At 37.3% G+C, this 144,179-nt stretch overlaps 1 long non-coding RNA gene across 1 annotated transcript; it reads left to right on the top strand.

Annotated features, from left to right (window-relative positions):
* Positions 1 to 42,286: 42,286 nt before the first annotated feature.
* On the top strand, positions 42,287 to 119,599 carry LOC150088420 (uncharacterized). Its single transcript, XR_016546792.1, has 3 exons — positions 42,287 to 42,366; positions 81,039 to 81,195; positions 119,543 to 119,599. It is a non-coding gene; the product is annotated as an uncharacterized LOC150088420 (long non-coding RNA).
* Positions 119,600 to 144,179: the final 24,580 nt, after the last annotated feature.

Here is a 144,179-nt window from a genome sequence, read left to right on the forward strand (position 1 = left end):
ACTGTATTGTAGTTTCGCAATTAGAAAGATGTCATATTAATTGAATACTTGATTTTCCTGCAGTATTGAGATTGATTTCTCAGCGTAACCTGTAGTAATAGCTGTTTACTACTAGAAAGCAATGCGTAACATTATATGATTCGCTTGGACAACTGCTAAGCTGCAGATTTACACCAAGCCTGATATCCGAAGATTCCAACACTCGACTTGATTGAGTATCATAACAAAAAAAAAAAAAAAATGTAGCAGGTCAGTGGATGCGAGTTTCGTTCGGCCTTAACTTACCTGTATCCCCCCCCCCCCCCCGAAGACGTTGGCAAATTTTCGACAATAGATCTGTTTGAATTCGAAAGTAAGAAGTAAGCGAATTTCTCGATTATGCAGTAGATCGATCGAAGATTGCTGCAATTTCCCTACAGGTTTTTGGGCTGAATCCTAAGAATCAACCGTAAATACGAGCGAGTCTTTTCATCCTCGCTTCAGTGCGCATTTTTATCATTCCCCATCCGAATTTATAAGAGTTTATAGAAGTTTTTAAGTTTTACCAAACGCCATTAAAACTGGAAGTTCAGCTAATGAGACACTCATCCAAAACTGCAACGGCACGAAATATTAAAAAAAAAGTGTCAAATATCATAGACAACAATTAATAACCAGACTGGACTTGGTAAAATTCGCATCTCATCTTTTAAAGGCATTAACCCGAGGATAAGTGAGGCTTCCCACAACCGATGGTTTCCCACAACCGTGCCATCGTTCACGTGTGATGTATACCGAGCTCTGTAAATGCCAGAAGTGGGTGTAATGTGTCGTTTTGTGTTATATTTTGGCTTCCGTTGTTATTTTGGCCGCAGGTCCCGTGATGGGACTCTGTCATCATGAATATAATCAACTCCAGAATATTGATAAGCCATTCTAAATGGTTACTCCTCAATTTACACATTATCGTTAAGGCAAATCTAATTTGCTTTTACGATAATCAAGCGAGATTAACAAGATTCCAAGAAGTAGAAGATATAGCCTGTTAATATTAAAGTTGGTTGTATTACAGTCCAGTTATCACTTTCCCTCCCACATCAAAACGGATGCAGCAATTACACTTTTCACGAATTAATTATCCGTGAACTAGTTCACCTAAGTCACAGTTTATCATTGTAATCGTTATATTCTCTTCTTAAACAAACTCCACTTAGTTTTCCAAGCTCGGAGTAATGACCTTCATTTCTTCGCCATCGTCAGCTTAAATTTATTATTCCGGTTCGTTAGCCGAGCAGTGTTTGCCGATATGACAGAATAACCATCGTACTTTGCACGTCAGCACCTTCTCGAAGCGTTTCCAGGCGGGGAAATATTATCGATGTATTAGCCGCCCAGCACATGGTTAAGTAGAGCAAGCCTGCCACTTCACAGTTGCTTGATCGTGTTCATTCTTAGTTTTGCCATCCTGATAATCATTCCCCATTTTTCTCGCTTACGAGCGAAAAACAAAGACAGTCCATCTTACACAGAAAATAAAGAGGAAGGCGCTTGTTCTTTCAAGGAGATGTGTAAAAAAAAAAAAAGATGGCAGAGTTACCACGATCAGAGAAGGCCTAAAAAAACCTTTCGTAATCAGTTGTAGTTAAAGCCGGTGTGTTCTTTTCTGTTAGTTTAAAAAGATCAATGAAGAACAAAATAACGAATCTAATTTAATTATAGCACTACTTTCACTTATACCTAGTGGCCACAATCTTAGGAAAAATGTGTTCGCATTAACTTATGTTTGGTGACAAATGAAATTAAGTTAAACTCTTGCCTAACTTATATATAACAAAAGGAGATTAGAAGTAAAATATAATTGGTATATATAAGCGAGTGAACGTTTTTTTTCAATAACTGTGGCAGCAAAATCCATCCGAGGCAATTTAGCGTGTTATTTTTAAATATTCAGAAAACAAACATAATTAGGCGCTACCATTGCAATCAGTGCTTATATTTGAAGTCTCTCGCGAATTATTATCATTGTTACAATAAAGATATTTTGTTTTAAGGATAAAATTGTTTAATTTATCGCACACGGTTTGCTGTATACTTACTCTACCCTTCATTAATGGAAAGTGATCTTATGAAATCGCTACAGAAATATCTCTTCACTGAGTTGAAGAGATAGACAGATACAGTCCGGTTCAAACGAAATTTACAGCACTAGTGAGGAGACCTGGAGTATTTTTCCTCATTTTCAACAAGATTGAAACAGGCTTCATTATTCACCATATTGAAAAATGGATTAAAATAGTTTGAGATCTGGCGCGCATAATTTTATAGGCCCTATATATAAGTTTGGGGTTCCTAGACCAAATGTAAGTTCTGGAGCCACTGCACCTTGGTAAATCCGGCTTGTCCATTGCAACTCTTACCTCTAATTTGAATCCGATTTTTTTCAACATCTATTAGCGAGCCCTTTTCCCTCCTAGAAAGGGCGGGGTCGATTATTTACACGTCCTCTTGATAACCAATTTATCACCTGTACCTAAGAAGAGCGTCGCCCTTGGAGTGAATCTGGAATCCTTCTAGAGTTGTATTTTCTGCATGTGTGTGGAACCGTCCATTAGTGTGATTTCTCTAAAAAAAAACGTTGGCCATGATGTTTTTTTTTTCTGCCATTCTTGTAAAGATACAATTTTATCCGAATAAACTTATGTTGTTTATTATTTATTCTGCCGAATTTTAATAATAATATTTATAAATACTAATAACTATCAACAAAAATTACACAAGGAAGTATTTAGTTATATGTCCGATGAATGAATGAGGCTCGTTGCAGAGAAGAAAAATGCGTGGAATGCATATAAATTATCAGGCGACACAGAAGCCTACTGCAGATATAAGCTGTAATGAAGTCACAAAGGAGATTAGGCAGGCGAAGGCAGATTACGAGAAATCTTTGGCAAAGGATGCAAAGCAAAACAGCAAAGAGTTCTTTACTTATGTAAACTCCAGAAGGAAGGGGGTGAATCAGATTAGTCCACGTAACATAGATGGTTCGACTATTGATGAACCTGCTGAAGTAGCTGATAAATTGATTGAGTGTTTTGCTTCTACATTCACACATCAGGAGTTGCTCAAGGAGGGGAATGCCAGAAATTTATCAAACTCTAACAGGAAGCTAAGTGATTTAGTAATAACTGAGAGCAAAGTGGAGGAGAAATTGAAGTTAAACGTAAAAAAGGCACCTGGGGCAGATGGAATCTATCCAGTTTTATTGAAGGAGGCAGCGAGGGAAGTAAACAAACCCTTAGCCATAATTATGGGAACATCCGTAGTCAGGCAAAGTGTTCCCCAATTCACAAAGGGGGTGCAAAGGGTGACACAAATAATTATAGACCTGTTACTTTAACTTCTGTTCCGGAGAAAATAATGGAGTCACTGGTTAAAAAAGTGATACAGGAACACCTAGACAAGACTGCAATAATAATTCAGACAGAGCATGGGTTTCTTAAGGGGAAGTCTTGTGTGACCAATTTGATTGGATACTAGGATGTGGTCATAAAGGAACTGGATGCAAAAAATAATTTTGATATCATATACTTCGATTTCAGGAAAGCTTTTGATACTGTTGCATATGGAAGACTACTGTACAAGTTGGAGCTGTATGGCATTAAGGGTAAATTGCTGCAGTGGAAAATGGATGGTTGAACGGAAAACCGCAGAGTGGCACTCCATTGCTCTACGTGGAGTGCCACATGGTGCACATTCGGTGCTAGGCCCATTCTTTTGTGTATTTATCGATGAAGGTATATCAGGCTTAATGTCCAAGTTTGCAGATGATACAAAGGTTGGCAGGGTTGCTAATGACAGTAAAGAGTATGCTACTGCAACAGGATCTAGAAAAGTTAGGAAGATGTGCTGAGAAGTGGCAACTGAAGTTTAACATTGACAAATGCAAAGTACTGCTGCATATGGGTATCAGTAACCCAAGAGAAACGTACCAACTGTGTGTACTACACTCAGAGAGGTGGAGAATGAGAAAGACCTGGGGGTTATTGTTCAGTCAGATATGAAGTTCTGTGAGCAGTGCAGACGGGCTGCCAGAGCAAAGTCATGGAGTTTTGTCAATGATATAGAGGAATTTTGCTAGTAGGAAAATGGAGGTGATTATCCCCTTGTATACGGCAATAGTCAGGCCACACTTTAAGTACTGCGTACAGGTCTGGAGGCTTCATTTTAGGAAGGATGTAGAGCTACTAGAACGAGTACAGAGAAGGGCAACAAGATTGGTGAGAAGAACAAAGGGGTACGCTTACGAAGAAAGGCTTAAGTTCTGCAAGTTGTAGCATCTGGGGACTAGGCACCTGCGAGTTGATCTGATTGAGGTGTATAAGGCGATGGCAGGCTCAGTGCTGACAGGATATTTCCGCTTGCTGAGATTAAGAACTTGAGGGGGGGTGGGGGCATAGATTCAAATTGAGGAAAGACAGTAGTAGAATAGATGTGTGGAAGTTTGCCTTTAATCAGCCTGTAGTTGATTGCTGGAACAGACTTTCATCTGTTGTTGTGGAAGTAGATAGCTGAAATAAATTTAAGGCTGAACTAGAGAAACATTTGGAGTTGAACGGTTGGATAAAATGGGAAGCTTTTTTTTTTTTTTTGGCTGATGCTGTATAATCTTGCTTTCTTGCATCATATGTCTCAACTAATGCTAATACCGGTTCGCTTCCCTCTCTCCAATCCATATACTCCAGGCTAAATCACATACGAATGGCTTATTAGATCACTACATTGCTACTTTTTCGTAGATGATAACTTCTACATCATTACCTGTACGCATAGTTTTTATGCAAAAGCCTGCCAAAATAGTGTTCCGCGGTCTATTTGATTACTAGTCTATGCCAGATATTAATAATCGAAAAAAAAAGTTAAAATTGTAATGATGCAAAAGTGATGTAAGCTACAAATATACAAAATTTATTTATTTTATTTTTTTTAATTATTAATTGGGATTTTTCACGGAACACAGTTTGGGAAACGCTGATCTAGAACTTGTAGAAGTCTTTGTTCAGTCATTCTGTGCAAGTGGTTAAGCCGATTTTTCTGATAATTTTCTATTTCATTTACTGTTCTGTTTATTATTTAAATTAGTTTTGTTATATTTTAGTTTTCTTATGTCTGTGTTTTTCTTTCGATTTAGTCTTGTTATATCCAAAAGGGTTCATAGGAAATTCATCTCTACTCCCTGAACTCTATCTCTTTGCCTCTTTATTTCCATATTTAAGAGCTGCTTTTGATGTCCTGTTATGTAGCCTCAGCTGAGGTTCTCTAGCCATTTGTTATCCGAAGTGATGTCTGATTATAATATTCATTCTATTATAGTAGGTTTGCATTTGGAATCTAAACCACTTTTAAGTATTTAAATTCCGAAACTTCCTCCTATTATTCTACCGAGTTTTTATCTTTACTCTTTGAATACTGTTTTCACAAATCCATATTTTGCCTTTGTTTTAGATATTTTCATTTTATATTTCTTAGTTATTTTGTTCGAGGTTCGTTGCAATTTGAGGTTCATCTGATGCAGCAATTAAAACTTGGTCATTTGCATACGGAATTGTATTTAATTTTAAATGCTTTATTAATTGGATTCCATTTTAAGATTTTGTTTATATAATAAAAAATGTTTTTGTTTATCCTCCGGCACGACCACCAGGTCAGTGGAGTTTACAATAAATCGTCAATACAAATGTTAATCGTATTTAGCAGTTACGGGCTTTGAACCCCGGTCCACTCATCAAAGAGCGCGTGCTACTGCACTCATACACTGACCACTTGGCTACGTCAGGCCTCCTGAGATCTAACTAAAGACCCCGATTAAGAGATCTTTAAGATTCCTTCAGTTTCTGACAGGATTATTGTTAAATAACATTAATAGTTTTTCTTTTAAGTAATGGCCGTCGTATTTAAATAGTTTGAAACTTATTATTATCTATAGCTGGACTTTGACGTTTTTTTTAAAAAAAACACAGGTTATTTTTTATATGATGTTTCTTCTATATGTTCTTACTCTGTAAATAAATTCTACGTTTTTTTCTGTCAATTAACAATTTCAGATAGTAAATATTCTGCATGGTGAGCAGGTTTATCAAGAACTGGTAAAATAATGAGCAATTAAACCTATGTGGAGTGTAATCTGCCTTTAATTTCTTAAAGAATTACAGATTATTCTGAGACGTTTTGGGATTACTTCCTGTACCTCTTCTTCAGTGACTATAAAGACAGCAGTTCACATAAAGTTGTTAACTTGATTACATATTATTATCTGTAAATTTGATTGCACATTTCTTAGATGTTAAGGGTTAGCCTTGAATTAGTTAACCAGGAGCTATTAGGAACTATCAGGTAAAGAATAAATAATTTTGCATTAATTATAAATTAACATTAACTGTTGATAATGAATCCTTATGTGCTGTGATGATCTGCTACGACTAGATCGTAGATATAGCTTAGCTTAATTATCAGCAATCACCTCATAATAATCCGCTTAGTTTGATTAAAGTTTCAACACGTACATAGTAGTAATGAAATTTTAAAATTCCGATTAGTAGCTATTTTTAACTTAAATTATGAATTTAAAAAATTAGAAATTACTAAATTATTAGCTTTAAAATTGTTAAAATTTGCCTAAGAAAGGAAAGTGCACATTCCATTCTATAGTTGTCTAATTAAAATTATGTATTAAAAATAAAATAAAAGCGATATAAAAGCTAATTTTTATTTTGAATTAGTTGGATAAATTAGCGATATTACATTAAATATCGCTTTATTCAAGCAACTTGTGGTTAGTAAATGTGTTACAGCTACCGATGTTTGCTCTACCATATTTTTCTTACTCTTCATATCCTTTTTAATGCATCAATTTAAACTTAATTTCTTGTGTGTGTATGTATTTTCAGCTTGTAACCACTATTGCAGAACATAACCAACTTTTCTACTAAAGTACAGCGATTTTTTTCACCATAGCAGTACATAATGGAAAGCAGAAGGGGTATAAAGGGAAGCGTATTGACCCAAGTGATAATCTGGTAAGGACCACTAGAGACAGCCAGAAAGTGCGGGATGAAAATCCCTGTCGTTGGTATATAAAACAGCTTGAATCAACATAATGGGGTTTGCTGCAATCTCCTAAAGTTGTTTTCTGGACCTTGCAGTTATTTGCTGTACTGATTGGTAAGAGTAGAGTTAATTGCCTCGGGTTCACTAACGAATTCATTTCCGCAAGTTTGTTCCTGAATACACGTGGGACTCAAGATCACTGAAGGCCATGGTTCAGGAAATGGCAGACTGCAATAAATGTCTGAATACACGAGGGAAAGAGTTCATCGTAGCTTCGCTGCAGTGCAGACGAATGCTGTGAAAGAGATAATAGTGTGTGTATGACCCGAATGAGCTGGCTGTTTGATAAGCTCATTCTAAGGCTGAATACTAGACTTCATCTCGAAAAGAACATTCTTGTTCCCAGGCGAGAGATTTTAGATAACGGAAAGAAAAATGATTGCTTTATCAGCATTAAAGGAAAATTACCATTTACTCGTAACTTAGCCATCCCATTAATAATTTTATGGGTTCGCAGGAGACAAAGAATCCCTTTCAATAATTAGTAATCGATACCACGTCTCGAGCAGTTTCAGCTGGAAAGTTTTAAGGTCGAATTCCTAGCTAAAAGCGTTTAGTGCGGTACTAAGGGTATTTAGTACTAAAGTCAAGAAAGCAATCATTACATGGTTTGTTTTTTTTTTTTTTTTTTTTTGACTTTAGTGCTTCTGTTAAGAAGATAAACTTTGCGAAAAAATTTCGGAGCATAAAAACACCAGGAATTTTCTTCCGTTGAATTCATTACTTAGTTTTTAGAGAGAATGAAAAAAAAAGTCTCATTGGAAGAGAGAATGGATAGAAACGGATAATTCAATGATGAACCATCAAACAGACTACTTAAATTTTTTTTTATTGCTCCTGCAGTGGTGATTTAAACTAATCATCTCTGTCAATTTCTGGAGGAAGAATTTGAAAGCCCACTTTCTCCAAATATTATCGTGCAACAGACTTAGTATGGTTATTCAACTAAGTGGTAATAAAACAAGATGCCGTGTTCTTTCCCCCATCACTTAAGGAAGAATATTGTCATTATGCGCGGCATCTCCCTCCCACAATGGTCTGTTTTCGAACGATGATGATGTTTGTCCACGATTTTCCCACTAGAGGGCAGGACTAGGTTGTCTCCGAAACTGAACTACTGTACTGTTCATTTGGAAGACGCCTTGGTTTCAGCGATTGTGAGCTCCACCGCAAAAGTGGCCAGTGATATTGGATCGAAATGTTGTTCCCAGCACGTGGCTGCGCACCTGTGATTAAAGCGTTGGATAAAACTCATTTGCAGAGGTAGAAATGTCCGCGATTGGAGAGATGAGTTAAATGTGAACAGGAGATTGCCCTTCCCCTATTTCCTTGGCAGGGACCTAGACTGACTGTAACTTAAACTCTAATGGTCTGTAGAATGATAGTAAAGAAAGAATCACGTTGAAATGTGCAGTTGTTTGCGTACGTGTTAGGTAAGTCGGTATTCAGTAAGCTATTTCTTGCTCTGCTAGTTGCGTTCCTCTCTGCGCTCTGTTAATCTTATTGATAATTTAGCATAATTTAACAAAAGACAAAAGAAAAATAACAGGAAATTGGTAATAAAGTAGTTGATTTATTTGTAGGAAGTTCGAACAAAGAGTTTATTAAAATTCCTTTGGCACACAAGCTCAAAAATTGGCGCATACTCAGTCTACGTAAAAAATGAAAAAGATCTAATAAGATCTTTAGATCTAATGAATATGCTGGAAGGAAAACATTTAGGCCAAATGAATTCTAAGAATGAAGTACTATGCATTTTGGAATTGTTTTTTCTCTGGATGAAATTTCCATTTTAGTTAGCTATTACCACCTGTTATGTTGATACACCCATTTCTTTGGATGTAGATAATTTAAGTTTAACTTTAAAAACTTATTTTTATACTTAATTACATTTTATGCTTACCTGAATTCTAAAATTTCTGTTCAACTTTTAAAAACACCAAAACTTCTTGTGCAGTTTTATTAATTTCCTTTAATCTTTCAAAAACTGAACACTAGGAGTTCCTTGCTGTCATGTTAATTTCCATTGTAAAAATGGTCGTTTAGTAAACTACCCTAGTGTGTAATTTCTTTATAGATAGCAAATGCTAAGGCAGACATCCTTTGAGAGGATCTAACCACAATAAATTTTGAAAAAGATGGCAAAAAATAAATTTCTGCGCATCCTAACAGATGCCTGAACCTTTATTTCCTGAGAGCGTTTCCACTGTTTCAGATCGTTCCTTAGTTTTAGCAAGAAAGGGCGAATCCGGGTCTTACCCATGGTTACCAGTCAAGGAAAAAGTCACCCTTGCATTTGGTCGAAATTTGCTCCGCATCTTCTGCAAAGACGTTAGGTCGAGAATAACTGCGCTGAAGCAATGTAAAAGTAGTTCTGAATTGGTGATCTTCGTAAAGTGAGTATAGGACCAACCTCAGAACCAATTCACGAATTGAGTCTTCTGTGACCATTTCTCCTTTTTTGGACGCGCTGGAATTTCTGCAAGGCGAACACTAACGGCTTTCCCACTTCAATTACTTATCAATATGCGACAACACCACAGGATAGAAAATTCCAACGTTGTTATATCACTCGTCTCCTAATGAATCTCGCTTTTTTTTTCTCTTTGCAAAAGCCGATGACTGGTCTGTCATTTACTTTGATGATAATCATGCATATGCGTCTCTAAGGTTCGTGAACTTTTGGCTTGTTGGTATGCGCATTGCAAACGATGAAAAAATACTAAAAATTTCGGTAACTACGCATATGCTCATTACAGTATTTAGAGGCAGTAGGTAGGATGATCTTTCACATAGCTTTATTTGGGTAACGTGAGATGTAGCCAGGCTCCATTTGTATAAAAGTGCTGCTCTAGTGAGAAGCGCTTTGAAATGAATGTCCAATACTGTAGTCTTATAGATATTTCCCGTTAACCATCAGATTCGTGGTGTGCTACTATTTCTGATTAATTTCCTGATAATGGATTTTTAAGGCAGGTAACTACTTGAATCAGCTACTTTCATCATCATCTTCAGCCATTTTCAATCCACTGCAGGATGAAGGCCTCTCCAGCAACTTTCCAGTTCCTTCTGTTTTGAGCACTGGCCATCCATTTACTACCCAAAAACTCATGAATTTCATCTATCCATTTCCGCCTTTGTCTTCCAGGTTTTCTTCTAGCTCCTCTTGGGTACCATTCTTTATTTTCTTAGTCCATCTGTCATCATGTCTTCGAGCTATGTATCCTGCCCAAGACCATTTTAGTTCTTTAGTTTTGATAAGAATATCCTTTACTTGAGTTTGCTGCCTAATCCATGTGTTTCTCTTCTTATCTAACAGCTACTTATAAGGAAGGGCCAAAATTATCAGAAGCTCTTACGTCAGTCAAAGGATCCCTCTGAGTCAATCATTTTTAACATTCATTGACTGCATCGAAATAATATCACTTAGTCTTTGTTTAAACATTGGTTTTTCTCGCAAAGTAGAAAGTTTTGTTTGAAAGAAAGCTATTTTCGTTTAAAAATTCAATTCTATTTATAGAAATTGAGGTTCATCTAGAAGCGTTGTATTATTTTGCTCTAATTTTAGTAAGATGCCATGGATCCAAAGATAAAGTCGGTATTTGCCATCCGCCAGTTTCAAACAAGCTGTCTTATTCAACTCAATTATTTATATATATATATATATATATATATATATATATTTTTTTTTTTTTTTTTTTTTGTTTTATTCGACTGATTTCCGCCGACGATTCTGGCTTTCCCTGTTTTGTTTGTGCAATGCACGAACACCATTACATTGATTGTCATTTATCAGGAACGGTGTCTCATCATTACAGGGTGCTTTTGTCCATTGGGCAGGAACCGTGTACACCCTAGATATAAATAATAATGTACTTTTGTTTGCTAAGCTTAGGGTGAAAAAGGATGTGTGTGTTGATATTATTAATGCATTCCGTATGCGGTCTTGTTTTAAAAATATCTGCGAACTTTTTAGATGCGTTTAAGATTCAATTTTAAGTAATTTCGTTATTGACCGTGGAAAGATTTCCTTCTGAAGTTTTTATATATCAGTCGTATAATTCGTGTAGCTGGAAAAAGAAAACTTCATTTTATACACTAGTATTCTAGAGTATAAATTGAACACTGGTTTGATCACAATAAATTTGTATAATCAGCTATGGCTGAGCTTTAGTTCTTCAACGGTACAGCATTGTAATAGATTATGAATACAGCCTGTATCAGGACGGATACTGCTACCGAGGTGAGGGACAGCCACAGTTCTGCTGGAAGAATCTAGCTAGGTTTTGCTCTTCCTTTCTCTTGGACTTAATGAAGATTTGATCCCTAAAAAAATCTTAACTGACCAATTTTATGAGAATAGAAGAACATAAAGATTTAATGAAAAATTCTAAATAGTAGCGATATGCTAAGTCCGATGAAGGGGAGATTAAAAGAATAAATGTAGCTCGGAACAGCAGGGCTACCAAAGAGTTAATTCATGCATTGTATTTGAGAAATTGTTTGCATACCTCCTAGTCGCGTGTTTCGTGACTTCGATCAGTATAAAATAAGCGATGTGACTCTGCATCTGTACATGAACTAGTGGTCAATGGTGTTCGGGTCGGTAACGTGTGTTTAGTGTCAAACGGCACCAGGTGTTTCCCCCATCTCCGCGTTGCTTTCATTGTAGGTGTACCAGTGTGCTGGGAAGGCCAGAGATTTAAAAGTGTATGCATTTTGTATAAGTGTAATGTTGTGTATCGTTGTTCATCCGGCAATTTAGCCGCTGGACCCCTGCTGAGGCCTGCCCACACTTAACCCCGTGGAGGCAGACTAGGTACCCAGTTGTTTGAAATTTTTTACTCTGGTATTGAACTCCCTAGGATCACCTACGGCGAATTGGAGTTGAACCCTGGCTAAGCTCACGGGTCAGCACGGTTCTAGCTCACGTGACCGATAAACGATTAATGATTGCCTTCTTTGAAAACGATTAGTTGTAAACTCCTGACCTATGTGGTCGCGCCGAAGTATAAACAGAATAAGGAAGTTTAATGGCGGGATGCCCTTCCTAAATCGAACACTGGAAATCTTTGAAAATAAAGTTCGGTCATCTGTGTATTATTAAATTAAGTGGAGTACTCAGGATAATTTGCGTTCGGTAGTTTATCTGTATGCGAGGTCAAAACTTTACCTTAGAAGAACTCAGTCGTAAAAAATCATGGCAGCAGGAAATAGCAGAACGCGACTATCCGCTAGCAAAAGTTCGCCACGGTCAGGCTGCCACTGAACTTCTCTTGCTGAGCGTTAGGCATCAGTTTAAGGCATTATCGACCGTGTCTCTTTTGTCGTCTGCTTTTGTTTATCTTGCGGTATCGTATTGTTTAGTTATGGAACATTAATACCTTCTGGGTCTTGATGGGCCGCCTCCCATCTTGTTCTATTCTCCAGAGTCCTGCGGTATTTCTGCTTGGCTTGTTATTGTTATTTGTTTAGTAAATTTAATTACATCAACATTCCCATGCACCCAAAGGGTAGAAAGGTCATTTTATTATGGAAATTACAAACTTAGCAGTGAATTTATAAATTGTACAGAAATTAAAAATTAAGCAATAAATCTAATCTTTACGCTACAATCTTATTTTACGAATTAATTATTCAAATAATTGAATTAAATTATTAAGAATAATTAATTAAAATAAATGAATTAAATTATTAAGAAAAAGTAATTCAAATAATTGAATTGATTATTCTTAATTCAAAGCATATGTATATCGAAGGAACAAAATTATGTTGAAGACATTGCTAGGGCAGCCTGTGTATTATTGCATCGATAAATCAAGTTTTTAGTTGGACCCTTGTCTTCTGAAGCAAATTGTTCAACCTTTCTTAGCGGACCAAATAAGCAGAACTGTACAATACAGTAAACTCCTCCTCACTTTTATTTTTCTTTGAGATTTAGGTAATTTCATTCCCACCATATATTTCTTAAACTAGTTTTCTATGCCCACTTTATGTAGTTATAATATTACATCGAAAACAAATATAATATAAAGAAGTAAAAACACCATCTAATATAATTCAACTAAGTTAGGAGAAGCATATTCTGTAGGGATTAGCAACTAAACATTTCCAGCGCTTCCACCTACCCATGGAGAACGAGAGATTGCGACATAATCACATCGGTATCCTTGTGCGGTTCCAGTAAATATTTGATCTCCGAGAATTAAGACTAAGTTCTTGACAGTTTGGTGGGTGGCAACATTCACGCTCTGTCGGAAAACCATGACATGATTAGAGAGCTCGGGAAAGCATGGTAAAAAAAGAACACAATTTGATCCTAAAACTTTTTATTTAATAGTAGAAGATTAGGTCAGCAACAGAATTCTCTGAAACGAAGAAAATGTACTCGAACTGATACTTGTTTTATTCTTTAAATAAACTTCACTGCAAACTCCTCTCCTCCCAAAGGAATATCCACGCTGTGAGCGAATTTGTAGCAGGTTTAGTGTAGATTTGAAGTCATCCTTGTGACCCGAGAAATTGGACAAAAAAAAATCATAAAAAACGACAAGAATACAAACTATTTTCAGCAAGCCAGTTCAGTTCAACACCTAATTTACAGAGAGAGAAAGAAAAACATTAACTGAAAATACAGCACAGACCTCGTGAAGCGTTTCCTGGTTTAAAAATACTAAAAGAATTTCATATCTTAGAAAACCTGAATTATTGATGATTTGCTGACGGAAAAACTAAACTTAATCCAGTAAGTATCAAATATAATATAAACCCAAAATGATTACTATTGCAAAATATTCATTTATATTATTAAATAAATGAGCACCGATCACTTAATGTGACTGAAAATTATGGGGTCTGGCGAGGATTTATAAGATTTTGTATTCGTTAAATAACTTTACGAATATTCGAGTGAAATCACGTTGTCTGTTTAAACTAGAAGAAAGTTTTATATAAATTACATTTACAGTAGTCAGTGCAACGCTTTCTGGTGTTGAAAAATTTGACTTCTTATATAAGGGGCTAATTATGTTTTTATATTCAAATTGACATTGACCGGTTCTTTTAATACTCACAAATGAGTAAGTAGTCTTTTTTTTTCTTTTCTTTTCTCTAAATGATTATGATATCTGAAGTGGCTGGAACGCAAGAACCCTATTCCAAGATCAACTCCACCTGTCGTAACATTGACAGCATTTAAAGTTAACACTTGGGCAGGATTCTTTGTGTATAGCTTCAATAAATCTTGGGAGCGCGTAATATTCAATTCAGTATAATGCTCACAGAGAATTAATGGATACATTGAACTTCAAGATTTACTACAAATTTCGATAACATCATTGACATACTTGTATGAAGTGAAATGGCCTTATGAAGTTATATTCAATTTCTTATTATTATTTTCCCGATGTAATATATTCCACATTGCAGCGTAAGATCTATTTAATGAATAAATTTTTGGCAGTGATGTAACGATCTAACAATCTGAGAAATAGTGATGAATCGTTTTGATAAAATCTGGCAGTGCTGAATTACATTAAAGTATAATTTAAAAAGTCATCAGCCATTTTCAGTCCAATGCAGGATGAAGGCCTCTCCAGCAACTTTCCAGTTCCTTCTATTTTGTGCAATGGCCATCCATTTATTGCCCACGAACTCCTGAATTTTATTTGTCCATCTCCGTTGTCTTCCAGGTTTTCTTTTAGCTTCTCTTGGGTTCTGTTATTTTATTAGTCCATCTGTCACCATGTCTTCGAGCTATGTGCGTCCTGCCCAAGTCGATTTCAGTTCTTTAGTTTTGATAAGAACGTCCTTTACTTGAGTTTGTTGCCTAATCCATGTGCTAATTAAAAAGTATCCTGTATTAATTTAATATTCAGCTAAATTAAGAACTAGATTCTCTTCGGGGAGGGGATGCTCCATTTTATAATATTTTGATAATCTATCTTAACATTATGTATGCTTATAAAAGAAGACTTTTTCTAACCTCCCTTCAAATACCGATAAGATAAATAGCTTTTAAAAATTATGGGGGGGGGGGGGTTGCAAAAAATGCTTTATGAAGATTCTCTTCTTCTTTCAAGCTAACAGCAGTGCGAAAATTATTGTATACTTTGTCTTTGAGATATTTCCATAGAAAACAATCACAGGGTTTAAAACTGGCGACACAAGTCAAGTGAACCGCCGCTACGAACATGGGAATCTGTTTCCTTTAACAATTGCTCTTGCTTTTAAAATAACACAACGTAACACTCTGTTCCAACAAGTTGGTATAAAACCAACTTGTTGGAACGAGCTCTCAGCTGGGATCAACTCTGCAACCCAGAAGAAAAGGAATAATTTTTCAAAATTCAGACCTAACTGTGACGTCAATAAACAAAAGTTCAAAAGGTGTCGATACTAGAAGGACACATCCGCTGAGAATGTCAGATTTTCATTCACTTTGAGGAAACAAAAATGCCCATTAAACATTGTTTGTTTACAATATTACCTACATGAAACCACATTGAGGTTGAAACACGGCTTATTATCAAGGATGTCAGAAATATCTTTACAAGGTATATTAAACGTCCTTCTTTCACTTATTCAATTGAAATGACTGCATCTGGTAAAGATATGCTGATAAGTCAATATTGGTGGTATATTTTTTCTCACTGTTAAATGAGTAACAATGAGTCTCTAGTGAGAAAGTTGTCTCCAGTAATGTTTGACTCCATCCGCTAGGTCAGACTTGTTTTTGGATGGGTATTGGCGCATTCTTATGCTGATGGTGAGAACACCAGTTTCTTTAAACTGCTTAACTAAACGCCAAACAGTACTTTTCATTGATGCATTACGTAAAGAAAACTCTGTACAGAATTCGGTGAATTTCTCTGTGGACAGAATTTCCATTTAGTAGTGTACTGCAGCATAATGTAGGGCATAATGTTTGGGGTTAAGATGGGAGTTGCTGAGTATATTCCCAGTATACCTAATTTTCCCTTTTAAGACTATAGGGGTAGAAAAATATGCAGATAAAATGGTTCGGTGGATAAAAAAATCGTTTAATTGAATCGTTAAGTTGAATTGGGGATTTTCTAAATATTTAAACCAGTACGACAGGAGAATTATTCCCTTTTTTGGAAAGTGGTAAGTTTAAACAGTAATGATTTCACGAGGAATATACATTGCTAGATTATAATATTATACTACTAGAAATATCGTACATATAATGCCTAAGACCTTTCTTTTTCTCCAAATATGTTAAGTGGATTTCATTCGACATAATTTATTTAATGTCAAATCGTGATAAGTATTAGAACTTTATCAAAATTTGGTGAATGCCTTTTTTGGAGGGATTAAAAATTGTGTGAATTTGATTTTCGAGGTTCCTAATGAAAACGGGAGGGTGGTATCCTGTTCCGTCCATATAAAGCCTGCATTGAGATTACTGTTTCCAGCATTCTATCATAAGTGCACTATGAAAATAAAAATTAGTTAATGAATACAAAACAAGCCGACCTGATTGCACCAATGTGAGAATGAATTCAAGGATTGTTTTAAAGATGGCGATAGTAAGGTAGCAATTAGAGGAAGCGATATTGCTCCTCCCAGGGTTAGGTGTAGTAAGGATAATAACGGATTATAACGCTGTTATCGGGAAAACTTCTGAAACAAAACTCGAAGGCATTAAAACTTCTTTTCTAACTTCCACATCGGCTGTTCCAAAATTTAGAAATAGAGAATCTTGCTATAAGAAAGGAGAAAAATCTGTTCAGAAACTATAAAAACAACGATCTGCGTTTTACTGGTTGAAGGATAGTCTGTCAGTGCCTTAATTTCTTACTGCTGTCATTCTGAAGATTAATAAGGGCTGTAGATGACACATTTTTATTTGGTGTGCGGTTTAATGCATGTGACTAATGTTGCGTGATGTATTTCGGTTTTCCGCACAAGTATGTGATACGTAATATATGGGATAAAGCCTTTATGCCCAAAGATAATTTCCTACCTTGAGAAGTAGAATTTTAACGAAGTCTAATTCCTTCGTCAGTTGACCTAACGGCAAGGTGTTAAATGGAACCAGCGGTCACAGATTAGTACAGCCTTTGGCTCATTTTGTGTTTAGCGGAAACATATCTGCGAGTACTCTTGAGGGATTAAGCAACCGCTCAGAGCACCACTTGGCAATCATCGAAATCATTAGGTGTCCTTTCGATGTCGCTCAACACGAAAAAAACGAAATTGCCAAAGCAGGCATCTTGTGTTGCGGTCAAGAGAGAAATATAATTAGGAACAGGAATAGTTTTTACAGGGTTCTCAATTATGCGATACGTATTATCCTTGCTGGTTGGTAGGTAATTTATGGAATCATGAAATTCTGTTTCAACTAACGCTATATATATATATATATATATATATATTTTTTTTTTTTTTTTTTTTTTTTTCAAATAATTATTTGTGGTTCCTTGTATTACCTTTCTGTTTTTATTTTATAAATCCCATAATCAGAAACATGACGATTCAGGGCGAAGGTCATAGCTTCAATAGCTGAATGGCAAATGACAACGGTCATTTTTAGGAGAAAAAAAAAGTTCATAAAAGCATGTATTCAAATCTGAATGGTTACAGAGCTATGACTGAATTTTTTAAAATGGCTGTAGTGTTTTCAGTGATAAATAATAATAAAAAAACAAGTAAACGTGTACTTAGTATGGACATCTTACTCTGTATGTATCTGCTTATTCACTATTTTTTAACATTTAAAACAACTCCACAGCCATTTTTGTAAAGGTGTAAGGTGTATTTAGTGTCAGACGGCACCAGGGGGTTTCCCCACTCCGCGTAGTTTTCATTGTGGGTGTACTAATTTGCTGGGAATGCCAGAGGTTTAAAAGTGTATGGATATTGTTCATGTGTAGTGTCATGTACCGTTGGTCATCTGGTTGTTAAGCCGCTGGGCCCCTGCTGAGGTCCAACTTTGCCCCACCTTCGCCCTGTGGAGGCAGACCAGGAACGCAGTAGTTTTAGTTTCACTCTGGCAGATCCTGCCACCTAATTTCCTGAGATTTCGGTGGCTAGGACCTAAAAAAAAAAAAAAAAAAAAAAAAAGCGCTTTTATATGCACGTACGTACAGACAGATCCATATATATGCGATACATATATCCATCATCGTCGGTTTTGATGATCGTTACGTGAGGGCAATAACGTTTCCATGATAAAGGCCGAAAAAATGGGCGAACGGTAATTTTGACATAATTCAGTTTTTGTGTGTGGGGCATTCGCTGGCATAAAGATAGTGGGTGGGAGACTGAAGGATGGGGGGGTTAAGGTAGAAATATGGGGATGATAATGTAGGCAACCCCAGAAGTCAGTGAGGCAGGCCCATGCCTCACCAGGAGAAAGTAAGGGCGCCGGGGGGACCGTCCCACCACCGGCGCAGGGGGAGGGGTGGAAAGGCACTAGGTAAGGGAGCCCAGTGCGATCGCCAACAGGCGTCTGCAGGAAAACTATACAATGACCCTGCTGGTGGTGTCCAATCTGGTGTCATGTCCGACTTGTCATCCGTGGGACCGGGGTCCCGTCCATGTTTGTCCTTTACCTTAGTGTGGTTTATTTCCTAAGCCTTCCAGTTCTCAGGAATGTGTCTTGTTCCCATAAACCCAACTGATGAGGTGTCTAAGTTTGGTAGTCATCTCCATTTGTCATTCATGGGACATGGGTCCTGTCCATGTTAGTCTACTTTGGTATAGTTTGTTTCCTGAGTTTTCTAATTCTTGAGGGTGGGTCATTTCTGGTGTCCCAGTCCAAGCGAGCTGAAGAACAGATGTTCTTTGGTTATAATGGTAGTGGGCTGTGGTGATTTGGTTTCTCCTCCTCGCGAACAGTCCCTGTGCGTAATCCGAGAAGGTTTGATACTCCTTCGTGTCTAGGAAGGTGATGTTCTTGTCCCTGTGGTAAGTAGTGGATCCTGGTGAATAAAACACCACGTAGGTCTTCATAGAGCCGGCAGTCATTCAGGGGGTGCTGCCAGCTCTCCAGCCCCACGCAAGTGCAATTTGGATCATCCGGGATCCCAAGTAGAGACAGTTTGTCATTAATCGCTCCGTGTCCAGTTAAGAGGTAAGTTACCTGTAGACCTGGGGAGAACCAGTTTGGTGAGGTTGGGTAGTTTTGTTCAGTATTGGGTAGAAACTTCTATGTGATCTCCTTCTTGATTAGACCGGGGTTCGAGCCCGTCACCACCAAATACGGAAAGGTCAGGGAATGACCATCGCATATCCCGGAGCAATATGGCCTTAGTTGCTAATGCTCCTAAAAACCAAATAACAATCTATGTGATCTCTCCCTTTTGAGAGTTGCTCCACCTTTCCTGCCATGCCTGCTGCAGGTGAGTTTGTATCCTCTTCTTTTCCACATTTCTGTTGCTGGTTAGGTCAATAGTGAACCCCAGAAAAGTCTGTGGGGTACCTTTGTCTAGGTAGTACATAGTGTTTAGGGTAAGGCGCCACCTGTGGTCTCCCACAACTGCACTGTCTAGGAGTATATGTGGACATGTGTTTTTGTAAAGGGCGGCTCCTAGAACGTGAGTTCATCTCCGCCTCGTATCTCTGTGAAGATCAGTATCAAACGGGCCAGATGTGTGTGACGTAGGTTTGTGTGTGTTCTGTTGTTCTGTTCTGGCCTCTTAGCTACCCAGAAGCATCAGTCACCTGGACAGATGATTCTGGGTACTCGTCCACACCACGGGAAGGTGGGCCAGTTCTAATGGAGCACGTACTGTCTCGATACGAGACTCTGAACCACCTGGTGTTGCCAAAAGGTGGGCCAGATTTCTCTGGGGGCCCACTCCAGAGAGGGAAAAAAATAATTAAAAATAAATAATAATAATAAAATAAATAAAAAATAAATTTCCCGTGGTGCAAAAAATAATTTTTTTACTGTCTAGGAGTACAGTAGGCCGCAACGTATGATTTCTAAGTCCAGCAGGAGAGTGCGGGTGAGCACCTGCAGAGCATGGATGCTCACCGTGAGGCAAGCGCGGGTGATGGTTAGGAGGATGGATCTGTGATACGTTTGTTTACTGCTGTTGTAGTTTTTTGAAACCATGCGCCGGTTGCGTAGGTGACGATCGGAGTGAAGATAGTTTTGTAGAACGGTTGGAGGACTCGCTTTTTCAAGCCCCTTTCCTTACGCGTGACCCCTGGCAACCATGGCTGCGGTAGCGTCTTATTTTTTCACGGAGATATTTCAGATGGTCCTGAAATGACAGGTTTTGGTCCAATATCACGCCTAGGTATTTCAGTTGGTTGGAGAATTTGATTGTTTCCTGCCCAATTTTTATTTTCGGAGGCCGCCTAAGATCACGGCGTCCCTTTAGTAGGATGGAGTTTGTTTTGTGGGGGATATTTTGAGTTGGTTTCGGCATTTTTTGTAAAAAATTTGGCCATTTGTGTAAAATTCAAATAGCCATTATAGCTCTGTAACCATTCAAGATTTTACACATGTTTATTTGAATTTTTTTATTATTATTCAAAATGAGCCCCGCCATCAGCTCCTGAAAGTCTGGTCTTTCCTCCTGAATCACCCTGTATGCTAAAACTTTATATTGAAGATACAGGAAAAAGTTTCAGACCTGATTACAGTGTTCATTCTTCGTTGTCTACCTGTAAAGCTTATTTTTTTCCAGTTTTTCATTATATCTTTATAAACCGTAATATTCGTGTTACTTCTGTATATACATGAGGTTGCGGGAATGATCTGGTCCAGGCTTGCGCCAATTGCAGCCCAGTTGAAAACTTTTCTCAAATGTGTATTAAGTATTTGTAGTTAACAGAATAACTTATCCTGTTCATATTAATGATGCTTTTAGGGAAGATTTCCAGTTTTTTGTTCTAAATAAAGGAAACTCCACAAATATTATTAGGTTTTTCTGAACAGGAGAATCTAGGGATTGGTAAATTTTGTAAGACAGCACTATCCACAGTAACAAGCGCCTTGGCCGTCCATTGGTAATGTAATATTAGCGTTTATTTACAATCCTATAGAAAATCACTAAAGATTCATATCATTCTCAATAATGTGAAGTCACAGAAAACTGCAAAAAAGACCACAAATAGTAAAAGTCCGACGGTTAAACTTCATTTCATTCACGTTATGCATGCACTTTAAAAGGGCCCTCTTAATGATTGTTCTCTGATTGATTTTGCTCTACCCCACTGGACAAATGAGCACTTATCACCAAATTCTCAGAATCTTGTGGAAGATAAGATTAATTTTAAGAATTTGTGACAAATTCTTAAAATTAATATACACGTGTCAAAAGAATAAGAATAAGCGTACCGTACAATGAACTTCATGACTTTTTGATAAACCTATAAAAAAAAGATGAGTTGTACAATGAAATGGTTGATTGATTCAACCAGCGGAAGATTTTATCCGCGTTGAACTAACCAAATAAAAAAAAGTACATTTACTGCTCATGCGTAAACTTTTATCACTCTTACCTTCATGTGCCATTCATAAGTTTACCATTTTATTATCCCATATAATCAAATGGAAGGGGTGGAATCCTGTTGGAAACCGGAAGAATTCTTAAACGCCTCTTTAATCAGGATTGTATTTAGTCCATCGCATTGCAGAAAGACATTAAGATTCTCTCTTTTACGAGCGAGAAGAGATGGAGAGTTTGTATCTAAGAAGTACCACATGCAAAAGGTTTTCCCCTAGAGTTTACATATTTCCTGTTAGAAGTTTTCCTGTCGTTCATTGAGTGCGGTGTTTTATGGGTCAGTTGACTTTTCACAGAATTTATCTCAATATTTGGGGAAAAATATCGGGGAATTAATAAAAATCAGATATTTCGACCAGCTCATTTTATTTAAGAAAAGCAATATTAGCGATTTCAAATTTCTGTCCTGAAAATAATTGGACTTGGCGCACTATGACCCCAATTGATCATGCGCAAAAAAAAAAGAAAAACCCTCAAATCACTCACCCACCCACCCGAAAATAATCAAACTAAATCAATCAATTGGTCTTGCTGCGGGTTTTTACTTTTCTATGGCTTTTATGCACGCCGAGAATAATAATTCTGTAGGGGAAACTTGGATTTCTTTGAGATTTAATTCGTTTTGAATACACGTTGAATTTAAATTTTTCTGTTGAAACCAAATATTTGATGATCATTACTGAAGTAGTGATAGGTTAACATTTTGTTTACGAGGTAATTCACGCAGTATCACACCAGAAACTGGACACGGAGTTGATTTAGAAAAACTGATTTATAACAGTATGATTAAGATGAATTTAGAAAATATGGTGGTCGAATTTTTTCCTTCTTTTTGTAATAAGTGATCTTTTGACAACATGAATAATAAGAATGAATATTAAGCCAGAAAATAAATTGGTAGTTGACTGATTTTTAGCTCTCTAAATTGTCCTTGAAGGATTTAAATTCCCTTTCATATTTTGCTGTGGAATTTCCTCTTGAGATTTTAAATAAAAAAAAAAAAAATTCCTCATCATTCATTCGGTGTCCGTATTCTTTTATTCACTCATTCGCGGAATCCTATGTAAGCCTTAAGTTTTATCGAAATGCGGACATCTTTAAAAATATCTTTAATTTACAGAACCCCATGTTTTCGCGGAGTACAGGCTAAAAACCATTGGTTACTCCATGATGTATGGCGCTGTATGCTGAGTAGTTAAAACTGTTCAGTCATTCAGTCCGTGTAAACCATTTTCTAAATGTGGATAGTTTTGAATTATAATTCGTCAAGAGAAGATTGTAGCAAAATGAAATAAAAGTATTCAAACTAAAGCTTATAACAATTGGAAGGAATTAATTCCTCACTGTGTACAATTTTATCTTTAACGATGTTGTTTTGGCATTGCCCTATGCAGATAATCAGCTCTCATCTTCCTCATATTGGGCAGAGTTTCTTTCCCCCTTAAAGTACTTGCTAGTTTTCTACATGGTCATCATCTTAATGTGTCTACAAGTCGCTGTCTGTTAAGAATATAAACATCTTATGAAGAATGACAACCTTCGTGTTTACAAATACGTACTAAACTATTGTTTTAGCTTAAATGTGCAGTGTTTCTTTTATTAGGCAAGCGACTACCTTTTCAGGATTTAATATTCATTGTTTTATCAGAAATCTAGAACCGAGAAAATCAGAAAAGGGCAGCTTTTTGTTGTACAGATTCCTATCACACTTAAAAGGCGTAAAGTGCAATTTACTGTAAGAGGTAACCGGTGGCTCCCTACTGTCGCTTTATATCAAACGGTTATACGATACTCCACAGAGATGGCTTAAATAGAGCTGGGGAATTTTATTCTTTTCGTTTCCTTTTTTTTTTCTTTTTAGGAATTGCGAAATAGTGATCTCCTGTGGTTCGAAGAAATTGAAAGACAGAAGGATTAAGTGTTTTGTTCCTGCTTGCAGCTGTTAATGGTATTAGAACTGATTGATGCAACACTGAGCTCCCCAAACCATGGATCACCTAGCCCTTGAAGGACATTCAAAATTTAAAAATGTAAAAAATGTTGATGGGTCTGGAGATGAATTATTATTATTACGTAAATTTGAAAGCGCAATCATTTCAGCGAGAGCGATGTATCCTTGTTGTTGCAGTCGAGAAGAGACAGGAATGGACCGGCCTAGCGGCAATCACCGCATTGGTCAAAACCAGCCATAACTCCGACCTTGAGTAGAAGTGCAAACTCATTAAAGTTAGCATTCGAGCACCTTTTTATTGTTTGTTAGTGAAATGGTGTATTTCGTTCAATCGAAAGGACAACCCGTTTCCGTTTTAAAATGATGGACGCCCAATTAATCATATAAAGATTTCTTTCTTACTATTGATGAAGTAGCCTCAGAATTCTTTTTGTAACAAAAAAAAAAAAAAAAACCAACACGTTGGAAACGAACTAAAAACATTCTGCACCAGGTACCCAATGGGTCCTGCCCCTAGCATATTTAACGTGTTTTACATTTAAGAGTCATCGGCAGGCGTTAAAAACGTCTTAATTTTCAGATATTAATAGAATTCATGGATAATAATATACAATTTTATTAATAATAATTACATATCGGTTACTGAAAGTATTGATCTGTGATGACTAAATTAGAATATATAATTTTTACATTTAAGAGTTCACGACTAAATACACCATCTACAGTTGTTCCATTACGTGCAATATTTATCGAAAGATCTGATGACGTGTCCAAGTTGAAGGATGTTTTCATAAATGTGCAGAACTTTTCCAGCCTCACAGTTTAATTGTAAAGAAAAAAATTACATTCAATCTGAAAACACCAGGTGACTTGGAATCAGATGCGTTTTCCAATTAACACATTCCGAGAAAGTTTCTTTTCTTTTTTTTTTTTTTTTTGTATCTTAAAACCTTAATATTTCTGTTTCTAAATTCCTTAGCTTTCCAGCGGTATGCTATACGTCCACATTATCCCGTTCAATTACGTAAGAAAATTTCCTTGATCACGTTTTCATATTTTCCACTATCCTGGAAAAACTACTGCAATTTTCAGAGGTTTGAAAGTTTTTCCCTTTAGTATAGAGCTAAGATGGAGCTCCTTGCAAAATTTCGTTAAATTTAGTCCTGTAGAAGATAAATTAAACTGGAATAAATTTTCGTAACGCTTTTCGCATGACGGTTTTTCGTTACAAAATTTTTGGAATAACACCAGTAAAAACGTTTTTAACGTCAATAATTTAATAGTTTTTTTTTTGTTGTTGTTGTTGAAAGAAGCACCGTATTTGTATTTGCATCTGTTTGTTTTTACAACCGCCTTTCACGACATTGATTACCTCTTTACTGTTTGGGATTTCTTCTTAAAGTCAACTGCAACATAATGCTATTCCGGGAATCTCGGCACTTGTGGTCTGGATCTTTCAAGGTCCTACATTGTTGAATATTCCGAAATTAATGTCATTAATGTGTCAGGTCGTCAGGATCCCTTATTCGATACTCATGAGCCAAAACATTCAGCACCCCTGTCTCCACGAGTGGGCGAATCCCACGGCACCTAGGAGTGACGTCACTGAGCGGCGCAGCATGTGTAGTGACGGCACTGTGGCACCTGTTACTTCTTCAGCAGGAAGCTTTTGCAATGGGGAAGGGAAGGAACTGACAGTTTGAACGGGTAATAATTTGCGGCGCTAGGAAGATGGGGCCGGCATTGCCGGCTGTTCGACGACCGCCTTAGTGAAGGTGTGGCGAGAATGGTCCGAAGAGGGCGATACACAACGAATCGGGACAGGGAGACCAGTACTGGTTGACAGTCGAGGTGAATGGCTTTAGGCACATGCTGTCCGGCACAATAGTCGGCTGACAATCGCTCAGTTAACTGCAGACTACACAGGGCGCACAGAGAAACATTTCCGAGCACACCATCGAGCGCACGCTCTTGCGGTAGGCCTACGGAGTAGCCGTCATGTTCATGTGCCCATGTTGACCGACCGTCGTCTATGCCTCCGCCTGCAGTGGGCACGGAAGCACAACTCCTGTGTATTGGACGACTGGATAGTGAATAGCAGCAATCAGACTGCACGGTTAGTAAAAAAACAGGGTCCGATGGTGGCGGTATCATGGTTTTGAGAATATTTTATTAGATATGGCTCAGTCCCCTCACCCACAATGAACACATCCTCACCTACAGATCCTATCGACATTGTTTTAGACAAAGTTTTTCATATGCTATCGTGTATCCACTGGCATTGGACTCTTTCAACAAGACAACGTCCCGTCTCACGGCCCGAATCGTGCAAGAATGGTTTGAGGATCATGAGCACCCCTTTTTTCATGATCCTCGCCGCCAAATTCTTCCCACATCAATCCCATTGAACATTTATGCAATACGGTGGACTGAAGCTTTCGCCATGCTTTGCTCCATCGAACTCAGAGACGTCCTTCAGTCCAGCTGGTTCAGGACACCTTAGGACACCTTTCGAAGTCTCGTTGAGTCGATTATACGCTGGTTGCAAGCGGTTATCACAATGAAAGGTGGCCCAGAACAGGTAGGTGATCATAATGTTTTGGCTCATGAGTGTGTACGAATATTTGAATAACAGTACAACTTACTGCAGATCTGTATAATTTTAAGAATGGAGAAAGTTCGATATAATGACCTATAATTGCAAGTAATAAAATTTCACAGGATTTCAGGACCCCCCCCCCCCTCGGTAGTAGTAAAGGATTAGGTTCCAAGTCAACGTTATGAAGGACATTATCCTTTGTATAAGAAATGTATGGTCTGCAAGTGCAGTAAAGAAGACTGCTAAAATGACATTTATCAAACATTTTATTTATTCAATTGATTGCAGGTTACAATCGCCTCCTGTACGGCTTGCAAGCCAGAGAGTTATATTTACAATGCAGAGAATGAATTTGCAAAAATATTTACAGTTTAGCAATAAAGGAAATATAAAGGGTGTCACAAAAATATTGGTACAAAAGTTTAGGGGAGGTAGGTAACATCTAAAGGAATGTGAATCGCATAGGAACACATAACCGGAAACGTCACGGGAAAGTAGTAGCAGAGGCACAAGAAGCAGAAATAACACAAGAGTGTAATTAGTGGCAAACATTTATTTGACATAATATTAACAATGGAGTAAAATACGAGATGGATGCATTTCATGATGTTACAACAGATGCTCGAAGGTTCCACCATGAAACGCGATGCATGCGTGACACCGACGCAGCATGGATTGGCGGACACGGTCGAACACACCTGGAGTTTCTTTGACAATAGCAGCAACGCAGACGAGTCTCGCCACGAGGTCCATTTCCGTCTCCACAGGCGATTCATACACGATAGATTTGAGAGCCCCCCCCCCCCACAGAAAGAAATCTAGGCTCGATAAATCAGGTGAGCGTGGGGGCCAGGAAACGGATCCACCACGGCCAATCCATCGACGCCCAAAACGCCTGTTCAAATGGTCACGAACACACCTTCCATAATGGGCAGGCGCCCCGTCATGTTGAAACCAAATGTTGCGTCTTGCATTTGCTGGAACATCGTCAAGTAACCCTGGTAGAACTTGTTCAAGAAAGATCCGATATTTAGCGGAGTTCATGCGGGATGGTAACAGGTATGGGCCGAATAAGCAGTCACCGACCATACCTACCCACACATTTATTGCGAAGCGATGTTGTGCCGCTTGGGGGCGCACACCGTGTGGGTTGTCGTGAGCCCACACACGAGCATTGTGCTGATTGAATAAGCCTTCCCGAGTGAAATAAGCCTCATCCGTGAACAAAACATAGGCTGGAAAATTCAGTCTTGAACACTTTCTTGGAGAAACCACTGCGCAAAAGCAACACGTGCAGGATGATCTTGGGGGAGCAGTAATTGAACCCTTTGGAGATGAAAGGGGTGTAAGGAATTGTCGTGCCAGACACGCTGTACACTGCAACGAGACACTCCTAAGGCAGAGGCAACGGCACTTGTGCTGGTAGTAGGATTATTCTGGACGGCATTCAACACACTTTCTTCCATGGCGGGAGTTCGCGTCGAACGTGGTCTGCCCGAACTACTCCTGTTACTTCTAAATGACCCATAATTGCACAAATTTTGATGCACACGCGCAAACAAACGGTGGTCCGGTACATGTCTGTCTGGGAAGCGTTCTCCATAAATTCGTTGAGCGGCTCGTCCATTGCCGTCTGCTAATCCATACACTAGGTGCATGTCTGCCGCTCACAGTTCGTATATCGATGCATGCTCTTCGTGCGGTGACTACTGCTTGAATGAGTAAACCAGAAATTTTTCCTCTCGCGAACTAATGAACAGCGCCGTCTACCGACTTACGGTGACGTTTCCGGTTATGGGTTCCTATGCGATTCACATTCCTTTAGATGTTACCTACCTTCCCTAAACGTTTGTACCAATATTTTTGAGACACCCTGTATATATATATTAATATAAAAATTTTGTTTTTCATTTCTGGATGTCTTCGAAGAGGAGCATTCACAACACTAAAATTTATTAACTTCGTACCCAAATGTCGTGATGACAGCATAACTCAGTAACTAAAAGACGATGGGTTCCAGCTCAGTTGTTTGTTGGTAGATAGCCTTTCTGTAGGCCTTATTGGAGCATAGTTTTTCGCAGTTAACCGGTTAAGGGTTTCTATTGATTTTTAGTAGGAACATCCTGTTTAAACTTTTCAAGGAGATTAAATTAGAGCGAAGTGGCCTAATTTGTAGACTGGGTGATTGCCTCTGACTTTGTTGGGTGCGAGATGATGCCTGTAAGTACAGGCGCATCATATCTTCCTGTCAATAGATTGGCCAGGATATAAATGTTTGTCCAAATGACAATAAACATCCAAGGTGCCCACTCCATATTTGCATACAAGATGCCTCTGGAGACAGTGAAGGGAAAGATCTTGTTTAACCTAAGTATCCAGTATTCTGTGTTTATGAAGGTTTTAACGTGCGTTTCAGGAGCTGAGGACCAAATGACCGAAGCGTATAGGGAAACCTGGGCAACTCACCTAATAATGTATTCCTTCACCAGTTGAGCATTTTAAACCCCAGCCAATTCTTGTCTTGAGCACCAAATGACAGCTAGTGCTTTCTTTCTGGTGGTAGTGAAATGCTCAGTGAAGAATGACTTGTTATCTCAGATAATTCCCAGATCCTTGTGATGATCGACTCTTTGGATGGGATGGCCATTTAAGAGAATGGTGATGACAAACATGTAGGTTAAAATGATGCAAGTGCATCATTTTAACATAGCTATCCTACCAAAGTAGTTAAATTAATTAATTAAATTGGCATCGTTTTGGTTATATCTCATATTGTGAATGCCTTCACAACGAGTTGCCATGGTATTGTACTACTTCGAATAAATAACACTTCACCAGTGGAGAAGACTATTGTTATTTATTCTCAGTGGATACCACCACCCAGACGGCACCGTTTCAAAGCTTGTTGGCTTCTCTTCGTTGGGTGGGCAGGTACCCTGGTGTTGCAATATGAGATATAACCAAAATGATGCCAATTTAATTAATTAATTTTACTACTTTGGTAGGATAGCTATGTTAAAATGATGCACTTGCACTAACCTACATGGTAGTCGTTCTACCTCGTAGCATGAGACCTTTGCCCTTAAATACTTTAGAGAATGGTGATGTTATGTATTTTATGCTTTCTAGAGAAGGACATCTGGGCAGTTTTTAAGAGTGTTGATTTCGAGGCGAGGAAGTTGGCCAGATTAGTTTACTGCTGAGTGGCTTGAAGAGCAACGTTATGCTCACCATCATTATTATTGAATGGGAAGAATATTTTGCGCATTAATTCAGTAGCAGGAGCTACTGAATTAATTAATTTTGGAAATTAGGACCGTCTAAATTGGTTACTTTAGACCACAGTACATGCAACAATCGTTACACCATTTTTAATTTAAAAAATCTGAAGTAGTGTTTAGAATCGTTTGATTTTTTTTTTTTATCTTTCTGAGCCCCTCCTCTCTAGGGACCAGTGTACTAACATTTTGCCTATAGCCACAGGCTTTTATAAATACACTGAATAGCGTAAATACTCGTTGTAATATGATAACGTACCTGTCATGAGTATAACAAATAAAATAAAATGTCTTCCATCCGTAGGGCGAACGTGTAGCCACACGAAATTATTTGTACGTACTTTTCACGTCGATATTGAAACTCGCTTGCTCTGAAATTACTTCTCTTTACGCAGAGAGAAACACGTTCAGCACGACCTCTATTCTCAATCGAGTAATATTCCTCCGGGCTCCTGCAGCGTCGTGTTTGTGGCTCTGTGGAATTGAAAATCACACTGTTGTAAGCAACATGCACTGGCCGATGACAAAATGACACATTTGTGTGCTCGCAACGTGGAAAAAGAAAAGGATCGGCTCGGGAAAACTTCTGAAGGCGCTCTTTTAAACTCCCCAACAATTCTCTGACCTCATTATAAATATCAAAATTTATGAACTCTGTTTCCTCGTGAGTTACAGGAGGATTGCTTCTACACAAAATCATCCAAAATTCTTGTTAGTCGCCTATTTTAATTATTTTTCCATTAGTTTTGGAAATGGGTTGTAGTAACTCTTATTTCTGACGGCTTTATTCGCAGTTGAAAGCGAATTCGTCTTCCAAATCTTAGTACGTCAGCATTTCTCATATCCTAATGAGATGTAGTCTCTAACGCGCGTTGGAATTACCTTTCTTAGTAATAACTTCTGGGCAGTACTTCACAACTCCACACCTCCGGATATTCCAAATGAATGCATGATATTATACAAACCTTATGACTATTTTAAACTATCTGTACAACCCCATAGTGTTTTTTTTTGATAAAGTATTCTTCTCATTTCATCCTTTATTTTCTTCAGAATCTTAAAGGTTGATTATTGTATATTACAGTGCCATATTTCGTTATTTTCATTTTAATTAAATCGACTTTTCAGATACTGTATTAGTGTTCTTTGTCCTCCTCCACGACATAAGTCGACCTTGGCTTCCTTCTGGGATCTTTATTTATTTACCTCAGAAAGTTGAAATGGTTTTCACAAACTTTGTGGCTTTTTATCGAGTGGTAAAATTCACCGCTTTTCGTCGTTCCTGATCTCAAATTCTCAGTCTGATTAGTCCTTCGCGTCATTGGTGTCCTATCTTGAAGGGTCCTTCAGAAATTCCTTTAGTCATAGTCACTTTCTGACTCAGATCTCTCTAAACGACTGGAAAATGGCAAAACACTATGCTGTCATGGAAGACTATATAAGGAGGTGTGCAGTTGTCTATCGTAGAGTGAAGATTTAAGAATGAGGATTTACTGAAGGCAGTTTAATCCAAGGTACTATAACCAAGAGTTTGAAGAGCTTGTGGTGACTGTTATTTGTGGGTACAACGTATTAATGAGCTCCAACAGTCTGAGTAAATAATTTACAATTATGCTATTTAAATGGAACTACGCATATATCGCTATTTCCAGTGTAAAGAATTTTATAATGGAATCCTTTGGTACCTATATTGGAAACAAGTGAACCATCTTTTTAAGAATTATTTACAATACAACTTTATACGATGTAATCTTTCTCAAGTATTTAGGTTTTTTCGTTGTCATACTCCTTTTAGTGTTGCAAAAACTGTTTTGCCAAATGGAACTTCTATATGTTATAATATGAAATGGAATTCTAACTCAAACTCTATTTAACTGTTAAATTTCAAAACAAACTTAAATTTGATTATTTGAGTCGTCTATAAATTGAAATATAAATAATTACAAACTTTGTATGTGCCCGGATTGGTAGGAATTACCCTCCTGTTAATTAGATTTTTTTTCTCTCACTGCAAAATTCATTGCTCGAGGCTGTATTCATTCCACTGAAACAGGATTCATAGCGATTGTTTTCCTTTCAGCCTAGTAAAATACGAGCCATTTTGGATTATACTACAAATAAATCTTTTATCTAACGACGAATATCCTAAGTAATATTGCGGCAACGTTGCTGGTAACGGCGTCAGCTTGGAGAGAGGTTTTTTGAATTCTTTGCTGGCCGTTTTAATACTGCGGAAGTCAGTAATATCAACATCTACAATCTTTTTCGAGGACTTAAGAAAATACCACAAGATGCTTAGGAATGTCTTCAGCAGGCGCCCTCGCTGAGTTGATATTAATGACGTACGACGTGATCACAGTTTGCGAAAAGGCACCAACAGCGAATATTTATCAACAACTGCGTGGAATATCCGAAAGTAACCGATGTTTCGGACAGTAGATGCTGCTTATCGGTAAAGCAATGCACCAAGAATAAACCTTATCGTTTATTCTTAGTGCGCCCCACGTTTTCTGATTGCCCTTTCGAAGAATCAATCGAATACGTCAGGCAGAATGGAGATAAATTACCTACACTGTCACGAACAGATGGGTTCGCCGGAGGAGTTACGTACCTGTCTCACCTAAGCAAACACGACATGTGGACTGTCTGGTCGTGATGCTCAAATGTCTCGTTTTACAACTTCTGTGTCCACACGCTGAACAGCTGCGAGTTTCAGAGAAGCATTGAAGCCAAAATTGTAATAGAAATCCACTTATCCAAATCTAAGTGTTACTTTATTCAAAAACAACGGTGAATCATTTCCTTATAACTTGAAGTAATTTGTATATAGATTCCATATATAAACAATTTCGAACGCTATTCGTTATGGTTAACTTCTGTAAAGTTAAAGGCAGCTTAAAAATGTACAGATCATGCATATATGCTAATGTCCTAACAAAACATGGCAACCAATATGAAATTATGTATTTGTGGCACACGTGTGTGGGGCCTATATATAAAATTAAAATAATAAAAACAAATAAGCCTAAAAGCAAAGCGAGCCTCATAACTTTTTCAAATCCAAATTGGTAATTAAATATCTAAATTAAGAGGATTAATAATGTGTGAATTAAGGGAGCCTTTTATATTTTGAAAGAGAAAGCCCTCAAAGAGAAAACAATATCTGAGGGATCAATGCAAAAATAACCACTTTATAAATAAAATTAACTTCAAATGACCTTGCTTCGGGTGGAATCAGTTGAAACTACAGCAAAGCTGGACATTGTTCGCTTCTGATACTTCTAAGTATTTCTAAAACATAGAAATCGAATAGATCTCATTTGACTGTGTTGGATGTGGAAATATAAAACAACGGTAATGTTGAACCAGAGAATATAAGTCCTCTACCAGGCCGTCACTAAAAACTTTGTAAAATGCGTATCGGATATGGAATAGTGTGGATGAATAGTAGGCAATCTATTGATCCTACGAATATAAAAACAAAAACTGAGAGCTCTTATCTCTATTTAGGCCTTGTAGACACGTTGTGTTCTGCTTGCCCAAATCGGAGCGTTTCCGAAACAATCCTGTACCGCCTCACTGCGATCGGCTAGAAAATCAATAACTGAGTATTTTGGAGCCATCGGCTAAAATTAACCGAGCAATCTTATCGAAACTTGGAGGCCATGGAAATATCGTTGTATAAGGCAAGAGGCTACAATAGCGCCAGATATCTTTCTCTCTCTCTACAGTAAATATTTCTGCTGATAGCGCTATCATTTTGTGCGTCTGTCCTTGAGTCTTCTCATCCGTGATTGCTCAGTAGTGTGAGAACGTTGGAGGCAGTCAACTGTGCCGTTTCCACACACGATATTCGAAGTTGCCATCGCTTCCACACATCCCCAAAACTGGAGTATAAATTTTCTTCCCAGCTTTGAAATGATGGTTTTATTACTGTTAATTCTGTTTAAACGAATGCAGCAAGTCGGATATTACATACGAGAAATTCTTGTGTGAAATTACCATATTTCAGTACTGCATTTTCAGTAGCACCAAGCATCAGTTTCGTCGCGATAAAGGTGGACGTAGTTGCGAGGACTGGGTCCAATTTACGCTGATTATGATAGTGAATTAGGGCACAAGAGGATATATCTGTTTGTTTCATGATTTGATGAAAGAGAGCTATTTTCTGCTAACTTTTGTCCATTTTTTTTTCATTTCAGTGTATTTTCCGAAAAAATTCCAATATGAATACAATAATGCCATTCGAAATAATATTAAGTACGTTTGTAAGTGTATGTTGCCAGATACTGCTGGCAATTAAGCTACATCTTATTCTCTTCAGTTTCTAGATTAGCAAATATAATTGATTCTTTCGCGTTGATCTATTAATCAGTTACTGCAACTTAAAACACGAAAATAATGTGCATTATTTTCGTGTTTGGTGTTGATTATAACGTCATTATTGACTGCCTTATACAGTATAGATATTTTGGAACACAAAATTATATTTGAATAATTCATTCGATGATAAATGAACCATCAAAATATATTTCAAAAACGTTATTCAAACATATTCGATCATGAATTATTCAAATGTTTTATGTTAGCAGTTGAACGTTTTCTAGCATAAAACCCCTTTTGTTTGAAACACCATCTTTGATTTAACGGTTACAGAAAAATTTAAAAAAAAAAAACCTGGATACTCGAGCAGTTTTACTAACTTAGAAAACAATGTTAAATATTTGAAAAGAGCAAAGTTATTTATAACTTTTTTATAAATTTGCTTTTTTTTTTCAATCTTGGTCTCGCAGCCCGAGTTTGTTAATTAAGAACGTCGGGTTGGTGTTGCTAATTCGACTGATGGGTAGCTCGTCCCTGTAGTATGTTGTGCTGTGTTTGACACTCATTCGCTCGCCAATTTTAAATTTTGATAGCGTACCGGAGGGAAAAAATCTCAAATACAAACAAATATTGGAAAATTTTTATTAAGTCTTTTGAAGAGCGATTGCTGTTCTGTGCACAAAGTATGTTGCATTTAAAATACGATTGAATGTAAAAAAAATTCCAATATAATTATACTGCGTAATATATTGGGGAAAAGCGCATTTTATTATATTTCTAAATAAATTAAACTACGTTTTCGCCATTGGATTGATAATATTCGTCGGAACCCACAGAAAAGGAAAATTCGCAAGCGTAATACTTTAACTGAAGCGAACTTTTGAGTTATACAAACAATAATAATGAAAGGTGACTACAACGTACAGTGCTGTTATTTTATTTTACAATAAAACGTGATCCAAGTATTATTACTTGGAAACATCTTTTACCACCACGACAGCTTGCGCATTATGCTGGTGGTCAAACCAATAATATAAGAGGATCCAACATCGACTTCCCTTTTCCTGGGAAGTTTCTAGCTGTTTTTTTTTCCTTACGTGCAGTTCAGTTTTCCATGAGATTGAGATCAGGACTGCTTAAAACTCATAAGGATACTTTTTTCAAATTCTATCATCGGTTGAATTACTTTTGGAATTTTCGCTCGACGTCTCTCTCCAAAAACTTGTGTGTTTGATACCCAAAAAACGTTTTAGAAAAATTTTATAGATTTTATTTGTCCTAGGTTACTTTTGCACTAATAAATAGGTTACTTTTACCCTAATCTAAAGTGCTGGTGTACTTTAGATTAGTGTAAAAGTAGGAAGATTTTACATTGAATTCAGTGGGATTTCTTGAATTAAATAATGTTCATTGCTCAAATTCTGCAGTCTAAAGCCCTCTATACTAGGGAGGTCGTGTTGGTAGTCATCAGGTGAGATGATTTGCATAATCAGATAAAAATCAGATTCTCTTTCTATAGAATGGCAGTAATTAAATATTTTTGTAAAATAACTTAATTAAAAAATTAAGTAATAAATTAATTACACCTGAATAAAACCTTTGAAAATCATGTTTGATAGGTATGCTGTGGAGATAAACACCCAAGAAGCGTGTAGATGATTTGGGGTTAGGATCGTCACAAACGAATAGATGTCTGAATTAAGCAAGCAGTTTTGTTCAACGTACTGTCCTTCGTAGTTCGTATAATAAGATATTCGAACAGATGAAGTGCATTTTCAACAATTCCACATAAAATATGGCCCCGGGTGCCAAGCGATTGTGACTGAGCGATTTATCTGTGCCTTATAGTGCGATTTCCAAAAAGTGATATATAGTTCTTTTGCGTTCCTCTCGTTAAGTAATCTATTTATTTTATAACTGCTCTTGCTACAAAAGTACCTGTACAGAGCAAGAAAGGCAAGCCACCTTTCTTTTTTCATAGTCTTATTACTAACTCCCTACTACTTCTCGGTTGGTCACACCAGGCACTGCTCCTGCCTCCCCATAGCGGGGCCGGAAACCTTGGCAGAAAAGCTCATCTGCCAAGGGCAAAAAGGAGCAAAGATGGAGCAAAATGATTATCCATCTTTAGAGCCGACAAGCTCTCGGCCACATACTGAAATTGATTATGACATTTCACGCCGACCGGGCTAGCCGAGTGGGTAAAGTACCTGCCCGGCAACCCAAAGGTCGCGGGTTCGATTCTCGCCTCGGGCTTGGATCAAAGTAGTACTGCAAAAAACCTTGGGAGGTGCAATATGGCCACAGAAGCCGATGCGCCAACAACTACCAAATCAAAAAAAAAAAAAAAAAAAAAATGACATTTCACAACCCAAGAGGTTGAAAACAAATTCAACAACAAAAGAGTTTCCTTCCTTTTTAATTTTACATTCACTTTCAGAACAACCTCTCAGCAAATTATCTCCTTTCCTCATCCAGAAACACCTGGAGAGTATTGCAGGATCTCCGAAGACTGTGAAGAGGCTGCAATCTGGAGACCTTCTTTTAGAAACAACAAAAAGTAGACATTCAGAGAAACTCTTACAACTTTTCAAATTTTGCTGGGATACCAATTAAAGTATCTCCCCATGCTATCTTAAATACATCCAAAGGTGTGATTTCTAGTTGGGATTTGTTGAACGTGACAGAGGATGAATTAACCCAAGAACTTCAGGATCGAAATGTTATTGCATCAAGAAGAATCATGATTAAAAAAGACAACAACCTTATTCCTGCCAGGAATATCATTCTTACATTTAATTCCCCAAACCTACCATCAACAGTAAAAGCTGGCTATCTACTTTGCCGTGTTCGCCCGTATATACTCAATCCCTTGAGATGCTACAAGTGCCAAAAGTATGGTCACTCTCAGACAACATGTAGAGGAAACCCAGTTTGTCCAAACTGGATCTTCCGATCATACTCAGTCTGAATGTTTGGCGACAGAAAAGACATGTCCCAACTGTAAAGGTAACCAGCGATCTTGCATATTCTAAAACTTGTGCGAGACGGAAAACTGATAAACAAATTGTTAAATATAAAGTTGAGAACAAGGTAAGCTTTCAAGAAGCAAGGAAAATAATTGCTCCTACCATGCCCAAACGTACCTATGCAAATGTTGCACAAAAACAACAAACAGTCTCCACCCAAACTGAAGTTACCGTTCCCTCAAACATATCAATCTCTGACTGGGCTCGAGCTGTCCTCTCTCAGCAACAGTCCAATAACCCCAAGCATTCAGACCAGGCAAGTAACACTCCTCTTACAATACCAGCGAAATCTCCTACTCTACAGGAAGATCCAATATTAGAAATTCATGCCGAAGAAGAAGAAGAAATGGACACTGGTCGGCCAGTTTTCCTAAAAAAAGACAAACAAAAATTGGAACGTCATAAGCCAGTCACCTTCAAAAAGCAGTCAGTTACATCTCAAACAATTAAACACAAATAATGGCCTTCATTGTACAATGGAACTGCAGAGGCTTTCGTTGCAACACAGATGATATCCATAATCTAATTAACCAGTATTCTCCAGTTGCTCTCTCTCTCCAAGAAACTTACTTAACCTCGCAAATTTCTCCATCGATAAAGAACTACTGCTCTTTATCGAAGAGATCGCAATACAGCAAATACTACCCATGGTCGTGTAGCAATCCTGATAAATTCAAAGATCCCAACTAAGCATATCCCACTTCGAACTGAAATAGAAGCTGTTGCGGTTCGTATAACTCTCCATATTGCAATAACACTAGTCTCAATCTATTTACAGCCAAACCATACTTATTGTTTAAAAGAACTTGAAGAACTCATACAGATACCTCCACCTCTCTGTATATTAGGGGACTTTAATGGGCACAACCCCCTATGGAGTGCTTCTAAATTGGATACACGTCGACTCATTGAAAGACTTTTAGATGCACTAAACCTCGCCATACTGAATACTGGCACGCACACTCACATTCAGCTCCCAACTGGACATACTTCAGCAATAGATCTTTCCAATTGTTCTCCAGTACTGGTCCCGACCATAGAGTGGTATGTTATAAACGATCCTTTGGGCAGTGATCACTTCCCAATCGTATGCAAGGTATTGATAGCACAGACTCCTTTAACTAAACCCTGCAGGAAATGGAAATTTACAAGAGTAAACTGGGAAAAATTTCAGTCATCAATCTCTTTCGATGAGAAAAAAATCCGTCTCCACCGTATTGATGATGTGACAGATTACATCACGTCGCATCTCTTAAACGTGGCTAAAGATACAATACCATTATCAAATCCACCTGGCCGTAATCACTATAATTATTGGTAGAATGAGGAATGCACCAAAGCAAAAAATAAAAATAAAGCGTGGAATTTGTTTCGGCAATATCCAATCACAGCCAATCTGATAAATTATAAGAAAGTAAGGGCAAAAGCACGCTTCATACAGAGGCAAGCCAAAAAAGAATCCTGGACCCGTGTTGCATCAATAATTAACAGAAATACTGACAGAAAATTAATCTGGAAAAAATTATACAGCTTTCTGGTAAGTTTTCAACCATACCGTCTCCAGTCCTCTCCTGGAATGGGCGAGGTTTAACTAGTCCCTCGGATATAGCTTTGGGCAATACTTTTGCTGAGATCTCAGCAACATCAGCTTATACTACATCTTTACAACGAATTAAAAACAGTCGAGAACAGTATTCTATTAACTTCCAAACTGCCCTCATTCTACCATATAACAAACCTCTACAATATTCTGAATTATTGCATGCCATTAAAACAGCTCGTAATGGTGCCGCCGGACCAGATGGGATCTATTATGTCATGCTGCAACATCTTGATGACAAAGCTTTGCGCCTCCTCCTGGTCTTTTACAACCGTATTTTTTTAGAAAAAACTTATCCAGCTTCTTGGCACCACTCTATTGTTTTGGCGTTCCTGAAGCCTGGAAAAGATCCAACCAATCCCCATAACTATAGACCTATATCTCTGTCAAGCTGCCTCAGAAAAATCCTTGAAAAAATTGTCCACAATAGACTCGTCTGGATCATAGAGTCACAACATCTAATGAGCAATAGTCAGCATGGCTTTCGACAAAACAGATCATGCTTAGATCTCATGATCAAGGCTGAATTTGCCATTCGCAATGCGTTCGTTAAACACGAGCATCTGGTAATGGTTACTATAGATATACAGAAAGCCTTTGACACCACCTGGCGACATGGTATACTTAGTGATCTTTATTCTCTCGGTCTACGGGGAAACCTTCCCATATTTGTACAGAACTTCCTATACACTAGATCGTTTCAAGTAAAATACCAAAATGACCTCTCTACAACTTTCATTCAGGAAGAAGGTGTTCCTCAGGGATCTGTGCTGAGTGCCACTCTTTTTGCTCTTAGAATCGATTCCATCACTAAACAGCTTCCAAACACAGTTGAGTCATATCTTTACGCGGATGACCTTTCCATTTCCTGTCATTCCCAAAGCATGAGATCAATTGAAAGGCAGCTTCAGTTATCACTGAATAAAATACAACAATGGGCCAACCTTAACGGCTATCGACTCTCACAACAGAAAACAGTTGCTATCCATTTTTGTCGACAACGCAAACTCCATCTGGATCCTGAACTCCAAATTTCCAACGTCTCCATCCCAGTCAATAGTAACATCAGATTTCTAGGATTAATCCTTGACAACAAATTAAGTTTCTTAGACCATATTAAAAATGTACGTACTTCCTGTTTAAAAAAGTTAAATATACTCAGAACTTTATCTGCCCTAACATGGGGTGCAGATCGCACCTCCTTACTTCGGCTATACAGGGCATGAATCCGATCCCGTCTCGATTATGGTGCTCCTGTCTATGATTCTGCCAGAGCAAGTGTTTTGCGCTGGCTTGATCCAGTTCAACACAGTGCTTTGAGGATTGCACTTGGAGCTTTCAGAACATCACCAGCACATAGCCTCTACATTGACGCTCATGAGCCCCCGTTAACTCTACGTAGGAAAACACTGCTACTGAAGTATGCTGTCAAAATACAAAGTTGTGCCTCGCATCCAATTCAGTCTACTTATTTAATCCACCATTAGAAAACCTCTACAGAAGTAAGCCTAGTATAGTAAAGCCAGCTGGTCTTCGCCTTCTTGAACTGGTGCAAGTTTGGAAAGTTTCCATTCATTCTGTACAAGAAGTAGTAACGTGCACTCAACCACCATGGACTCTTACTCCTCTACCCACCTGTGACACTTACCTTTGCCAGTGGGGAAAAATTTTTCTTCAAGCATCAAATGTGAAAAAACTTCATGCAATTCACACTCACAAATATTTTAACTTTTCTCCAATTTATACAGATGGCTCTAAATCTAACTCAAACGTTGGAGCAGCAGCAGTAGTGTTCCTAAATACTACTATTTCAGCAGCCCTTCCACCTGAATTCAGTATATTCTCAGCAGAATTATATGCAATTAAACTAGCCTTAGAAAATCTCTGTTCTGACTGCTCATTAAAATTTGTTATTTACACTGACTCCCTCAGCTCAATTATGGCATTATCTAACTCCACAGATAAAGTTCACCCTTTTCTAAATGAAATTAGAAGATTATTACTGCAGATTGAAGAGCGCCACCAAATGATCACCTTCTGCTGGATTCCGGCACATTCTGGAATTTCTGGTAATGAACTGGCAGATAAAGCGGCAAAAAATCCATCTACCTTAGATTTAACCAATATCCCTGTTCCAGCATCAGACTACCCACAAATCATTCGTGATGCATGCCTAACAGAATGGACAGCAGTCTGGCACTCTCAAACAGATAACAAACTTTTTCAATTTAAACAGGATCCTAGAATTTGGCGTTCCAGTGTCCGTTCATCAAGACGAGAAGAGGTACTCCTTTCAAGATCAAGAATAGGCTATACACATTTGACTCGCCTTCATTTACTCACATGAGATGATCCACCACAGTGTCCACATTGTTTTCTAAATTTGACTATGAAACACATTCTCATTGAATGCCCACACTATAAGCAAGACAGAAATACAACCCTGCTATCTTTGGTTAACCTTCGGAAACCAATAACTCTAGAGAATGTCATTGGTGACAATGCAAATATCCCTGAATTTTTTAACTATCTGAAGAAAATTGGAGTTTTTAGTCATTTCTGATTTTTGCCTCTTCTGACATAACAAGAAATTCTCATATATTATTACAATAAAGGAATAGGCGCATTATAGCCAAAGCAGCTTATGCGCCAGAAAACCCCCACAACAACAACATAAAATATCAGACTGGTTGTTGGCAGTATCGTGTGTGTATGTGATGCTTTATGTCCGTCATGGTGTTCATATTACCAAGTTATAAGTTGCTCTTTTGCCAGCTCACAAACCAAGAGCCGAAGGGGATTTAAATCAGACGACTGGAACGAAAAATCGGACGATTCCCCACGTCGTAGTTAAATTAAGGTTCCTACAGTTGGATAATAGCCAAAGCCAGTGGTAGCGAATGGCACCCGTTGAATATGCTGCCGCAAGTTCACGCTAGGCAGTGTGTGTTCAGTGGGATTTTCTGAATTGCATAAGGTCCTTTGCCCAATTTTGCAACTGTTGGTATATGAGTGGAAGAAAGGGACTTGATCTACATATAACATTACGTTGTCATCTGAAGTGAACTCTCAATCATGCAAAGAACTGTGGTACAACTATCATTTGAATTGAAAAATCACAAGAGCATGAACAATCTTAAGCGAACAGTGGCACAGAACTTACAGCATAACTTTCTCTGCCATGTCTTTGAGTAGATGAGGACGATGCACGGTACAACGTGCACTGCTAATTCCTTGTGCATTCGTTAATGCATCCCTCTCTGCCTCGTTCTAGGTTTCTGTTCATATCACCAACCAATGTTTTTTTTTTTTTTTTTTCGAATTTTCATTATTTTTCTGACATCGTTTGCATTCATTGGACTTCAACTTTTATTATTGAACGAAATTCTTAATGTGTTAAGAATTTCGTCCAATAATAAAACAGTTGCGAAGTCCAACGACAGCTGCGCTGGTTTCTGGTTGTTATTCTGGTTCACCAAAAATGCTTCGTCCCATCACTTACAACTGATTACGAAAACCAGCAGTACATACTCGTTATACCCGCGAACGACTCCCATTTTGTGCGCAATCAATCACGTTTGTTCCCGATGACGACTTCTCGAATTAATTTTCTTTCATAATTCTCGTCTTCATTGTATTCCTACCAGATGTAAATGCTTCGTCATAGTAGTTTGTGCAGTTGCGTGGAAACCGTAAACTTTAATTAGCCACCACTGAATATTTCAGTGGACAATCAGTGAATAGGGTTTCATATTTTATATTTTCGCATTACTAATAATGAGCAATATTATTTAGATGATAATTTATTATCGGAAATAATCAACATTAATGGCTATTCAGAATTAAGGAGGTTTGAATTATATCTTGCAGGTTGCGTGTTTCTGGCTTGTGGAGCTTTCCTGTTTATTGAGATGCAGTTTGTATATACACATTCTTCCATAGACAGGCACGAAGGTAAACCAATTTCAGTCTTCTTAATTTACATTGACGTTCTGTTACTGTTATTAAATATTATGGTCTACACTCAGATGACAACTGCAATTATGCGCATTCTTTTTTTTGCAGAAAACATTGCTACTCCAATTTCGCGATAACTAAATATTAAATAACGATCAAATACGATGAGCTTTAGTAAAAATTGGGCTATATATCCTCTTCCAAATTAAAGCAATGGCCTAAGAGAAGGGGTAATTTTTCCCCATTAAAAAGTTGAATACGTTCTACATAATAATGTACCTCTTCATCCCTGCTGGAAAAGTTTCTATGTATTACTAACAGAACCCCATGAGCTGTTCTGGCGGCTTACTCTCATTGCAGAGGGAATTTCATGTCAGACTGTACAATTACTCCTACATATTCATGCGCCACTATTTTAAGTTTGGTACTATCCAAATGAATGTCATTCTGTGATTTCTGCTGCCCAAATTCGGTACCTTCATTTATTACTGTTAAACTTGAACTACCAATTTGCAGCCTATCTGCTTAAATTATGTAGATCAGCTTGAGGCAGCGTATGGGACAATGCTTTCATTAACTATAAACAAAGTTCAATATATTAAACATCTACCCATTAGACAGAAATAAATTAAAAACAATCTACTCGGAATTCGATTAACACGTTTTGGTGGTATTGAAGTCCACACAACGGACTTTCCTTCAGACATCAGCTATCAACTTTTTGAAATTATTATTGAGAATATTCCACTCGGATTATAACTTGCGAAATGATCATGAAAGCTCTTTTCCAATATTTTACCTCTCAGAAGAATATTGATGTCCTACAGGTTAAATACATTTGATAATTTTTTGTAGGAAATACCATAGAAAGAGGATGTGAAATAATGCATAATCCGTACATTATGGGTATGAGTGTCAATATGAATATCCAAAGAGCAAATTAATACTGTGGCTTTTTCCCCATTGTGAAAAATATAGCTTTCGTGATATTTGTCGCAATGAGGAAATCACTGCCTCACGTTGATTTTATGTCCAAAGAATTGGGAAATCATCCTTAACTATCATTTGTAAGGTGCACCATTCAAGTAATGAACTTGACTGTGGAATTTGTGTGATAAAGTCACGCGGCCAGCGTGGGTGCCTGGAAATGCACTAACCGCAAAGCCAAATAAGAGCTTCATTTTCCTACTAATTCATTTAAAAAATCCCTAACTATTCTACAGACATGGCTTCTGCTCATTTAGCCACAAACATGTGTTTATAATTAAAACTAATGTTTAGAAGAGGAATAAACTTGTAGTGTCTTCATCGCCCGCTCTCATTAATGATCCCTGCTAATTATTATGTTTATCATTGCGTAATGTAAGTAGCTTTGCGAATCCAGTGAGCATCTCAGTTTTCAACGACTTTTAGCGTAGAGGAACATATTTCAGCCATTTTTGAGTAGTCTAATTATTATCAACAAAAATTCGGAATCCTAGTTTTTCAGACAGAGCACTCCCTGGAGATGAAGTATGGAACACGCTAATGAAATTAGACTAAATACGAGTAATGATTTATATTTAATTTTTTACAAACAGCATTAATCCGTCCAGAATGCAAATTAGACACTTGACACTGAAACGAGATGGAAGTGACATTGACTACATATCATGGAAATATTTTTTTTTCATGATGTTTGGTTAATGTCACTTCGGTTCTCATTTCACCTTCTGATTTGGATGCCAGCAGTTTTCGAGTTTAATTTGCGTGTTAGGGACCACTTAATTCAGTTTAAAATTTTAGCTTTTTAATTTCAGATTTTCGGTCTTGGTCACCAAAAGAAATTTTAAAATTGTATCTCCCACCAACGTGTGACATGCAAAGAGTATCGAGTATCTGCTTTTACAAGGCTATATGGCGCTGGACTGACGCCTTGTCAGTCCATCGCCATACAGGCTTAAACTGGTATGGGTTCTGTTCCTTGTCAAGTTGGTCCAAAAAGTGCATTCAAATGATTAAATATTTCCAAATTGCGGGTTTTATGAATAAAATTTTGCGTTGTTGATACTGACGAAAATGTGATCACTATTTCAAGATATACAAGGCAACTGCGAGGCCAATTCTGATACCTCTGTGGATGGGAATCGTAGAATCTCAATAGGTGATTCTGGCAGGTTAGTGCTATACAACTCGTCTTTTTAAATTTGGTGTTGATAAACCACAATTTTTGCTATCTGACACTAATAATAAGGATAAATCGTTGGGTTACCATTTACTCCATCTATTTATAATAAATATATGGAGTTAAAACCGCAACGGAATGGATACCACTGGTAGGACATAGTAACCGTGATCGACAAAAGAGATGGTGCGACGAATTGAAGTTTTCAGGAGGAAACTGGTCAACTACGGCGTGGATAGAAAAAGATGGAAGATTTTGAGCGAGACCTTTTTCCCAGCAGTGGGACAGTAATGGCGAAGAAGAAGATCATTAGGGGAAAAAAAGATTCCGAAACTTTGCAAATAGCATTAATACATAATTAAAAAGAAATCTAAGCTTTTTCTTATTTTATAATTCAAGTCCAGTTATGCTATAATAAGGAGAATAATCTTACAGATTTCTGAACTGTAATACAATAATACTCTATATCATTTTACATCTATGATCTTCACGTTTTGTCTGTAATTTGTCATAAGGCCGCCGTAGCCTAGTGGTCAGGCGCGCGGGTGCATAAGTACACGTGCCTTGAGTGACCGGGGTTCAAGCCTGTGACTGCTGAATACGGTGCTGTTTCTTGTATTCTGTCTATCTTGTGAACTCCTCTGATCGTTTGGTCGTCCCGGAGTATAAACAGAAAATTTATTTTATTTATTTATATACGTAACCTGGGACAAGCGTACGCCACGTTGGAGTAGGCGGCTAAGACCCTGATGGTCATATACATTATTGTGCCTACTTTAGCGCAGAATGGAGTTTGCTGTGTCTGTAGGTGTATATATATATATACATATATATATATACACCCACACTGAATGTCCACTTTATTAGGTACATATGCCTAATAAATCTCCGCGTGGAGACTGCGATACCCTTCTTCCCTGACAAGGCCCTGTTATACTGGGTTGTTATTTCACTGAATGTGGTCTTTCTGCACGTGGCCTTTCGCATTAACACTTTCGCTGTCGGCTTTTCTGACCGCAGTTTCGACCCGGGATAGACCACCACGGGAGTGAGTCAATCTGTATTGGAAAGAGCAGAAACATTTTTGGGCTTTCTTCTCACTTTGACTAAATTAATCAGTCTCCTGTTGAAGGTTGTTTGACAAAAATATGTCGTTTTTCAAACTGGAATTAAAAGTAGGTCGTTTTTTTTTTCTCCAAATGGATGAAAATCCGAAGACGCATATTTGCGTTCGGGAAGAAAGTCCAAAAAATGACCACACGATTGTCATTGGGTGGATGTGTTTTGGTTATTAGATACATACACTCGCTACACATACGTGATGTCTTGCGATTTGAACTGATGATTTCCATGCATGTTCAAAATTCACTTAAATCTTTTTTCTTTCTTGTCTATTCTTGTACTTAATTGCATACTTAAGTAACCCGACTTATGTCCTATGTCCACCTTGTTGATATTGCATGGTACGAAAACATGCGATGTTTTTACTACTGAAGAAGCGTCTCATTTCATGAAAGTGGCCATTCAGTGTACTGTAGTGCCGAATGTATTTTCTTTAATGTTGAAGTTAAGGAGGTTTGAATGTTGAAGTTAAGGAGGTTTGAATGTTGAAGTTAAGGAGGCACCTTTTTCAAACTCTAAAGGGTTGGGATCCATCCGCGAAATTTGTTCAGACTAATCTGGTCGTGTGTACTAGAACCTCAAACGCATGTACTAACGTTTCTGGGCGTTAACCATTCAGCGGACGCAAATAATCATTTCAGAAATCTCAATGGAATCACATTTAAAAAAAAATAACTCTCTCTTTTTAATATAAAAGGGGTAAAATTTCATCGCTTTTTTTGCATTTTTATTTACTTGTGCATATTTTATACATGGCTCGACAAAATTAACAGAACACGTAGAAAACGTGATGTAACTCGTGCAGCTTGCGATGGGGCTGGACAAAATTTGTTATGGGGGGTTACCAAAGAACAATGATGAAATGAGGAGACTGAGAAACTTCGGACAGGTGTAAGAGACAGTTGTAGGGGTTGTATAAGAATCACCAAAAAGGTCACGTTACACAAGATATTCGAAAATATTGTCACATGACATCAGTGCGGCGTAGATCCCCTCTAATGGATAAACAGGCCTGACAGCGGTGAACCATGCTGGATATAAGGCTGTCAATAACATTCTGTAGCACCAAATCCTATTCTTCAACCAGTTCAGGCCTTAGCTCACCAAGTGACCAAGCAGTTGACTGTCGGCGTGCAATGCGATGCCCAAGGGCGTCCTACATGTTCGATCGGATTTAATACTGATGATCGTACAGGTCGCGTCAGGTCGGTCAATAACTTCAGTTTCAAGATATTCCTCCACTACTTGAACTCTGTGCAGTGGCGTTGCCGTACATGAAAAGAAAATCTGGGCCAACCGCACTTCCAAAAAGTCACACATTGAGTTCGAGGATTTGTTCTCGGTACCTCTATCAAAAACATTAAGGGGGATGCGGCTGTTGATCATTATTACGCCCCATACGAGAATACCGCCTTCACGGTAAGGGGCTCATCAGAGAACAGAACAGAACTGTACTCCATTTGTCAGGGCTCCAAGTCACATGTTCATGGCACCAGTTTCGACGAGCTTTGCGGTGTTTTGGCGTTAGTGGGATGTAGACATGTATAGTATCTTATGTAGGATGGCACCTGAACGCAAGTTCAACTCCGCCTTTGTACACTGTGATGATTACAGAGCATTGTAAAAGGCCAGAAATGTGTGTAATATTATGTTTGCGAGTTGTTTAGTTGTTTCTGGCCGTTTTGTTACCAGACAGCGCTCACGTGGAAAGTCTGCACAGCGTCCGTCTACACCACGGGGAGGTAGGCCACAGCTATGCATGTACAATGGCCAACCTGAACAGTCATGCACAGAATATCCAAAGCGAGTTTGGAATCATTCAAAAGAATCCAAACTCGCTTTGGACAATCGCGATAATGGGTTAGAAACTACTGGCTTCAGTAGATTCCACTTGAATTAAGTCTTCTTAATGCAGTCCGGTTGGAAATGTTTTCGCGTGTGGCCGCAGCAACCTCAAGAGAAGGATATCGTAGGGTTCCGTCTTGCTGTTAAGCAAACGTGCCGCCTACGAGTGCCTGCCATCTCAAAGAATCATCTAAAACGACATTGACTTACCATCTTGAGTACTGGAGATGTGGCTATCCCACTGAGCAAGACAAAAAAAAAAAAAAAAAAAACGAGAATGAAGTAATGTGGCCACAACCCCTGTTTTTTTTATAGGCATGAATAATTTGCATAATGTTCGGCTCTGTTAGGTGGTAGATCGATTTCTATTGGATACTCGGATTTTGCATAATGCGTATTATATCAAATAGTCGCCTTCGGCAACACAGTTTAAATAAAATATTCATGAAAAATATTTTGTTCTGTTAATTTTGTCGAGTAGTGTATTTTTGTTCTTCTACCGTAACTCCTCTTCAGTCTCCTGTAAAGTATTAAATTAACCACTTATTTGAATGAAAACAAATCTTGAATCAGTTTTACAGTTGCCCATGAACTTGTGGTTTAATATGCGTATTGTTTGACAATTTTACTGCAAACTGATATTAATTCTGTTGTAAAGAAATAATTTTTAAGACAGAAAGATAGAGGAGGTGGGAGTCTCTTTTTGCTCCAGTAACCAGCGGCAGACTAATCGAATTCTTGCGTGAATATCGCTAATGAGTGAGGAAACATATGTCCGCAGGCGATATTAGCAGCAAGCTGCATATAATGATCAGGTTTATTGCTAAAAGGTGCGTTACATAAACCGGCCATTAAAGCCAAGGGATTTACAAAAAAATGAGGGAAAGACAATTTAGATTTAAGTTGCACAGCCTACTATACTTATGTTATTATTCGATGTGAGGTTCGGGGAAGTATGGTTAGAAATGAATTGTAATGTAACCATCTTTTGTTTCTTTTTATTCCCAACAGTAATAGCCAAGGTGTGGCATCGTAGTTGCAACCAACGACAAAGCGGACAATGCTTTTTGTATCGTGTTTATCAATCGTTACAGTAATCAGCAGTCGTTTAGACATTCGAGTGTTTTCCATCAAGTAATTTTGGTTTCAAAACAAAAAACGTCTGAATTCTTTGGAACAATGCGTGAATCTGAAATTCAAGAAGTTTAAGGAGTACTTAAAAAAAGTTTAGGACCAGTTTGCAATAAGAGACAAATTTTCAAGTAACCCAAACGATTTTCTTATGCAAGAGAATGTCCATGACGATTCATGATTCGGTCCTCCAACAGAAACATTTTCAGTTTCTCTCGGAGGAAGGATCGTGAAAATTCTCTTCCTTCAGAAAATCGTTTTAACTCGAAAGCCTGTCTCTTAGATATTGTGATCGCCCCCTTGAATCCCCAGAATGATAATTCCTCGTTCAAATTCTTCGGCAGAAAAACATGGGGGGGAGTCTTCAAATGTCCAATCTTATCTCAATGGTCAGTTAGACATGTTGATTAGGTTTTTAAAGTAGTCTATTAAAAATTGTCCCTTTATTCTAATGATATTAGAGAGACGTCATACCATGCAACACTTTGTAAGTGGGTGTTTAATAAAGGTACTAAAGTTCTTATTTTGAAGAACTTTAGTATATTTTCTTCAACATTGATCCAGAAATGCTCGGTTCCATCGATGTCTCTCACTGACCTTTTATTTTGGAGATTTCAAAGCTTGGTCTCCAAGATAAAATAATCCCAAATGATTAATATTATACAAGGCAGATGAAGTTTTATTTTCAGTTTCGCCATGCACTTACTTTTGCATAAATTAAAACTTTTTTTTTTAAATCCACGTTGTCTGCGCAATTTTTAGGTATCTCTACCTTTCAGGCAGCCTTATCCGAATTTCTAATATGACTAGATTGATAGCTGTAACAACTGATACCATCTATTGATCACAATACTGTATTTAGTACACGTATTAATTGTAAAGCTTAATAAGCCATGAGTATATTCTGAACAATTAATTTCAGCTTTCAATTCGACGAAATTTTATAGTTTCAAGAGTGATAAGTTTCGAGAGAAAAAGAATGAAGGGACAAGCAAAAATGCGTGCTTATAATAGCGTAGGAGGAGTAAGGAACTGCCTCTCCCGCAGGAGAGTCCCTTGAAAGTTCAATATTCCACAAACGGGCATTGAAATCTCAAGAAACGCGAAGTGTAGCTGTCTGCGACCTCGTGTATGTTCTAAGGTCGATTTTAGGTCTGCGAGGGGAACCTGGAGTACCCAGAGAGAACCTCAACTCCACGGCTCGAGATCGACTAACTCAGCACCCAGTGAAAGAAGGCAGGAAAATTTCCTAAATATCTTTTGCTGGATTCAAACCCAGCTCCTTCCACTCTACAACTGTGCTACCGTGGACCACACGTATACCTGTACATGGCTTCCAAAGTCGTGTGAGCATGCGCTAACCAGAGAGAAAATGTCAGCAGCTTGTAGTTATAGCTAAGAGAAGATAAGTTTTATGTGCCGCTACAATAATTCATAAGTTGGAAGCGATTTTCCCATAATGGGACACAATTGTTTTTCCTTTCCCAGTCTGTACAATGCACAGGGTATGGAAACCTGGTAGTAACATAGTCCACAAGGTTGCCGGATTTCAGCATTTTTTTTTCTGAAATTAGATTAGTCACTGTTGTTTCATGTAATGGTTGAAATAGAAACAATCTGAGGTCATAAAAGGAGTTTATATACGAGGGGGTATCAAAAAGTTCGTACCCTGACCTAGATAAAGCATCAGTAGGAAGATGCAATTTTTAATGTAAGTTGTCTACATATTCAATAATATGTGAAATTTCATTCCCGTAGGTGATCGTACACCAGGGGTACAACCCGGAATTTGAGAAAGAACACTATGGTTGACAAAGTGGAGTATCAACCAGTGATCAAGTTCCTCCATTTGCAGGGCAAGAAAGCTCAGGAAATTGATGAAGAAATGAAAGTTGTGCATGGGCAGAATTGTCCATCCTGTGACACTATAAAAACGTGGAAACGGGAGTTCCAGTACGGTCGTACAAGTGTCTTTGACGAACCAAGAGAAGGAAGGCCATCCACAGACAGTGAGACGGTTGCAAAAGTTGAGCATCTGTTGCTGAGGGACAGACGTGTAACAATTCATTTCAAACAAATGCAATGGGAATTAGCTATGGGTCTGCCCACAGCATTTTACACGACCATCTGCACATGTCTAAGGTCTCCGCACGATGGGTTCCAAGATTGCTGATGCCTTTGCAGAAGCAATGTCGAATGCAATGTTCTCGCCAACTGTTGTATTTGTGCTACTTCAGCACCCACCCTATTCTCCTGACCGTCAGACTTCTTGTTTAGCACTGTCAGACTTCTTGTTTCGAGAAATGAAGAAACCATTGAGTGTACGCCGCTTTGATTTATCCCAGGAAGTCATTAATGAAGTGGAATCGCGGTTTCAGGCAAAAAGTGCAGACTTCTAGACAAAGCATTAAACCACTGATTCATAGATGGGAGAAATTCGTTACTATTCATTGAAAGTACATAGAAAAGGATTAAAGTTCCTGTGAAGGTTCACCTTTCTATGGCTATTATTTCTAGGTAAGGGTACGAACTTTTTGATACGAGCACTAATTATTACCTAATCATTCATTTTCAAATAAAGAAATACGTATATCTATTGTATAGATTAAATATTCTGACGTATATTTATTGTATAGATACTGAAGGTTATTCATTTATGAAAAATGTGTTAAAAATCTTTCGCCTCCATAATCATCACAGTTGCTGATTAGAAATAAAGTAAACTAGTTAACGTGCTAGTTAATGTGTTCAGCTTTCGCTCGAATATCGTGACTATTGCTAAATCTTTGTTTGTTAATCATAATGGTGCCCTCCGTTATTAATAACATCGCTAATGATTAATACTGAGGATTTGGAAAGTGTTAAACATAATTTTTTTTAATAAAAATACGTTAAAAATGTTTTAAATTAGTTTTTCTTTAAATAACTTCATTTCATTTAACAAAATAATCTTAGGGAAGAACAAATTAAAAATTGTAATTCTTTCTCTCAATTACTGTGCTTAAAAAATAATTCCCAAACCCAATGGCTTCTTAGTATTCATGCAAATTTTCACATTTCTAAGTGTTATGGTCTTGGAACGGTCTTTTATTATCATAAAGACAGAAGGAATTATCAGTTAAGTTCGCTAACCATTTTGATGGTATCCGGTCATGATTCTCTTTATACATTAAAATAGTTTTCCTCCTAGTGATATTTATTCTAGCCAATGGGAGAAGAGGGCGGGGCAATTACGTCAGTACAAATGCGCAGATAAATAATGATATTGTTGTCATCCATTGAAAGACAACTGCCTCCATAACGTTCACTAACCTCGTGCGTGCAAGTGCTTCATTCTGTAATACATGACCACGCACGGCATCATTTGATGTTCCATTGTAACGTCAGCTGATGAAGGTACCCAATATAGTTTGTATATTTGTAAATAGCTTAATATTTTATAAATATTTTAAATATTTGTGTAGTTTGTAAATATTTTAATTCTGCTCTTTCGGATGCAACAATATTCCTCGTGTATTATGGAACCCGAAGAAAAAGGCCTTTTCCTAAGTGACCTATGTAAACGAAGGTAAATAATTACATAGTGATATTTATTCCACCTTTAGACTGCCTGGTGGTGGTTAGGGGGCTTGATAGCCAATGAGAGAAGAGGGATTGCGGGTCAAATGGTACAAATGGTCGGGGTAATTACGTCACTACAAATGCACAGGTAAATAATTATATAGGTCATTTCTTGATTAGATATCGATCATAGTGGCATAGCGTTTTGGTAAGGTGCCACCTGTGGTTTCCCAAATCTGCACCATCAGTACTCTTGTGATGAATACAGAACCTCTGTAAAAGCCAGAAAGGTGGCCTCAGGGCCCCTAGTAGGACTCCACGTTGGCCGCCACCACCACTGGTAGGTGACCTAGGCAGTCCACAGTACTCTGGCTGCTCTCCATCAGAGGTCGCCTGAGCTTCCTGATGGAGAACAAGAAAAAAAAAGCATGAATAAAGGAAATAGTTGAAGGATGAGAGTAAAAAGAGGGAGGAAGAACATTAGTGTGCTTCGACAGGTGTCTCCTTTGCGTAGAAAAGATTTGACTTACTCCTTCTTACCTCTACATTTTACGTAGAAAAGTATGCGCGGGGGTTGGCGAGCGAAGCCCCCTAGTGTGTAATTGTTAATTACATTACTGTAAAATTATATTTTAGCTACACAAACTTTGTATTCATGGTAACGTGCTAAAATGTTCTATCTCGTGTGTGATAATCACATTTCCAATTTTTTGGTAAAGAAGAGATCCGCAAAGAAATAATTACGTTGGATTACCCCGTGGGAATAACAAATCGTCGAAGCAGCGAGTATTGCGGGATGTTGTTGGAAGTAAGGTTTGCAATTGAAGCCTTACTTTGCATGAAGTACTTAAGTAATACCAAAGGAAGATCTGAATAATAAATGAGCCATCGAACGGCCAGTCTCCTCTGTTTGTTTCGTTTCTTTTGATAAACGTTGGATAAATTGAACACGCAATTTTCCTTTCTATTTCTTTCGTGTCTGGTTATAAAGGTAAGGCAGCTTGCATGCCCAAGTTTTCTTAACATATGAGGTCCACAAATAATCGTGCGCGGAGGGAGAGAAAATAAGACGGTGCATAAAAATGAATATCAGGCAATCGGTGAATGAATCAAAGCAAGGGCAGAACGAATTTCAATCCCTTTGTATAATTTCATTCAATCCGAATTTATCGTATAATTGGAATAGTTAGCAATTAAAAAAATGCATTCTCATATAGCGCAGTTCAACGCTAATGCGGTTTTCAGTAAATAATTTTTATAATTGGGCAATGTGAGCACAGCGTATCTAATCGGAATATAACAGCCCCATCGTCCATAAAAAAACATTTTTGGTGCTAATGCGGTGGAAGTAATCCAAATGGCAACAAAGATGACCCGCAGCGATGATCATACTGGTGGTATGCCCAAGTGATATACGCAAAGGCAAAACCGAGAGTAGGGACTTCGATTTATTTTAAAAAAATCAGAAATTCTTGTAATGGCGTGGGAAACAGCGAAAATTTTAGCTCTTCGACCTGTGTAGAGTGTAATGTCTTTAATTTCTTGAAGGATTACAGATTATTCTCGCATGTTTTGTGGTACTTCTTCGGTGAATGAATTGCTGTCCTTATTAGGATGTGAAGCCGGTATGTAATAATTCAGCCATTGAAGAAGATACAGGAAATACTGCGAAACGTCCGAGAATAAGCTGTAGTCCTTTAAGAAATTAAAAACAGACGATGATGTCTTACATGAGACATTTCATAATTTGAGACTCTCCAAGAAGGGGATAATACAGCACACATTCAGAGCCTGTTGGATCATCTAAATAGATGTATATAGCAATTGTTCCTGTAGAAATAGGCTAAGATAATTAACGATACTGTGCACGTCCTATAGAATCAGTGATAGGGCGGATTGCTTTTACGCCAACTTCGCTAAAAGAGCATTAATTCACTATTAACTGTGTTGCTTAATATTCTTTTGTCATAGTGTAGAAATAACGCCCGTTAGAGGAAGAAAGTGTGAAAACAATCGTACAGTTACGATTTTTCTGCTGTTATTTTCGTAGAGCAGCAATCACTTCAGCATTTGGCAGATGAAAAATGAAATCCGTTTTGATATAAATGGAAAGAGTTGATCGAAGGCAAAATAGACGTCACCTTCACCGAGCTGCACACCACCGTATCCAAATGCAATCGCTAAAAATAGCATTCAAGAAAATCCTAAAAATGAGAAAGAAGCAAAAACCGCATCTGTGTTCAGTCAGAAAAGGGAAATAATCTAACACCTGTATTAGAAATATTCAGTGCTGCTATATGAAACACTGATCGCTATAACTCTGACATTATCCCAAGCGATGTGCAGTAATGGCTGGACATATAAGACACATCACTGCAAATCTATAAACTGATTGAATGTGCAAACACCCAAATCATTGACTACGTATATTCATATACGTTCCTCAGTGCAGGCCTCGTGCATCTTCCTCTTGCGCGGACAAGGTGCGCTCAGGCACAGTTTAGAACCTTTTATATTCTAATATGCTCTAATTTTTATATTTATTTGCAATTATGAATAGCTAATAAAGAAACCACTTAAATTAATTCGAAATTGGAATATAAAAACTCAAAAATTCGGCAAACTAAATGTTTGCATTTTCCTACCCACAAAACTTGCATTATTCTAGAGTAATCACAAAAAGGCCTTGACTTACTGCGCACAAATTCCTAATAAATGATAATAATTTTATAGTGGTTATGATTATTCAGATTTTGAAAGAGGATGAAAACGTTATCGTTTATGGTGCAACCGTAAGAGCTGATGTTGAATATAGAGTACAGTTACGACATTGAATTGTAAGTAGGGTTGAAGAATTGGAATATAAAGTCGACATTGAAAAGTAGAGTTGAACTATTGAATATAAAGTAGGGTTGCGACAAGAGCTGGACGTTTCCTGGACGAACTCTTCACACAGTAGATCGCAGTACTAAATGGAAGCAAGAATTCATTCATATTCTTCAAGGATCATGAAATTTTCATGGATTCTTTCAAAAAGACGCGGACATTACCATATATCACACGTTACTGAATTTTCTTCACAAAAATAACGTTGGTCTTATAAATTCCAGAAAATTATTTATTCTGATATACAACAAAAGCAATTGTCTTGTTCGAGAATCCATTGCTGACAGAGGACCCACGGTTGGTCAGCAATTTATTTTGTTTATTTTTAATGCTGTGGTTAAATCATAGGTGGATCAAATTAGACACAAGTTTTTTTTTTTTATTTACATAATTTCAGCAATATTTTATATTCTGTATGTATCTATATTATGTCGCGTCACCATTGGAAATCGGTCCATTCACCTTGTAGATTCCCTTCTCTTTCAATGACTATATGTTGATACAGTCATCAACCTGATTTATTGATCAAACTTCATATTATTTTATTTGTAGAATAATGCTGAATGTTGTTGAACACTAGTACAGTCGGTCAGGCATAAAGTAAATTATAAAGTTGCGCATATTTTGAATATCTGCTTGTATACAGTATTCGACTGGAGTGGAAAGTCTGATTACCACATCTAAACATCGCAAAAAAATGAAGGCATCGAGAAGAGAAAACTGCTTCGGTATTTCACTTAATATTCTTGGCAGTTTCAAGAGCCCGTGCAGTCAGGCCTCCTAAAATATATTGGTTTTCCTACACCAATCACTGAAAACGGATGCTGAATTTCTTACCTCAGTCGCATGGCCTCCATCTTAACCTCGTCAAGCTTCTGAAGAGAGTCACCTTTCCTTCCGGATCATGAGACTGCGTAACTTTAGCCAACGTAATGCTGGGTTGAGAGACTTTTGCTAGAGAGGAATTCAGTCCAATCCTTTGAGATGTATTCTGTTACCGGTTGCGGTTCGCTTTTTAATTTAAGATTGGTTTACATACGAGGAGGTTTCGATAAGTTTCCGGCCTGACAAGGAAAAAATTTAAATAGATGAAAATCATTCATTTCCTGATAGTAGTAGTAATTTTTTTTTACAGATCTGAAATGACCATGGCGAGGCAAAGTGTGAGTTTCTCCAAAGTTGAGAAGAGAGCCGTCATCAAGTACCTCTTCTCCAAGAAAATGGGAGCCAAAGAAATTTATGACGAATTGAAACAAACAATGGCCAAAGAGTGCCCTTCATACAGCACAGTGAAATCGTGCGTGGCGGATTTCAGGAGGGGGAGAACAAGCACAGAAGATGAGGAAAGACTAGGAAGATCCAGGACCGTAGTGACTGTGGAAATTGTGGATAGTTTCCACGACCTGATCCTTGCAGACAGGAGGACGGGTCTGCAACGTGTAGCAGACACCCTAGGCATCAGTTTGGAGCGGGTGCATTACATCGTGCATGAAGAATTGTGTATGAGAAAACTGTCTGCCAAGTGGGTTCCCAAACTCTTTACGGCTGATGACAGGAGGAAAAGAAGGGACTGTGCGAAGGCACTTTTGGACCTTTTTTCAAGTAGTGCAAGCAATGTTATTCAACGAATAGTGACAGTTGATGAAATATCATTGTACTTGTATGATTCTGAGACCAAAAATCAATCGCTGCAGTGGTGCCATGATGGATCGCCACGACCCAAAATATTTCGCAGACAGAAATCTGCAGGGAAAGTGATGGGTGTGATATTTTGGGATTGTGAGGGGGTAATACTCAGCGAATACTTGGAAAAAGGCACCACCTTGAGTGTTGAACGTTATGTTGTCATGTTGGACAAATTTCATGCCGCTTTGAAGGAAAAGAGGCGGGGAAAGTTGTCAAAACGCATCCTTTTCCTCCAAGACAATGCTCCCTGCCACAATTCCAAAATTGTAATGGAGAAAATTCATGACTTGCAGTATGAAATCATTGAACATCCCCCTTATTCCTCGGACTATTATCTGTTCCCCAACCTCAAAATGCACCTCAAAGGAACTACATTTAGGGACACAGGAGACGTTATATCATCTAGAAGGGTGGTTTGTAGACAAAGATTTCTATTACCATGGAATATAATTGCTGCAGGAACGTTGCGCCAAGTGTATCAACCTGGAAGGGAACTATGTTAATAAAATGACATTCATTTGTCACTGGCGCCATGTTTTCTTTCTGAGGCCGGAAACTTATCAAAACCCCCTCTTATTACTTATTGAAATGTTTGCTAACACTAATAGCTATAGATGCTTTACAGCTATCCAACTTATCATATTCTAACTTCCTCTTAGAAAAGTAATTTTGCAGTATTTCGCACTCTCCTCATTGGCCTAGAAAGTAATGTACTATATTTCAAGAATTGGGGGGAGGATTATAATTAAATGTTTTGTATTTGTGATATGGGGATGAAAATAACAATTTTATGCGGTTTCGCCCCTTGTCATTCGTTTCGTAGTCAGGGTTCAAAACCTGTCTGAGAATTTTTTTCCCTTTATAATGAGAACCGCAAGCCCGAGAGGTATTAGAATCTATAGTACTTAGTACCGTGTACGATTGAGAGGATTAAAGAAGATACTCGTTTGCATTAGACTTGAAGTTTTGTAGATTGTAATTTACAAGAAATACGTATGAAGGGGATTGTTCCAGAAAGCGGAAATTGAATGAAGAAATGAGGGGAAGAAAAGTTGGTTCTGTCAGTTTGAAGTTGGAAAGTAAATGGCTGGTGGCGGCACGTGTTCGGACTGCTTTGGAAGAGAGAGAGCGGGAATTATAGTAGCCAATTTAGGAGAACAGTACCCATGGAATTATCTGTAGAAAAGTCATGCAGCAGAAACAGAACGTCTGTGGGATAGAGTGGAGAAACTTTGTTAGAAATGAGTCATTAATTAACATAACTGTCCTCTTTTGAATGGAATCTGGAAGCTTGAGAGAGGTTTTGGGGGGCAGCCCTAGATGTGGGAACAATATTCCATGGTATGGCGGATTTACGATTTATACAGAGTGAACAGCTGTTTGGAAGAAAAGTAACGCCGAGAGCGAAAGAGAAAACCCAGTTTTTTTTAGATGCAGTGGAAACAATATTTGTAATCTGTTTATGCCAAGAGAGATTAGAAGTCATGTTAACCCCCAATAGAGATGTGCGATGTTGCCTAAAATCGGAATGTCATCGAAGATAAGCATAGAAGCAGAAAAATGCTTTTTGAGAGACAATAAGACAAGCCTAAGTTTTAGAAGGATTGAAATCAATCCGTGTGACTAAGTTGTATTTTTCCACTGGAGAATTACCCGGAGATCAGCATTTAAAGAATTGATAGTGGATATTCGAAAAGTTAAAGCTAGTTGCGCAAGCAAGATTTCTCAAAATCAATCCGTGTGACTAAGTTGTATTTTTCCACTGGAGAATTACCCGGAGATCAGCATTTAAAGAATTGATAGTGGATATTCGAAAAGTTAAAGCTAGTTGCGCAAGCAAGATTTCTCAAAATCAATCCGTGTGACTAAGTTGTATTTTTCCACTGGAGAATTACCCGGAGATCAGCATTTAAAGAATTGATAGTGGATATTCGAAAAGTTAAAGCTAGTTGCGCAAGCAAGATTTCTCAAAATCAATCCGTGTGACTAAGTTGTATTTTTCCACTGGAGAATTACCCGGAGATCAGCATTTAAAGAATTGATAGTGGATATTCGAAAAGTTAAAGCTAGTTGCGCAAGCAAGATTTCTCAAACTGGAAGGTGGAATTCAATGTGTTATCATCAGAAAAACTATGGATAGGTTTCCAGTCAACGGAAGGAAGTCATAAATATACAAGAGGGAAAGAGTAGGAGAAAGAACTGAACCTTGTAGGCTCATTATAGCCAAAGTAGCTTATGCGCCATCAAACCCCCATATCAACTGAACCTTGTGGAATACCAGCATTAGTGCAAAAGTTAGAAGACAGAGATTCATCTGCCAATCCCAGAGTAAGCGGTCAAAGAGAAATCTGAACATTACAAAAAACAGTTGGAAAACCAGAAGATGGAAGCTTATTTAGAAGACCTTAATGTCAAACACGGTCAAGAGCAACTGCTTTGAGTTTCACCAAACGTTTTCCATTTAATATGTACATAGATGGGTAACATAAGCCAAATTATCGCCAGTGGACCGACAATGATGGAATCCATACTGGCAATCGCTGATCATATGGAAGGTTCCCAGATAATTGAAGAATTGGTAATTAATTGATTTCTCCATTACTTTAGAAAGAGAAGAAGTAAGTGCAATGGCACGATAATTGGATGAGAGGGATTTGTCATCCTTTTAAGGAACTGACTGGATGTGAGCAAATTTACAAGCAGAAAGGAAAACACCTTTTGGAATAAGTAAAAAAAGGCAACACAGAACAAGAGTAAGCTCAGAGGCACAGATTTTGATTTCAAGTGGAGAAATACCATCATGACCAGGAACTTTCTTAGAATCAAGATTGTTCAAAATCCTTCTGACATCCTTTTGATGGAAGACCACAGGAGGCATTGAATGGAGTGGCAATAGAACCATCTGATTTTAAAAGAGGTGAGATTAGAGACGGGCAAAAGTTGCGGCCAATAGCTTTGACAAGATACCAGAATGCTCAACTACCATCTGGACAAGAAGCAAGTTTTCTACTCTTAGCCTCTTGTTCAAATTCAAGTTTGGACTGATTAATAACTGCTTTCCAACTGTTGCGAGCCGTGGTTGTTGGTAGAAAATTTACTTGGATATTTAGACACAAGCGAATTGCGATATGCAACATTCTTATCTTGAACAGCCTTAGCACATTTATTGGAAAACAAAGGTTTAGATAAAGACGAGATTGTAAGGTGGAGTGTGGAATAAAGGATTCCATCCCTAGAAGAATAATTTCACTGACACAATTTGAGCAAACGTTGACTTCAGAAGAGTTGAAACAGTAATGCGACCAAGGAAAGGAAGAAATCTCGCAGATCATCCCATTTTGCATTCTTGTAATGCCAAACAACACGAGGTTGAGAATGGTCACGAGAGAAAGGATCCATTGGCGAAGAGACCATCACCAAATTGTTGATCTGCATTATCCAGAGGACTACTAAACTCCACTGTGTACTTAGAAGAGTTGTTTGTTATGAAAAATCATGCATGTTGACTACGTAGTTAAGATTATCTGGTATTCTAGTAGGTAAATGAACAACCTTTATGAAGTGATTAGTAATTGCAAAACCTCGGCATCTGAACTAGCTGGGTCCGTGCGACTATAAAATGGAAGCCAGCTGCACTTATGAACATTAAAATCACAAAGATAAATTACCTCGTTGTTAGGAAAGTTGGACTGGATAAAGTCAATTTTTAAATAGTTCAAAGTGGTTAGTGGAGTTAGGAGTACGATAGAGGCAAAAGATGAATTTGACAGAATGTGGTAGAGAGATTTTAAGCCAACGAAGGTCGAAAAGAGGAGATTCCAAATTACTAATTCTCAGACAGGGAATATCAGAGCGGACATATACAAAAGTACCTTGAAGCGCAAGGAATCATGCAGGGAATAATGTGGACAAGTGAGATGAGCATTGGTTGAATTAACTGATAATTGGGATTCTATCAGAAATAGTGCATGGGTTTGGAAGATTAAGTGGAAATGGACATCATTGAGATTAGAACTGAGATCACGTATATTTGTGAAATGAACGAGGAATCGTATGGGAGGTTACGATCTTTTCGCGGATAAGGTTGACATTAGTTTGACAATTCATAATGTATTCAATAGTAAGAAAAGGTGGGGTGTGGCGCATGCTGTGTGAAATAGTGAAATTTTGGATATGGCATACACATGGCAAGAATATACCCAGCTGAATGACATAGCGTGTCTTCGACAATGCTCTCGCATACACATTACTCGGATTCCCTACAGTCACTATCTGGCAGAGTAGAGGCAGCGAGTTATACACTATTGATCCGGAAGCCTCCTAGGGAGTTACCAATAGGTTCGATCAGGTGGACTATCTAGCGGCCGGCCTGCGAACACCGTTTTAGAGCTGTACCCTCGAAATGTAAGGAAGATTAGATCTCGCCATGACGTCCATCTAACCTCAAAAGATACCAATCATACTTTATGATGGAAGGGATGGAGTGTGTTTCTAGAGACTAAACATGGGTTACTCCACTTCAAGCCTCCAATAAACAGTGGTGGTATTGCACCGGTTGATGAGAGTCATCTACCGTCTAGTGTTTCCTGGTAACACAGAGGCTGCATTCCTTTATCCAGATCTTTGACAATTTCAGGACTTGCACATGGGGGTTATATCCAGGGTTACTAAAAGTCCCACCATCGTGAAGGTGCAAGCAGAGGATCTAGCTGTTACAGTCCGACAGAACTTTGCCGAAATTATGCCCACTTGACTTGTGTGTCACCCGAATATCTGTACCATCAGCGTTTTACGCTCCCATTTAGCAAGCCCAGCTTGACATACCTGAGAGAATGTCTGTGACAGCCCCAAACGTTTCTTTACCACACCCTAGATCGAAGAACACCGTTTCTTCGATCTAGGGTGTGGTTAGCCGATCTCAGGCGGAGGAGGAGTTAACCCCCACCTAGATATTCAGATTTTTCAACTCGTCAACATGCAAATCGGCCTGTAAATAAACTTTTCTAGTTTATTCACTCTAAGTTTAATTCACATATACGTGATTGACTAACCCTCTTATTGTTCGATTCCAAAGTACCACTGGCTTATTCGCTTCAATAATAATCTTGGCGTCCAGAGTAAATAGATTGGCTATTATTGTGACCTTCTGTAATTACAGCTGATCCCTTCGTGTTTGTTTTTCCTAGTGTAAAAGTAAGTACTCAATCCTATTTTCGGTAAAGTTGTTCATTTATATCAGCAAAAAATATAACGCTAATATTAAAAATTGAAGATTCTGAAAACGTTAAATAAATAAATAGAGCATTTCACTATTTATTAGAATTCAGCTCTCACATCTTGTCCATAATGTTGCGGCACGTTCGTTTCAGAAAATAAAAATATCATAGTTTAGATTCCTAACCTTTCCTTTGCAGAGTGTGTTCGCATATGAAATTAAAGTAAACTAAAAATGAAAAAAAAAAAAAAAAAAAAAAACGTTTAAAGTTTTCAACTTTTAAAGAAGCGAAGATATAAAGAAAGTGCTAAGAAGCAGGTCACGAGAATTTCTTAGACAGACCGTGATAAGCTCATGAAGTTTCCAGACAATAATCTTTAAAAATCTTTTTTTTAGTAAAATACTTGTATAAATTTTTTACAGTTATGGCATTGGGAAAAACAACATACTGTTCAAGGTCTTCCATAGCGTTAGTATAGAATGGGAATCCATTTGAGAGAATGGTTTTTCCACATTTTTATTCACATGTTTTTGAGTCTTCATAAAGTTGGTAATTTGACACGTGCCTACACATAATCTTCCTAACGGATTCCTAACGCAATGCGCTCTCTCGTTATTTGATTCAGAAGAACCTTGGTTAGAGCGTTGAATGGTTGAGAGGCAACTCACGAACTGCATTCCAATTTATTCCTTTAACTATTTTGTCCTACCCTCACAATAGCGATTTCTTTAACTTCAGACGTACACCTAATGCCTGTTAGACTAAGGAAAAAGACAGTAACAAAAGGTTCAATTAAAATCGCTCTAGATGTTTCTACTGCTGGATGAAAAATTCTTTATAAGTGGTATAGCACATTAGGAGCTCCGAATATAGAGAATAGTTTACCGAGGAAACTTTGTGGGGATAGTAGATGCATCCCTCCCCATGGTCTTGTGTTAAAATCTAAAAGAGTGGATGAAACATCATTTCCTGCCTTTACACACTGTCCGATTTTTGAACGAAGGCGAATATATTCCTTTATCTCTGAAAGATTTGTGGTAACAATGCGAAAAGGAAAGCAAGGATAATTTTCTGGTTTATTTGCTTTTCCGATTTCTAAACAAGGGCATAGGCGATATATTCTTGCTATCCCTGCAAGTTTTTTACATTCCTAATTGAGAGAATGTTGCCCAAACATTGCAAATCTAAAAAGAGGAGTAATCTGTTGATGTGGAGCTTTTTTGATATTTTGGGCTTGATATTTCGGATTTTATTAAAGCGGATTGGTAAATTCTAGAATTTGGGGCTTTTACAGTAACATATATACTCAGAGTGTCTAGTATGTTTTATAGAAGAAAATAAGAAATTACAATTTAACTGCCCCATCATACCCAAATACTTCGCAGTACGATAACAAGATAAAGCACGCCATCACACTTAAAGCTCATTAATGAGGTGACTTGCAAAATTCACAAAAAATCTATTTTCTTGATTCTCTTTAGATTAGGAACAAATCAAGGCACGAATCTTAACTTGTGATGAGGAATCCACCTGGCAAGATACCGCCAGTGGGGGGGGGGGGGTTTCGCTATACAACTGACCCAGATTCAGGTAATTAATTTAAAAACACAATTAACGTGCACTGAGAGTGTCTTCAGATATCTAGAATTCAGGGTGTATTTCACAAACTTTATATCTTGTTTAATTGAACTGTAAATGTATTATACTTACGCAGTCAGTCACTCGCTCTAGGATGCATTGCATTAAAAATCTTTAAAACTAAAAGAAAGGGCTTCCATAAATAATAATCCTGGAACTGTACGGACACAATCGAATCATAAGATAGGATTAACCGGATCCAAAACGGGTAGAGTAAGCTAAAGAAATAATGCACAATAATCCATTGTGTCATTCTTCGATAATGGCATCTCTGTACCTCTTTGGTACACTTTCAGTGAAGGACACATTGGAGATGGATGGACTGGCCATCCCAGTTTCTTTGGAATTTGGAGTCAAGCCCTCTGGAAATAGGTAACTGGCCCATCATCGTACGATACTGAAAACGTTAATTATGCCTGTTTGAGGTTTCCAGTGAAGAATTAGCCGGTTCCCCGTATTGTTAATGCCAAATAATACAAGGAAGCGAACTCTTCTTGCATCAGCCAAAATTAATAATTTAAATAAAAAGTGAATCGGCATTTTAAGTCGCAATATAACAACCCGATCTCAGAATGCACACAAGTTATGTAGGCGTTTAGTGATTTTACACAGGAGATAGTGGTTCTTCTTACATAGCTTGGTTTGTCAGTGTTGAATTATTCTCTGTTGCTAAATACATATATTTTAATGAACAAACAGTTTCTGTATCCGAAAACTTCTTAAAGCGAGTGACAAACTAATGGACAAATGAGTTATCAAGGTAGACACCTCCAGCCTTTCTTACGTTGAAATGAGGTGGTTCTGATAATTTTGAATGAAAAATACCAACCGTGAAAACGCTGAGACCTACCTACCATTACTGGTGGGGAAGAGGGTTGTATGTTTGTAGTTAATGAAACATCCGAGGGAGTAATAATCCTATCTTACGGTGGTTACAGAGTGCTGACATTTCTGACAGACAAACCGATAATTAAAGTTGGAACATCGGCACGCCGCTGTCATAGCTGTGTAGTGTGCGCATCTTATGGATTCATTTGCTACCAAAGGCTTCGAATAGCTCTACGTGTTCTACTTTTGACACTCAGTTTGATAAACTCCATTTGCGATACGTTAAGCTGTCATCAGAAACGGAGAGTGTTGAAGATCTTACCATTATTCTTAGCTCACTTTCTAAAAGTGGATTGTGAGACCACAGTGTCTTTCGCCCTAATCACTTGTCTTTAGAGTCTAGTTCCAAACAAATTTGCAACATACGAGTGGAAATTCTAGGATATTTTGATCAGCGTATTTTTATCTCCATGCTCAGTCCTAACGTGGTGTTAAAATAATTGTAACCACCACCTGTTAAAAGTCCGCACATTCAAAAAATATAGCACATATGAGGGGACGGTGACTCAAAATCACAAATAAATTGACCATGTTAGTTCTATTCGTTTTTTTTTTCAGTGATGTTGCTGTCAGATCACATTTTCTTAGTTTAAACAAGGAAAACTGGTTTTGCAGTGCATTGGAATTTTTCTTTTATTTGGTCATAAAAACATTGATAATGGTGTTCCTAGATCTGTTTTTTTTTTAGTTTGATAATGTAAAAATCATGGATCAGCATTAATAAAGGTAAAACTCGCGGATTAATGTGATTTTTTACCGCATGAAATTGAAATAAGGAATGCATCTGCCATTGGTCAATTCTAAGCCGAAATATGAGCAAGTTTGAAAACCGAATCTTCTTTTAAGGATTGATTTTTATCTTTCCATTCTTTTACGTCAGTTAAATTGGTCTTCAAAATAGTTAGTGAAATAATTGAACATCTCCTGTATCTGCTGTACTGTGGTACCAAAGTATCCGTTTAACCTGCAGCACTTTGTTGGTTTTCTGTTGTTAATCTGAGTGTTGTTGAAGGTACAATATCAGGACAGTTGCCACCAACCACTCAAGTGCTAATATTTTGATGGATTGATGAAATAAATTACATTACTGCTTTACTGTTAATTCTGATGCCATTATTTAGAATTACTTACTCAACATTTCGTTTGAGAAATAAAAAAGCTGTAATATTTTTCGTTTTTACTGACGACATTTCTTTAAGGTTATATCACCGAGTGCATGAATAACAAGAAAATACGATACATAAAGGTACAATTCAAATTTGGGTATATGTTGGCTCCTAAGACTCCAATTTACTATTGCCTACAAAATGTCATGAAACGCTTAAAACAGCCTTTTAGAATTCCTCTTAGCATTTGATTCTCCATCGCTGAGCTTAGCATGTGGAAATTTAAGATTATGGGCACCAAAACCAGATGAATGAATTTAAAACATTTATTTCGTTCGTTGTTGTTGTTGTATAAAGCTGCAGAAGCTGAACTCGTGTCGCAATTTTCGAAGGGTTCAGCACTACATGAAATTCCTAAAATATAATTTCTGTACTGCTGAGCTTCAAGAGAAATCGCCGGAGGGCTTTTTTATAGCAATAGTATGTCGAACTCTGTCAGGGGTATATCGGAATGGGTAATACCCTTCTCGGTGAGCGGAGTAACTAATACATGACTCAACTGGCGCACTTATCTGTGTTCTGGGAGATTTCTTTTCTGTAACTGGAGATCAAGCAATTTTACAGCTGGCTGTTTCAGTTAATACTTTTCTGACTTCAAATATATCTGCCTCTACTCCCGGTAGTTTGCTACGTCAAGTGGAAGTAATCTTGGAAGCTAAAATTGTTTTTTGTTTTCAAGGCTCATTCACTGGAAACTCAACTCAAATGCTCGTTGACGACTGGGATACAACCAACCGATAAGCCAGTATACCAGGACTGTGTAGAGTGATATCCAGTTAATACCTCTTGCGATTTATTTACGTGGATCCTCAACAAATGAAATAAATTTTCATTTAAACACGTTCATGGGCGCGGTATCCAGGGGCGTTGTAGCAAGATGGACTTTCAGTAGCATTCTCCCCTTGTTTAACCACTGCATAGAAAATTGCTGTTCCGTTTGATATAGCATATATCTCGCTATTCAACATCTGTTTTAAATCGAGGTGAGCATTGAGTATAAACTTGATAATAGCAGATTTAATTTTTCAGCTGTAATTTTAATGATATATACGTCAAAAGTGGTTTCAGAAACTGGGCATAGATAGAATGAACGAAAAAAAAAAAAGGAAAAATATTAGTTGGGTGAGTTTCACATAAAAACATAAGTGATTGATTAATGGCTAGTGCTGAACACAAATTTTAAATAATCTTAGAAGAAAACGAAAGCAGTGTCCATGGAAAAGGTACGCAACAAACTGAACGTCTCTCTGTGTGTGTGGAAGTAGCAAGGAGTAAATAGAGTTCGTGAGAGCTGATGCTCATGGGTACATTTGTTTAAGGGTTTAATGGGTACATTAAATGGGTACAATTAATGGGTACAACTTGCAAACATAAACTGAATTATGTAAATCTATTAAATAACAGTGCGAAAATTGTGCTATATGTTATGTACACTCCTGTACACTTCTAAAAGGCTGTTTCAAACTCGCGATTATTTACCCGCTGTTCTGCAGCTTTCCACCCAGATGTAGAACAATTATAATAAGGTTGGTATTTGAATAAGGTTATGTGATTAGAATAAAAAGGAAATGCCTTTCTTGAGAGAACTCGGTTATTATGACGAACTACAAACACTTCTATTTATTATTTTAGGTTTTGATAATCGTTTGAAACAGCCTTTTAGAAGTGTACAGGAGTGTACATAACATATAGCACAATTTTAGCACTGTTATTTAATAGATTTACATAATTCAGTTTAGGTTTGCAAACAAATGTACCCATTAAACCCTTAAACAAATGTACTTAGCCGACCGGGCTAGCCGGCTGGGTAAAGTGCCTGCCTGGAAACCCAAAGGGCGTGGGTTCGAATCCCGCCTTGGGATTGGATTGGATCAGAGTAGTGCAAAAATCTTGATAGGTGCATTACGGCCACAGAAGCTGATGCGCCAACAACTAACAAAGGGAAAAAATGTACTTAACCATTTCTTAATGAAGGGCAACGCTCTGGAGTGTTCCTTTTAAGAGTTTAGGTATGACTTCCTTATTAGAGAACGGTTAACCTCATTAGAAATGAAATAAGACTTCCTTATTAGAAAACATTTAACTTAATTTGAAATGAAAAAAGTAGTTCATAGTTTTTAAAATCGAGTGAACGTAAGTAAGCTGATATTGGAAAAAAAAGAGCAAGTTTTTACGTAATATCGTTTATTGTTATCAACCTACACAAGCCCATCACAGCCAAGTTTTCCATTGAACTTTATAATACAGTATTTTTCTACAATTATGATGTTAGTCAAAAACGTATTTTGGTTCATAATCTTCACTGACAAGAAGAACAACGTTCAAATGCGAAAGATTATATTCTTATTCACTTCTCCAAATTTAATAGTTTAATTTACTTCCTGTTGATGATGTATTTTGGCTGAATGTCTTGCTGGTATTCGACTTAGAGAAGGTTAATAAGGAGTTCTTCATAATGGAGTGCATCTTCTGTTGAGGTCGCGATCCGACTGATATCAGGAGACTCTCGATTGCTTCAGACCATTCAGCAGACCGCTGAAGGTTCTGGAGTGGAGTCGATGTTACGCAGAAAGGCGGTCATTGTGTTTTGGCTCATGAGTGTACATAACATTGATTGTCACCTTTATTTGTGTATTTTCCTTTATACGAAACATTTTCAGTTTTACTTAAATATATTTTATATCCATTACAGGTTTTAGGATACTGCATTCTGTGGTTCTACACAAGGCTTCGTTTGATAAGATAATAAAATCATTCTATATAGGTTCGATTTTATGTTTAAATTTTCGATTTGTTGTCGAACAAGTGAGATGAATAAGTTTTCTCAGGGTTGAAATTTAAACCATCGATGGTGGCCCAGTTGCGCTCAACAGTTCTTGCTGGTTTAACTGCGTTTAAGGTTAGAGTTAATGGGGAAAAATGATTTTATAATTGTCAGTAACGATCAAGGAGTTAAACTATTGATGAAGGCAACTGAAATCACTATTCAGTGCATACATTTACAACCAACTATTAAATTTGGAGAAGTGAATAAAAATATAATCTTCCGCATTTGAACGTTGTTCTTCTTGTCAGTGAAGATTTTGAACTAAAATACGTTTTTGACTAACATAATAGTTGAATCGGTGGTTTTAACGCATGTATATAACAAAATAAATGAGCCATACTTTGTCGAGTCCATCACACTCAAGGGAAAAAGAAACACCATCTCCAGAAACCAACGGCTAGAAGCGAAAGACGACTGTCAATAGATGAAATTCATAAGTTAAACTATTTTATCGTGTACTCTTCGTGTGGACAGGCATTTGTAACTTTATCTGAGTTTTACGTGATCTCTCACTCCCTGTACGCGGTTAGATATCTTCCGTGACGGAATATTTTATTCTGCGTTCTTATGGCTCAGCTCTCCAGCGATTCCATTAAATCGTCGGTATCAGCCCCAGTGTCAAGTGCTGCACGTGATCCCATGAATGCCACAATATTGTCCCTTAGAGAAAGATCGCACGGTGAAACTCATTACTGGCTGCATCTTACAACGACTCTTCAACACCGAGGCGACCTCTGCCTGCTCCACGCAAGAAAGGATTACACGCTGTACTGTCGCATGTCGTAAACAGAAGAAAATCGTTATCTTTGAGCTTGCCCATCTCATCGCTTGATAATTGACGATTCTATTTTATTTTCCTGCTGCGGCAAGCAGATTGCACCGATATAACTATCATCAGAAGGAGAAGTACTTTGGTAATCAATAATTTCAAAGGATTTCGTGGAAGCCAGAACTCCCTTGCAGTTTGCTTATAGTTTATAAGGGATAGTTTGGACTCTACAACATAAACAATCTTTGAAGACGCAGTTGTCGCTACGTAGTAGAAAGAGTGGTGGCCGAATTCGATATTGAGATGATACTCTATGCGTAGGACAGCGCGAATTTTCATAACGACATCGTTAAATGATCATTAACTGAACCCTTACCGACTGGATGGGTACATTTGTTGAGACACCTTGCAGCGTACTAAAGAGGAATAAAATTTTGTTTACGTGATGTGGAGCTTACCTTCAGTAATATGGAAATGCTACTAAAGTTCTAGCTGTTGGTTTTTGAAGTGTTTTGAGCTTGAGGAAAATGCATCTCCATTCATAATGGGAAAGATGTTCCGCTTGGAACTGAAATAACTATTGGTAAGAGTTTCTTTCCAATGATAGTTTCGTATTCAATAAAGTAAAGAAGAATACCAGATTTGAGTATTTTGGTTTTGTTTCGCTTGAGAAACAAAGTTGATCTTTTAAAATGAAGTCGTGAAAGATTAACAATTGCTTAATTTAGAACATCATGCTTTGCCCTGGAAAACCATGGTTAATGCGAAGTAGTGGTCGAAGAACAGAAAGTCCTTTTTTTTTTTATCTAAGGCCACAGCCTGATCATTAAAGGGAAGATTGCTTATGTTGAACTTTTAACTGTTTTTTTCAAGATCAACATAACAGGGGAATCTCATTTGCAATGAGAAGGAATTTTGATGTCTTTAAAACATGATCAATTTCACTGACTTGGTACTATATGATTCACGAATTAAATTTTCGTAAAAATTTAAATAATAGAATTAAAAAGCATTCATCAATGGAGGAAACAGTTCTGATTGGAGATAAATAAAAATCCCGGTAAGATGAATGAGAGGTCTTTATTATTGCATAAAGATTTTTGCAGAAAATCTCTCGTTTGAAAACTTGACTTAACAAAATCAGTGATTTAAATTACGGTCCTTTACTACTTGATTGCTTGTTGACTAGGTAATAAATCAGTGAAGGTAAGGTATATACAAAACAGTTGGTTTAATTAAGAGTTATTCATACCACACTACAATGATTTCTATGCGATATACTTCAGATTCGTTATAATTCTCAAGCAGTCTAGTTAGAACTGGTTGCAGTTCCTGGTTGTTCTGCTGAAATTAATCTCATAATGTCAACTTTAGTGTTCCTGTTGAGGGACGTTGTTCCTACCTCGTAGGAATTTTAAGAGTTAGTTGTCAGTAGTTGCATGATGCAAATGTTGCCGTTAGAAATTTTGTTATTTTGTTTAGGGATCTGAGACCTTAAATTTCTTACGTTCTCAACTGGTCGAAGCTTGAAGTAATCAGAGGTTTGTGACATAGCGGAGGAATCTTTTGTGTAATTTCTCAGGCCGAAGAAGAGGTCATAGTAAGACAGGAGTTGAATAGTTGAAGCAGTTAATTTGGGTAAGACTCTAGTTTTCAATAGACAGCACAACCGGAAATCCATGGTCAGTGCATTGATAGTTTCTCTGATGAAGCCAAGTATTTTGAGGGTTGTATTATTTGTGAGATTTGGACCGTGCATGGTATTCTCGATTGCCCCTACTTCTTTTTATAAATGTCACCGCCATTTCAGAAACTTGATTAAAATACTTAATGAAAACTGTGTTGTCATATACTGTGATTGTAAACTTTAGGCAGGAGTGTATATTCATTTTTTAAAGGATTCTTTTTCCGAAGATTTTTTGCTTGAGACATGCTGTTTAATTGAATAACAGCTAAACTTTTTTTAGTTTTCCGATTATGTAAAGCCGTTTCAAACTCGTAGCATTTTAAGGATGAAAAGATTGTTAATGAAGATGGATAAAAATGCTGTGATTAGTACCCAGAACCATTTCAGTATGAGATGCTGGACCCTATCTCTTCTTTATTTCCTATTTGCTTCCTTCACTCTTTTTTTACTTGTCCCCGTCAGGAAGCTCAGGCGACCATGGCGGGGACTAGTCAGAGTTCTGAAATCCTACTGCCTGGCTGCCTCCCAGTTTGCCGTGAATTGTAACGTGGGGTCTCAACAGGGGCCCCACGGCCAAGTGCCAAAAGAACGACGTGACACTACACTACACCATTCACACTTCTGGTATTTACAGACTAACGTATATCGTCACAAGTGTACTGATGGCGCAGTTGTGGGGAACTCCGGTGGCGTCTTACCCTCTGTATACAGTATGGGGTATGAACAGTATAACCTGATACAAACATTCACTAACCCCACACTATACGGCATTTACAGAGTTTGTAAAGCGTCCCAAAGTTACTACGCGGAGTTGGGGGAAGACCGCCGGTGCCGCTTTATAAGAAACACTACAGTATGGGGGTCTATGATGAATGCAGCTGATAATCCAAGAGTGAATCGGTTCAATATTTTAACGCGTTAATTTCTCATGAAGGATTTCTGAGGCAGGCTATTTGAGTGCATATGACAAGTTAGTATTTATAATATCTTCTCCCATCTACAATTTCCTTTACAAAGAGCGAATGCTGCTAAGCTGGCAGTGGCTGATTTATATTTTGCGAAATCAGATTAACAAGAAGTAATGGAAGGAGGAAAGCAGTCTCAGATGTATTTATGAATAACAGTACCGAAGAATTTTAGAGGTTAATTAAGAAATCTGCACAAACAGGCGGATATCATCAATAACTCTAAAATTACAAAAGAACTATGGGTAAATTTTTTAAAAGAACTGTATCATCAACCGACTTTCCCATACTGCAATAAGCTAACCTCACTCGGCATCATCGATGATCCCAAGTATGCCTGTGGTGGCCTGGAATCTTGGGGCCACCACATTGTACGACGACCTACGCAATAGACTCATCACCACCACATACGAAGCTTTGTCACGCTTCGCAACTGAACTCTTCGCAAGAAGATCATTCCCACGCAACGACGACAGACAACTGCAAGGGAACAATGCCCAAGTCAATCACTAAACATTGACAAGAAGGGATGAGGAAATATCAAGAGCCAGGGATTACTTGAACTAAAACCCAGTATCCTGGAACTCCAACCTGAGCAGAGCTAGGTCCCCTACTAGACGGAGTCACACTCCGTGAACGACAACACTTGACCTCAAACTGGACATTAATGCACCAATATAAAGGCAACATGCAAGTTGATAACTAACCTGACTTGACAGCGCCATCGGTGATCTGTGCTGGGTACCCTCACATTGTACACTTTAAATCTCCACCCCAAGGCGGGTAGAGGATGGGCTTCTGTCTCCCCTCTCTTTCCTCTGGTGGGCCCTCCCTACTGACATTCTGGGGTCGCCTTCGCTATCGTCCCCATATTTCTATCTCCCACCCAGCCTTCAGTCTTTCCCCCACTCCGACTTACCAAACTTACCGCGTATGCCCCTAACCTAAACATAACCTAACTTAACTAGCGTCCAAATTTCTTAACTCCAAACCTGAATTTAAACTGTAATCCCCAACACTAAATATTTTTTTTATTATTTTATTTTATAGGCTTTAGCCACTGAAATCTTCGAAAACTAGGTGGCAGGGCCTGCCAGAGTAAAATGTGATCGAGCCCTCTACTGCTTGACCTGCCTTCTCGGGGGAAAAGTGTGGGCAACGGGGAGGGGGGGTTCCACTAGAGGCCCAACGGCTTAAAGGTCGGAGGAACAACACGATAGAACCATTCTCCTTACACTTTTTGAAAAACTGCTGGCCTTCACAGAGTTTTTGTGTTTCACAGGGTGCACAATGCGGAGATGGGGAAAGCCCCGAGGCCGTTAGACATCACATACTTTATAATTTACAGCAACAAGTACCAATTGTATCCTTCGCAGTCAGTTTCTTTAAACATGACGGTAATGTGCATGTAGTTAAGTCATCACGGGTAACAAACATTCCTCTCGTAAATATCATCTTACACCTTATTATCAGTCAAAGAATATTTTTCGGTCCCTCATTTTTGAGCCCTTTGACGAACGATGCGAATTAACATCCCTATTATCAATAAAAATATTAACATCCCCTAGATTACCCAAATCTATGGGATGTTAATATTTTTACTGATAACCGCAACTTTTGATTTTAGTTTTTTCGTTCTCTGTCATACAAATTGAGAGGCAGTCTCGATATAAAACTTTTCTTTTAACTGAGTTATTCAATTTGATATTGATTCAGCTCGAAATTGAAGGAACTTGCTATAAATTTAAGTTTAATGAGGTTCACTGATAGTGAAATAGAACCGTGCTACCAACTCTGTTTAGAATTTGTGCTAAGGCAACCATGCTCAAGAGACGACTGAGCAATGTTGTCTTATTGCTCATACCACCCTTGGCTTGTAGCCGTGAAGGGTATTGTGTACGGCTTGTGCCTTTTGTAGGCAATAAAGAGTTCCTCTTCTTATTATATCTTATTTGCAAACAGCATGTATTCTGTTGCAGTTATTGAAATTGAAGCTATCGCCTTTATATGTGGCCCATATTAATTTTGGTATCATGGTCACACTGCCTTTTACTACAATACTATAAAATTAGTATCACCATTATCAAGTTTTTGAGAGTGGGGATACTAATGCAGTTAGGCTCCTTAGTGAGAACCAGATCTAGGATATTAATACCCCTTGTATTGGTTCGGACATACTGGGATAATCAGCAATCATCCAGTTTCTTAAAAAAAAAAAAACTATTACCATATAGGATATTTCCGTTACACGTCTCAGTCTATAAGAGGTAGGTTGAAGTTTTGTCGCCCTTAACGAGACTCGTACTTACTAGCTCATTCAATCTGTCTAAAAAGACTTTTGTCATACTCCACATTCATTTGACCTATAACATAAACTGCAGCCATTATCAACGCACTGCAGGACAGAAACCTCCTCAAAAATTCATGCTGAGGGAAATGGACCATAACCTACCACGCTGGTCCAGTGCGAGTAGGCAGATTGACCTTATTTAGCAGTCAGGGGCTTGAATCCCGGTCTACTCAATTCATAATATAATCCACATTACGTGATCTGACTCAAGGAACATTCGTGCCACCTCCAGGCAGTTTTTGATCATTAATTTCCTACTCTGTTCTTTCTTATGTCATCTGAGTGGCACTATGTCTCAGGAGGAAACATGGTGCATTCTACACCTATGGCTTCTCGCTGTTTTTGTAAGTATGGCAACTCCTTGGATTGTAGCGTTATGATTTTACGAGGTGGTTCGTTGTCTGCATAAAAAGTCGATTCTTGTAAATACTTATGCTTTGTTGTAGGCATTATAGCTCATGGGCAAATAGACCACAATGCACCAAAATACGTTTGATGTCAGCAGTTCAGAGCCTGATTTAAAAATATCCCCAATCTTTGACGTTGTGACAGTCCTTTGTAGGGCTGTTGCGGCAAGCAGAAATAAATGACGAGAGGGAGGCCAAAGGATTAAGCGATTTTCTGATTTTACCTTAAATTTATGGTACCTGCGCGCGATGAGCATCGCTTTTCACTTGCTGCATCCCTTACCCTCCTTCAGCCGCTGTAGATGAACGAAAGGAATCCACGATGATTTATTACCCGGGCTTATACGATCGTGCTGATGACGACTATGTGCTACTTTCCGGACAACCAACACGCCTTGTTAACTTTCCTGTTTTAAAACTAGTTCCAGGCTAGTAAAAGGAAGATTTTTATTTTTATGTAGTGTACTTAGCCCTCCATGCCCGATTGCTCTAATCCCGATCAATAGTTGCTGTTGTTAGCTCCAACTATTTCTCCTTTCTTTTTGACCATCTTTTCTGGAGTAGTTACAGCACAAAATGTTTTTTTTTTTTTTTGTTGTTGTTGCACGAAACTGTCTCGGATTTTCCCATAATAAATGTGCAGTAATGATCACTTGGACAGCTATTAATGGCAGAAGAATAGTTCGCACTTTAGTGAGGTCTGACATGTTATGACAAGGAACTGCTGCGTAATAGAATATTTAGACAAGTAACTGATAACGTCATTCGCCAATTTTAATGTGTTTTTTTATTTATTTATTCATTCACTTCTCGAAAAAAATATTTATCTATATGAGAATGAAAAGATAATTTTGCAAGCTCGATATGAGAACTGAGTTACCAGTTTTTGTGTATTTAAGCTGAAATGAAAACTCTAGAACAGTAAGCTCCAATAAAAATCTGAGCCTACTTTTTCTTCAAGAGAAATTATCTATGGTAATGGTTTTTTTTAAATCGAGGGTGATTCATCACTCGCCTGCCAAACTGCGAGAGTATACTTTTCTTTATTGCAATAATACTATAGGAAAGAAGAGTTGGTAATCGTGAATCCTTAACTGCTTGGCGAGTTAAAGCTTGACATTTTTCTAGTTAAATAAGCACTTAATCATTTATTTCTGTGGTGATTCATTTAATTTTTAAATTAAAATTTAATTAAATTTCACTTAAAGATTTCATTAAGTACTTTGAATCTTCAATGATTCTCGTAGATGAGCAACCGCTGTTCTGAAAACTGACATATACCAGCAACTTAGACATTATACTGAAGCCTTATCTGTCTTGGTATAAATCCGCCACCATTTCATACCACTGCGGAAAATTTTCATTTAGCCAAGCCCGGTGGCCTCTTTCCATCATTTCCAGGTGGTCGATCATGCTGGTGCTACACGTGCAATTTCAAAATAAGTAGCACGTAGTTTTTGCCAGAAGGAATTAAAATGCTGACACGCTGAATCCAAGGAAGTCGTCAGCCGATTGGTGTTAAGTGTCATAGTAACTGAGGTAGTAATATATTGTGTGTATTCCTCAACGTGTCTGCTGGACAGAAAAGCTCGAGTTTCCGGAATATAAAACCATGCCACCCTCGTCCGTGGCCCTCTTGGGTAGAATAGTTGGTGCAATCACCGTCCCCTCCCCACGCTGGGTTGAGAAGACCTTAGTTCGAATCCCATCAATAACACGAGGAATCTTTTTTGGGCCTTTTTCACAATGTGGCTGAGTTCGTCAGTATATATATATATAAAAGTAGGTATGAATAGATATATTAGATAAAGTATGCATAGATGGGGGTGAAATTTATACAAAGTGCCAGTGACTAGAAGGGTCAGAATAGTAGAAAAAGAAGTATAGTAGATATGTAAAAGAATGTTAATATCCTAAAAAAATTACATATCTAAAATTACTTCTAGAAAAATTACTTCTTTTTCTACTATCCTTACCCTTCTAGTCACTGGCACTTTGTATAAATTTCACCTCCCTCTATACATACTTTATCTAATATACGAACGTTCGTACCGCCATCTATAGCCTAATTTGTTTCTATATATTTTTAGTTTATTGTTTTTTCAGTGGTGTGTTTTGGCCATGCGAGTACTAGACTTTCTGTTTTATTATTTTTCCCTGCATAGGTCATTGACAAGACTCGAACAGGATCATCGTAGGATCGCCATCCTTCTCACACCCGGTGTGGGAGGACTGTGATCCTACCGACAGTGCTACCCACGAGGGCAAGACTGTGTTTTTGCCGATCTGTACCTACAGTGCTGGCGCCTGGTTTTTGGAAAGTCAAAAAAGAGTGCCGTTCAAACTAAACTTCAATCAATTGAGCGATCTCTGCTTATCGCCATGAGTCGGGCCTGCGGGTTCTAAATAGATGACTCCCGCTTGACCTGGCGCACTATGGCCATAGACGCCCATGCGCCAAAAAAAATCCCCAAACAAACAATCCCGCTTGACCTCGTTTTGTTATATAGAGGAATGTTATCACATTCGTCATGGGATCTTCCTTGAATTCCTTGTCATATCCGTAAGGGTTAATCTGATCCAAAGGCTGAAAAGTGATGCGTCTGAAACATCCTTTTGCAACGCTAGAAAGACAGGTGGGAGGTCTCCATAAAAGGACGGGTCACTTACAAATTTATTCCGCAGATGTCTTTCGCCACCCCGTGAATCCACATTGAAACGGTGCCATCCAAGCTATGTACTTTCTGCCTTCTGACTGGTCACGGCACCCTAAATGCAAAACTGGGTACCTTTAATATTTCATAGTCCTCACTTTGTGTTTGTGGCCATCCTGAGGATCGAGAGCACGTTCTCTTTCGCTGTGAACTTTATCAGGACCTTCGTCACTTCTTCGTTTGCATCGGTGCAGCTTTTCCGGAACTGAGACTTCTCTCCTAAGCTCCAGTGAAAACTTTCAGTTCTTTCAGTATTCGCTGGCTAGCGAAGACTCGGCAGGAGTCTTCGCTTGCCAGCGATGTCTTCTGGCTTCTCCAGTGACTGCTACCTTACCTCCCTAACAATGACGTCATTGCTGACACTGCAGGACAGCGTGGGATTTGCCATTTCTTTAATTTCTCCAAACTCGACTATTCGCCTAGCTACGTATTAACGTCTCCCCCGAACTGTGCGCTTTTCCTACCTTTCACTTTTACTCCCCCTACAATCCCCCCCGTTTACACTTCATATCTTATTTTTATTTCTATCTATTTATTTATTTCATTTTTAATTTTTGATGGCCTCTTGCCCTTCGCTCAAGGCTGGAGTTTCTGGTGCCTGAGTACGGCATCCGCTGAACTTGTACTCCGCCAGTGGAGCGGTTTTTTTCCCCTCTCTGAGTGATGCCAAACTCGTTTTGGACATTCAGTATTGGTTAGTCGAGATCCGCCACAGTACATGCGTCGCTGTTGCTCACCTCCCCGTGGTGTAGATGGAAACTGGCCACGCTTTCCAGGTAATCATCTTCCTGGTGAAAAAATGGCCTGAAACAACACACACACTGCACAAATATAACATTACACACACACACACACACACACACACACACACACACACACACACACACACACACACACACACACACACACACACATTTTTGGCCATTCACAGAGTTTTTTTGTATTCATCACAGTGTACCAAGGCGGAGTTGAACTGACGTTAAAATGCCGCCCTACATAAATACTATACATGTCTAATCAGATACTTAACTAAATTCAAGAACTCGATGCTGATCTTCATCCATTTGTTGCTAACTCAGCTTATAGGCGCCATGAGCTTCTCCTGGCAAGCTCTCCTGCTGACTAGTCATCATAACTTGTCGAACTGAGCCATTGAATACTTGCAGCATGCGTCTGGCTTAAACACTTCCACAGATACATTATCCAGTCTTTTGTTGTAGATGGACAACCCGCCATAATCTGCAGCTGAACCTACGTGCATCTGCCATAGTGCTTCATAGAAGTATAAAGTCTTCCCTATACACAAATTCGTTTTGGTGTACCTTCCTGTCATTATAGGATATGTTATTTTGTTTTCTTCATGTATTATTTACTTTTTGACCAGCATACACATACATAAATAAAGTTTATTTATCCACGTGTATGCTGATTATTATTTATTGCAATACTTATGAACTGCCTTTGCCTTCCATAAAAAGTTCGATTCGTGGATAAGAGCATGAAAGAACTAACGGTGGATATGAACACAAGGTTTATCCACCAAGATTAAAAGTCCGAGTGCGAATATGTTAATGAATATAAAAAAGTAACCCTTCGACATTATAGCATATACTAGACGAAAGTTTGGGACATCAAGGAATGTCTGTCACGTTTTCGAGTGCCTGTTGACGGATTGTGTAGCGACCGCACATAACTTTCTTTATCTTGCATATGGGCTCTCTCTGGGGAACACCACTGGGACTACGAAATCCTTTTTTAGAAACAATCGATTGCTTCTGCAGCCGTTCCAGAAAGTACACAGTGTATTCCCGTATGTCTTGTGTCGATGTATGCTTGGATGACCAATCATTTGAACTGTATAGATAGTAGATAACCGAAGCGAACATCAGCTGTATTAGCAATGGTTAGTTTGTCGCCAATTTTGTGACGAAAGACGTAACTTGCGAATAAGTCCACAAAATTCAATTTTCCATGTGGTGCAAATGCGAAAAGATAAGGCGTGAATTATTTTTGAAGATTTCTTAATTAACCAGTCTTTATGTTAGAATGACAAGCACCATTTCCGTGCACGTTAAAGACGAAGTTATTCGCCTAAATTAAAAATCGTATGGAACTATAAATACTGAATTTTCGATACTAAAAATATTGTTCCATTCCAGGCCGGCTATTTAATTAATTTTCGTTTCATCCAGTGCAATATCGACGTATATTTTGTAGATATGCAAAAAGTAAAGAGATCAGAACTGCCTTGTTTTTCGACAGCTGGTTCTGTTATGAAAAGAAAGGCGTTCATCTGTTCAAAGAAACCATGATTGAAAGCAATTAAAATATCATTAAATTACATGGTCTATCACTCCGCTTACTTAACTTTATTTCTTTTCTGCGAATCGCGATGAGACACCAAAGTAAAATCAAGGAAACCAGCCGAAATATGCATGGGTGAATGAAGCCCTGCCATGGCTTCATGGTCATTGCAGCTGCATTTCATATCGAAACCACAGGGAAGATTCTCATTTTTGTCAATACAACTGCAAATTCACAAATGTAATAAAGTGCAGTAGGTGCATGTAAATATCTTTAGAGAGCAATTTTTGAAACGAATTTAAATGTCATGGGCCAGATCGAGTTACCGTCTGTTGTTAGATTACTGGGTGCTTGAAAATAAAAGAGATTAAATCACAAACGTACTTTCATATCTCCAGATACAGCATAGTTTTTAAAAAAATAACTCCTTTTCGTTTATTTATTGAAGAGTTTCGTATTTATATACAAAGGCAAAATGCATTGTATTTGGTTATTCAATATTGTGAAAGAATACTTTCTGTTGGTTATTAGAAAGAGCTCTTTCTTTCTAAATACTTTATGAAAGCCTCTACTTAAAATATCTGAAAGAAGTAGCGATTTTATTCTTAGATTTAAGAAAGAGTGTATAAAGATGACACGACAAGTGTTCTAAAAGATGCGCAATTCTTAAACCAAGAATTTTTACTTTTTGGACTTTGCATTATGCCAAAAAACGCAGTCTCAAAATATGCATCACGCGAAGTCCAAAAAGTAAAAATTCTTGAATTTATATTCATGAGACCTTTATTAGTAGGTTTTCAGAAATCTCGGTACGTATTTCTTCCTCCTGGAAACTGAAGTTTCTAATTCCAGCAAGGAAGCATTCAGACCATAAAATTTCAACCACCACACATTCTTAAATATCTTTCAATAAAGTAAATTTTCAAAAAATATATTTTATTAACAAATTAGGAGTAATATAAGGGTCAAAGATAAGGTTCCCGTTTTTAACGTTCAATAGTTTATAAATAAAAACCATTCCCTTAAAAATGTTTATTTTTTCAAAATTTATATTACTTCGTTCAATTTTTCCATCAAAATAATCAAGAAATACTTTAGAGGGAAAAAAAAACGCTACATCTGGATTAAATCACATACACCTGAAGTAATAAATAATAAAACCAGACCCTTTTATCTACTGACTCAATTGTTATTTTGCTTATAATATCCTGATTTCAATGTCACTTCGTCATTTGCACAAACGCTTGACTGAATTTCGCATTTAAAAATTAACTGTCTAAATTTTGATTGATATTATGAAGTCATGGTTGAGACTTGTAGAATGATGTGATTTATCTTTGCAGGTTCAAAACTCGAGGCCAATATCGTGAGAATATGTTCAAGAACGGCTTTGATAATGTCAATAGCTCTACAGAGATGCAAAACATGGACTCGTGTCATGGTCTTAGTCATCTGCACTGAATCTAAATCTGTAAAGAAATTTTGGAACGCTTTTTTCCCGTAAGTTTTTGTATCCTATGAGCATGTCAGATTGAAAATTTGAATATATACTGCCTGTTACAGAAGCTTTAGATTAAGGGAACTTTAATTATGGCTAGCGTTTACTTTCTCTGAAAGATAGTTCTTCGATTTCTGAAGATACTGGCAGAAGTAAAGCTCTTTCTACACTTAATTTTAATTTTACAAAAAAGGACTATCACATATTACTACTATGAAAATGGATAAGCACTTCGTTTTGATTAAAATAGTAAAAGTGAGATTTAATTTTGTTTATACCTATAGCAAAACTTTGTCTCTCATTGGACAGAAGAAACGTCTTTTTCAGTTTCTGAAAAATGTAGTTTTTATGACTTTTGGCTTTTTCAAAATAATCGATTCTAAGTGTACTTCCAGCCAATTAAGCTTTTCTTTCGTGGCCTCCCCAGTTTCGGAATAATTATACGTTCGCAATTATTTTACTAAAACTTGCAGACTCTTGAAGAGAATTCCAATTCGGTTATTTATACATCCTTAAATTCCAATAATGAACTTGCAAAATGCTGCCGCTCATCTTCCATAAGAAGATGAGCAGCAGCATAAAAGAAGGCCATTATTTCACATTTAAATATTTTTTCATATAATAAAGGACAACGCAAATTGTAGCCTATAACAATTTTTAATTATTCTTGTGGTCGTATTAATTTGATAAATTCCTTTTATAGTTGAACATGACTACAAACGGATTCAATATAGAAACAATACACCTTTTCTACTCTTTCTACAATTCAAATTGTAGAAAAGAGTAATCTTTTAACATGTTCAACTCTTACTTTTCTTAAATAAAATACCACATTCGCCTTAGAAGTATCTCTTCAACGTTCTAGAACATCAAAGAGTTACTTTTAAGGCAAACTTCGGGTTTTAGGTAGAATATTTAGAACCTGAAGTTATGCAGTTTACAGTTCTTGGCATGTGAAAATGTTGTTCATCAGAAAATATGACTTTACTCATTCTCCTATCTTCATATACACACAAAATTAGCCAGACTGTTATGAGCTTCGGTGGTGTGTCGCATATCTACAGTTCGCATCACAATTATCTTTTACAAGTTTCAGAATCTTCTTATGTTGGAGTACCTTCACGAAAAAATGCAGTTAATAGTTAGAGCATCCACCTCATGCACTAGGTCTCGCCCCCGTTCTATCTTTCCCTTCATAAGGGTGTTTCAGAGATGCCCGCGAGCTACTGCAACGAAAACTCTAATTAATTATAGCACATGGATTTCTGGATCGGATTGTTTGTATCAACTTTACGATTCAAAAGAATGGACAACAATGTTTTGAAGGAAAAGTTGCCTAACGTTTAACTCATTTTGGAAAGACAATCATTCAGAGAACTTTTTGAATGTCTTTGTTGATAAACCTCCGATATCTTGACCAAATTCTGAGACCATTCCTTAAACTGGATGTATGAACGAGAAAATGATTTGATATGCAAATACTTGGTGAAACTAGGAGAAGAAATTATGCGGTATAGGATGATCAGCTAAAAGATTCTCCATTTGTAACTTACTGCGTTAAACTTAAGTCGCCTTTATTTCTATTTATCTTACCCAAGGCCATACCTAAGTATTTCGGGTAGGTCAACCTCGGCAGCACTTCACATACCGTAAATAATGAGCAAATAATGCATTAACTGGAGTAACCGGACATTGATGACAGTCTTTCGGAGTCTGCAACAGTAAAATTTACTTCATTTATAGTGATCATTAGCGCACAGTTTGCATTTATTTTCTTATTTCTTTCCCATCGTACTCTACCTCCAGGATCTACAAACATCGTTTAGTGCCAATCTAAGATTCCAGAGGGTAATTTAAAATAGGAAGACCCACATGCGATAACGACTCTGAACCAGTAGCTACTGTTCCATGTCCATTGTGTCTTCCCTAGATTGCAGCTTTACCGAGTTAAAATCAATAACAGCACAATGCACAAGTGCTTTCTAATGAATCCTTCCAACTGCATTACTCACGAGATAAATGCCATCTCCTTTCAGCCTTTTTGTGTGACGCCTGCACTAGTTCTGCTCATAGCATCCTACTTGGTGGAATATTCCACCATCCTCGTGTAAATGTCAGATAGTGTGGTTAGGCTAGAAGAAAGGACTGTTATCAGGACAGTTTATTTAGTTTTAGTATTTTGTAAAGTAAAGAAGTGATTTTAACTGAAGTATTAGTTACTCTGACAGCCTTGTAGTATAAATAATATCACAAGGAGCGGAACTCACTGATTTTCAACGCAGATAGTGAGATGCTTCATTACAGAACTTGATGTATGAAAGGTTACATGGGTTATGGTGCCTTATTTTACACTAATCATTTGTGGACATGTGTATATGTAAGGGCGGCACCCAGAACGTCAATTCAGCTCCACCTCGTATCGCTGTAAAGAACAGAATCAACTGTGAAGGGCAAGAAATGTGTTGGTGTAGGTTTGTGCGCATTGTATGTGTGTGAATGTGTTCTCTTCTGGCCTCTTGGCTACCCAGAAGCATCAGTCACCTGGATAGATGATTCCGGGTACTCGTTCACGCCACCGGAAGGTGGGCCAGTCCCAGCAAAGCACGTAGTGTCTCAAAAGAGATTCTGACCCACCTAGTGTTGCCAGAAGGTGGGCCAGATTCCTCTGGGGGGTCTCATTCCATAGGGAAGAGGAAAAATGAAAGGGGAGGAAAAAGGGTGGGGAGAAAAAAAGAAAAACCACCCGTGGTGCAGTTAGAAAAAAATAAGTTTAAATTAGGTTGCACTAGAGCGGGAACTCAAGGCAGAGCGCGTGAAGAAAAATAAAATAAATAATTTAATAAAAAATAATAATACAAATAAAAATAATGAAATAAATAAACTGGCTGTACTAGAGTGGGAATTGAAGACAGAGCGCGTGAAGAATAAATTAAATAATTTAATAAAATAAAACATTAAATTTATTTTAATGTTTTATTTTATTTATTTATTTTTTATTTTATTTTTATATTAAATTTATTTTAATGAAAAATCACATAAAATAAATACAATAAAATTAAAATAAATAAACCTGTGCTTGGAGTTCCCAGTCTAGCTGTACTAGAGTGGGAACTCCAAGCACAGGTGGCGGCCTGCGAATATGGATCCCTTAAGTCACTGAAGAGGTATCGTTAGATACAGTTACAACAATATATCTCTGCTCTCTGCGCTCAAAGATGTGGGATGCATAGGATTGGAATGCCTTTAGATTGTCAGATGTTTGGAGTAGAGGCTCTGGTTGCTGTTCCGAGATACCTGGCACAGCCTGCACCAGGGTCCTTAAGTCGTCATACGATCTGCATTCGAAAAGATGTTTCCAGTTTTCTGGCCTACCGTAGAAACAGCGATCTGTTAGTAGCAAACCCAGTAGATTCAACCTTTCGTTGAGGGACCCATGTCCGGTAATCAAATAGGAGGATTCCAAGGTGAGGGAAAGCCAGGTCTTTACGGTTTTCGAAGTTGTGAAAGTGACATCAGGGAGGAATTTTCTGTTAACAGAGCCTGTGTGTGAGGTATTCCATCTAGACTGCCAAATGTTGAACGAGGTCGTTATAACGGCGAGCTCTTTCTGCTTTGGGGCCACCATTGAGATTTAGTTCTATGCCGTGTATCTTCGTTGGTATTTTCTTTTTAATTCTGAAGTTTAGCCCTCTGAAGATGACAAACAGATCAAGCGGAAAAGTTCCAGCTATCACCGGGATGGCAGCTGTAGACACTGTTCGGCATAATCTGTGCGTGGCCAGGAGGAAAGCACGTTGAATAATGAAGTTGACCTGTCTTTCATTTTTACTCGCTGAACCCGGTGGAACTACGCTCCTGCTGCGTAGGTCAGAGAGTGTTTTGTTGGAGAGCCCCCAGTTGCTCTTGGAGATCCTCATGATTGCAGCTGAAAATCCGTTTCGTTTTGACTCCTAGGTATTGTAGATAGCCCAAAATTGGATGCTGCTCATGGTCAATGGACCATAAGCTGCGTCCAATTGTGACGCCAGTCTAAAGTCCATCCCTAGGACTTTAGCCTGCGTCACAATTGGAAGTTGTTTCCCGGAGATTTTGAATTTCCGGTGGGCGGCGCAGGTCAAGCTTTGATTTAAAAAGCATCATTTTCGTTGTGCTGGCTGATTTGAAGCTTATTAAGAACCGTCCAGGAGTAGAGATCTGCTAGGACAAGATATGCTTTGTTTTCAAGGTTGGAGTGCGATTTCCCAGAAACAACCACTGTCAGGTCGTCTGCAAAGGCAGCAATTTTGTATTCTTCAAAAGATTTAGAAAGCTAGCTGTGCAGGACCATGTTCCACACAAAGGGCCCAGCACCTCGGGGATGCCCACAAGATTCTGACCTTGTGGGCATCCCCGAGAGGTTGATATAGTTATCTGCAGAAGATCGGATTTAACAACGACAGTGTGCTCTGTGAAATAGTTCTGGAAGAGCTTGTAGAGATGGGAGGTACAGTTAGCTAGGCGGAGGCGTGCCAACGCACTATCCCACCAGACAGTGTCGAAGGCACCCTCAAAATCCACCAAAATGCCCGGTTCAAATTTAGATGTGGAGTTTTCTATATGGAGAACGAAGTCAAACAGCGCCTCTTCTGTAGATCGCCATGGTGTGAAGCCATACTGTGCTGGGGAGAATAGGTTCCGTTCCTGGAATAGTTGTTGAGAGCCATGAGCCTTTCTGGTACTTTGCCTAGATTCGCAAGAATGCAATTGGTGTAAGGGAGCGTGGATCTCCAGGGGGTTTGCCCGGCTTCCTAACGAGTTGCAGCAGGGCCGCTTTCCATTCCTTGGGAAAATTCCCTCAAGTAGGCATTTTTTGGAGATATAGGAGTCCAAGCTTGAACAAACGAAGGACAAAGACGTACTCAGTGAGGTCCATTCCTGGAATTTGTGAGGATTGATCCTGTTGAGGACGGCTGTAAGCTCTTCCATTGTAAAAGGATTGGTTTCTTCCTCAGAAGCATAGGTTTGATTAGCTGATCGTATTACTGTGTGCTCAGGTTGATCGTCTACTGGATTATCTTCAGGAAACAGTCTGTCAAGTGTGGAGTTGATGGAGTTGGGTCCAGTTAGAGGTCTCGGTGTTCCAAGTGGTTACAGTGTCAAAGATATCAGGCATGAAAGTCTTTCCTCTCGCTATTTTGTATAGAAGACCCCAGAGGTTGGAGTTTCCTGAGTCTCGGACAAACTCTGACCAGGTGGTTTTCTTCTTGGCGGCAATGGCTTTGATGTATTCGTTCTTTTTAGCGCCACCTGGCACAGGGGGCCAGTTGCGATGGCGTTGATAAAGCCGGCGGGCGCGGTGGACCTCTTTGCGGAGTGCAGTAAGCTCTTGACGACACCAAGAGCAGGCAGTGGGATGGATAGATTTTTTTTCCCTGGCTGACCTGTAGGAGTCTTTCACTAATCACACTAATCATTTAGCTGAAGGCTGAGTTTGGCGAACTCCTAAGTAGGAGTCAAAAATGAATCTTTAACGTGTATAAGCTGATACTAGTGGGCCCTCGCGGTAGCACGGTGAATGTAATCATCATTCTCCACATACACCAGGTAGACTGGGTTTTAACCTTGCTAATGACGAGAAATTTTTACGGGCTTTTTTCGCAATATGGATTAGTTATTCAATCTCAGCCGAGGATTTTCCCAAAGGAACCTCGGGTTTTTCACCAACAAACAGGAAAGTTGACCACAGAATACACGCAATTTACAGATACAATATACTATCGCCTCATAGCCTTAGTTTCTTTGCCGCTTAATGAACTTAAATGGAGGTGGAAATGGTGGTTGCATTTGTTGTGCATCAGCTTGGTATGAAGATCAAACGTGAATCCATTGGAATGGCTGTCAAAACCCTATATTCAATGTCATCCAACTTTATAATGAATTAAAAAATCATGTGAAGACTCATTCACAAAAGCCAAGGTCTCGTCGGAAACTTAATGAAAAGTGAGTATTATAATTTGTCAAAAATTTTAATATTTTCTATTCGATTAATGGTATTATGATACTTTAAACGTGTACTAAGGGTATGCCACGGAAACATGTGAACTAGTGGTTGGCTCGTTTCTGTGGCGTACCCTTAGTCACCTGATCCCGCTGGAGTTCACCGTAAACGGTACACCACATCTGAATATAGTTGCAGATCAGTAATATCTGACAAAGTTACATGTTTAGTCTACGGACAGAGTACGTTCAAGATGACAATGCAACCATCCACTGCGCCTAATGTGTGAAAGGGTTTTTTGAGAAACAATAGGAACACCTCAAGCATCAGCTCTGGTCCCTTAAATCCCTGGATCTCAATCCAATGAATCTGTAGGGGCGAGCTGAAAAGGAGTTTTTTTTCAGTAAAATCTTCTTTCCTCATCAATCCAGAATTGAGGACAGCTTTGTTACATGAATGGTCCATTATTCCTCGTATTACCTTTTTACCTCGTGTCATTTCGTGTCGGAGCAGTAATTCGGATCAGCGCGCTATTAGCTTATAGTTCTCATAATAAAGTTAGCAGGCAGTGTATAGTTATAGCGACTTTAAGCTTTAGCAAGGGCTTATGTTTTATACGGTACTCCCATCTGAATCCGTAGTTCGAAGATATGAGTTCCTTTTTAACCGAAATTTTTGTTAATGAATTTCTCGAAATAATTTGTTACGAAATCTATTCTTCAGTTCACGTATCACTACTGCTAATGAGGCTTGGTGAGTAATGTGCGGATATCTACATGTGCCCTTAGTGCATATACGAGAGAATTTTGGAATGAAATAGTGTAAAAAATCAATTAGATAACCTTCTAAGAACGCATAGATAGTATTTAGAATTAACTGCAATCCTTATAAAAGCGAGGCACTTTAGGTTTAATGATGACCATCTATAAACAAACACAAAGGGCTCCAATGGGATTAGGTTTATCAGCTAGAAATTTATTTAGCTCCCATTGAAAAAACAAATTTCAGATCTTTTATCATAGGGCTTCAAATTATTCATACGTTATGCTGATGACATTTTGCTAGTTGCTGATCGAACTACCATTAATTAACCTCTTACAGAAATTCGCGTCCGTTTCTGATAATCATCCACGATACGACAGAGGAGGTAATGTGATCAGTATGAAGGCTTCTGAAGAGGGTTCAATAAACGAGGACTAGTCCTTAAAATAGTAGTAGTAGTGGCATGTGATACAAGAAAGCAAGTGTATGAGCATATGCAGCATCAGCCAAAAAAAAAAAAAAAAAATCACACCATTCCCTCCAAATGCCTGTCAATCTCCTCCTTAAATTTATTCAACCTATCAACTTCCACAACGACAGATGGAAGTTTGTTCCAGCAATTAACCACCCGCTGGCTAAAGGCAAATTTCCGCACATCTATTCTACATCTGTTTTTTCTTAATTTGAATTTATGCCCCCTTAGGTGCGTAATCTGAACAAGTGAAAGGATCCCATCAGAATTCAGCGTGCTCAACCCATTCAAGGCCTTATATACCTCAATCAGATCACCGCGCAGGTGCCTAGTCTCCAGCCACTGCAATTTGCAGAACTCAAGCCTCTCTTGGTAAGAGGATACCTTCATTCCCCTCACCAATCTTGTTGCCCTTCTCTGTACACGCTCAAGTAAATCTACATCCTTCCTAAAATGAGGCCTCCAGCCCTGTACGCAGTACTCAAGGCGCGGCCCGGCCATTGCCTTATACAGAGGAACAATCACCTCCTTCTCCCTGCTAGCAAAGTTCCTGTATATCATTGACAAAACCCCATGACCTGCCCTGGCAGCCTGTCTGCATTGCTCAGAAAACTTCATATCTGACTGCACAATTACTCCCAGGTCTTTTTCATTTTCTACCACCTTAAGTGTAGTACCACACAGTTGGTACGTTTCTCTGGGGTTACTTCTACCCATAGCCGACCGGGCTAGCCGAGTGGGTAAAGTACCTGCCCGGCAACCCAAAGGTCGCGGGTTCGATTCCCGCCTCGGGCTTGGATCAAAGTACTGCAAAAACCTTGGGAGGTGCAATATGGCCACAGAAGCCGATGCGCCAATAACTACCAAATCAAAAAAAAAAAAAAAAACTTCTACCCATATGCAGTACTTTGCATTTGTCAAGGTTAAACTTCAGTTGCCACTTCTTAGCCCATCTGCCCAAATTATCTAGATCCTGTTGCAGCAGCACACTGCCATTACTGTCATTAACAACTCTACCAACCTTTGTATCATCTGCAAACTTCGACATTAAGCCTGATATACCTTCATCAATATCATTGATAAATATACAAAACAATAGTGGACCTAACACCGAACCCTGAGGGGCTCCACTAATAACATTAGTCCACGAAGAGCAGCACCCATTGATTACCACCTTTTGTCTTCTCCCACTTAACCATCCTTTTATCCATTGTCCAAGATATGCGTCAAGGTATCTTTTATCCAAAAGATATCTTGACGCATACCATACTATTGGTTTTAGGTACTTCGTCTGAGTACCTAAAACCAATCAAAGAAAAATCACTTTGTTTATCCGAATTTGTCCATTTCGTGTAATATGAGCACTTGGGTTTAAAGAGACTAATAAACTATGAAATAAAAAAATGTATATAAAATGTTCTGTTTATAGTTCGACATGACCACTAGATCAAAGTTGACCGGTAAATATGGGCTACGATCAACTGAAATGAATTGGTTTCTGACCTTTCGATTCCTATTAAAATTTCCATTTTAAAGTGTTTTGAATACACTGGCAGCATTGTGAACCGTGGAGACCCAGCAACGAACACGCAACTGTCACCATGGATACACGAATAAAAGAGGGGGGGGGGAAACACTTACTGGTTCTACCACCTCAAATAGCGAGATGGAAGAAGGAATGATTGGCTATAAAAAATCTTGGCATATGAGCCAACCTCGGCTGAGACATAAATTATAATTGGTAGGGTTTGAACCTGCCGAAATGCTATTTTTCTTTACGGTTACCACCTTTGGATGTTCTGTACGTAAGAGGTGTACGCTTAATTCTTTCTATTTTAGCTGGCAATCTTTTTCAAAGCAGAGAGAATTGTGTTACAAATAAAAACAGTTTTGGGGTTTAGGATAGAGTTTCGATCAAAGCCTCTTAAAAGAATAATCAGCGTTTCTAGTCAGAGTAAGTGGTATACAGTTGAAGACTAACATACCAAGAGCTTAAAGTAATGAAATATTGTGAGAAACGAACAAAAAATACAAGAGAACTATAAACGTTTGCGATTGGTGTCCAATTCATAAACACACAAGATCTTCCAACAAACATACACAAAACAGCGAACACTAAAAATCTAATTACGAATGCTATTAAGCGCAGCCAGTGTAAACAAAGTAGGTTTGATCTGTGTAAGGCTCATTATTTCTGTTAATGATGTCGGCATTTATTCTCTTTAAATGTGAAACGTTTAAAGGGAGTGCGAAGAAATCTCAACAGAACATGAAATAACCAACTGAAGACAATAAATCACTCACACTACTAAGCCAAAGGAAACTTACTTCATTTTAAATGAAGTTGAAATTAATGAAAAAATTGTTGATTGCATAAATGTTATTAGATTTCATAAACATTAAGTGCTACCACTTTTGATTGCTGGAAAAAGTATCAGCGACCTTATCATGTACACCAGCTTTTTAAAAACATAAAGCCATGGCGGAAAAATACATGCTGAATTTGAGCGCCACTAAAGAACTGTCATATAATGAGGCTTTTACTATGGAAGAAATAGAAGAAGCTCTGGCTAAGTCGAAAAATAGTGCTGTAGGTCCCGATGGAGTCCACTACCAAATGATCAAGCGATTTGTGAAAAATCACTGCATAATTTACTACTTTTATGTTATAGCTTTATATGGAAACCTGCCAACCCAAACTCTTGGGGACATTCCGTAATAATTGCCTTTCTCAAACCAGGAAAGATCATAAAAATCCAGCACATTATCATCCAATAGCCCTTACAAGCTGTATAGAAAAAAATTAGGATAAAAATGGCCAATAACCGACTGATATGGATCTTGGAAACACAGGATTTTTGAGCATAAATCAATTCGGTATTCGGCTTCAATGATGAGTTATTTAAAATTAAATCATCATTGAGCCTCATGATAAAAGGCTAATATCTGAAATGCTTTCCTTCGGAACGTACATAAAATAATGATCTGCTTAGAGATCGAAAAGGCATTTGGCACAACCTGACGACTTGGCATACTCCAAGATCTTCATAAGTTTCAGCTGCCGGAGCGCCTACCAATTTCAATTCAAAATTTTCTCAGTAATCCAACCTTCCAGGTGAGATATCAAAATGCCTCATCATAAATATATGTCCAAGGTCCCTCAAAGCTCGGTTCTTAGCTCAACTCTCATTGTACTCGGAATTAATCCCATAACAAAAGACATGCCGACCACACTCGAAACGTACTTCTACGCGGACGAGCTTACTATTCCATACCATTCACAAAACATATAACTAGTCGAAAGGCAGCTATAGGGGGTGCAGTAAATAAAATATAATTGACTAAAAGAATGGATACAGAATATCACAGCACAAAACAACAGCTATACATTTTTGTAAAAAGCGCAATATCCATCTAGATTCCAGAATTAAAGTTGAAAAATCACCACATACCTCTCCCTCTAATGGCATTCATTCGTTTTCTTGGTCTTAATTTTGACAGAAAATATCTTGAAGCATTTAGACATCTCCGCACAACCTGTTAAAAAAATACTAAAAATTCTAGAGTTTCTCTGCAATAACTTGGTGTGCCGATCGCTGTATGCTACTTCACTTATACCATATCTTTATCAGGTCGGGACTGGACTATGGAGCCCCTGTGTACAACTCTTGTAGACAAAGCGTCCAAAAATGACCCGACCCTATACGTCATTGAAGTTTACGAATTGCCCTAGGTGCATATCGAACACCACCTGAAGAAAGTTTGTGCTGAAGCCTATGAACCATCATTAAATCAACGGAGAGATTTAAAGGTGGTTCTTTAGAGCTTAGTTTAATAGCAATAAATGTTACTATTAAACTACGCCCAAAAAATCCAAATCCTGCCTAACCATCCTATTTTGGAATACCTTTTTAATCAATAATAGGAAAATCTGTGCAGAAACAGATCTACCAAAAATAAACCAGTTGGCACACAACTGCAAGAACTAATTCCAAAATAGGTTTAAGCTTTGATAACACAACCCCCATGGATAACTTTATACCAAATTGAAATAGTTATTTTCGTAAATTTTCCACTTTTCTTAAATATAATATACACTGGCTCCAAAACAGATACTCAGGTAGGTGCTGCAGTGTCCTGCCAGGTGCTACTATCTCTCAGCCATTCCAAAGGAATACAGCAGCTATTCAACTGGGTTATCTGCCATATTAATAACCTTCGTATACAATGAGAAATCCTTCTTCAGAAACATTGTATTTACCGGCTCACTGATTGTAATGCATGCCCTATAATGAAAACACATCGTAAATCCGATATTGTGTAAAATTAAAGTCCAACTAACGATACTGAAAGACAAAAAAAGAAGTTCAAGTCTCCTGGATCACCGGGAATTCGGCTGTCCTAGGAAAGAGCTGATCCGCCAGCATAACATCCAATATTTGACAGGTCAGACTTTACATCTGACCTGTCAAATATCATATTCCGACTCTAAATTTGTCATCAAACAGACATATTTAGATCACTGGGCGCAAATCTGGTGAAGTAGAAGTCACGCAATAGTAAATTACTACAAATAAAACAGCATCTCAAGCAGTGGAAATCAAGTTTTCCAATAAATCGGCATGAAGAAGTCATTTTTGGCAACAATACTTTTCGGACCACTCACCTTACACATTTGTATCTACTTAGAACTATCGAAATGACCACACTTCTGCTGCTAACTTGCTGTGAAACATTTTCTTATAGAATGTTCAGTTCATCAAATGGCGCAACATCTTTCATCTCCCTGTATGTCAACAGGATTTTCTGACTTTATCACAAATTCTAGATAAACTGTAATATTTACGAAATTTTTGTCTTTCTGAAACTAGCAGATACTTCAGTTGTATATAGTACACTCCATGACCAAGAAATATCAATACGCATATTATCCAAGTTAGGTGAAATATGACCAAAGTTTCGGTTGCACCAAAAACACCCTCAATCGAACAACAACGTAGATTGCTGCCACTAAGAATTCGGGTTTATAAGCCATGCATGAATAACATCTGATTGACGACCATACCACATATTAAAGAACAATACATTTCCCATCTATTAAAGAAGTAGCCATTATGAATGGATGCTGTATCAATGATATGAATGTTATGATCAATAATCACCAAGAACTCATTCGGGCGCGTTGATTTACAGGAATTTATTTGGTTTTTCATCCCTCAGACAGACAAACCAAGCTTAGAATAAATACGCTTCGCATGCGATGTACTGACTTTCTTCATAGTCTGGATTCTCTTGGCGCTAATCAAAAAATTAAATTTAGACAGAATTATGGCACAGGTCATTAAATAATTTTTCTATAGTGTGATTTAGGAGAAATACTTCAGACAAGCATAAATTCACGAGTACGCCATCTTATCCACCCAACAAAAAAAAAAAAAAAAAAAAAAAAGCAAAAAAAAAAAAAAAAAAAAAAAAAAAAAAACTGTTTAGAACGTCTAGATATTCAGAATAACTTGTGCCGCGGATTTTCTTGCTATTCCTTCTAGTAGCACGTGTAATGCATTTGGTAACGTAGCATTCTCTTGAGTTTCCCAGAATTCTATCGATTTGTTTGGAAGCTACGTGTTGTTTATTCGCATTACTGCATGCGTTACATCAACTGACGGCCAAGATAAAATATTCAAAACCCTGACAGATATATAAGTAGGCAATCCATGCTCGTGCCGTTATCTTGAAGCCGTGGCAGTGTTCATATGATGTATTTTGACAACCACATGTTCGAATCTGAAAGTGTCGCATTATGTATAAACTTACACCCTACTTCACTTTCTCAAGTATCTCATGAAATTTTCATGGCTTGCCAGCTCTTTGTAAAGTTGTCGGTACTTAATCGAATATCCACGTTTCGGTAAAGAAGTATAAAGAACAAAGATAGAGAAGGAAACTGGATCTTATGTGAAACTACTTCCAGTCCGTTTGGAATGAGAAAACGATTGGTAATTGAAATTTGAACTGTCTCATTTACAGCGATATGCTAGAAAGTACATTGTAAAATCACATACGAAATTAGATGATTTTATTATTGTTAAGAGCTCTATTTAACTTGGCTCGTGCACGTTGATGTTCTCAATTTATGGAATTTTACGACAGAAGTCAATCCATGCTGTTATGACCATTCAGTAATTTGTATAATTTAAAATGCTTTTTATTAGTATGATTATTATATCTGAATAGCGAGTTGTCGCAATTGTTACTCACCCTGTGAAAGTCGCTTCCCTGTAAGCACATCTGCAATGCAGGGAAGCGACATATAAGCGTGATTTGTGACGCTTGAAGAAACTTGTTTATATAGTCGAAGCAGTTTACCCTAAAACGTGTTACTGCTTGCTCGTGCGTACAAGTTTCGGATATTCAGTTATGATATTTGATTTCCATATCTGTACCAACTTTATTAGTTTTCTTTTCACTCATGCGTTTCTAAGAATGTGTTTTAAATTCAGAATAACGCGAGAGATTCTTTTAGATGTTATCACGACATTTATCATTTTGCTGTTTACGTCCGGGCTGAGCAGTTGTCCCTTATTGCCATAGTAACAAGAGGGTCTGTAGAACCGCTACAGTCTACCGGAAAATTTTCACTCGAGACTGCATGAGCGTATCTCACCTTAGAATCGGACATGAAAAGTACATCTACGATGTTGAGGGGAGTGTGCTGGCAGAGTGCCAGCTCACTGGTGCGAACAGTCCTCCTTGGATGATCAGAGATCTAGGTTAGTATTTGACTAAATTATCACTACGCCTGGGAAGGGGTTATGGGAGGAGTAGAATAATGGATAGTCGGTGAGTAGAATTTCACCACTGCACACCAGGGGCAAAGGCGTTTTTGGAAGAGCGCAGAAAAAAAAATGCATCGATTGCTTACGTGAAGTCACACCGGATAATAACTGTCCCCCTGTAAGGGTATAATCATAAAGGGTATTTCAAGAATTTCTTGCTAAAGAAAATAAGATATCGCACGTGAATGTCATTCGATACATCACATTGATGGTTGCTTCACACTTGATCTTTAAGATACTATTGCCATTTTAAAAAATAAAATGGCAATACGTGAAGAAATAAATGTGAAAAGGGAACTACATATTAAAATAATCTTTCTAGAAATACAGAGAGGTAATTCGTTCCATCATAGGTGCTGGAGGCTTCCACTAGATTATTTACAAAAGATTTCTAGCAAATCTCATATAGAAGGCGAGCCTTTTAGTAACTAAGTTGACAGAAGAGCAAAGAGAAAAGTAAAACATATTCGAAATTATCCAGAATAATTTGGTATATACATGCATACAATAAATGACACAATTTGCTTAAAAGAAAGTGAAAGTAAAATGATGAACATCGTATGAATATTATGGATATAATAGGAGTACTTGACTGATTCGTTTCAAAGATAGATACTTGCAGTAAATAAGTCCAACAAAATTCAAAAATAAAAGGTGAAATCAGAAATTAAGATCTATTTTAAAAGAAGTCAGATACTAGTAAGAAACTTTAGTTATAGAGATATGTGTAGTCTATTTCTCGGCATAATCACTGTGATCATTATTCCAACATTGGATGAGATCTTTGAACCTCTGTTACAGGAATGTCTGACACCGCTGATGTAACTTTATTGTTAAGGAGATGTTTTCCTGAAAGATCTTACTAATGAGAGAAAACAGATGGGAAATATGAATGTGCTAAATGAGGATGTTGTTAAGTGATTCATCCAATCTTGATTTTGCTTCTTATGGAGTCTCTCAAGGCTCGTAGCGTTAGCCAGTATGTTTGAGCATTAAACAGTGCGGCCATGTTTTTAACCTTCATGAATAACTAGTCTGTTCTTAAACCTGAAAATTGCTTCTCTCATACTTAAGAAATCGGCACCACTAATTTCTTCGAAGGTTTCTTGCAGTGAGTCCTCTTATGGATATTTGACTTCTCTCTTCTTTTGTGTGTATATGTCTATGCTATTGGCCATTTCTAGTACATCATTATAAAGTCACTGAAAGAGAGCCAGCCAAGTCGGTTAATCTAATTTGTTGCGTAGCATTCCATTAATGTTCAATATTTGGTCTCTGTACCACATATAGTTTTTAAATTACAGCATACATCATCAGAGACTTACTTTCTGATTTTATCTCGTAGTTTTTAATGCACAGTAGGTAGTTAAACAGTTAAATATAATTTATATTGTTTGCGCTATATTAATACATCTAAAGGATTAAAAAGAGCAGAAAGCTATGGAACTTGTTGACTTCCTGAACTTCTTGAAAGTGTAACAAGTGGCTTGAAATATGAGCTTATATTCATTTGCTGCATTCGCTTCTTAATTTTTCATTTGCGAACTTGGATGATGGTAGTGATGAACATGGGGAAAGATTCGCCAAGACATTTCTTGCACATTAAAAATGTCCTGGTGAAGTGAAGTCCTTCATTCTTGCGGCTTACTGCTGCACTCATGAGAGAAGACAGGAAGCAACATAAAGTGAAAATCAATGCTCAAAACATTTATCTCATAAAAATCACGTTTCTTAAGGTTATTAAACGATTTTTAAATAAATTAGTAAAGGGAAAACGTCAATTTTCTCAAAAACAATACGTGATATCATAATTAAGCTTTATTCACATACATTGGGATAATGTTTAATTATTCGCATTAAACCATGAGAAATTAGGCATGCAGCCCAATCAATCATCACTCCCAAGATTTCAGCGCCACTCTTTTTCTGCAAAAGTTGGTGAATTTAAGACTGAGGTAGGTTTCTGATGGTTGCAGCATGCCTCAGGAAGTTGGAAGGCGAATAAAATTAGGGCGAGTTGAAGAAGCAACCCTACTTTTTGGTAATTAAGCTCGTTAGCAAATCTGTTGATCTGAATCTGTCTGCTGAAGATGCAGATCAACACGACTGTTAAAGTAAGAGAGACAGAGAGAGATATGTGGGCGGTGTCCTTATTCTCCAAAGAGTGTCCTTATTCCTCCATTGTTAGCGATTCCGTTAACTGGGTGAGGGATAGTCACCGTTATCATCTTGAGTTGCATTCAATCTGGTTTCCAAGATTTTGACTGCAAGTCTAGCGCAACTCAGTTGTATGTCTAAAGTGAGCAGATATCGACATAACTTTCTTGATGTGCACCATCGTATGATAGTCGCATTCTTTATTTGAAAAAGGCCAAACTATTTTAGCTAGATACATTTTTATTCATCTTCAGGTTCATCAAAAGAATGCTATTCCTTAAAGTAGAATGCGGTGGTTCCTATATATTTTGCCCTCCACTTGTTGAAACAGATCCCACAGGTCGGTGCTTTCGATTTTTTTTTTTTTTTTTGGCCGCGACGCCTTTTTGAAAACCATTTGGTTTTCTATGGTGGAACCTCAGCACCTTTAAAAAGCATGTAGTATATATTTGTACGAATAAAATAAAATCAGTAAAAACAACTTGCTTGTGGAACCTTGATCCTTTAATGGAACACCGTTTGAAAAAAAAATTAATAACTGTTGTGGGTTAAATGAGACCTCAGGACACGAAAGTTCCATAATGAAATTAATCGTAATCAGAAAATATTCGACCCGAATAATAGTGGAATAAAAACCAACCAAACTTTATTACGATTCCCTAAGCAAATTCATAGTTCGCAGTGATCACTTACAAATCGATACTTCTTAAGTTACTTGTATGTTATAATGTTAGCTGTCCTCACCAGATATGTACAAAATTCTTAAGGTTATTGCCATTTGCTGTGCATGTGGCTTTTTATTTTTCATTTCATTTTCAGAAATAAGCCGAAAGCTTCTTACGGCTACTCTGACAAAGAAAAGTAGAGTTCAATTTATGAAATACTTAGAATATTTTGATTGTGCCTTTCACTTATTTTTAGTTCTATTTTCGAAATATCTGTAAAACTTAAGATTGCTAAGTTATCATGAAGTGACGTTAAGTAAGGCTTTTCGTGTCTTAATCCTGTCTTCAAGCCATCTTCACTTATTCACATATCGACGTGCTGTTTATTTACTTAAGTGCATGCTGCTACATTCTCATAGAAGGCGAATTTCTCTCCAGGAGAATGCGGTATGGAGGATGGCTTTGTTCCTTAGTAATGTGTGGATTAGCAGTCCATCTATATTCGATCTTTTAGCAGATTGGGGGTCTCTTAACTGTCCAGACATAAGTACTTTCAGTGTAAGCTACGATTAATAACGCATCCTCTGGTTATTACAAAGTTAATAACCAGCGGATCTGTTACTTTAAATGCGCTGTTCGATCTACTAGCAGCAGTTTGTTTTTAGAGTTTAAGCACATTTGTGATTTAGGCCATATTGCGCCTTATTATATTGTCTGTAAATTGCGTCTGTTTTGTTGGACGAAAAGGCTGAGTTTTCGGGAGAAAGAACTATGCTATCCTCGCCTGAGATCAACTAACTCAGACACGTTTTGAAAAAGACCCATAAAAATTCCTCACGTCATCGACGGGATTCAACTCGTGAGGGTCAGCGGTTTGCCTTTCACGGATGGCAATACCCTTGGCTAGTTACCCGCCTTCTGGTTAATGATTCAAGGAGATAAAGCTGGGTCTTCGGGAAAGCAAATCTATGACCCACAGTATTTCTCCCATATGCAGCATATTCTGTTCGGGTTAAAGCAGTTAATGTGTCTTTCAGGTGAACTTAAAATACAGTAAGTTGTACAGACTTTGCATTCATTGAACAATAAAGCAATGTTATATTTCATATCCGTACCTCGACAATGCAAGATTCCTTATGCGGTTTCAGCAAGGAAGGTAGAGGTGACTGACATGACTTCTGTAAGCCCAACTGTGCGATATTATGAATAGGTAAATTCCATTATCTATTCATGATCTCTGAAATGGATTGATCATCTTTTCATGAAATGCAAAATTGAATGGGTTAAAGCTATACACGCTTTTAACACATCCTTCCTCTTAATGGGCAGTCTTAAGTTAATGGTATTAAATAGAGGAATTTTGCACAGTTAAAGTGATTGAAGATCAGAAGTGGTTTGTGTTTCATCAATAATTGCCAGCTTCTCCAGAAAGGTCACGGGTCTGTTGGAAGTGCAATAGCAATTGAAGGCAACAGTCGGAACATTAATTTAATCATGGCAGGTGAATTAAGACATATTTCGCTTTTAACGCACCCATCCTCTTTGAAGGGTAATCTTAAGCTAATGGTATTAAATAGAGGAATTCACATTGCAGGAAACCAGTGATCGAGTGAACGGGATCGTTTGCTCTGTTAGAACCACAAAATACTGTAATAATCATTTTGATTTAAAGCAGTTCATTGATGAAATTTTATCAGGTTGATGCATGCTTATTGTCGCTTCTCGTTTGCGACAATAAATCAAGTGCGATAATATTATTAGTTCTGTCCGCGGAGAGGCTATTCAACAGCAATCGCAATTTAACAGCCATTTGTAATCATAGGAGAACATTTAATGTCAAGTTTCATCTTCATTGTGATTATGAGAGTTTTGAGGGCTTCCTGAAAATTCGCATTACCACGTCCGGGGTCAGTATTCTTCCTGCGATAAACTCTTTTCTAGCCTACAGAACTTCTTCCGAATAATCAGTGCCTTTTAAAGTAGTTATTTTATTAAACATGCATAGATTTTTGTAGTTTTACACATTTCTAATCTAATTCTTTCATCAATAATAAATATGGATTCGTGCTCGAAAGCTTTTTCCCACTACCAATCTCTCTTTTCGTCAGGACAAGTACTGACATGGTGAGTTGAGTCGACAATTTGTAATTCGTGCTAGTCACAAGACATGATTAACCGTTTAAAGTACAGTTATTAATCATGCCCTTGTGACTAGCACTGTGGTTATTATCGCAATACTTCCATAATGAGGATCTTAACGTGTGGAAAAGTCTGGGTTTGAGAGGAGGGAGAACTTTTATGGTTTTTATTGCATCGTGGCCGAAGTTTTTTTATCAAGCAATCCAATCTTAGAATGCATATAATTTTTAAATTCAGTACACTAACGCCTCGAGGCGTTCAATTAGTTGCCTTTATGCAAAATCCAACGACGGTTATCCATGATCTTTTAATAAAAATAACAATTATTATTATTTACTTCATATATCTATCCTTGAATAACAATCGCCATTAGGACCATAATAGATATATAATGAATACAAGTATGATATTCATACATTTATTTTGGATGGTTATCATATGCAAGATTAACTATTTTCTTGAAAACCGGGAACTTATTTTAAAAACAGTGACATTCATAATCACAATGAAAAGGCGAGTGTAGAAAACACTAAAGGTATTGGATGCTATTTGAACAAGCCAGTTAAGAGCATTTCGGGGAGCCAGCTTTAATATTTCCCAGTAATAACGCCACTTTTGGGTTGGGAAGTTATGTTACATAATTCGGTTTAATAAGTGGATGACAACTAAGGAAATATTACAGGAGAATTCGGCTATTTTTCTGAATTCAGAGCAACGTTTCATAAGTTTTAAAAAAGCCTTGTATGGGGACAGAATAGAACTTGATTCTGTCTCTTAAGAGTGGGGTTAATTCACTGTTTGTTGGGTCTCCTTAACTACACCAAGATTTCATCACAAGCGAGGAGAAAAAAACTGCAGAAACACATTCCATCATTGGTCTCTCGAGGCAGACAAACGGTTCCGTGTAACGTAGACCGATTTTTTTATCACAACACGTAGTAAAAGTAATGTAGGCTGTCTTTCCTCGTCTCACAGCTACATTTAAAATGTTAATACGGAATTTAAAAATTCTGTATAGCGAGTTTGCTTGCTTTTAATTGAAGTTAAGTCATTCGTCGTCATTAAAACATCAAAAAGAACAGATAATCAGCACATTCCTTTCGCCACCACATTTCTTGACGTGCATAATGCCTTAAAATTCCAAAACAGAAGAATTTGGTAATCAGTTTTGTGACACTGCCAAGAAAAAATCGCAAATCGTGATCACAAACAGCAAAAAACTCAAAAGTAACACTACCATATATTTTACAGCTTAGCGTTTGAAAAATGTTCTCGATTTTCTCATTACTCTTACGCGTATTTCTCTACGGAATCTGCATTCAGCTATTCACAAAAGCGCTCACAAAAAACATCAGGAGAGAACTGGGATTCCATCAAAATTTGCATTATTCAAACGTTTTCAGATGCACTTGCTGTTTAGGAAGCGTCCTTTCTGTTGCGATGAGCTCCAGTAAACAAACATTTTATTACTCATTGTTTCCATGACGACACATAGATCACCGAAGGCATCCCATTGTAGTTCACCTTCCGTTCAGTCCATATTTATATTTATTAGGCTATCCTTGGGATTTGTGGCAGTAACGCAAGGACCTATCACTACAGTAAAAACCACGCTGGAAATGTTAGAGAAAAGGAAGATTTTTCTGGAAAATAAATCTCAACCGTGGATTTTTCTTATTAATGCAAAATACAACGTTGGCGCTTTCGTTAAATCTAGCTGAAAGTTAAGTACAAGGTTATTAATTTGTCAATTGTGTTTAATATCTCGATTTCAGATTGATCAGAAGGAGAAGTGGCGAATTGTTTTTCCTGGAATTCATAGCATCCTGCAGAAAACAAAACTTTATTTTAAAAGGGATGCCATATTTCAGACCGATACGTTGACAGATTTAGGTTAGCGTGCACAGCAGCGAATATCATCGAAAGCTTTATAACTCAGTGTCCCCCAGGAAGTCCAGTTGTCATTTGTCAGACCGGACCGATACAACTTCAGCATCTGTTCGTTACTGTACCCATAAAGAAATGTCCATACCAAGTGCAAATCGGGAAATAGCTTAAAGAGAATTCTGCATAAAATTCCTAAATCTTTGAAAACGAGATGTCATACACTGACATCTCAAAGAAACCTTTTCCGCCTTGTTTAGTTTTAAATGTCTTTTACCGGGTTGCATGTTGTCTTGCACAGCATGCAACCTGGACACGTGGAACACTCACTCTTAAAAACACGCTATTAACCGTATGGAATAGAGTACCATAATAACTTAGCCCACTACAACCCGAGTAGTCGATGCACAAAATAATCCAAAGAATCCATTTTGATTCTAGGAACACCATTTTTAAAGAATATATAATCGAGATACTACATAGAGAGAAAAAAAAAGAAATATTTTTCACTAGTAGTGTTGTACTGTTTGAGTCATCTCAGTTAGGGAAAGTTTAAACAAGATCATTTCAGTCTGACTTGAGTCTCATTGATTTTCACAATAATACGTTTAATCAATCGCATGATAAAAAGAGGAGGGTGCCACAGTTTAACCTAGAATTTAAATTGTTCAGTTAACACAAAAATAAAATTAGTCACTTTTCGACGTGCTTTTCATCCTTTAGACAATACACTGTTCCTCTGAGAGGTCTCCAATTTAGAAAGAATATTTTTGTTAATGTCAATACGGCTGTAGGACAACCTTTGCAGGTAGCATAGTTATGACAGTTGCCTTTAACCACCATTTGGAAAAGTTTGAGTTCAAATCCTCCCTCAAGAAAGGAGGAATTTTTAAATCGTGGTCGAGTTGGTCGGTCTTGGGCAAGAATTGCACTGTTCTCTTTCCCCACCATCCCAACCCTGGAGACTAGAATTTTTCACACAGAAAAATAACTCAGCCGAATTCATAAGCAACAGACGCCTCGCAGCTTTTCCTTTGGTGCGAATTCAAAACCACACTTTAGGACTGCATTCTTCATCTTATGATTCCACTTGAAAATCTTTCTAAGGGCTCTTTCAGCAGTGCAAATAGGTTAAAGTTACAAGGTGATAAATCAAAACTATATGGGGGGATAGGAAAGAGCAGTCCTCTTCAAATCACGCGGATATTTTCATCCAGTTAATCGTGGAAAAAAAAAGAGAAACTGCTTTGGATTAAGGAGATCTGATTCCTTAAAGCTGTTTTCGTAAGCGTTTACCATCAGGAATCACATGATTATCACATATCAATGGCTACGATACGATTCAAAAATTCATCCCTTTCCTTTGAAATTGTTCACTCATAAGTGGTGAAATATGGGCACCCATCACACGTTGGACTTCGAATTCCTAGTAGTTTCTGATTATGATACCAATGCTAATTTCACTCGTTATTCTTCTATTACACCATATGAGGTCTGTCAACACTCGCGATCGTCATAGCATCAATTACAATTTCTGACCTACCTTGCCTTGTGGGTTTCGTTCTCCATGCGCTCGCGACTCTCATGAATGATTTGTAGCATTAGAACATCGAAGACAGCGATAAATAAGGATTCTAATACTACATTCGAAGCATCTGAATTTCAGGCTGATTTATACATTCCTTCAAGAGAAACTTAACGCATTTTCCACCGAATTCCGTGATGGTGGAACTGGTTGTTATGACAACCAAACAGTTGCCGCTTCATAGTCTGAATTATAATAAATGTGATAAAAAAAACAGAGACCAAATTTGAACACCGTCCCCCCTTCGTAAATTCTAAATCTGAAAAAACAATGGAATTCACCAGCTGAATAATCCCTAAGCTTTTTTAAACAAATCCTGTCAGTCTTCAGCCCTCTAAAACTTGCATGAATGAATTAAAAGCTGTGCATTTTTTTCTTGGGAACGGACCCCAAATAGAAAAATGTATATGAACATGGTTCTCTTGAATCTTATTGAGCTATTGTTTATTAAAGCCTGAAGATAAATTTTTATGTCATCAGCCAAAATTACCACGGAAATCGTCAACTTCCTGGATGAAATCCATTCATAAAAAGACAAAGGAAGACTCTCGTTGTTTGCGAATTTTCTTAAAATTCGCAACCAAACTAGTGAAGGATTCTGGATACCATAAAATTCATTTTTTATTTTCAAAAATGTTCTTCGCTAAGCTCTGGAAAGGTAGTTGTAGGCTACTGTTGAGTTCATGGTATATTGCCATAAAAAGAAAATAGTTTAGAGAGAAAAGCTTTTGGAACAACCCTTAGCAAGACCACAGTATTTTTTGTTACTTGCAGGCCACTTAAGAAAGAAAGGTTAACATTGTAGGAAAGTTGTCAAGATAATACTGGCTCCGTACTTCCAGAGCAAAATTTACAGATTCTAAAGGAAAGAGATCCGTTTGATTCTAAAAATAGGTCTGCATCACCTCTCCATCGAAATATATACTGAAATTTTAATAAACCACGAGAGTCAAATATTATACAATAATACATATGCTCTCTTAAAAATGAGTCTTATTCATTTTAAAATACTTTATGTAAAAATATAATGTACATCACTGCTTCTTTTATCCTATGATTTTGGAGGATCTGTTATCGGCGGATCTTCATTATGTGGAACAGGCCATTGCAGATGATATATTAGGATATTTGATGTTGTACTTGCTATTCTGAACATCCCTGATATTTTTTGTCATGCAGAAATAAGTCGTTAATGTAGTTTGCACGGTTCTCGCTACATCATAGAAACAGAAAAGATACTCTTAATCTTCCTAGTTAGCCACATTCTTAGATATTTTTTTCTGTAGGTGATGCCAAAGTACAAAGAAATGCACGTTTAGTAATAATGTGGATTTTGGGCGATCAAGACATTTCCTTTGCTTCAGCTTAACCATTTTAACAGTAAAATTATAAGAAAAACCCCAGAAGAAACAAACAATGTTTCTTCTGTGACGATGTGGAATTTTAAGAATTTCGAAATCTACGCATGAAATTGATTTGCCATCCCACTTGTTCCTGCGTGGCGTCATCAATATGCAAATAAGATGATATAACTAATTTTCCATAAATGACAAAAATGTAATTTCCGCCCATCGACTTGACTGGATTTTTATACAGATAGCAGGAGGTACGAAAACATTAATGGAAAAAGTGGTTAGCATAAAAAATTCTTTGATTAAGTTTGGTTTTGTTCATCATCCTAACCGATGCGTGAAATTAGAAAATAAAAGCTAAAAATTGCAGTATGCAGATGACACGATCATTACAAGCGTGATATGTCTAAATAGTAGACGGAAAAAGACTAATGGAAGAGAGGGGGAAATGGTAGTGTTAAAAAGGCTGAATGGAATTAAAAAAGAAATTAGAAAAACTCTTAAGGCACTTACAAGTGCTGCAGAGAGTAGATTTATGAAGGTTATTCAAAACTTAAGGTTAAAGAGACAGGTGGGAAAATAAGATGCTACCAGAAATAAAATACGATGTGTGAGAGACAGTATATCTGCAGACTTGTAAGGAGCAGTCATGAAAAGAGAGAGGGGGAAGATTGTGCCCGAGAAAGAAGCAGTGGGAATGGTAAGATGGATGGTATGAATATCAGAAATACATCATTAAAAATTAAGATAGGAAGAGGATGGAAAGAAGGAATATCATTGAAAGAAGGCTGGGTTCAATTACAGTTGGTAGAGCACCACTTGGGAAGGTGGTGGAAGGCACTTCCTGGAAGAACACGTAATACTGATGGGTAATTATTAGGAGAAAAGGTGATCCAGAAACAAAATCCGGTAAAGGTGGCGATTAGAGTTTAGAAATAAGGAAAATGAATGGGCTGATCTGTAAACCTCTGATAATCATCCAGGCGATGGCTATTTTTCTGCATTCCTACTTCACTATTCCATTTCGGATGCGTTCCCAGTAATTTTTGTTAGTGGACACGTTTTAAAAGACTTTTCATCCATCTGCTTTTGTAAATCGCCTCTTTTAATCACAATTGACAAATAAGAACAAATTCACTGATCCTTTTAGTGTATTTTTCGTATTATTTCATTTTTTTACATTAGACTTTCCTCGCTTTTAAAGAAATTGAATATAAGTTTTGAGAAGTGTGGTTTTAAGTTTTTCTTTTAAATACGTTGTCTCTCACCTATTCGCTTTGTAATCAGTGCTTGACAGCGGTAGTATGCACAATAAAAGCAAAAGAGAACATAGATCTCGGTATAACAATTATAAATTTAACTCTTCAGTGATAAGAAAGGGAACAGCCAAAGATTAGAAATTGATGAAAAACATGGATTCCTTTGATGGAAGTATGCGTCGTGGTTTCCAAACAGGGTAATGAATAAAACGTAATATATAATGCAGTATTATTAAATTTAATAATGGATAGAATTTGATCAGCTGCTAAAAACATTTTATCTTTGCTCTCTATGAAACAAAAGACTGAAAAAAAACTTTTGCACTGGAAACTAAAATGGTTTTAATGGCTCATCTCAAGATTTTGATCATCATTTTAAACTATAACACGTTTATTTAAGTAACCTTTTCAAATAAATAGAAATTAAATTTATATATAATAGATAAGATGCGATTAAGGTGACTGTCCGACTTTATCCATCTTTCCTGATCAAAATATTTCAGCAATTCCATGAATTGCTGAATTTTGCAAGAGGTTGATTTGAATATGTACTTGGTTAATCTGCATTCCATGCATAAAGCCATCTTCCTAACACGAAAGTCACAGAAACCAATTTTGTCCTCCTCGTTCATGTTAGTCGAGCTACTTCGAAGATGTCATTGAGTATTAATTCTGCAATTTCATCTTCAACTTGGTGCTGACGTATTTTACGAGGCCTGTATTCCGTAAATCACGGGAGTATGCCGCATGAAAAAGATTTGCCGCTTTTTTATGTAGAAGATGGAATACATCTATGTCAAGTGCAAGCATTAAATAAAAGGAGGTTGTGTACTCATGATAAACCCAATCTGATGTTATAGGAAATTGCATTATCCCCGCTAGGGTTTTTCGCAATTTTTTTGTACTTTTAAGTGCACCATGATATTGGCACTTCTCAAAATCTCGCCTTCATTCGTTCCGTATTTATAAAATAAGTTAATTGAACCATATTGATGGTCACTTTGATTTTTCAGATTAAAACTGTGATGATGGGTACTTGAATTCAAGACATTATCCAAACGATTGGTCGATTCATATATATATTTTTTGTCATTTTGGAGTGAACTTTTCCACAACAGATAAAAAGATAAAAGCTTTATCTTATGATCTATTATTGCATTTCAGTACAAATAAAACAAGTATTTGCACTCTCCTATGAGAAATAGATAGTTCATGAAGATTTAAATTAATTTATTGTAACGTAAAGCAGACTTTTCTATACGATATTAAACGCTGAATATTGTGGAGGTGCCAGTGTTTCGTTCAATGCAATGGCAACAATCTTACATTTAAGAACTTAAAATAATTAATGGAAATTAACGGGATAATATTAGTCCGATTTTCTTTTTCCCCCTCTCCAAGTATTGTGATGTCGATAACATCTATTAGCTAAACAGGGCGAAATTCATCGGTTGTATGTAAAATTGTAGTATGAGCGAGTTTAAGGTCCAAATGTTAGTACGAGGATTGCTCATCAAAAAGTTTTTCTTTGATTACCAAGATAATGAGACTGGTTTCAAATTTTGTGAATTATGTAGAATTTACTCTTATGTGCTTTTTAACTTAACAACAGCTCTGAAGGATGTTTGCAAGATGAATGAAGTGATTGCCAGAAAACACAATAGTAAATTCGGCCGACGATAGGAATAGATTCTACGTTTGTATTGTAATGGTTAGGCTTCATCTTAAATATTGAATATAGGTTTGGACGCCTCATTTTAAAAAAATGCTCTTACCAAGAAAGACTTTTGTTCTGTAGGCTTCTGCGAGGAGACTTGATTACAGTGTTTATGGCTTTAAATAGGTTGAATAAACTATATGTTGGTGACATCCTTATTCTTTCTCAGATGGTGCACACAAAGGAACAAATTCAAATTGGGAAAAAATTGCTGGCGACTGGTATAATGGTCCTAATAGCTGTCCTTGAACCCAATCAACCCAATCAGCGTGTAAAAGGCATGGGTTCGAGTTCCAACTTTAATGAGACTAAATCCATTGCTTATTTAATCGATATTGGGCAAAGATTCCATGATTTTCTTTCCAGATACTCGGATTTTGTATCTCAAAAACCAAGAAAAAGAACCATAAAATACACCCAATTGAAAGGCACATGCTAGTGATGCTAGTGTTTAGTTTCATTAGCGCAAAAATAGCAGTTTGTAAAGTAATTCTGTTTAAGTATACAAAAGAATGCCTCAAAACTAAGTTTGCAGGGAAATAAATCAAAGCGATCATGAAAGAAACATGATTATTCAAGTCAGAGTTGAATGATATTATCAGTTATATTATGATCGATTGGATAATAGGCGATTTATATAGGAAGCCGTAAACTGGTCTTATGTAGAATTGAATGCATTAAACCCTACGAAAATGCAATATACTTCAGGGATATTCGAACTATATGCCGATGGCTTTAGATTTTATTTTCTGAAATTGTCTCAAAAGAAAATAAAGTTACTTTTCGAGAAACTTCATATATAGATCAAACTTGAAATAACTTCGCCCTTATACTACTAACGTATACATTTAGCCGTATACCTGCTAAATTAGGATTATACAATTGACCCAAAAAACTTTTAGTACGTATTATAACAAAACTTAGTAGGTTAATTCTGTGGGCTTCGTGCGCAAAGGAAATATATTTAAAAATGGATCCTTTTATTAACATCTACTTTTCTTTGGGTTTAAAAGTGACAAGACTATTGAATTCAAGATAAAATACTGCTGCTTTCTGTTATTTTTTTCTTTGTATAATTAGAAATATAAATCCACATTTATGCGAATTTTTCTCAACGCAATATTATTTATACATTAATTATCGTCAGTTTTATCTGAACTACACATCTATAAAATAAAAAATTATATGCTGGGGTGTCTGTATTTCTGTCGAACTTATTTATTGCGACTTTCGATAGGCAGCACTTAAAGTACGAACCTTTAGTTTAAGTGCTGCCTATCGTTTTAAGTGTTGCTAGAATAGAAAATTGTCTGGGGACCGTTTTTTCCCAAGAACGGAAGCGGCGCTTGAAAATAAATGATAATTTCTAAGTATCTTTGAAACAGATTAAAGATACTTATCAATTATTTAAGCAGAATTTCTACTTGGGCACGTACTATTAAATTCTACACTTGGGTGTAGAATTTAATAGTTTGGAGAATATCGGAATATCTATCTAAAGATAAAGAAGAAACTCTGACTATATTGAAGCAATTTTTATTTTATACTTAGCGCACAGTGTAGTTAAATCTAATCTTGACGAATAGAAATTGGATGCATAGAAAAATAAAGTATTCAATAAATGTACCGCTGTGGGAAAGAATAAAGTCGAATAGATTTTATAGAAAACTTCTCGGGAAAAAGCTCAGTGGCTTGTGAGTCGCTGTAATATGATATTAGATGATCTTTCGTTTTGTCGAGAGGAAGTAGAGGAACTTATCTACAGAAAATTTTCTACAGTAGTATATTGCAGGATGGCCTCTTCAGCAACTTTCTAGTTCCTTCTGTTTTGTGCCATGGCCATCCATCTACTGCCCACGAACTCTTGAATTTCATCTCCTTTGTTGTCTTCTGAGCTTTCTTTTAGCTCCTCTTGGATACCATTCTGTTATTTTCTTAGTCCATCTGTCATGTCTTCGAGCTGTGTCTTGTCCAAGTCCATTTCAGTGTAAAGTAATTTCCGCGCTGTTTGTCCCGGTTAGGGAAATTTTATTTCTATTTCAACCATCGCATTTTTCATTAGATGCATTACTATATGTAGGTAGTGAATTATTACATGGGAAACGAAAGAGAGAAACCCGTTTCTTGCTGTGTTTTATGTCAAAGAAACAACTTTTAATTAAAAGATACAGGAGCTCATATTTTTTGAAGAAAATAATTGTCTAACTGCTGTTATGGCAGAGTTTTGGAGAAATTCAAAATAAATAAAAAATTATAATCGAGCTTACTTTTTTTATATTTGTGCATTTTGCTCGTAATCTTCGTTTCTTAATAAATGGAAAATATAAATATAATTAAATGAGTATCAGTGAAAAAAAAATTGTATTTTGTGTCAAGGATATTCATCTAAAATTGATTGCGACAAAAACAAAATAGACTGCGATAAGTGCAATAAAAAGTAGTGAGCGAAAGACTCCAGCGAACTTTGCGCAGAACCATTCATTACTAATCGTATTATAAAAGAACTAAAACGTTGTTTGAGGGAAAAATCTATAACCACACTTAAAAATGTAATTAGCTCGATGGGCAAAAGTTAAGCTGCATTAGGAATTTTCTTTTACCTTTAGTCAAACTAATCTAATTCAAACTCTTTATTTTATATATTAAGTAATTAACATTATATTGATTTTTTTTTCTAAATAAAATAATCCTAAGTATTTTTAATAATATGTTAAAACAGAATCAATGTAATAGAACTTTTACGGTCGTATTTAAAAAACAGACTTTATTGTATCATATGCCAAGATAGCTCTGTACAAAAAGATATATGTCAGGGAATACTTTATATATTTCAGTTATAACTCAATATCAGAACCTTCAAGAGTTCATGAAAGTTAAGTACATCGTGATGATGCAATGACAAACAGGCTATCAGTTTAAAGTGAAAAGTCTGTAACTACCAGACCATGAATTTGAGCGTGGATCGCATAGTCGAGCTCCATGAGGCTGTACAAACTACCTGGAAAATTTCTTCCATATTGATTCGGATCCTATGAAAGTCCATCAATGTGATCACCATTGAATAATAAATACATACACAGCTATCTTTCAAATTCTTGAGCACCCAGACGAATAGAATGAGGATTGGATAATTCACAAGCTGCAGCTGACAGATTTGCGTCTCCAGAAAGAAATGTTATTTAATCTCTGGAAAATTAATATAAATTCAAAGATGAATTAACATTTAACGGAATGTTAATTCATCTTTGTGACATCCAGTATCGAAAAGAACCATTTAGGCTAGCAGATTTAGATTGCTTTCACTTCATATGCCCACTCTGTCACCACACCTCATCTGGCAGAGTGACTTCAGTGGGGCAGACATAGAACCAGTTGGACTGCCTGCGAATTGTCTGTAGTGATGAGTTCAGGCTATTTGGAGCGCGATGACAGAAGGATCCGTGTATGATGGCAGCCTAGTGAAAGGGAGGGGGAGGGGATCTACGATACGTGGAAATTAGACCCAAACATGTCGGTGTTCCATTTCTCCAAATTACATAACTTTTTATTCAGAAAGGACAGTGCTCGGCCCCTTACCACTAAGGTTATCAGACCGTTTTCCCGCAATGTGTACATCCTTTTCTATTGTTAATTCCCCCTGATTTTTCTTCAATAAGATTTTTCTTACTCGATCTTACAACTTAATTCTCAGCCATAGCGATTTTAAGGAAATAGTTAACTCCTTAATGGTAGAGATTTCTCAAGAAGATATCGGGAACCTCTTTGACTCAATACCAAGACGCATGACAGCTTTATTTCTGCCAGATGGGAGTTATACTTTGCAGTGGAGGATGCTCATTTTACTAATTAAATAAAGATTTTTGTTCTGATGTTTTCACTCAAACAAAATACCTTATACTCTTCCTCACTTGTATACTAAAGCCCACATAGATCACTTGTAAGTTTTAGAGGAACAGCAGTTTGACACTGACGATAATTTTATAATTTAATTTTCTGAGCTAGATTAAGCGATAGAAAGAAATAATTTCCACTAGGAACCATTTCTTTAAAAATTTAACTTGATGAAATGAAAAGAATTTCATGATTGATGGTGCAACAAAACTCTTAACTAAAAAAAATAATAAATTATATATATTTTTTATTATTTTTTTTCGTTTTGTTTTAATTTATAAACACTTTGGATACTCTACCGAAATAAAGACCGTAACATATCACAATAATTAAAACGACACTGCTAAAATAAAGCTGTTACAAACAATTATGGTAAAAGAGGGCGTAAAGTTATGACTGATATCCTTTTTTGCATTAATATTAAGAAATACTAGCCTTTTTGTTCAGAATAATTTCTTTTCATCTTCCCTCAATTTCCTTTATACTATTTATCTGTTTTCCCTCCTCTTTTTTTTTCTTTACTGGCCTTTATTTCCCTATCACAAATCGCCCAACTTAAATCCTCCACTATCAGACACAACAATCCACTGTAAACAGGCAGAATATGGATAAACATGGCAAACAACAGGAAAAGATAAATTTCTCCGGGTTTACAGACGCTTGTCCGGATTGCTCGTTATACAAAACCTCTGACTTTAGTCTTCTGCACGTGCTAGCGACAATACGTAGCACGCTGTGCGATGTATGCACTTCATTTATTAGTGCCGACTTTAAGGTTCGGCAGATCGATAAGTATGTTTACGTTACGGATGCTTGGTATCTGAGTTCTCCAGAGAGCTCTACATGCGGGTTTGCGAAGGAACACCATTTCCGGAGTCAGTAGCGTCAATCTCGGAACTTCGTTGGGACTCCGAACAGGCTCATCCTAAACCTTGACACAGTTGATGAGCACACGTACTCGCAGATTGATTAGATATTGGTTTTTGGAGAGAGAGAGAGAGAGAGATGGAAAAGCAGTTGATTACAAAAGAAACCAATACTGACGTTCTTATGAGTAGAGGCCATTGGTTTTTATTTAGTTCATGATCTTTGAAAATGTAATGGCACTACAATAGTGCCAGACAGTGTCGCATAGTTCCTACTGCTGGAATAAGTCCTGCGAAAGATGCCATCTGTTTAATAGATGAATCAGACTTGATTTACTAGGCGATTTGCAAAGTATACTCAGAGGTATTGTAGGAAAGAGGGAATTCCATCGAAGATCGTGTTTGTATTTATGTTCTGGGATGGAGGTTCTTTGTTTATCGTCGCTATTACAACACTAAATTTAGTCTGGTCTCTATGCCGCATCATAACCATCACACCATACGAACAACAACTCCATCGGATAATTTAGAATTCTCTACTGGATGAGAACGGGAAATTTAAATAACTTTCCATTTTCAGTGCGGCGGTACATCACCGGTTGTCATAGTAACTGCAATTCTTGAAAACATAAGGTCTGCTTAACAATCCCACCAATTTTAAACTTCGTGGATTACGAAACAGTGCGTGTGTAGTTCATTTTAAAGTACTTTCTTGAAGTTGGTCCTTTGGTTTGAAACTTAAAGGAACCTGGTAAGTTATACGTAATACTCTCTGGCATTTCCACTCTTCGTTTTGTCCATCCTTCTTTCGCCATATATATTATGTAAAAGAACAGAAGAACTATAATTAATGATTTTGTGTTATAGTTAAGTATTCCTAGTATTTTTAATGCTTTGAATAAAATTTAAAAGGAACGAATTTTCTCTGAAAACATTCATAAACATAGATTATAGGTCTTATATATTTTTTATCTTTTGGGGTATTGATCTCTTACGAGTATGGAGCTTTGGGAATTAAGATTAAAAACACTGTCATATAAACTAATACCGTGCAGGACCAATTTTCATGTAATTCATGCAAATTCCTGTAAAAGATTTGATTTAGAGGAATTTGTGGAACCCTTATGACTCTCGCGAACTCAGAAGTTCCACGAAATATGCTAATTTAAGAAATCCATATCAAAAATTGATTTACAAAATTTTCTACGAACTTTGTGTTAATGCTTCTGTTTTGTCATTTTTGTTGGACAAAACAAACACTCTTATTTTACTTTTGGAGATGATAGCAGGTTCTACCTCACTGGGCCAAGTTTTATAACTACATTCCTTTACTGTTTAATATCTAGCACTTTTTTTTCCGCTAAGTAAAATGCAAAGCCAGTCCTACTGCACGTTGTGATTTCACTTACTTTATACCTCCCATATCCACAAGACTGCATCTCCAGATTAGTGTTCCAGGGAGAATTGCCGTGAAGCGAGCTCTGCACCTTTCATTTAAGAACTAAATTATTTTTCTCGGTGGAAAATCCGGAGAGGGAGCAGGCTTCCATTTGTTTCGTGCTCTTCCATTTATTCTTGGTTGGTAGCCACCAAGCTAGTGCTGAGTTCCGCCATCACACAAACAAAATACGTCTTTAACATAAAGGGCTACCTCTGTGTGCGCAGCAGTATACTTATTCGTGAGGTTTTGTTGCTCCGCTGAAACTCCATTCTGTCGTTGATACACGCAAGTCGTTAAAGTCGAGCGGCTCGCATTGTTCAACCCCCTCTGTTGTCACCCTCATACCCCGATTGATTCCTTAGTGTTCGTCTTCGAAATGCCAGTCTTCTCTTCTTCGCCTCCCTGCTGCGTCGTCAAACAGTACTTTGAGGAGAGGCACAGTACAAAATCTTTTATCCCGAAGTGCTAGGACTATAAATGTCTCGGATAGTGGCTACTTCCGGATAATGGAAGTCTCGAAGCACACATTAAACAGGCAGAAAGAGAAACAAATATTGTATAATACAAACTTTGTAGCTCTAATTTTAAAAATGGAGTCCAGCAATCGAAACGCTGCAAAAGGAAATTGTATACCGTAGTTGAAATATTGGGTCCAAGTATGGAGACCACATACAAAATCTTGAAAGGGTCCAAAGAAGGACAACCGACTTGGTTGAGATATGCAAAAGGAAGAGTACGAAGAAATAATTCGAATACGGTGTAGATTACAGAGATTGGCAACTAGACACCATAGAGGGAACCTGATTGAGATTTATAAGGATCTGAGATGAGATAGTTAAAATGAAAGAAGGCGAAAATTTCACTGTTGTAAATGATTCCAGGCCATAAATTCAAATTATCAAGAATGAGGTTCTAACTACATTGTAGAACGATTTTTTTCAGCCATCGAGTTGTTGATTACTGCAATAAGTTCCCTCCGTGGGCAATCGAGCTTGGATGCCTGACTTCTGAATATTCAGAAGTCAGGCAGATAGTGAGGAATGATACTTTAGGCTGGTGCATCAAAAGCCTGTGGCCTCCTTGCACTGCATGGCTAAAAATAACTTCAGAATATTCTCTTTCGATATTTTTAAATCGTGATTATATTCGTCCCACACCATATGAAGTTTAGTAAAGATAACAAGATGGTGATTTTAACATCCTTGCTTGCTACTTAACCTACTTTTCGCTGAAGAACGTGATTTTTCAACTTTTTGTTTTCTAAAATGTCATCTTAGAGCTTTGATATCAATATTTATCTTGTCACTTGTATATTTCGGTAGGTAAGTAATTTTTGAACACATTTTCTTCAGCTGTCATCCAAACTACTCCTAATCACCCGTTAATGAATTGCCTGCTTGACTTGATAAGTAGATTTATATAAAAGCTTGGAACAGCTACAGAAATCCATCGTGAACTCTTGAACGATGGACATATTTTCTATCATTTTCCATATGATGGGAGTTCTTGGTTAAAGGAACTTTGGACATATGGTACTCCGCTGAATGTTGATATCGGTGTTGTAACAAGAAAAATATAGACTGAGCGAAAACATAACGCAACTGATGTATAGAGGATTAGCCATTGAAAAACTTTTCGTGCTATAGCCTAATTGCATATTCGTATATGCAGGGTTCACATTAGTATTCGTGCTAACGTGTGTAGCCTATCTATCCATCCTTTATGGATTGAAGTAGATCGGGGAGGGGGATGATAACCTGCACTAACCTCTTCAGTTGAACGCTCCTTTCCATTTTACTAAACTACTCAGAAAAAAATCTACCAAAAGCTTATCAATATTTTATTTCTCTCCTAGCTAGTCAACTTTCGGTTATCAAAGTATTGAAATACTAAATAAGTAGCACTCCTCCCATCTTAAAAACAAGATGTACAAGATGTGTCTGAAAAGTTTTAAAACTATGTTCATAAAAAATGTACAGGGTGTTCTATAAGTCTGGAGTCATAGCGGTTTACCTTCAAGAAGGGTCACAAATGATGATACAGCCACTGCAATCCTCGCTTATTTAAGCAAAAGTCCCAAAAAGTCTCTTTGAAGATTGTTTCTGAGACAGGAATGTTGAAAAGCAACATTCACTGCATCCATTTTTTCCCTATGATTCCAGACTTATCGGACTTCCTGTAAATCTCAAGGGAACAAATTGTTACGATTTAAACTTCAACGTACATTCCTCCTAACTCGATACACCTCTTTGCGCGGTCGTACAGCTTCTGGATGGCTCTGTGGAACTGATGTTGTGAAACCCTGTTTAACTTCGTCAAGCTGCCAAACTGGTACCCCTTTAGGTGGGATTTCGCTTTGGGGAACAGAAAATAATCAGCGAGTGCCAAATCCGAAGAATAAGGGAGATGGTGAAGCACTATAACATCTTTCCGTGCGAGAAACTGCTTGACGATGGTCGCATTTTGTGAAGGTGCATTGTCGTGAAGCAAGAACCCCACTCATCTGACTCGGCCACGTCTGGCCTAACATGCTGATCTCTTTTCAACAGTCTGTCCATCACTTCTCTGTAAAATTCAGAATTGGCTGTCTGGTCGTCTGCTTCAAATTCTTTGTGCATAACTCCTTGTCAATCAAACATAATAATAATAAAATAACCGATATCGTTTTGGTTCGAGAATTTTGGAAACGGAGTTTCTTCAGCCTCGGCGATTTTTCTCCAACCCACGCAGCTGAATGGCTTTTTGTTTCTATTTCGTACGCAAAACACCAGGATTCATCACCAGTTACGATTTTTAAAGAGAAATCTGGATCACAATCTGCCATCTCAATCAAATCGCGATATTCAACAACTCGTTCATTCTGTTCCACCGTCAATTCATGCGGTATTGAAGCTCATACTTTCCTTTTTTCAAATCTCTGACAACAATCGAATGCACGGTATCCTTGCTGGTATGAAGCTGATCTGCTTTTATTCGGAGGGACAGGAGAACATCTTCCCACCCTTCATGGAACCACCCATACCAGCTTCATATCAGCTGGTATGGGTGGTTCTATCACGATCCAATGTTTTTGGATCGTGATAGTGCTTCATGTCCATAAGTTACACTCACCATTGCAATTCTTTCAGCTGCAATTTTTCCCGCTTTAAAACAAAATTTTATCGCCACTCTTTGCTTGGCTCTTGGATCCAGGACGACATGATTTTACTGAAACTTGTCACAGCCAGTTCAGACTTGATAGTGAATAGTTTCAACAGTGGCCAAAGTATGATGCTAGTAGTATCGTTTAAAAATATCAGTCCTAAAACTTTTCAAACATATTGTATATTGTAAAGCTTAGTTAAGGGATTTTCAGCGTTGAGGTAAGGTAACCATCCCCTTTATGAGGTGACAGCACCTTTTAAACAGTTGTTAGAGTGGCAACAACAAACAGCAACGCACTATCTTTCGGGATATCCTTTATTTCGAAATGGAAAATGACCGAAAATCAAACATACACTGGAACTAAAACCATTGACATTGTATAAAAAGTTGTCTATCCAACTTATCACATAAGTTGGATAGACAACTTATGTGATCAAGACCCGCTAATATTCGTAAAATCGGACAGATGCTATACTATTGTGATTTTCTCTTGTAGAGAATGAGATTTGAATTTAAATCAATGTTTTGAAATTTAACCAAATCAAAAATAAAAATAGAATACTAAATATGATAAATGGGATCTTAAGATTATATTTCAAGTCAGGAAATCTCTCACCTGAGATATTTTCCAGGAATAACTGCATACACTTAAGATGTAATCAGAATAGATGGAAATTGTTTCAAAGACATTGCAACAAGACAAAGGAATAAAAAGCTTTTACCCTAAATCCATGCATGGCGAATAATTTAGAATACAGTGGGAGAAGATTACCTTGAAGCTTGATGAGGGCTTTTCATCTATGCCATCTTGAAAGCGGAGTGAGCATGTGTCGAAGGCTGTTTATATAGCCCCCTGAACGTTCCATTGTCGTATTTCAAAAGCATGGGGGGGGGGGGATGTGTAGGCGAAAGGAGGAGAAGCAGGATAGAAGGAAAATTTCCGCCCCCTTGCTTTCACTAATAGGTTTGGGATTTTGAAAATCTAAGGATTAAGAACAGCTTTAAAGGTTAGCTTAAATTTCCTCTAAGCTTAACAGCTTAGAGGAAAGAATATGAAAGTTTCCACTTGGAAATCCGAGTGCGTGACTACCCGTCCCCGTTAGTAGAGGTCCTGAATGGGTGGTGTTATATTAAATTTGAATTTGTAGGATATTTGTCTTAGATCCCACTTCTCTGAAATTATTATTGGTCTATGTATGTTTATTGATTTGTTTGTTGATCTTATGGTTAGAGTTTCACTGGTTTCTAGCTTAAAATTTTCGTGTCTTGTTTATCTAAGATTATGGTATTTTCAAATGATGGGTAATGTCCTGTGTCTAGGTGGTGAGTTACCAACTCAGAGCTAAATTTTTCCGTCTGGTCCATTTTTTTCTTTATTATTTGCGGCTACTTTTAAGCTGCTTTTGTGTTTTTTTTGGAGCTGCTGAAGGCTATTTTACCCCAAAATCTTTGAGAATTTTTTCAAAGGTTGTTGGTAAGTTTCAACGTATGGGGAAGCCTATCTATTGTTTTTTTTTATTAGTTCTTGTTTTGTTTTTCTTTGCTATTTCTTTCGGCAGTATTTAAGGCACTGTTTATGAGCTATTTCGGGTAACCGCGGTTGGAGAATCTGTCTTTGAGTGATTCTATTTTCTGTTTACAGTCATCCTCTATAGTTGAATATTTGAACACATTGCTGAACTGGTCTATTAAGATTGGTTTTTTGTGGGAAAAGAGTCCGTAGCTGTCAAAATGTAAATAATTTCCCTTATTTGTAGCTGTGTGATGTATTTTAGTATTGATCTTGTTAATATTAGATTTAAGAAGTTTATGCTATTGTTTTCTTCATTTTCTATTGTGAATTGTATCCTTTCATCTACATTATTCAATTCATGAAAGATTTTATTTATGGTATCTGATTTCCTATAAGCAGATAATCATCTACATATCTTCCATAGAATTTAAGGGATGGGGAAGAGTACTTGGAAATGGTGATTCTCTATTTCCAGAAGGTAAAATTCGGAACTAAAACCATGATAAAAGGCTTAGTCTACCCACCACAGGATTAACATATAAAAGGGAATGGGAATAGTTGATAACTACATGAATTTAAATCATCTAAGCATGCAGTATATTTATGAAATCAGCTTAGAATATCCTTCACCAGTCCATCATATTCAGTATTTGTAATGTGTCTATTGCAAATTCCACTTTTTTTTTCAGATAGTATCTCCTTCGGTTCTTTGGAGCTGCGCAGGAAGCCCTAAAATATGTTCAGGTAAGGTTTCTTCTTTAGCTTGAGTTAAAGAGATAAACGATTTTGCCATTCAAACTTTGTAGCATAGAAACTTTAGTATAAATGTAACAATCTCCTGGGTGCTCTTTCGAATCCTTGTATCCATGGCTGTTGTTCCCTTGGTGTGACGCACATGCCTTATGGGACACTTCTTATATTAGCTTGAGATGGAGATGTACTGAAGGAGCAGTGTACAGTTTTTTTTTATTATAGATAACAATTCAACTATCGAAGTATAAGAATAATTTTCTTTGCACACTTTCCATTTACTATATTCTTAATTCATAAAGAAATAAATGTAGGGATTCATTTCTTGCATCCTGGGGAGTAAAAATATCTGTCACATCCTAATTAATTGAATTACAAGAAAATTTCTTCTATGCAGAAGAGAGTTTTGTTTTAATCAAATATAAGTGCTTCCAAAATTCGTGGTAAAGCAAATTCTAAATTTTCTCCACCATTAAAGCAGTGCTTTACTGCATGGAGATCAGATTGTTTCATGCGAATCGTAATTACCATATTTTTACATCGAGATTACAGACAGTTCAATAAATTAACCTAAAACCCTTCAGTTTCTCTTCTAAGCGTTTATTTTTCTCTAAGCATCTAAGTATAATGATGGTTGTTTTCCAGTATTCCCTTTTCCGAATGGTAAGCTAAACTGCCAGTGTTATGTCGCATAAATCCAAGGGTTCACTTGGGAATTCTGCAATTATAAAGACCTCTGTTTGTTCTGGCTTCACGTTATTATAGCAAAATGAATTTTTTCTGCATCGACCAAAAATAAAATAACGTAAAACATAATATTCATAAATTTCAGGTTGAAAGAATCTTATTATTCAAGTAAATGTGTTGAAGTCTCAAAAGAATTGTATCTTTGAAAATAATTAAGGAAAAAATAATCTATTCTAGCAGCCAGTATGGCGTAGCTGAGAAAAAAAACTTTTGTATTTAAAGTAAATAATGCAAAAAGTACCTTTAAAAAAAAACAATTTCTTAATATTGATAATTTTTGAAACTGAGCATTTGCAAAATAATGTAATTCGTTAATCTGCATATATTTAAGTTTATTTTGTCCTTCAAATCTGTTGTCAGAATTTTAATTCTGACAACAGATTTGAATGACATTTTTTGTCATTTTATATGACATTTTTATGACATTTTATAATAAGCAAAAAATGACATTTTTTGCTATAAAAATCTGGGAAATATTTGAATATCATTCTTATTTGTTTCCAACAACTCAGAAGTACTCTTTCAAGCATTTGCAATTTTGATGATTAAAGATTGCCACGAGCACTTCTCTGCTCGTGAAAACGAGAGTAGTGACATTTTACCGTCTGCATGCACTGAGTGAAATAATCATTGGCTGTCATTTTTAATATGGCGATTTATTATGAAAAATAAAATTCTTTCTTTTGAAGGTAATGGTGAACAACAAAATATAAGAGAAATATTTATAGTTAGACATAAAAAAATTCTTTATGTATTAAATTTCTTGTTCTGGAGAAGAAATCTTTTGACTGCTCTTAATTTTACGTAAATGCGCTTTTATCGTGCCTTTCGCCAGTGAGGCTAAAAGAAATACGCGTACCATGAACATAAAAGTACTTTATGTTATTTATATCGAAGTGGGGGAGTTAAGAGCTTTGAAATATTAATTTCAATGTGGTCACAGTGAATTCTGTTTACTTTTGTATCAAAGAAGGTTCTCATACTGATTTGGTGTCAATTTTTTAAAAATGGCGAATTCTGTTAGTTTGCGTTGTTGCCAGTAAAGCTGAATGAAGTTATTTACAAGAATATTTTAATTTTCTGAACTACTGGCTTTAAATTGTTACCTATCATTCACGCATGCAATGATCGGGCGTAAACTCAGGACCCAATGAGACCCGTAGGGCGTGGATCTGATACGTTTGTACCTCCTCCACTAAAGGAATTTGTTTCGATTTCTTCCAGTTCTGATTCGGAAGCCGATAATACAGCTTCAGCTGGAGAGTTTATAAACAAATTATGCGATCTAGTTAGGGACTTAGGTCTTTCAAAGTAGTCGGCAGAATTTTTAGAATCAAAACAGCTTGATAAAAACTTGCTTACTTCTGGAACTTCATTTTCATGGTACAAGGAACGCGAGACAGTTTTTATACTTTGTTTTACTCAAGAAGAATCGTTTGTTTATCTTATTGCAACGATGTCTCTGGATTGCTAACGAAATTAGGAGCTGGAGTTTTTCAAGAAACTGAATGGAGATTGTTCATCGATTTTTTTCTAACAGCACCATTGCTTCAAAGTGGTAACTTCGAATTTCTTCTCAATAATGTGAAATACACTGAGAGTAATTGGGTTATTTGTGCAAATTTGAAAGTTTTGTGTGTACTATTAGATGAGCAACCTTGGTAGCGTGGAAATACCCTGTATTTTATATGTAGTTTAGCTGAGGACGAAATTGAGCATCGGAAAAACCAAATAAGGTTTTGTTATCTCTGATCTACATTAAACTGGATTATTGAAGAAATTTGTTAAATCTTTATAGAAAAATGGCGATTATTTTAAATAAATGTGTACCGATTTCCATGCTTGTCAAATGTAAATTCAATGAGAAATTTTTGTTGGTCCTCAAAAGTTAGCTAATAGCGAACGGTTAAACCCCAATGACGATAAAAATGCAGCATGGGTTAGCATGATAAATGTAACTGAAAGTTTTTTTAGGGAACACGAACGGCCTACATTTCAAGATCATGTATTTTGCAAACATTCATATCAAAACATTATTTTTTAAATAATATCATGTTTTAACTGGTTGTGTCGAAGTGCTCGTTCAGTCTCTTGAACTCACTGAGTGACTTAGAGGACTGTATGAGCATGACAAAAATAAAAATGCAATCGCACAGTGTGGTGAATAAATCAAATAGTAATGAATGAATAGGAATTCTTTGTGATGCAGAACAAAATGTGTCTTGTCAGTGGTGGTAAAGAGAAGAGATTTAGTTTTTTATTAGTAACATATCAGTTAAATTATTAATGTGCATGTATCATTTTTTCCAACCTTTCGGAAAAACAGTGTTTTAAAAATATTACCATTCTATTTTCCAAATTGTCTTAGATCTTGACTTTCTTGTGCTTAAATTTAACTATATTTAAAATTTTAATAATTAAAGGTCATCACGTTCCAGCTGTGCCAACATACTATTATTCCTTTAAATAATGTTCGAACTGCCGAGCTAGAGGAATAATTCTTGGAAATTTGTTCTGTTGATTATAATATGAATATTATGAACGGATAATGTTAACACGCTGTGTGACCTTTATTATAGGACTCCTGTAGGAGCATTTAAGTAAAACCATTTATGAAAGCTCTTTCCCGAAAACTAGATAGTTTCGTGTTTTTTGTTTTTTTCCCCTCTTCTTCTAGCCTGGATAAAAATGCATGATTATCATGTAAATGTGTTCGTTGATTGAATTCAAACGACTGCTTTCAAACCCATCATTATCTCGACGCTATTGTGAACGGCTAATTTCACCAACCACAGTATATTCAGGCATTGTTTACAACCAAGTATCATTATACTTGTCGTTATTGCCTTTGTGAAACCGAAGGAAGTGGGGGTTGAGTTCTGACAAGAGGAACAAAAAGTGAATAATATTCCCTTAGAACAGTCAGTAACTGCACAACAGCCGTGCATTCAGGACACGAGACATTTTAATGAGTTAGGGATAATTAAGTTATCAGTGGCATTCCATTCGGATGCTATCCTTGGCTCGTCCACATCATTAAGACCTATTTATCGGTGTTGTTGACCGTTAAATTAAAAAAAGGAATAATTACCCAACGTGCATCCTGCGCAATCCGTAATAGTATCAAACTAAGCATCCCCCCCTCCTCGATATTTCAACATCTCTCGAAAATACTGTTCATTAGTATCCAGAGGACCTAACACAATAGGTTGCTTCCCCGAGGAATAATGCATCGCTCGTAATACGATCAGGTCTCGAGATTTAACATATGCTTCCAAGGTCTTTAAAAGGATTACCAATACTTAGAGAGGAAAAAAAATTGTTGTGATGCAACCCCTCTGTAATATGACCAGAGGATCCTTCTAATGCTCATCCCGATGTTTTTAAAAGAAGTTCCAATGCAAATACAGCAATTTCAGAAGCTAGAAGTCAATAGGAAAAAAAAGCCGCCTAATATCAAACCCCAAGTTAATATTCAACTTTTATTGCGAAAAAGAAAAGTTCTTTAATTAATTGACTGAATGTTGATCTTTCAATCTGAAAATATGCTCTTACTGAAGGCAGTAATTAAAGTGTGTTTTTTCGATTCACCTTTATGCGATTGAAGATTTAATCAAGTAAGAAAACGCACGACAGACGTGATCAAATGCAGAAATCTTGAAGTGCTCTGGTGTGTAATTGGATCTTCAAGTAGCAGCATCCGCTCCTCTTCATTTCTATCTTAGCGCTCTTTGCATCTATACGGGATTTTTTCTGGCAGTAACTTAGCTTTCCTGTTATCTGAATTCGAGTCTGAAAAATATTTTCTGCTTATTTTACTCTCATCCAAATGTTAAATACAACGACGCGTGTCTGGAACATTGATCGATAAATGTTTCGGTCGGAATTTTGTGAATAAATTAGGAGGAGGCGCCTCTTCTAGGCTTTCTTAAGTAGATCTACGTTATTTACCCAAACAGTGATAGCACGGTTCCTCTTCCTGGAAACTTTTTACCCACACAGGAAGCAGATCTGAAAACTCAACGATAATGTAAATTGTAACATTATACACTAATGGCGCTCACCCATCCTTCAACTCTGATATAAGCTCTTCTGCTGACCCCGAATATAAATGGAAGTAATTCAATTAAAAACTAATAATTATAAAAATTCGCCCTCGCAGTTACCATTTTTGTTTGGAAAAAGCCTGGTGCAATTCCCAGTTAGAAATGATAGGAACTTTTTAGGGCTCTTTTTGCACGTGGTTCAGTTAATCAGGCTCAGACGAGAGTTGCTTTTTTTTTTCTTATCTAAAACTTAAGTTTTTATTCCTAAAGTATCTGGAATAGATTTCAGAAAGTCGTATTTTATCCAGCGAGTTCTTGACTAATAGAATAAGTTTCCTCCATAGGTGGTTGAGGCCGAGAGCTTGAAGAGATTCAAAAGGTCAGACAGATAGATTGCAATAAATGAATATTTATTTATTTATTTATACTAGCTGAGGAGGAAGTCAAATGGCTAGTTCATTTTATTATTCGTTTACCTTTTTTTTTTTGGTTGGTGCAGCAAAAGACTCGGTCTTCCTTGCACCACATGGCTAATACTAAGTTGATTTTCTGACACCCACTGGCATTAGTTGCCTTGGCTCAAGCCCATAATAATAAATAAATTATAACTGAATCTAATGTTAATGACAACAAAGAGAAAAACATAATACAAAGTGCATAAATAACCTTGTATTCACATACGAAACTTTACAAGATTGTTTAATCTGTGATTAGCTAAATAATATAACTGAAAGCTCATAAACATCCTATTCTGCGGTATAACTTTGATGGCTGCCAGAAGGCTGGATGTTGTCTATCTGGAGGTCTGTCTAGTGTCTCTTTAGAGATACGATGATTCGAATATTAGAAAATAATTCAAATTTTATTCGCTCTGCAGTATTTGACATTATTTTGCTAATATGGAAAATTTACTTGCCAAGTATCGTGCTGAATGAGTAGGATGTGATAATGGACCGAACAAACACAGTTATATATTATTTTTTTAAATTTCATTAGTATCGCTTTGCTAAAGGAACTTGGTAATATTTGTTGAATAGATAATCTTTAAAAAAGTAACATAGTTCAGTCACAGGAGGACACTGAAGCTGAAACAAATATTTTTGTTTCATCTTCAATGTAGTCCTTAGTAGGAATAATTGGAGTTTGACTTGTGTAGTCAAACTACAATTTGCCAGCTGCAAAACATTCGAGGACCAATTTTAAAACCAAGAGCCTTGTTAGCTGCGTTATCTGATACTGTAAATCCGAAACTATCCCCGAGGGTTGTTGTAGTAGGGTTAAAAATAATATAAGCAAAGATTTACCTATAGGTTTATATTTATTTACTTTTTAAAACGTTTTCTTCTAGATTTTTAACTGCAAAGTGAAGTAATCAAGTCCTCAAAACTAATTTGGTGTAACGCCTCATATAATCATCATGAAATATATTCCTCATTGTCTCATATTATCCTCATATAATCATCATGAAATATATTCAAATATATGTTTTTGTATATTTATCGCAAGAATAAACAGAAATCTAATGCTAATATGCAGTATGGTTAAAGGAAGTTCCTGTTGGTACTTCGCAGTTCCGTTGACATAGTTAATCAATTCGAATTTAAAGCCGATGATCCTGTGATTAATTTTTGTACCGTTTTCTCAAAGAATGGATAAATAAAGATTACGTTTTGGGCGAATTACACTTAAAGGTTTGGGGAAATTGATCTTACCACGGGAGAAACCATTGAGTTGATTTCTACGACTGATGGTGGATAGCTATTTAAATTTCGCTCATTGCTTTTGACGACTTCTGGAATATTGGCCAGCGCATTTTTGTAAATTGCGTGTTCTGTAGTCGATTTTCTGTTTGCTGGGCAAAAAACCTGAATTTCCAGGAGAAAAAGACCGACTAACTCAACCACTTTGTGAAAAAGGTCCGTAAAAATTCCTCATGTTATCGACGGGCCTCAAACTCAGGTCTTTTTCATTCGATGTGGGAGAACAGCAATTCTACCAAGTGTGCTACCCACGAAGGCTATCCCCGAGGGGAAAAGTCATGAAAGATGGCTCGTTTTGCCTGTCATTAAAGCACACGAAATAATTTTTCATTTCATTTCAGTTAAAGTTAAAGCTTTTTTACCTTTAAATTAATTTAATAAATTTCGCTTTTATAAAGTTCTGCTCCTTTTTACTACAGGGGAAGGGGTGAATACATTTGTACAGATATAATACACGATAAAAACCACTTAGTACCATATGAATCAGCGCACTATAACCAACGAAATCGATGAGGCAAGGAACTCACAACCAACCCAGTCTAATCCTACTTTTTCACGAGGGTAGGAGTAGACTGGTTCGTGTTTCGTTGTCCTCTGGAACTCCTTCTTTCTCATTCAACTGTCTAGTGATGTATGGCGAATAATTAGCAGTAACCAATCATAAATGTTAACAAAAAAAAAAAAAAAAACGAGCCTTCTTGTGTGCATTGGGAAGAAAGTTTATACATCTGCCTCCCACGATCCCACCTGTAAAATATTTCCAGGAATAGGAACTGAGGATGCAAGTCTAGTATAAATATTATTTAGCGAAATAAGACCCATTAGGCTTCTTATTGTTTAAAAAAGATATATCCTTTGACTGCAGTGAATATCGAAGCGGTGCACCATGGATGTGGTTCGATACTAATTGACTTGCAGCAGAAATTGCAAAATAACTTATTTACGCTATTTCTGTTCCACATAAATTTCGTGAGAGTAAAGAAATTCTACAAAAATATCCGATAATGAACAACTTAGAGAGAGAAAACGTGATTACATCTTGCAGCCGCTGCTACACATCGTCATCAATAAAGCTCATGACGTGTAACACGATCAGAAGGTCATAAATCACCTCTCATTGGTGCAAAGTACAGGTTGCGTTGGCCACTGCAAAGACGTGGGGGGGGGGGTGACAAAATGAAATGGATATTAAGAAAGAAAGAAAAGCTCTAGAACAAGATAGCTTCCCGGACTGAGTTACGAATTAAGAAACTTCTTAGAACCAGAGATGAACGGTGAAGCCTAGGAAATTTAATGCGTGTTTAAGAAAAAAATGTTTTCTTTGTTGCAAAGTCCCGGCACTCGATTTCATTCCTTGAAAGATTAAAAAAAAAAAAAAAAGTTCCAACTGAAGCAATAACTAATGGATTTCTGAGTTCGTTCATAATTTTTTCTTTGTTTCGTTTTGTAAGCTTGCAATTTGTAATATGTGAGGTTTCAGATTGCTTCAAGTCTTCCTTTCTTCTGGAGGAGATACGAAGGAATAATAATTAATTGTTATATTTCAAATGTTTAATCCTCTTGTGATTTTTTTTTGATGCGTTAATATACTTAGTCTTATCGATCTGATTCTAACAACTTTTCTGAAGACTGTGGTTTTGCTAGAAAGATTCCCAGATAGGTAATTTAGTAATAACGGGGATGTAAAAGCAGCGAGACAAACAAAAATGCTCATCTAGGCCTCAGCATGTTTTTTATAATGTCTGCATCTTATCTATTTGTTTAGCAGTAATCCTTACCCAATTTCGATTCGGCAACCTTAAATATCATTAATGTATAGCCTCAATAGCAAACTTAAATAACCCGACCTTCCTGTAACCTTTAATTATTTTTACGAATTATTTATAGCATCTGTATGTTTTAGGAAAAATTTCTGTGACGATTTATTATTAATACTATTATTATCTGAATCAGCCTGTCATTTAAAATCATCAAATAAACATTTAATAACTCAATTCCCATTTAGCTGCATGTATGTGGTACTAAACCCTTACTAGATTACTCTTAAACGTGATCTACCTCCGTTGATGTGAACTTATTTAACCACTCCCTTTCTCAAACTTAGCCAATATCCTATTCTTTCCATTTGATTAAATATCGCATACATAAATCAGTAGACATCAGATTAATTCATTATGTTGCCTTATCAATTTTATGCAGCTCATTGCCTCATATTATTCTCATATAATCATCATGAAATATATTCCTCATTGCCTCGTATTATCCTCATATAATCATCATGAAATATATGCACTATGGTTAAAGGAGGTTCCTGTTGGCGAAGTTCCGTTGACGTAGTTAATCAATTCGAATTAAAAGCCGATGATCCTTTGATTAATTTTCTACCATTTTCTCAAAGAATGAATAATTCGGCCAAGATTGCGTTTTGGCTGAATTACACTTAAAGGTTTGGGGAAATCGATCTTACCACGGGAGAAACCATTGAGTTGATTTCTACGACTGATGATGGAGAGCTATTTAAATTTCGTCCATTGCTTTTGACGACTTCTGGAATATTAACCAGCGCATTTTTCTGATTGCGAAATCAGAAATTCTGTGGTACAATCCATCGAATGTCGCTTCGTTTCAGTCACAATTAGAGAAGAGAACGCATGGGCACTTAAATACCTTACTGTCCTTTCTTTACCAAAACTGATTCTCTTTTTATGTCTGCTTGCATTTATATAGTTTAACACTAATGGCACGTTACCACACTTCTCTAATGATGAAAGGCAAACATGGCCATGCAAATTTCATTCTCTGCTCTTTCATAAATGCACATACATGCATAGGCTGTGGAACAGAGTTCCAAACATTTTTATATTTAGCCTTATTTTAATGTAATTTTATTTAGCATAGTCACTGTTTATAGTATATTCAACGAATTTTCTGAACTGTCATGGGCTTTATACGAGTAGTTATCCTATTCCGATCTGCCACAGATTCTGCTTTAATGCTACCTTGTTTATTTAACAAGCAATTACCAACTGCGTTTGATCCAAGAAAAACTGTTTCAATTAATCCATACAGAAAAATTTGAGCGTTACAGATGGGAGATGTTCGCAAAGCCAGACAATCTCTACTTCGTCCCTTATTGCTTTCATCTGTTTGGGCCTTTGAAAAAACATCTGGCAGGAACCTATTCGGTGATGACAATGAAGTTAAAAGGTGCGCCGAGACCGCTTGTTTCATTGTTCTCTCATTAAATTTCTTTTTACAAAACATGTTACTTTAGTTCCAAGCATCTCTCCTACCTCGTAAATATCTATTCAACAAATTTTCCATTGTGGTCCCGAATATATTTGAATCAGTTGGGTGTAAAATAGCTACTGAGAAAATAAAAATGAGAGTCGGACTATGTTATCCAAATGATTGTGATCAGTATGACAAACAATTATACAGACAAATAGAGTGGGTGTATTAAATCAGAATTTCTTACTTGGAACGAATTTAGCTACCAAATATTGATGAGAACTTATGAGTTAATCACTCACAGCGGCAGAACATTTCTGGATTTATTGGATGACTATTTTCTACCCCAGCACGTTAGAGAAGAAACATGGGAATGCAGTACTCTTAACTTGATTACCAATAGTAACTCTTCATACGTTAACAAACTTCAGGTCAAGGAACCACTAGGTAGCATCCTAATGTATGGATGTGGAATTTAGTTAAAATGTTACTGTCAAGGGTAAAGAGTATTCGCTTTTGCAAAAGTCACTACAATGATCTCAATTTTTATATTCCTCTCAGTGGGACCGATTGTAAATGGGAAGCAATCATAGAGGTGGATGCCAAATGAACTGTTGAGAGTAGTGGGATAATTGATGATGCTGTTCAGGTTGCTGATAAACTGAATAAATATTTTTCAGAAATGGAGAATACCAAAAATGTACCTAATTCTAACTGTGAATTAATTATTTGGTAATAACAGAGAAAACTGGAAGAGATCGTTGAAGCTAAAAGTAAATAAGGCTCCCTTTTTGGTGACTGACGAGATCCAATTATATTGAAATAAGCAACAAGGAAGGTAAGCAAATCTTTAGCCACAATTATGACAGCATCGTTGGATTTGGGGGAGATTACTGCAGAGTGAAGACGTGAAAATGTCTCTTTTATTCACAAGGGCGAACATGTGGTGAAGTGATTGAAGACCTATAATCTGACTTCTGTTCCTGGGAAAATTGAGTTTGGTGAGAGAAATATTGCAGGATCATCGCGACTGGAATGCAGTTATACAGCAGTCACAGCAAGGATCTACTAAAGTCTGACCACCTACTATGACGTAATCACAAAATAATTGGATGCAAACGATTGTTTTGACATCATATGCTTAGATTTCTATAAAGCTTTTAATAACGTTCCATATGAAAGAGTACAAATTGGGGAAAATTACTACTTTTAGTAATTAATAAAGGAATGGTCAAGTGGTTATTAATGGCCACTGTTCGTCATGGACTAATGTTATTCGTGGAATCCCTCACGGTTCAGTGCTGGTCCCTTACTGTTTTCAGTTTTTATTTAAGATTTTTATGAAGGTCTACCAAGTTTAATATTGAAGTCTGCCGATGATATAAAGATTAGCAGGTTGGTTAATGATAGGAATCGGAGTATGATGTTTCAACAAGACCTAGAATAATTAGGCAAATGGATTTTTAATTGCAAAGTCAAGTAATCAAGTCTTCAAAACTAATTTGGTGTAACAGATCTGCTTCTATTCTTATCAGAGACAAGGCATCCAATCTCTCTTGTCGCATAGCTGTTCTCTTGGGATTTTTAATGTGCTTCAGTCGAGAAAATGAACGCTCAGCTGTGAAATTTGTAACCATTAATGTTAAAAAATATACGCAAGGCAATATCTATTTGGAAACGCACAATCAGTTTTGTCTTCTACAATCATTTTATTAAGTTTAGCATGACTAAATCTGGTTTTTACACTTTTTGTTGCACTTAACTTATGCGCACATATGCGTGAAACTGCTGAAGCTCAGCAGAGAGATTATTGTCTAGGTAAGCATCAATTAGGTTTTGAGAGTAGTGAGAGTACCTTTCAGTTTCAGCAGATGAAGTGATTATTTGGCACATCACTTAGAAAGGAAAATCTGTCTGCTATTTCTTTGTACACCTCTCCTCTTCTTCTCATCTCAATTTATAGTTTGTCAATAATTGGGTAAAAGGTGGTGATACCAAATTTATCTCTGGCATTCAGATCTACTTCTGGTGCATCTCCGTCATTGGGTACCTTCTTTCTGACACCTTTGCGAGTTTGAACGGCCTTGTAATCAATATCTGGTAGTATTTCCTTTACAAGTGCTTCAAGTCTTTCAAAGTCATCTCTTAAAGATCATAGTCGGTCAGCTGATGACCCATACAAATCTGCACATGTTTTTAAATTCACATCTTAACTGTGTAGAACTTGACTTGTTCTATGAAACTTTTGCAAAATCTCATCCCACATGATCAACATGAAAACAAATTCTACCTCTTGCATCGTATTTTGCAATATTGTCTGCTTCTTTTCTAGTGTCTCCCTTTTATGATTGGTCTTCAGCTAAACACTCTAAAGCTTCCAATATCTTAAAGAAACACTTCAAAATTGCTGCTATTGCCATTGCACATGCCTCCCATCTGGTATTAGAGAGGGATTTGAACACAGGTTCACTTCCAAGACAAGCTTTAAGAATTTTCCATTGGCTTTTCCACAGCAAATGCACTGTAGAGAAAAAATTAACTGCCACTTGACACATATATGACACAATAGGGCACATATATGACACTTATTTTCTTCTAAAATATTTTGCTACATCTTCTTATAACGACTAGCCAGACATGTTAACAGCGTTGTCGTAGGACTGACCCCTACATTTTGAAAAAATTTTAGTTTGCAAACTTCACGTAAGTACTGCAATATCTGGTTTGCCATTTCCTCACCGGTATGGTTTATCCGTTCCAAAAAGGTTAAAGAGCGTTCAGTGGGCTCACCATCTTTTAAGTATCGAAGTACAACCCTTAACTTATCTATATGTGATAGATCTGGTGTTGAATCAACTGACATGGTAAAATAACCAGAAGAATTTATGTAGTCAACAATTAACGCATGGATCTTCTGAGCCATTAGTACAGTGAGCTCCTCACAGGTGGTTTTGGACAAATAGAGGATTTCCTTTTCCAGAATTTCCATATTTCGAAATGTGCCCTGCTAAAAATGCATCAAACTGACTTATGAGCTGAAGCAGCTCTAAAAAATTCCCATTCTGCAGCGAACCAAAATTTTCATCTGTTCCTCGAAAAGCTAGGCCACGTTCAGCTAATGTAGGAATAACAGCTATTACACGCTCCAAGACATGTTCCCAGTAATTGCCTCTTTAATTTGTTTTTACAACTCTTGCCACAAGCCCAAACCTTGTCTGCGAGTTAAGTATGTTAGCATAGAGTCTCGGTGAGTAGTGCTTCTTTTATGATGAGAAATCACACCAGTATTTCGCAGTCATTGAACTCTTCTCTTTCAACAAAACACAAGGAACATTTAGGAGCAAAACGTTTACAAAGAGAGCAGTAAACTGACCTTGTTGATGGTGAACACGATAACCACTTTCTCTTGCATTGCCCACCATTGACTTTTATCCCAAAGAAATATTTTTGTGAATAGTATTGTTTATTTGCCACTTTTGAAAGTTCGGCAAGATTTGTCATGTGGATCTTTGTGGTGTTGACAGTCACTGGGTCCGCAAGCAATCCAATAAGCCACATCATCGGCTGAAAAATCTCACCAGAGCCCTGGATCTTTTTCTTTATTTACTTCATCTTTTGCAGACTGAATCATTTCACCTTGGCCCAGTAGATTTTCAGCAATCTTTTCGACCTCAGACAGTCTTGTAGAGCAACTTGCCTCAATATTTACATTAGACATATCAAGAGAATTTACTGTGGCAAAGTGTGAGACTCGTGCCAGTTGAGCCAGCCTGTGACACCTCAACATCATCATGACGTTCTGATCTTAAAGTTGACCTAGCGGTACTGATAGGTGTGGAGCTTTGTTCATCTTCAACCTTGTCACAGTAAGACACAGTACAAGTAGCTTATGATGGCGGAGAACTGTTTTCTCCGCCATCATAATTCAGGTTGTGTAACTTTTGTGAAGAAATTTGCCAGCTTTAGAGTAATGGCCACTGAATCCAAAGCCTTTTTTTTTATTATTATTCTTTTAGCCAGTTTTATCTTTTTTGCACCACTTAATTAAACACGTTTCATCTTGAGTCTGAAAATTACACAAGAATAAATGATAAAAAATACACATGAAACTCGCGAAAGCTACTATTTTAAATTTGGAATAAATACACTAATTGAGAGAGGAGATTTTATTTAACCTTCAGTGTCACGACAAGAGATTTTTTTTGGAAGAAAACTTTTTTTTTAACAATGAGTTAAAGTTGACATGATAACTAGGAGAAAAAAAACTGTGATGTCCCTTTTCCTTTGGTGCCCCAAGCACATGCTTATTGATTAATCTGGCACTGCATGGGGTTCTGTCAATGATATACATCGATTTTGCCAGAGGGACAAGGAGGTGATTATTCCGTTGTTTAAAGAAATGGAAGCCACATTTTAGGAAGAATGTAGATCTGTTGGAACGGCTGCACAGAAGAGAAACAAGGATTAGTCAAGGACAAAAAAAAATAAAAAGAAAGAAGGGCACGGCACTCTTACCATAAAATCTTCAGTTTTCGGAAACCAGGTAATTGGATTGAACAAACTAAATGCTGATGACATCCTTACTCTTTCTTGGACAACACATCTAAAGGTACATAAATTTAAATCGAAAAAAGTACGAAATCTGCTTTCAGCCAGAGGATAACTGATTGTTGGAACAAACTACCATCTGGTGTTATGGAAGGGGCAGTTTGAGTAAATTTAAGGAAGGATTAGATAAATTATTAGAGGAGAAGGTTAAGTGATGTGGGTATTTTTTGTTGATACTGTATAAGTTTGCATCATTTGCCACTACTACGAATTGTTCTCAATTTTATGTAATTTGGGAATGGTTTCAGTTAGACGCGCAATTATGCAAACTTTGTTTCCATCTTGTTTATTAACTTCTGTTTCCAGTTGCGTGTTTTAATGTAGCGGTTTTACTAGCTGCATACAAGCAAAAGCACTCATTTCGGGGTTTATGGTCCTTTCAGCAATGGTTGGCTAAGGACTCCGTTAGTGCAGCACTTAATAACCCAGCGACAATTTAATTCCCAAAAGAAGGATGTTAGGTCTGTAAAAGACTGCAGTAATTTGCAACAAAATAGCTTTAGATCTCTTTAAGTTATCAAACTAATTAACAGCGGGTATGTACATTTTCTAAATAAAAAGGCCATGACAAACAAGAGTTTGCTCCATAAAAGTCTTTTCACAAAGGCATTAATCTCTCAAGCTGTGAGACAATGGTAAAGAATCGTCTGTGCACGAGCCCTCTGAACAAATAAGTAGCATTATACCTCTCCTTTGGAAAATGCTCTTAATTTGTAATACAACACCAAGACACTTCGTAGCGATAGTTTTATCCTTTCTGCGAGACTTTTCTTTTGTGAGAAATTCTTTTCTGGAGAAAACTCTTGTTTGCCATAGCGTTTAATTTAACAAATGGCCGTAAGTACTGGTAATTAATTAGTTTCAAAGAAATAGTCCCGAAACATTTTTATCTTGAATTATTCGATTGCCAGTGAAATGTAATTCTTTAACGCCATGTCGTCGGAACAAAAAAGAAAAGATCGTAATGTATAGTTCTAATTGCCCACTCAGGTCTTCTCCCACACAAACGATACTCGATTTCTTTAATATGGGCCTGTCTATAAGTTATCAAACTATGTGGTCATTAATTAAAACATTTGGTTTTAATACTTATAGTAAATCTGACTTGTAATATCTCTGGACCAATTTGTGTGTCGCTGTTTATTTTTCAGTTCAATGAAAGCATCGGAATCAAGTTGTCACAGACCTGAGTTGCCATTGAGGTAGGCCCTGGCGTTTTGTTTTTTTTTTTTAATCCCCTCGTTCGAGAGCCTCTTATTTCATTGCTGCTCTAATGAAGATTGGAGTAGGCTCTGTTCTTTGTCTTCTTTCTCGGTTGAACTTTCGTTTCTCTTCCAATTGATTATCCTCTTCGATAGATGGTGATTCTGTTAGTGGATACGCCGGCACTTCATTATATGAAGTTCCCCGGGTCGGCGGGTCAATGGGTTTTTAGATACTTCATCTGTTCTACCAAGTTATCTTCCAATATTGACTATGTGAATTACTGCGCGGTCGGCGCTTAAACGGCCATTGTGTTCTTCGTCAACACTCCAGGTCCCAGTTTATAGCTACAGATCGAATCGCTAAAGATCTCCTTTCTCTCGTTAGGTTTCGCAGTGCGAATCTACGATTCATTAAGAATGATTAACCCAAATAAGCACCCAACATTTCCTTTCCTTAATTTGATTGTTATCAAACTGACTTTTCCTTTTAGTAGCATTCACCTAAACAGTTGTTGAACTTGACCACGGAACGTGCCATACTCTAATTATTTGCTTTATTCAAGTGAAGTAGTATATGGAAAAATATGATAGTATAACAATGGATATACTTACACATTCGAAAGTTTATTGTAAGTGAGTCGTTTTTAAGCAAAAGAAAGCGGTGCCAGTCAGTCTCGTGTATTCTTTGGGTTGTTTACTGGATAAAAAACGGTCCCCACCTGAGACTGACTGACAACCATGGTGTGTGTGTGTGGGTGGGGGAGGGGGGGGATATACTATTAAATTCGTCCCGAATATCGAACTCGCTAAGGATAGCGGGAAATTCCAAGAATATGTGGTTGCACTGTATTTATGGTAGCCCCAAACATAAAAGGTATTAGAACTTATAGTACTGTGAATGGGTTGAAGGTTAAGGAAGGTAGAATACGTGAGAGGTAAATGCTATTTCTGCAGGCTGTAATTTTCAGGAAATAAAAAGTTAGTTTGGAGTTGGACAGTGAATGAATGTTGACTGGTTGATGTGCATTCTCGGACTGATTTTGAAGACCGCGGTGTAATCACAAATGCTAATTCAGAAGAACAGTACCGATTGAAGTATCTATAGAAAACGCATGCAACAAAAAGTGAACGTCTGTAAGTGGAGAAAGTTTATAATAGATTAGTCATCTATTAACCTGAATTCCCTCTTTTGAATAGAGCTTATGGCTTAAAAGAGGTTTTAGGAGCATCAACCCAGATGTGGGAACATCCCCAACCTATCGTTGGGAATATTCAAGATTTTTATCGATGTAGAGGAAAGAACATTTGTGACATACTTATTCCGAAAAAGGTAAAAAGTCAGGGTTATCTCCAATAGAGGTATCTGATCTTTTATTGGAATCGGAGTGTTATCGAGAGTGAGCATGGGAGTAGCAGATTCTTTTTGCGAGATATTAGACTGGACTGAGTTTTAGAAGGATAAAATTCAAACAAGTTTTCTTCTCCTCAGAGTAATTCTCCATGGAGAATTACTTTAGAGATCGGCATGTACTTTGTTGCAGGGCAGTGTTTATCAAGCTGGAAGGTGAAATAATGGGTAGGCTTCCAGTTAATGGGAAGAAAAGAGTCGGAGGAACAGAACATTTGATAACACCAGCATGAATTCAGAAGTTAAAAAACAGAGCGCCATTTACCATCACCCGCAATAAGCGGTCAGAGATAAAACTGCATACCCAATTGTGTCAAAAAAAAAAACAAAAAAAAACAGGATGCAAAGCATAAGATTGAAGCTTGTTTGAAACACCCTTTATGCCAAACACGATCCTTAAAGCCTTAGAAATATTAAAAACAAATGGTAGTTTCACTGAACTTTTCCACTGGGTTAGTTCAATTATAAGTATTATAAGCCCAGATATCACCGGTGGATCGATACTGACAGAATACGTATTTTAGAAAGACTTTCGAGGTGATGTATGAGTGAGCGGTGCGGTTGATGGATTTCTTCGTTATTTTGGAAAGAGTAGAGGTGAATGCATGGTATAATAATTGGATGGGAGGGATTTGGCTCCCTTTTTTAGGAACTGTGTGGATACGAGAAAATTTCCATGCAGAAGAGAAAATAATAGTGGAATTAGGAGGTAAAAAGGTGAATGAACTTGAGCGGGGTTTTGGAGAAAAAGTGGAGAAATGCCATCAGGACCTGCCAATTTCTTGGCATCAAGATTGTTTAGAATTCTGCTATGTTCTGTCGGTCGACAACGGGAGGTATTTAATGAAATGTCTGGTAGGTAGGAAGAGTATCGATGTGAGAACTGGAGGGAAAAGTGGGATGCCCATAACTCATCTTTAAATGAGATGGAATCGCACCATCAGTAAAAGCCTGAATGGACAGAAGTTGCGGCCACTGTTTTTAAACAGATACCAGAAAGCTCAACGACCATTACGATAAGAGGCTAGGTTGAATTGAATAACTTTCTTACACTATTCGAACTTTGGTTTAGATAGAAAATAAAGCTGGATATCCAGATATAAGCCATTTGCGATAATCCATGTTCTTATCTTGAACATAGTTTGTATAAAATACGACAGGTCTCGGTGACTCGGTATCTTCAGTATTCCCATAATTATATTGAACCTCGATCTGGCAAAGCAATTAGAATCAGGTTTAAAACAGTAAGCAAAGGGAAAATGAGCAAATCATGCGCAGATCATTCTGTTTTGCCTTCTTACAATGCTGAATGACACGAGCTGGCTCAGTTGGAGAGGCGACCATCCCAAATTGTGATCTTAGAGTACTGTCGTATTTACTTTGAAAGGTTGTTCAGGATGAAATGGTTTGTTATGAATGTCTGGTATTCCAGTAGGTAAATGAGCAATTTTTGCAAGATCATTATAATAGCAAAAGCCTCAGCATTTCTACTAGCTAGGTCTTTGCAACTAGAAAATAAATTCAAATTGAGGAAAGATTGTTCAGAATAGATGTGTGGAAGCTTATCTTAGAATAAATTCAAGGGAGCACTAGATAAACCGTTGGAGACGACGAACAAGTGATGTGGGTGTTTTTATTTTATTTTTTTGAAAGATGCTGTATAAGCTTGTTTTCTTTCGTTATTTGCCACTAATACTGATATTTGTGAAGTTAATTATGACTTATTTTATTATACACCATAGCGATGTTGATCTTAAAGTAAAATAAATTTAAATCTGAAGAAACGAACATCTTATTTGCAAAAATATGCTTAACATTCTTCCAATAGTTATTGCACGCACTGTTAGTAATTTTCTTAACCTTCGTAAGGGTAAGCCCCACTTTGTGAGTAATGTTCTTAATTTTCAGTAGAATACTTAAGCTTCTCAAGAGTTAGAGTATTATTTTCTTCATATTTAAGCAGCCTCATTTGTTATTGGTAAGGGAAAGATAATAGCAAGACCCTCAGCGATTTAACGCGTTGCGTGGGGTGGTTTTGGTCAAATAAAGCTTGTATTTTATCCACTGAAGTGGACTCGCACGGTCGTGTCTCTTCGCTACACCGAATACTCTGGCCTGCATGTGGTCAGCCAAGTTTACTAGCTACAGTTAGCGTTACTCGCGCACAGATGTGACATCAAATATGCAAATGATCCAAGCAGTTATCCAGGAGCACACGCTGCATTTAACAACAAAGGCTTGTCTACATTTCCCGAAGGACCGACCAACAATGCGTGGATGAATGTACCTGCTCCACTCGGCTTAGAAGACTTAATTAACCTGTCTACAGCCGCAGTAATTCACGTGATGAGAGACTCATTAGGTTGTGCGGGTTTAGCAGTTCATGATGCAACTAGTAAGTACATACGCTAATGCTGTTACCGTATATTAATAGACACCAGAGTTGGGTATTTTGGAGTAATATCAGTATCTTGTGACAAGGCAGTGCACGCGTAATATCACATTTTCATGTCGCACTGTGAACATCATACAAATCTATATTATTTTAACGCCAGTTAATATTGACTCATTCATTTCATGGTTGGCGAATTATTAACAATCAGTTCGTCCTTTGAGGATAGAACTGTTTTAGCCTGAAATGCTCGCTAAATGCATGTCATTTAGAAATACATTCGCGTACATCCTTGGCAATACCTGAACCCCAATACTCGGTCATTGCTATATATTATGTGGGTATTTAAAATGGGTTTCATCTAAGACACCCAACTCGATTTCTCATTAGTGCTCACGGCGATTTTGATCTTCCGAACTCCAGCTGGCTTCCGTTTTCTAGTCACACGGACCCAGCCGGACGAAATTCTGAGGCTTTCACAATTACCAATGACTTCGCACAGATTGTTCATTTACCTACCAGAATGCCAGACAATCCTAACCACACAGCCAACATTCTTTATCGTTTTCTCAAAAACAACCTTTATAAGTATACGGTCGAGGTGAGTTGTCCTCTAGGCACTTCAGATCACAACTTGGTGATGGTCTCTTCTCCAACGGAGCCTTTCTCTCGTGGCCATTCTCAACCTCGTGTTCTTTGGCATTACAAGAATGCAAAATGGGATGATCTGCGAGATTTATTTTCCTTAGTCGGATTACTGTTTCAAATTTTCTGATGTCAACGTTTGCTCAGAGAGTGAAATTATTCTTGTACCTTAAAACCTCGTCCTTTATGTAAACCTTGGTTTTCCAATAAATGTGCTAAGGCTGTTCAAGATAAGAATGTTGCATATCGCAATTAGCTAGTATCCAAATCTCCAATTTCATTTTCTGCGTACATCAAAGCTCAACAATTGTAAAGCAGTTGTTAATCAGTCCAAACTAGTTCGAACAGGCTAAGAGTAGAAAACTTGTTTCTTGTCCAAATGGTAGTCGAGCATTCTGGGCTCTTGCCAAAGCTTTTGCCCGCAACTTTTGCCCATCTCTATTTCCACCTCTGTTAAAACCAAATGGTTCTATTGCCACTTCGTCCAAAGATAAAACTGACCTGCTCGTATCCTACTTTTCTTCTAATTCATGTATTGGCGATCTTTGTAAGCCACTTCCTGCTATTCCTAGTACACTCCATTCAGTGCTTCCTGTAGTCTTCGCTCAAAAGGATATTGGACAATCTTGATGCTTAGAAAGCTCCAGGTCTTGATAATAATTCTCCACTTGTTCTAAAAACCTGTGCTTCTGAACTACCAATGAGTGTGTCGCACCTTTTCATTTTCTCATTCCAGAAGTGGTGTAATTGCTCATATCTAAAGCTAATATCTAAAAAGTGTGATAGATCCTTCCCATCCAATTGCACTTACTTCTACTCTTTCTAAAGTAATTAAGAAATCAATTAACCGCCAACTCTTAGACTATCTAGAAACCTTCCATCTGATTAATGATCTCCAGTATGGATTCCGTCAGTGTCGATCCACTGGTGATATTCTGGCTTATGTTACCTATCTATGGACTAATTCAATAGAAAAGTTTGGTGAAACTCGAGCAGTTGCTCTTGACATTTCAAAGGCTTTTGATTGTGTTTGGCATAAAGGGGCGCCTCCGTAGCCAGGTGGGCAGGAGCAGCAGTGCGTAGCACACGCTTCTGGATTAGACCGGGGTTCGAGCCCGTCACCACCAAATACGGAGGATGCGGAAAGGTCAGGAAATGACCACCGCATATCCCCGGAGCAATATGGCTTTAGTTGCTAATGCTCCTAAAAAAAAAAAAAAAAAACAACCAAAAACCAAGCATAAAGGTCTTCTAATAAACTTCCGTCATATAGTTTGCCAACTCTTTTTTTTTTTTTTTTTTGTTGTTGTTATTTGGTTTTTAGGAGCATTAGCAACAAAGCCATATTGCTCTGGGGATATGCGGTGGTCATTCCCTGACTTTTCCGCATCCTCCGTATTTGGTGGTCAAAGGCTCGAACCCCGGTCTAATCAAGAAGCGTGTGTTACGCACTGCTGCTCCTGGCCACGGAGGCGCCTGTGTTTTTTTTTTTTTTTTTTTTTAATTGGGTATCCAGTTTCTCTCTGACCGCTCGCTGCGGGTGTTACTAGATGGGTATCTGTCTTCTAACTTCTCCATTTATGCTGATGTTTCCCAAAGTTCAGTTTATTCGCCTACTCTTCATCTTGTATATTAATGGCCTTCTTCCATTGACCGGAAAAATCTTATCCATAGTTTTGCTGATGATAGCACATTTCATTCAACCTTCCTTTTTGAGAAAACATGCCCTGCACAAACAACATTAACTTCTCGAATGTCCACTCCCCATGCTGATCTCCTTTGGGGCAAAGATAGCTTAGTTAATTTAAATCCATCTAAAACTCAGTCATGTCTTATATCTCGCAAAAAGAATTCTTCTGCACTGCTATGTTCATCTTCGATGACATTCTGATTTCTCGGCAAGATCATATATCTCTATTGGGGATTACTCTGACTTCTAATCACTCCCTTGGCATAAGCACATTAAAAACTTTGCCTCTTCTGCATCTGAAAAACTGGGTTTTCTATTCCTCTCTCGGCATTACTTTTCTTCAGCTGTTCACTCTGTACAAATCGCAAATCCGCCCTACCATGGAACATTGTTCCCACATTTGAGGTGGGTTCGAGCCCGTCACCACCAAATACGGAGTATGCGGAAAGGTCAAGGAATGACCACCGCATATCCCGGAGCAATATGGCCTTAGTTGCTAATGATCCTAAAAACCAAATAACAACAATAACAACAACAACATTTGAGGTGGTGCCCCAAAAACCTCTCTCAGGCTTCGATTTCTCAGGACAAAAACCTTTCTCAGGATTCCATTGAAAAGAAGGCAGTAGGTTAATTATTTAATCATCTCTAACAAAATCTCTCCATCCTTTGTTTCTTAGATGTTCTGTTTCTGCTGCTTTTCTATAGATACTTCCATGAGCACTGTCCTTCTTAATTGGATTCTATAATTCCTGCTGTCTCTCTTCCAAACCAGCTAAACAAGTGCCAAATCTAGTCAACATTCTTTTACTGTCCAACTTCAAACCCACAGAACCAACTTTTTCTTCTTTCTCATTTATTCATTCAACTTCCGTTTTTCTGGAACAATCTTTCTTCATACGTATTTCCAAAATTATAATCTATAGAAATTCAAGTCTAATGCCAACAAGTATCTCCTTTCATCTTCCCAACCTTCAACCCATGCACTGTACTAAGCGCTATAGGGTCTAATACCTCTCGTGTTTGGAGTTTAATAAATAAGATAACGTTCTGCATGGGAATTCAAGTGCCTCATTGAAGGAAAGCAAACTTGGCAGGAGAGTAAGAATAGCTGATGCGTTTCTTGATGAGAAATGTTATCTAAAACTTCTGTAAGATATAGTAATTGCCGAAAGATGCTGCAGGCGAGTTCCATTCATCTAATTGGAAAAACAAACTTACTTCAATTCCTGCTATTGTGTAAGTAAAATGATTCCATATCTCTTCATTAAGTGCATGCATTGCTTCAAGCAACGAATACGCTTATCAGCACTAGTGCTTGCTAGTTCCTTCATTTAATAAGCCACAAAGATTCGTCGAAGATTGTTGTGTTTGGAAATATGGGATAAAAATTTACAGACAGCATAAAAGGAAGATATCGTTGGAATAAACAGATATTTATTCCACACAGTATGACACTATAGTATATTGAATATTATTGTATAAATAACTCTGTCTTCTTTAGATATTTCTGATATATTTAACGAAAAACCATACGTTATTATAAAAATGCAGTTTTCAAGTAACGTTCCTTGAAAACCGAATTTTGAGTGTCGTAAAATGTCAGCGAAAAATGGCGTGCACAAATTATTTTTGTTTCGTTCTGAAAGGTTCCGTTTTCAAGCAACGTTCTTGCATATTAAGCAGCCATGTTTGTTTTTGTCTAAGTGTATTATGCATGCCTCGTTATTGCCTGCTAGCGTTCATAGGTAGAGTTACTTTCCTCTACAGATTTTTAATGACTATAGAGTAAGTTAGCGAATCAGAAAACATTATAGATCAAAGGTCAAATAATCTATCCGCTTCTTGCTTAAAATTCTAAGCAGTAGAATTAAGGAAACTTGTCCAGTCTCTCATAATAATGAAACGTATTCAAGGATATCTTTACCTGCACTGTATATTTGAGTTAAACTGTTCTTTAAACACAAGAGTACTAATTGACGAGTGGTGGCCATTTTTTTAAAGATGAATAATTGGACAATAATCTCCTTTAGAACACCAAAAGACTCCCATGTCATTTGTTCTCTGTTGAATCGAAATGAACTCATACTCCGTCAGGATATTCGAATTCAACACAGAACATTTTCTATTAACTTCAAAAATGGATAACTACCTTGACAATTTGTTATAATAATAACAATTATATTATCGATTATCTTTAAATTTTGTACAAATTCTCAAAAATTACTAGAATTGGGATGAAAATGAAGCTTAAAAACGGGCAGTCCTTTTCATTGTTCTAAGTGTTCTTTTAAATCCAAAACTTCTTCAATAAATTTGCATTTTGGCATGAAGAACAAAGCCTCGTTGTAATTAGAACCTACTAAATATATATTTCTTTTTATAAATGGAATAACACATCTTGGATTCTACATCTTCTATTATTCTCTGAGTAAATTTTAATGCCCTCCATCTTACACTTACTAAGTGGAATACGTCTTCTGTATCATAATCCAGTCTTAGCTCTTCTCATGCCGTACACCACACTTGTAATACTCTTGAATATTTTACCAAAAAGTCTTCTTTCAAACTTAATTTTTTCCCATATATTTATATTAAAGTGACACCCGCAATGATTGTAAACAGAAACAGATTAAAGGGCAATCGATACATTTTTATAGATAGCCTTTCATCAATTTTTATAGATTCAGTATAAGCCTATCAAATGTCCAGTAGCACTGGACATTTGATAGGTTTATAATGTCCAGTGCTACTGTTGAATATCGGCAATCCAGTCCAGCCTAGAAATCCACAATAATCATCGTGATTCCCTTTTTCCCCCCAAAAAGAACATAATTGCTAGTA

Source organism: Mastigoproctus giganteus, chromosome 3 (assembly GCF_048544385.1).
Source record: "Mastigoproctus giganteus isolate SK-2022 chromosome 3, ASM4854438v1, whole genome shotgun sequence".
In the NCBI taxonomy this organism is placed as follows: domain Eukaryota; kingdom Metazoa; phylum Arthropoda; class Arachnida; order Uropygi; family Thelyphonidae; genus Mastigoproctus; species Mastigoproctus giganteus.